At 45.9% G+C, this 102773-nt stretch overlaps 2 protein-coding genes across 4 annotated transcripts; one reads left to right on the top strand and one right to left on the bottom strand.

Moving 5' to 3' along the window:
• Nucleotides 1–8745: 8745 nt before the first annotated feature.
• TGFBRAP1 (transforming growth factor beta receptor associated protein 1) lies at nucleotides 8746–76829 on the bottom strand. Of its 2 annotated transcripts, none has more exons than XM_053200367.1 (12): nucleotides 76614–76829; nucleotides 50735–51436; nucleotides 40283–40477; nucleotides 37827–37981; nucleotides 26569–26651; nucleotides 23152–23493; nucleotides 21382–21439; nucleotides 19400–19543; nucleotides 17304–17447; nucleotides 16559–16718; nucleotides 13060–13493; nucleotides 8746–11391 (listed from the first exon to the last, which is right to left on the bottom strand). In XM_053200367.1, the coding sequence occupies exons 2-12, from the start codon at nucleotides 51420–51422 to the stop codon at nucleotides 11215–11217; spliced, it is 2580 nt and encodes an 859-aa protein (XP_053056342.1). In that variant the 5' UTR covers nucleotides 51423–51436; nucleotides 76614–76829; the 3' UTR covers nucleotides 8746–11214. The 2 variants fall into 2 exon arrangements, with proteins under 2 accessions (XP_053056342.1, XP_026925180.1); XM_027069379.2 differs by lacking the exon at nucleotides 76614–76829 and adding an exon at nucleotides 69501–69641.
• Nucleotides 76830–76899: 70 nt separating this feature from the next.
• Nucleotides 76900–90026, top strand: CA3H2orf49 (chromosome A3 C2orf49 homolog). Of its 2 annotated transcripts, XM_015075537.3 has the most exons (5): nucleotides 76900–77167; nucleotides 79664–79830; nucleotides 82866–82992; nucleotides 83119–83241; nucleotides 86877–90026. In XM_015075537.3, exons 1-5 carry the CDS (start codon nucleotides 77069–77071, stop codon nucleotides 86931–86933), a joined length of 573 nt encoding a protein of 190 aa, XP_014931023.1. In that variant the 5' UTR covers nucleotides 76900–77068; the 3' UTR covers nucleotides 86934–90026. The 2 variants fall into 2 exon arrangements, with proteins under 2 accessions (XP_014931023.1, XP_014931022.1); XM_015075536.3 differs by having other exon boundaries at nucleotides 76917–77167; nucleotides 82866–83241.
• The last annotated feature ends 12747 nt before the right edge of the window (nucleotides 90027–102773 follow it).

Below are 102773 nucleotides of genomic sequence, written 5' to 3'. Positions count from 1 at the left end.
CAATGTTTTATTAAATCACAAAGAGAGAGTCACTAACCTCGCCATAAAAGACAAACAAGACTGAACAATTTAAAAAATGCATATGGAAAAGTTGAAAACGGAGTTTGCTTTCAAAGTGTGAACAAAGGCAAGGGGGAAACATTATGGGAAACAGGAGGCTCTTTCTCCCCAATGTTTCCCACACTTTCTGGAATTTGCTGGGCCTCTCTGGAAGCGGTCAGTCCAGGCTACTCGGAGGGTTTCATCCCCCTTGTGGAGAGCCCTGGGGCTTCCAACATGCATCCACCTGAGACCTGCATGGTGGTTGGGGGAATTCTGGGTTCACTCAGGCCCAGTTGAGACTCCTGCCTTCTTCCCCATTCCTGACAGGGAGGATGTCCCATAATATTTTGTCACCTGGAGTTCGATCTCTGTTACACTTTGTGTGAGCCTCTTCTGCCTAGAGGTCCTCTTCATTCCCCGACCCTTTCTCTGGTTTTCTCCAATCTTTCTTTCTCCTTCTGACAGTACAATAGATACATATGGGTAAGCTTTCAACTAGATATGAGAGGATACTATTAAAGTTTAGATTTAGATTCTGTAAAAGAATGATATAGTCTCCATCCTAATGAATGAATGTTCGCTGGCCTTAAGGAAAGTTGTAAACATCATATCTACTAATTTTTTTTTCAATTGTAGATTTTTTATGGGGCACATGGGTGGCTCAGTTGGTTAAGTGTCCGACTTCGGCTCAAGTCATGATCTCATGGTTTGTGAGTTCAAGCCCCACGTCGGGCTCTGTGCTGACAGCTCAGAGCCTGGAGTCTGGTTCAGATTTTGTGTCTCTCTCTCCTTCTCTCTCCCTGCCCCTCCCTTACTAGTGCTCTGTCTCTCTCTCTTACAAAAATAAACTTTAAAAAAATCTCAATGATAGGTTTTTTATTTCAGTATAATTTGCTGCTTGTAGAGATGAAAACAGTAATTGAATTTTTTTACCCCAGCACAAAGAAAATTAAACATGTTCTAATCTTTTGTAATAAAAAAACCACAATTGTATTCATATGTAATAAATATAAAAAGTGTATATTTTCTTTTGCAAAGCTCAGATCATGCTATATATCACACTAAAAGTCTGTAGCCTGGTATTTTTGGTTAAAAAAAAATTTTTTTTTTGTTTTTGTGGGTTTTTTGAAGTGCTTTCTAGTGGCTGGAGATCTTCCATTGTGTGGATGCACCATAAACTAATTACCTGAAGTACTCCCTGTTTTTTGCATAATTTTTTTCTATTTTTCATTATTTTTTAAGAATGCTGTAATGAACATCCTTGGCATAAATTTCTCTGCCAAGCCACTGACTGTTTTCTTAAAATAAACTCGAAAAGTGGAACTGGTGGCTTTTGGGGCAATAATAATTTTTTTTTTTTTTTTTTTTTTTTTTTTTAGAAAGTCTATGGCAATTTACTCTCTCACCAGATGTACTTAAGAATTGCCAACAACTTGAGAAACTGCATGGGCAGGTCATAAAGCACTTCCCATTAACCACCAATGGCCCCTCCGCCAACAAGCTGGGCAGAGGCTCCTTTGGGCCTCACTTGGGTCATGAATTGGGGCATCAAGGTTTCTGGGAGAGAAAACACGCAGCCATTTTGACCAAGGAGGCATTATTCAAGAGCTCTGCACTTTTGCAAAGGCTAAGGCCAATGAATATATATTCACTAATTACATGTGGAAAGGTGTCCCAGAAATAACTGTTAAAGATATTATACCTCTCCGGGGTGCCTGGGTGGCTCAGTCGGTCGAGCATCCGACTTCGGCTCAGGTCATGATCTCGCGGTCCATGAGTTCGAGCCCCGCGTCAGGCTCTGTGCTGACAGCTCAGAGCCTGGAGCCTGCTTCGGAGTCTGTGTCTCCCTCTCGCTCTCTGCCCCTCCCCCACTCATGCTCTGTTTCTCTGTCAAAAATAAACATTAAAAAAAAAAAAAAGATATTACACCTCTCCAGAAACCAATTTGGGCTGACAGGATTATTTGTGGCAATCGCAGGCCAGCTTGAGTCAGCCAGACTCGAGACACCCTTTGAACACAGCAGAAGTCTGGCTGGCTGGTGGGCCGGGCCTAGGAAGCGTTTCCAGACCCTTCTGTTTTCCGTTTCTCACCTTTATACTCTCTAAGACAACCTTTTTTACCCTGCTGTTAGAAGCATATTAAGTGTTTAAGTTCAATTCTCTGAACTGAGAGGCAGAGTAGAATACAGTTGTGGCTGCCCCTGGTGGCCTAATCAAAAGGCAGTATTAAGCTCATCTCTTATTTTCTGTCTTCTGATGCTTTGCTGCCCGTGGAGAGGATGCCACTTTCAGGGCTAGTTAATTCCCAGAGGGAGTATACAGCTCGCCTACCAGTGCATCTCTTAGATACAAATCACCAATTCAGAGCCCACACCCACCACCTCCTCTCGGGCTCTCATGCTCTGGACCACTGTCCCCCTGCCCTGATCAGCCCAGCACCTGGGACCAGACATCCAGCCTCTATACCCCCGAGCCTGCTGAAATCCAAACTACCCGACCCTAAGCCTGTTTCCCCTGCCTGACCCATTCCTTCCCTGGGAGCCACAATAAAGACTCTTTAGTGCCCACAGTACCCACCCACGCACTCCTTGTACATCCTGACCAACGCTGGTGATTCCTCGTGTGACCCCTATGGCGTGGCATAGCCCCTCTTCCTGGGACCTGAATATAAAAATTATCTTTTCTTTCTTTTTTGTTTTTTAATTTTTTTTTAATGTTTATTTTTGAGAGAGAGACAGAGCACAAGTTGGGGAGGGGCACAGAGAGAGAGACACACACACAGAATCCGAAGCAGGCTCCTGGCTCTGAGCTGTCAGCACAGAGCCCGACGCGGGGCTCAAACTCACAGACTGAGAGATCATGACCTGAGCCGAAGTCGGTTGCTTCACCAGCTGAGCCACCCAGGCGTCCCCCAAACTATCTTTTCAATAGCAATCATCTCCTGGTCTGCCGGCTTTACCATACCTCAAATCTTCTGTCCATAGAGTATATTTTATTTTATTTTTCTAACGTTTATTTTTGAGAGCGAGAGCATGTGCACGCGTGAGAGGGGGAAGAGCAAAGGGCGGGGGAGACAGAGGATCTGAAGCGGGCTCTGCGATGACAGCGGAGAGCCCGATGCAGGGCTCCAACTCACAAACCGTGAGATCATGACCTGAGCCGAAATCGGACGCGCAACCCGCTGAGCCACCCAGTAGCCCCAATACACTACATTTTAAAACGAAGGATTCTCCAAATAAACTGGCTAAAACAATTTGTGTTGTCTTTTTGGTGGAGTCCCTTCCCCATCACTAGGAACTATGTGAAGATTAAGAGTTGGTGGTGGTTGGACAGTTGGTCTTCCCACAGCACAGTCACTTGTGTTTTTGCTTCTGCTGAGAAACGGGATGAAGCCTCAGCCCCCAGCCTCATCTGGCATCACCCCCTGCCTTCTCCCTGGGCTGCAAACTGAGTCTCTATTTTCAAGGGGCAATCATCCTCCCCACCTCCAGGCTTGGCTCTGCTCTTCCCTCTGCCAGCGCTGCCTTTCCTACCGAGGGCTCCTCGTCTGTGCCGTGGACCTGCACTGCCTCCTCTTGGCATTCATCCCACTGGGTCGTAATCTCCACGGTGAGCTCCGGCAGGCCTGAGACCGGATGTGTCTTTTTCGCTGTTTTATCCACAGCGCTTAGCACAATGCCTGGCACAGAGCGATCTTCCAACATGCGCTTGGGGGACGAATGAATGATTGAGTGTTATGAATGACGGAATCATGAATTGAGAAGGGAAAACTGCCCCCTCCCTCGGCATTAAATACAGTTCCCGGTAACGTGAGCCCTTTAGCCACTGCCTCCCTCTGTGGCAAGGTCGGTTCTACTTCTGCAGTTGCGTGAACAGGGTAGTAACTTCGAGTGAGTCACCACGGCTGTGACTGCCCCAGGAGGGATCACAGCTCCACACCGACGAGGGCCCTGGGCAGCTCCCGCGTCCTTCTGGCCCACTGCACGTGCGTGCAGGCACAGCCCGGCAGGTTGGGAATGGCTGACCTTCCCTGTCAGCTGCTAGGAAGCAGCTCATTTTCTGGTATTTGCACAAACACAAGGTATCTGGAAATAACACCAGTAGGTGCACAAATCGGAGTTTGGCACAGCCAAATGAATGTTGCTGACGTTCAAACTGTGTGAGATTAGTTACCGAAGCAGGGATCGTGCTCTCGCACTTGAGGTGTCGAGACACCCAGCCTTGCCCTGTGACGACATAACCTTCGCCGTGGATTACAACAACAGTCTGCAGTGCAGGCGCGGAAACATGCTAAAAGTCCCCAGCCCCAAGCCTCCTCACGGCAGCGGGAGCCTTGACCAACGGAAACAGGCTGGTTCCCATTTGCCGCGGCAGTTCCCCGGGTGCGTGTGTTTGGAGGCAGCAGGGAATACAGCCCTCACCATCCCAGGCCCAGACGCGTACTACACACCGCATGCTGTCTACACCCGTATGCTGTCGCTTTCTTGCTCTCCCAGGAAAGTGAGGAGGAGAGTGCCCCCCTTCCTTCCTACCCTGAGTTCAACTTCAGGCTCCACACTCCTGGGACCTACTTGAAGCAGGAACTGGAGCCATATTTGAACAACAGCCTAAGGGGCATGACCAGGAATCTGGGGGCAGGCATACCTCCTTCCCTCCCCAGAAGACGTTCCAGAGGTTTGTGTAAAGAGAGCTTGGAAAAATCATGGAAAACGAGCACATCTTCAATAGGAGGCCTGCTAGGGAAGCCCCCTTGCCCTCTGCCGGCCTGCTCGTCATAGGCTCTGGCTTCTAGGACAGCTGCTCTGGCTTTGGCCACTTTGTCACATAAGCTAGTCTGGGCCTTGGTTCTGAATCAAGCTTTACGCAGATTCTTGCAGGTGAACAGTGTCACCTCACGCTGGGGAAAGCTGCGTCGTTCCTTGTTGACCAAGATCTGTGTCGATTCTGAACCCATTTTCAAAGGACCCCACATATGGCCATTTGTGAGCTGTTTGTGGGTCTCTTTGAACCCAATGGAAGAGATCAGGACAATAAGTGGGTGACTTTTAGATGATTGGTACAGGGTTGTATCTTAGATGTGGATAAGAATGTATAAAATTGTTATTTTATATAGCAATTCTAATTTTATATAAAATACATATCACCAAATGGTCTATGTACGCACACTTCGTACAACTAAATATATGACTTAAAAGCCATTAAGCTGAGGATTATTCAGCCTTAAAAAGGAAGGAAACTGTGACACATGCTACATGGGGGAATTCTGAGGACATTATGCGAAGTGCAATAAACCAGCCACAAAAGGACAAATACTGTGATTCCACTTACACGAGGTCCCTGGTTGTCCAATTGACAGAGACAGGAAGTAGAATGGTGGTTCCCAGGGAGGGGGAGGGAGGACGGGGAGTTAGTGTTTAATGGAGACCGAGTTTCAGTCTAGGAAGAGCACAGTTGTAGAGATGGATGGCGAGTGCATCGTGAATGTATTTAATGCCACTGAACGGGTACACTGAAACATAATCAGTTAACACTGTGTTATGTGAATTTTACAACTAAAAATTCCAGGAGGGGTGCCTGGGTGGCTCAGTTGGTTGAGCAGCTGACTCTTGCTTTCAGCTGAGATCATGATCCTAGGGTCATGGGATCGAGCCCCATGGTGGGCTCTGCAATGAGCATGGAGCCTGCTTAAGATTCTCTCTCTGCCCCTCTCCCCTGCTCTCACTCTCTCTCTAAAAAAAAAAAATTTGGGGGGCGCCTGGGTGGCACAGTCGGTTAAGCGTCCGACTTCAGCCAGGTCACGATCTCGCAGTCCGTGAGTTCGAGCCCCACGTCGGGCTCTGGGCTGATGGCTCGGAGCCTGGAGCCTGTTTCCGATTCTGTGTCTCCCTCTCTCTCTGCCCCTCCCCTGTTCATGCTCTGTCTCTCTCTGTCCCAAAATTAAATAAAAAACGTTGAAAAAATAAATAAATAAATAAATAAATAAATAAATAAATAAAATTTTTTTAAATTTAAAAAAAGAAACGCAAAAATGACAAGAAGACTAGCACATGGAAAATGTATTTACATACAGCCATTTTAGTAACATGGTAACCTTTTTTTTTTTTATAGAAAATTGAGTTTGACTATCACATTAAAAAAGGGAATACATTCTTATAAATTAAATGAAAGAAAAAAAAATCAAATGCCTTTAGACGTGTATAGCAACTGGGGAAAAGCTAACTCTAAAAAAGCAAAAGTTTAGCATTCTGGTTTATTTATCAGCTTAAGTCAACAGTTGACCGTCGATGAGCGGTGCATTGAAAACCACTTGAGGAACAGATGTGGGGGTTGATACCACATTGATGGCAGAGGTGGGGGGGGCAGTCGCGTGTGTGGGTGGAAGAGGCAGAGGCCAGGAGGAGTCAGTCAGACGGGCACCACCCGTGCCATGGGCTGCGTCGTCACTGCTCATGTGCCTGTTGAGATGAGGTTAGGGACCTGCCTCCCGGCTTAGTTGGGGACACCACTGAAAAGCGGGTCAAGTGAGACAAATGGAAAACACTCGCTAGAGGAAGAGTACTGTTAACGGTGAACAGCCTGTGTTAACGGCACAGCCTGAGACCCCACAGCCTCTGGGGCAGCTCAAAGGCTGGACCGTACCTGCTCCGCTGCCGATTTCCCAAAGGGTCCTCGGATGCCACCCAGCTCCAACTCCAGTCTACCGATGACAACATCACGGTCTAGGGGATGTGACTGGCCCAGGACCACAGCTGAGTGTCGGAGCCTGACGAGACCCAGGCTCCCCTGCGTCCAGTGGTGACATTTTCCTTCGGAACCACACCTGGCCTGTTGACTTGTATATGCTGCTTTGTAGCCCCAGCTTGCCACACGTCTCATTTAGCTAATTTACGGCTCCGGACTGCAGACTGAATTATAGCTATTTGTTTCCCTTCCCTGGCTGCAGTGCAAGCTAACGAAAAGCAGGCTTCATTAATTCCAGTGCTTATCACCGAGCAAGGTATTAACAAGCGTTTAGATGATGCTCCAGCCATTTAGTGTTTTTGAGAAGGTGAAAGGGCCTCTGGTCCATATGGTCTAGCTTCTCGTACATTTTCCTTTCAGACGCAGAGGCTGACAGACCTGCCAGGAGCAAATGGGGGTGGTAGTTGGTATTTAATTAATCTAACACGAGTCACAGCCCATTTCACGAAGTCAGGCGCCAGTCTTTGCCTCTACCAACAGTCACATTTAGGACATCAACTCACGCTCTCTCTCTCAGCCACTTGGCCTTGCGATGTTCTTGTAGGCAGTGGGAATCTACCACTTCTCCCTTTCCAGGTAGGTTTGTAAGCCTAAGCATGCTCTCCTCTACTCTTTAATACGCTAATGAGCCCACAGGATACCAATAATACAGAAATAAGAAAAGGATCTTAAACTTGCTGCTTTATGACTTTCCGAAAGCAGTGACATCACTGTGTGAATACTACAGTCAAGGCTGGCTGGGTTGCGGGTTCTCGTGGCTTGAGAAGCACCAGGCGGGGATCTCTGCCGGCAGAGACTTGAACTCTAGCTGGCTGGACTTGTCGTCCCAAGAAAATCATCCCACCAACCTGTGCCTCAGTGTCTCCAGCCTGAGATGCGGATGATTTGACACCTCCCCTCTACTGTCACCCACACGTACGTGGAATTTACCAGCTGGAATGGCATGCGGTACAGGGTTAGAGCACTCAGGGACGATCAGCTGTGTTAACACAGCCTCTCCTCAGGGCTCACACAGCACCTATGATGAAAAAGGAAACACGGTAGGGGCGCCTACGTGGCTTAGTTAAGCGTCTGACTCTTGATTTGAACTCAGGTCATGATATCGCGGTTGTGGGATCAAGCCTGGTGTTAAGCCCTGCGCTGAGTGTGGAGCCTGCTTGGGATTCTCTCTCTGCCCCTCCCCTGCTTGTGCTCTCTCTCTCAAAATAAGTAAATAAACATTAAAGAAAAAAAAAAGAAATATGGGAATATGCTGTGAAATTCATTTGACAGGGTTTCTCGAAGACTTGCTGTGAACAAGGATGAAGTAAAATTTTAAAGGTGAGACAAACAAAAAAGTTCTACTCCTTGAATATGTTCAGAGTTAGAAATCCACCGGCAACAGGTCTACTTAAAGGGCACTTGGCTGAAAGGTGAAGTATGTGGGAAGTTGCCAGAAGTCTCCTTGGCTAAATTCCTCAGGGTATGATTGATCTAAAGGTAACAGATGTCAAGGAGCACCTTGAGAATATGCAGCAGATAAATACAGAAGAGGACCCTTTAAAACTCAGTAAAGTGGTAACGGGGCACCTGGGTGGCTCAGTCAGTTAAGCGACTGATTTTGGCTCAGGTCATGATCTTGCAGTTTGTGGGTTCGAGCCCCGCTTGGGACTTTGTGATGACAGTGGGGAGCCTGCTTGGCATTCTCTCTCCCTCTGTCTCCACCCTCGTGCACTCTCTCTCTCTCAAAATAAATACACTTAAAAAACATTTCAAAAGTTATAAAATTTAGTAACGTGATAACAAAGAATTTCAGAGGTGGCCAATGCAAGTCCTCTGCAGGTGCAGGTAGGAGCCACGAGGTACGGATGAGTAACTTCCGGAACTCCTTGGACTAGGTATTGCACCAAGTGGAAAGCACCACTTCACCGAGATAATTTTTATTAAAAAAAAAAAAAAAAAAAAAAAATTACAGAAAGAACAAAGAATTAAAAGAATTTTAATAAAATCAACAAGTTTACATTTGTACATCTTGTGTATTTGGGACCCGACCAGGGGTGAAGGATAAAGTTGCAAGGACAAAAGTTTCCGTAGGAGAGCAAGCGAAAAGCAAGGGCTACCCTCGTTGTGCGACGGGCATGGGTTTGATGGTGTGACCCCATGGCCTCCTGAGCTGCTCTGCACTCACCAAGGTCATGGGCAGGAGGCATCCTGCTCTGAGCTCAGGCCCAATGCTCCACACCCTACAGGACACGCCCATATGAACACCTGCGGGGCAACAGCAGAGAAACAGTTCATAAAATCTAACAGTATTGCCCCTCAAATATTAATGCCAACTGGGTTCGGCTCATGCTGTTTTAACTAGAATGGTTACACAGAACCTAATGAGGGGAGAAAAGGGCTGAGCAATGTTCTAATTGTTCCACTCAATGGCACAGTCACAAAACAGCAGGCCTTTAGAAAGAACTATGTCTTTTAAAAATCTGATTTGCAAAAAAGGGCCCGTGGACGTCAGAGAAAGAGGAGAACGAGGTACGGTTCTGAACACAGGAGGCCACTCAGCTTTAATCCCCGTCATTCTAAAGGATGAGAAACATTTCAAAAAAAACCGACCAGTGTTCGGAGAGAGCGGAGACTAGTGTCCCCAAGTTAGGAATGAGCAATCACAAGGTGCTCTCAAGATTTTACCCACGTCGTGTCCAGCGAAACAGCGCTTTCGGAAGCGTGACACGGTACGTGCTAGGGGCTTGTTCTTGGAGGCATAAACACGAGCTCGTGAGTTGTAACCATAACGTGCACAGTAATATGACCATCCTGGAACAGTCATCCACAGGGTCAAGCTGTCAAACTCATGACCGGACTTGGGCTTCATCCCCACGTAAGCAGTGTGTGGCTGAGTTGCAAGAGTTTCTTCATTTATTCTTTAGACGGAGACACAGGGAAGAATGCGGAGGCGCCTTTGCTTTCTTGGGCCACTCGGAATCACAGAAGGACGAAGAATACTGACCATTACTAGTACAGGAGAGCACTGTTCAGACAATGGACAAGGAGCGCTTCACCCCCGCTCTGTGAGGCCCGGGCCGACGGAGAGAGGCTCTGTTCCAGGGTCCTCTCCTGTGACACACGAGCTAATGCTTGTTTCCCTAATGCTACAGCAGGGGGTACAAGTGTCTAGTGTTAGTTCTTAATAGAATCATTAATCCCAACGATGAAATTCAAAACAGGGCAGCGAAGGAGGGACGGCTTCGGCTCCTCCACGACGTTAGGCGGAGACACAAAATGACTCAGTCTGTGGTGAACAAGAGGGACTCCTCCTGTGAGTTCAGGAAACCTCAGAGCAGGCGTGTAAAGTGCTGGGAGGTAAGGCAGCCTGACTGGACTTCCTCATCGGGGTGTGCAGAAGCACCCGGCAGGAAAGATGACAGACATCTCGGTCATCGGGGAAGGCAGCTGTCACCGCTGCCCGTCCTGCTGAGGGTGTGAGGTTAAAACTGGCCTCTCCTGAAATTCTGCTCGGCTTGTGCTCGTAACGTTTCCCTTTTAATTTCCCGAGTGTTCAGTAGGAGGTACATTTTAACAAGGAAAAAAAAAAAAATGTCCCTAACGGATATGACGGATGAATTTCTAAACAAGAGAAAAACTGCAGAGATGACAGAACTTCAAATAAAACTTTTTAGTCAAACATGTCAATTGCGGAGTTTCAAACTGGCAGGTGTTGTGACAGTACAGGGACCAAAACCTGGGCCCTCACCTGCCACAGGTCTCCCGTCCACTGTCCTCTTACAGATGGGGCGAGCGGCTTCTCTCTTGGGGCTACACCGTTTTCCGACAGGTCCTCACTGGCGAGGCAGCCAGAAGTGTACAAATTCCCCCGAAAGGGGGTGCTCGGGCAAACAAGGCAGAATCCTTTAGGGGTTGAGAGTCACACGGGAAGTAGAAAGAACAAAAAGATTTCCCCAAGGTCAGCTAAGGGCAAAGGCGGAGCCCACGAGGTAATCCTGGAAACAGACAGCCCCCCTCCCCCCCAACCCCTGCTCGCAACCGTGCGGCTCCTCACCCTGCCAAGCGAGCTTTTCATCCCTGTGCCACCCTGGAGCACGTTCCCAGTGCAAATGCACATCTGGAGACTAGGGCACCGGAGTGGGGGAATCCAGGATGTCCACACTGCAGAGAGAAGGCTCATTTTTCTCTCAAAGTAGGCATTCGTTTTGGATTACAAAGTACCGGGACGGGTGAAGCCTAACATGTCTCTATTTGTGGGATTTTCCATTTACATTCAATGTAGAGTGGTCAGCAGTGAAGAGCCCCTGTTTCACGCTGACCGACGTCTCCCCAGCACCCAGATGTCACCCCTTCGTCCTGGCTGGCACAAGTGCAGCGGCTTCTGCTCTCTGCACCCAGCAGGCTTGGTAAAGAGCTCAGGGTCCTTCTCATGCCCTCGGGTGGGCCTCCTCAAGTCCGTGCGCCAGGGCCGGGGGGGCTGGGGTTCGTGTGTCTGCCGGCAGCACAGTGGGTGTGGACGAGACCACCATTTGGATACCTAACAAACACGGGCTCACGAAAGGGATTTTGGCACATCTGGCAGAGCTTTTTGTCCGAAAGCCGAACTGAGATTCCCTTCAACTTCATCTGCAAAAAAAAGACCGAGGACACTGTCAGCTAGAGTTATACCAGTTTTTCAGAGTGGACGTGCGTTACCCCATGGATGATTGTTACTCATGAGGATTGCTTTAACGTCCATTTCTTTGAACAGAGTATTAGTGGAGGGGCACCTGTGTGGCTCAGTCGGTTAAGCATCTGACTTCGGCTCAGATCACGATCTCACAGTTTGCGAGTTTGAGCCCCATATCGGGCTCGGTGCTGGCAGTGCAAAGCCCGCTTTAGATCCTCTGCCACCCGCCTCAAAAATCATAAACATTAAAAAAAAACAAAAAAAACCCACCAGAATATTAGAGGTGAAAATAAACAAAAACGTCCCTAGGAACCAGAGAGATAAAAAAAAAAAATGCTACAAAACTGCTTTCTTATTTTATGAAAGTAACTGCTGCTCGCCGGCCACGGGCATTTCTAAACAGGCCCTCTCTCAAACGTTCTCTGAGCTCTGTGTTTGAGCCAACGCCTGTTGGAAAGTCATGTCATGTTAGAGCTGAATAAAGCTGTGTAAATCATCCAATTCCTTGGCCCTCTCATTTGCAAACAGGGAATGTTAGGAGGCACAAATAAGGGACTCCATCAAAGCCATATGGTTCATTCATGGCACACTCCTGCCTGGTCCTAGAAAACATAATTTCATTTGTTTAAAGGCAGCAAACAAAACCGGGCTGTAACCCCCTCAGTTCTGCGAGGTAAAAAGCCTTTTTGCACCGTTCACTGGTGTCAACCCAGGCAACTCTGCCTACCAGCAGGACCAATTACCAATTCAGTGAATTCACCCTGTACTCATTAGTTTCATCAGTCACTCAACAAACACTTATTAAACACTTTTGAGATGCCAGGCTTGGCTCTAGGGATACTGAGATACACAGATGAAGTTCTGTGCCCTCAAAGAACCCAGGGTCTAATGGTGAAGGGAGACAATTATGAATGCATGCCGGAATGTGCGGTGGGCGAAGGAGGGGAGTTATCTGCTTGAAGGGATATGAAGGTTTCACAAAGGAAAAAATACTGAGGCTGGGTTTTGAGTAGGCGTTCACCAGGCATAAAAGGAAAGGTTAGGACCATCTCAGGAGGCACCGCAGGTACGAAGCCTGTATGTATGAAGCAACCTATCACATCTGGGAGATTCCACATGTCCTGGGAAGCAGCAATAGACGGAAAGGGCCAGACCAAAGGAGAGGAGATGGAACCCTCCAGGCCTCAACTCCTCTACTGGGGACTCACGAAGGCTTCCACGGGGGAGGAACACATCGGGTTCCTGCTCTGGAAAGATCCCCCTGCCGGCTGCATAGAGTGTGGGTCTCACAAGAGAGAAGTCTCCAGAAAGGGATATAAACTGGGGACTGTCGGGGACGGAACGTTTGTATCCCCCTCTCCCAGCCCTTTCCTATGCAGAAGTTCTAATTTTCAATGTGATGTACTGGGGGCCTTTGGGAGGTGACAGAGGTTGGGTGAGGTCATGAGGGTGGGGCTCCCAGGACGGGATTCGGGCCGTGACAGGAAGATGTGTCCTGCTGGTGGGAATGCAAACTCTTGCAGCTGCTCTGGAAAACGGTATGGAGCTTCCTCAAGAGTGCAAGAACAATTCCCACACGGTCCGCTATTCCACTTGTGGGCGTTTCTCTGAAGCCCGGCTCTCACCTTGTCATACTTGTAGATCAGGTTTTCGGACTTGGCCAGGCCGAGGGCCACCTGAGTGGTCCTCCGGGCATGCACGCTGTCCCTGACGGCCCCGGTCAGGAACGGGCGCAGGAGCTGCACCGACCAGGTGCCCGGCAGCAGCTGCAGGACGCGGGCGGCGTCGAACTCGGCCGCGTGGTGGTTCAGGAGGTCCGTGGCGGCCACGGCCAGCTCGGGCACGGAGGGGCCGGGCTGGAGATACATGGCCAGCAGCGTGTGGAAGAGCCGCTGCCGGTACGGTGGGTCTCTGCCCTCAGAGCGCCACAGGCAGTAGTCCTCAGCCGCCGAGAAGTCCTGCAGCTCGTGCACCAGGATGCGCAGGGCCTCCTCGTGCTCCTCCAGCTTGCCGTGCAGGATGGCGCTCTCCATGGGGAGGCCGGCGCCCCGGACTCTATCTGTGCGGCAGCAGCCAGCGGTTAGAGCCAGCCCCGGCTTGCCCCCAACCCCCGGGTGCTCTCAGCCTAAGAAGGGGTAAAGGGGAGCCGGCCACCTAGACGGTTCACACGAGGCCTGCCTGTACCTCCGTGCTGCAGATCTGGCGTCCCCGAAGGGGAGGCCGGACCCTACTTATAGGTAGAGCCTAACGGCAGAATACGTTATTTTTCATAATGCTTAGCGGCTGAAGGAAACAAATGACCTGTCATCTCAGCGGGCCCTGGTCAAACGGGATATCACGGCTTCAGGCTTCTAATTAATCCAGCACTGTTCCCAGTTTCCCAGTACGGGATCTTCGACCACAGTGGAAAGGCACTACGCTGACTTACGTTCTGACAAGAACCCCGCCCTGCCAAAAACGTGTGGCGAGCCCCTTTCTTCCAACTGAAAATACAGTTCACAGAAAGGAGTATGGGTCCCTCTTGTTAACCATCCATATCGACATTACTCTAAAGCTGTTGTGTCTCCTGCAATTTAAGGTGCCAGGCTATGAGCAACACGACACCACCACAGAAAGTTCTGACCGAGGCCCTGCCCGCAGCGGGCTGTGTCTCACTGGTAGAGGCCCCTTGTTTTCCGCTCCCTCGGCAACCGAGGAAGGTAACGTCAGATCTCTTCCTGCTGTAGAAGGATGTTCGAGGGACAGCTCCTATTTCAGAGGCCAACATTAATACTGGAATTCTGGGCATTCGGACTTAGGAGCGTGGCCACACTCCGGCCTGAGGCTCACGGCAGACACCCGCAGCAAACGGCTGGTTCCACAACATGTGTCACCTACAGCACTAAACACAGAAGCTGCAACGTGTATCCTTGTCATCCTCACAAGGAAAGGTCACCAAATAATTGCTAAGTGGCAACCACATGTAGGGCACGGGAGAGGCGCAGATTGGTTGAGAAAAGACCACGGCAGTGACTGCACTTTCCACATCTATCATCCCGTTTGTATTTGATTCTCGGCCACCCCGGGCGGGCAGGCTGCACAAGAAATGCTACTACAACGTGCCCAGGCTGACGCTGCCGAAGTCACCTAACGAGGGCAAAGAGTGAGTCTCTCAGCTTCCAGTGTTTTCCACAGTGCCCTGGCGGACACCCCCTTTCCTGCAAGCTCCCCAGTCTTATCTGCAGGCCCTGGCTTATCTCTGTGACTGCTCAAACAGCACCTTCTCCGTGCTCCCTCCCCTCCACCCCACGCAGAGCTGCTATCGGCCGCTATGTGCATGCTCATTAAACTGAAGGCCAGAACCGAGTCACATCCACCTTTATATCCTCGGTGCAGCGTCTGATACTCTACACATGCTCACAAACGTTAGCTGACCGAGAACCTGATCAACAAACCCATGACTAGCGTGAGATTTGCACAAAGAGACTTGTAAAGCATGAAGCATGACGGACGTCAGGGGTGACAGTAAAACTGTTTAACAACCATACAGCATGGGCACCGCCCCAAAAGCACGGACAGCGGCCGTGAGGGACCAGGGTGGCTGGCGAGCACCACGGCTGAAGGTCAGCCCCGGTGCAAACACAGGCCACAACGAGTTTCTGTGGTTCATGTGAGGTGGCAACCACCCCAGTCCACGCTCTGGACCTACTGTCCGTGAGCTGTGTGACCTGAGGCAAGTTGGGTAACTTCTCTAAGCTTTGACACCCCTGTAAAAACAATAGTAAAACTAATTTTTAAAAATAGGACTTATTTCAGAGGGTCGTTGTGGAGAGCGTCCTAATGCACGCTAAGCATTGTGACCTGGGCCTGGTGTATACAGTCAGTCCTCATTATTCAGATTCTGTATTCGTGAATTTGCCTACTCACCAAAATTTATCTGTAACCCCAAAGTCAGCAGTTGTGGTGCTTCTACACTCATTTGCGGACATGCACAGGGTGGCACAAAATTCGAGCCACCTGACACGCATATTCCCAGCCAAGGGCCCATAAGGTGATGCTCTGCCTTACTGTTGAAGCCCTCATTCAGTAAACGGTCCTCTCCATGGTGTATGCAGTGCCACGATTTTTGCGTTTTTCTGCTTTTTGTTGGTAATTTTGCCATTTAGAATGGGCCCCAAGCACAGTGCCCAAGTGGGGCCTACCGTTTCCAAGCACAGGAGGGCTGCGACGTGCCTTCCAGAAAAAATGTGTGTATTCAATGAGCTTCGTTCAAGCCTGAGCTAGAGTTCTGTTGGCCTTGAGTTCAATGTTAATGAATCAACAATACCTATTAAATGAGGTGTCTTTAAACAGAAGCACTCATAAAACAAGGTTATGTACTGATCAGTTGACAAAAATGTGAGCAGAGGTTTGCAGGAAGCTGACCCTGTATTTCCTGAATAGCACTGTTCAGGATTCAGTAATTTAATGTCTGTGGAGACTTTATAGAACATAACTACAGCGAATAATGAGAATCAACTGTAGTTATGGTCAAAAAACACTGCACATTTAAGGAGAAATACATTACTAATCCCAGTAAGGACCAATCTGAAAACTCTACTATGTCAAGCACATCGAGAATCTAGTTCATTCTACCAGGTGCAAGCACTATGCTGCTTTGTGGCACTTTACGCAACACAAAAACAGTGGGCTCTGCACCCCAAGGAAATGAAAACCAGGCTCCCATCCAAGACACCTGTGGCTCAGAGCTCACGGTTTGGAGCCTCGAGAAATCTGAGTGGGCTGCTGGGGGCGGTGCTAGCTGGCACAGCCTCGCCCAAACGCTGGTGCCATCAGAAGGAACTGAGAATCAAGCGGGCCGAAGAGGAATAAGGCAGTCTAGTGAAGGTAGGCTCGACAGACAAGCGGCCTTCCAACCCCCGCCCCTCCCCGCCACCGGCAGCTTTGTGTCCCTGGCTAAAGGGCCAATGTCCCTTTCTAGAAGGTGGAGGCCTGAGAGGCTTCGCCCCACCCTCCAAGACGGCTGACTTTGTGCCAGAAGAGGCCCAAGGAATCGCCCTATCAAAACGAGGAGCTATGGCAGAGCCTTCATCTGTGCCTGCCAAGGTGAGCAGGTCAAGGAGAGGCTGGCGGGATGCTGCTCACCTATCAGGAAGTGGACTCGGTACAAGTCAGACTTCTGGAGCAGGTGTTGCAGCTTCGCCTGAGTCTCCGTCGCTTCCGCACCCTTGCTGTTGGCGCCGGGCCTCTGCTGCAGCACCTCGTCCAGGTAGAGGAGCGCCAGGTGTGTGTGGTACTCTTCCTTCTGCGGGAGATGACGGCGTTGGCAGGCTGGAAGCCGGAGCGCTCCCAGCCAGCGGGCGCTCCCGACACCAGGCCTGCGCCCAGGCGAGCCAGGGCAGGGGCTCGAGGGCACTGAACGGGACATATTTGTTGGATGGGAAACATCTCAGAAACCGCCAATACGGGGAAGGCAGACTTAAACTCTGCGAGCAAAATATAAAAGGGTCACTTCTCATCTGAGAAGGGCCACGGGATTTAGGCATTTCCCAAAAAAGGTACGGCTCCTCTCATTTCCCTTGAGGATAGTAACAAAGAAGGAAAGGAGACAAAAAAATAGGAGCTGGATGGATACAAGATGGAGGGCAAAGAAAAGGCGACATGCCTCTCCTTCATTAGCCTCCGGGCCTCTAGACCATCCACGAGCACGGACTGAGCATCCAGGGAGCAGGGCATTTAAACTATTACGTTAGAACACCGAAAACATCTACATTTAAGATATTACATTAGAACCATCTGCCAACACGCTTTCCGGTCAAATTCTCTCTCTTAAGTTACTACTAGGACATGGCAGCCCTGCTCGTGGTAGTCCAAGTTCAAAAGCGCTCACCTGCAGTCTCCTGTCTATGACCAGATGTTCCAGATACTTAACAAGGGCTTTAGGGTATTTCTTAAGGCAAGTGATAATGCTGTCGGGATTAAAACTGTTCTGCTGTTCATCCAAAGGTCTCCTGGTGAAAACTTGAACTCCAACCTGAAAGGAGAATAGTAATTTAGCTATTTCCTTCTCCGGATGCCATCTTATGTTTATTCTAATCGATGGACATTTATGTCTGGGGAAAACTGTTGTCAAAAACACGGAGATACAGCAACACAGTATGGGGTGGGGCACTGGCAAAGTCCAAAGAGCACGGCACAAAGACGGGAAACCTCATACACCTCATCGGAATTTCTCCTAAAAGGGTCAGAAATTAGGGGCGCCTGGGTGGCTCCGTCGGCTGAACGTTTGACTTCAGCTCAGGTCATGATCTCACAGTTCGTGAGTTTGAGCCCCGCATTGGGCTCTGTGCTGACAGCTCGGAGCCTTGGAGCTGCTTCAGATCCTGTGTCTCCCTCTCTCTGCCCTACCCTACTTGCGCTCTGTCTCCCTCTCTCAAAAAAATAAACATAAAAGAAAAAAAATTTAAAGGCGAGAAATTAAAGAATGAAACATTAATTAACCAGAGAGGCACCAACTCTGTAATATTAAGGCGATCTGCAGACAAGGATGGTCACTTGCTGGCCAGTAAGTGAAAGAACAAATACAGTACTGAACGTTCAGTAAACTCAGTTCTCTGCACACAGGGATCCACTATGTGGATCATCTGTGTAGATCCAAGGCCCGTCCCTGAGCAAGTTTCCAGACGGCCTTCCTGTGCCTGTTGAATGGAGCTCCCTGTGGCAATTCCATCTTCAACAGAAACGCTAATGGGTCAGGTAGGCAAGTAAAGGCATGCTATACTTCTCCTGGGCATTCTATCACACACATGTGAGCACACACACACGAGAAATACAGCACAGAAATACAGCACCGCTCTCCTGAGTGTGAAGTCTGAGTTCTATAAGCCTGGATTTGTGTCTGTGCTGTACCAACTATTCGACCTTGGGGAAGTTTCTAGAGCTGAGCTTTGCTCTCCTCGTAATTCCCCCTTGTGGCGTTGTTGTGGCATTTGAAAGAAATGATACAGGTCGAGTGGCTGGCTCATCACCAGGCACACAGACTCCTGGGAATGACTTGCTGATACCATCTATTAGCATTGGGAGGAGCCCAAAGCTTTCAACCGTTTTGGATCCATGTTGCAGGTGTGCCTGAGTGCGTCAGGGTATGTTGTAGGTGTGTGTGCACAGAGGCCAAGTAAAGATGGAGTTAAAAGCACGTGAAGCCCATGGGCTCAGACCTCCCAGTTCAGAGAGTACCATGGAGAACATACCCCAGCTCGGATTTCTCAAAGGCAGATGTGACATGCAGAAAACTCTACGTTTAAGACGAAGGTCCCGAGTCAGGAAGCTAAGTTTCTCTCCTCCAAGGGGAACTGAGGAAATGTGTGTTTTTAACGGTGACGGCTGAGATGCTATCTCTTTTCCAGTCCTCCAGCGGCTTCACAGAGGAGTCCTGGGCTTATACGCTACTCCCCCCACGCCCTGCAGCCAGCAGGAGTTTCCTCGGGGTGCTTCCTCACTGCTGCCCTTCCTCAGCCTCCAAGATGGCAAGTCCTGAGCAGGGCTCCCTCCTACCTCCACAGCCACGATTGCCACGCCAGGGGGTGCGGCACAGAGACAGGACAAGGGTCTGCCTGGTGTGGCCCAGGCGGGGTACCACGCCCTGCAAGGCGACCATCTGATCCTGCGCCAGCCCACAGAAATCAGAAGGGTCACACTTGGTCAGGCATGGGGGTTCACACACACGTTTTTCAGAAGATGCGAAGGAACCCCGGCCACGCTTTCTGCTTTTCTATAGAAGGGGCCTGCCCCACACTGATGTGCGGAACAGTGTATCTCAGAAGTGCTGAAATGCAGAACTTCCTAAGACTGGGCATTCCAAAGGCTCAAGATGAGCCATTAGAAGGGGAGGAACAACATGGACGGTTGTTGTTAAAATCAATCATTTAAAATCACTCTCCCCACCCCCGCCCCCCTCCCCCCCCAATGCATTTATGAAGCACAAACCTCCTCACTTTTCTGCAGGACCCAATCAGCGTACTTCCACACGAGTTCCTGGTCTAAGCTATAGGTAAGGAAATCAACGACATATTCGTATAGGTCTGAGCGAGTGGAGTCGTGAATGTCCCCGTTCACAATGTTCACCCATAACTGGAAAGGAGTAAAGAACAAAAAGAAACGGAAGGTTACATACCTTTCAGAATTACCTACGGAAGGGCACACGTTTACTTATTTGGCCTTTGGATCCTTTAAAGTAGTAGGACAAATTTTAAACTTTGAAGGCCTAAACGAATTTTAAGTTTTTCAGAGGAATAAAGCAATACAGAAGACGGGGTCCCGGACATCAAGAAAATAAAGCACCAAATTCTTTTTCTTTCCTTTCTAATGAGATCATAGTAATGCGAATAGTAAACACAATAGGTGGAAAGATGTAGATGTATTAAAAATGTTTCTTCATGAGATAAAACGATCACTGACAGCATCTTGATGCAGACGAAACTTACCTGCCTCCGTCGGCGGGGCTGTTTCCACCCTCCCCACCACGGGGATCCTGGACTTGACGTCCTTTGTGGACCAGGAGGGTCAGACACTGTGCTTTCAAAAATACCGGTGATTCTGTCCCTTAGTGCTCTGTCTTGTGCACAGGGGCTCATGACAGCTGCTAATAATAAAAGTCCCTTGCTATTTCATCCAGAAACTTCCCTGCTGTGTAAACCAAAGCTTACTTTCGGAAACCCGGGATGAGGCTGCATCACAAGGGAGTGGAAGAGATGACGGAGGCCCCTCAGCCTGTGCCGCATCTCCTGGACCTCACCCACCTGCCCAGTGCGCCGTACTTCAGGACCACACCACCCGCAAGAGGCCCAAGAAGCAGGGCTGCTGGTGTAGACTGTACTTCTGATATTAGCATATGAACCTTTCTTATGGTCCCAGTTTCTTCCACACTGTATTCCTCAAACCAAATAACCTAATCACACATACACGGAAACGTGTCATTTTCTTCACAGTAGAGTTCTGCCGTATATAAAGATTTATTTCGTATCACTTGGATTTTGCAAACCCCACTCTATAGCCCCGCTGTTATTATTAGACTGCCATCAAGCTATAATTCTTACAGCCATGTGTTTTACAATATAAAAACGTTATTCTTGACGCCCGAATCTACTCTTGGCCATTGGGTGTGTTGATAGAAACCTTTTTTTTTTTTTTTTTTTTTTTTAACCTCATCTGCCATCAGGTTAATGACAGTGATTGCATGTGTAGCTTTGCCAAAGTCATAGGGCTGACATTAGCCTGGGGAATACTGCCAATGTTCTTGGCCACTCTCAAAACAACAGAAAAAGAATGATACCAGTGCATACCAAGTGACAGAAGGGGAGAAGGTCTCCTGACAGTGTGAGATGACGTTTGTCACAAGGCGTGAGAGGCGAGACGAGACAGAGGAGACTAGGGATTGATGCCTTTTTATCTCAGGTGCAGTATCCCTGCCAGGGCCACCTGGAATCGTGGTTCAAATCCCTGTTCTACCACGGAGCAAGGCTGTGACCCTGGGCCAGTGACTGGCCTTGATCAGCTTTAGTTCTGTCACAGGTGACATGGGGATAATGATTTACTCTCCCCAATGGCAACGGTTAGTGTCATTAACGGCGGAGGTTAAAATAAGCTGATATTCGCAGGCTTAGTTTTCGAATAAGGCAGTGGTGCCCCACGCCTTGTGGCTCAGTAAGAAGTCGTATTTTTAGTTCTTAAATTTTCAAAACTCAATCTTGATAATGTCCTCGAAAGAGACGTAAAGACAAGGAAAAGAAAGCCCTTGGCTGACATTTGTCAAGGAGGTCACTTTCTAAAACAGTTGTTGTTCTTATTCTGTAAAAAGGGGTGTAGACCGGGCAAAAGCAGCCTCCGCCAACTTGGGAACCTCCTCCCCAGGTAACACGGAGCTAAATGACAGAGGTTTTTAAGTAATGCTGAAATGCTTTTGCACTAACCTGCACTGCCGCAGCGTCTTGGTTATTGTAATGATAGAGCAGTCCAAGTGCAAAATACCTGAAAGGAGACACCGCGTTAAGTGCACCCTCTTCCGCCAGCAGCTGCGGGTGGCGCCCACCCAGCGACAGCCTCCCCGCGCCCCCCGCCCCTCGCCCCGGTCCCTCGTATTCGTATTGAGTTCAACAACAAATTTCCAAGGACAAAAAGATCCTCATTTCTGTTTATTTACTTCGGGTGTGCAAACGTACGCCCCCTCAACTTCCAAAAAGGATCGTATTCAAGTCTAGCATAAGCTGAAAAATAAAACAATAATTGTGCTATGGAAAATCATGTTTGGAATGGCTTCACAATTTCCTCAAATGTTAATACGATTCTGTATCTTTTCAGATAATCACCGTCAACCATCACAAGGTATTAAAAGAGTGGTCGGAAAGTGTGCCGTCTGAGCTATTACGGAAAGAAGGGGTAAGGAGTCTGAATACGAACGACAGCAATACGGGCCAAGAGCACCCAGCCACCGTGGAGGACAGCGGGGGGGGGGGGGGGGGGTGAGCCCTGGGAGAGGGCACCCAGGGTTCTAGGCCCTGAGCTTCAATTCAGGTTTCATGACTTAGGGCCTCCATGGCCTTGAGCAGGTGGACTGTCTCCACCACCCATTTTCTCCCTCGTGAGTGGAAAAGACTAGCGATGGCACTGACACTGCCCAGGTGGTGAGCCGTTCCAGCCTCCCAAGTTCCACTGGGGTGTCCTGCTCCCGGTCATCCCCCTCCCCAGCTGGGGACTGGCAGAAGCGAACACAGGGGGATGCTGGATTTCTTCCCTCCGAGAGCAAGCTCGTGAGATGACGAACTATTCGCTGGTGCCCTCCTCTTTTCCTTAGCCTCTCAGGCAGTTACCCTGTCTGCTCCCTACCATTCCAAGTCACCACCACGAGGCATCAGTGTTATTTTCTGGTTCTGAAACAAAATGACGTGTTTGGGAAACTGAGGGAAAGTGCCAGGAGGAGCGAACACCCACGCTGAGGCCGATCACAAGCCCCGAGCTGTCTCCGGCATTTGAGCGGGATCCAGCACTGTAACCCCTGTGGTTTCCGTGGGATTTCGTCAGTACTTCTGCTACTTCGAATACACAACAGAAACCACAGACAAAGCATCTTACTGCTTGCAGGACTCTAGGGATCATCCAACACTTTTGAAGAAAGCCCTCTCGCACCTGCCCAGAATGAAGACGACACGGGCCCTTCTTCCCACGTCAGTCACTACAATTAACCGCCCTTGTGCGTACGGCAAGGGGCGGCTGCCTACCATCTCGTGCTCATACTAAAAGCAGAGTTTTAAGCCATAAACTTGTACCAACAAGACCAAGTCCCCCTTTTTATTTATGCGGATGTCTATCTATCTGTGCAATCCGGTCATCAATGACTCCAGTGTGCTGCTGATTTTACCAACACACACGTGGCGTCCTGCGTGGGTGAGTTCTATGTGCAACGCTACAGATATGAAGGCTCAGAATCACTTCCTTTACTAACTGGGCCTCTGACTGGCTGGGGTCAGCATCATTAAAGAACTGGCATGAGACCTAATGCCTTCCAAGACCCTTCCGGTTGGTCTGCAGACTGTGCTGGGGGGGGGTCTACCCTGAGGGGCACTGGGCTGTCGCCACGGTGTCACAGGGGTCCCGTGACGAGTCTCCGCTTCCCAACAGCCTCCCTGTGGTGGCGGAAAGGCCAGTGGGCGGCCCCTGGCCGCGTGTGGGGAGGGAACACTCACTTCTTGTGCTTCTCCAGCCAGGCAGCGCTGTCTGTCAGAAGACAGGAGTTCTCGGTGACCAGGAGGTCCAGCAGACTGTCGTGGTCGGCCTCCGCGTACAGCTTGAGCAAGGCCGTGTCGATGTCCTCCTTGTAGCCATTTGCGACCTCTGTGCTGCGGACTTCGTTCAGGTAGCTCATGAGGAAGCGCTTACACTTGGCCATCTTCTCCTGGTCCCCCTGGGTCAGCTGGTTCAGGTCTGCATACTCGTGGAGAGGAGGGTGGGACCGTGTGAATGAGGAAGAGGTGGGCAACAGGAAGGGGTAGAGAGAGATCAGCTCCCGGACATCAAGCTGGCCGCTTCTGCAATTACAGTGTCAAACTAAATGAAGCAAAAAGAGAGAGAGAGTACACATAGGCACACAAAACAACACGGGGGGGGGAGGGGGGCGTGCACGCCTGCACACGTTAACGGGGAGCTGGATGTGTGGGGGAGCACGTCGGAGCGAGCGTCCGGATGCGCGAGCCCTGCCGCGCTGGGAGTGCCACCACGCGATTCCGACAGCAGAGAGGGGACCACGGCGAGAGACACACACGCCCCCCTCCAGTGCCGGCATGCAACATCAAGACACCCGAGGCGGTCCCAACACCAAGGGAGCGCCGGACTCCCTGGAAACCGAGGCCAGGAAAGGAACGTGAAGGGAACACGTCACTGTCCGGTCAAAGGCGAAGTACAGTCCGACGTTTCTCCTGGCACAAACTATAACCAGGTGTGCTGCACGGTCCACAAAGGAGGGACTTTGCAAGAACATGACTTACAACATCCCCTTCAGAGATCTTCTAATAGGAGCCGCGAGAGCATTTGTGAAGCCGCATCCGTGGTGACTCTCGACGGCCTCTCAGAGCATAAGATGAGGCTGCGGCTGAAATGGCCAGTGTGGTGTCCTACCCTCGGAAGGCCAGGGAGCCCATCTGGTGACATCCCACCTCAGCTTCACCACTGACCCTGTCCCCACCGCGCCTGCTCATCTTGTCCACAACAAGCCAGCGGTGGCATTACCGAGCTGCGGGCCTCAACCTTGGCCCAGAAGCAGCCCTACCTGTGGGGCCCCTCGTACAGAAACAGACGCAGGGCCGCCAGACATGAATGGGAACCTCAGGTAGGGCCCAGGGTCTACACTTTCTGCAAAGTTCGCTGCGTCCGCCTTCCTTCAAGCTGAGTCTCCTCCTCCCCAACTTCCGGCCTCCGGCCCTCCTTTCTTCCACTCCTGCCCTCTCCCCACTTCCTGCGGTTCTGGGCCTCCCCAGGATGAATGTCAGACCCCTGAGCTCGGCATTCAGGGCCCTTCCTAGCTGCTCCCGATGACCTTACAGCTTTGGCTTCCACTGTCCCTCTCATGTTCCGAGGCTTCAACGCCACCTCATCACCTCTCCAGTTTACACACTTCATGACTCTCAGCCTTTCCTGTGTGTTCCCTCTGCCTAAAGCAACGGTCCTCCAGGGAAGCAGTTTTGCTCCCTGGGGAAGTTAGCAATGTCTGCAGATACTTTTGGTCACCACTGGAGGGTGCTATTGGCACGCAGTGGGTAGAGACCAGGGCTCCTCCAATGCACGAGAGTGCGCCCGTAACAAATTATCCAGCTCAAAAGGTCATGACTGCATGACTCCATTTGGGAAGCTTCTCACCATTTGAGATCCGGCCAAATCCCGATCCAAGCCCGTGCTCTGCACTGTCCCCCAGAGCACCTCCACCCACACCATGGAGCCGCACCTGCACTGCCCAATAGGCACACAGCCAGATTCCAGACTTGTATGGGCAGGCCGTAAAAGCCGGGTGCAGTCTTACCCTGCCGCTCTGGCTCTGGGGCTTGGGCCAAGTGCTGGCCTGACTGGACACAAGGACAGGCTGTGTAACATCTAGAGAAACAGACACAGAGCGTACGGACCCCCAGCGTGCCGACCATGATTGGCTGGCAGTTGGGGCTACTAGCACTGAACTGAGAAGGAAATCTGAGGACATGTCCCACACCAATGAGAAAAAAAATTCACGTTATTAGCAACATCTGTCATGGACACAGGAAGGGAAAGTGGAGTCACGTCTGTCTTGAAGTGTCTTCCTCAAGTGTCAATTTCCTCGGCCACACTTGTCTTTTTTATTAATTTTTGAGAGAGAGAGAGAGAGAGAGAGAGAGAGAGAGAGAGAGAGCGTGCGAGCAGGGTCAGGCGGAGGGGCAGAGAGAGAGGGAGACAGAATCTGCAGCATATGCAGGCTCTGAGCTGTCAGCACAGAGCCCGATGTGGGGCTCGAACCTACGAACCGAACCGTGAGATCATGACCTGAGCCAAAGTCAGACGCTTAACTGACTGAGCCACCAGGCACCCCTCAGCCACACTTTTGACAAAAACTGAGCAGCAGTCAATGTAAACCAGTAAGAGGCTGAAGCATGAAAGACAGGAACCTTCTATTAATGACTGACAGGCCCTACACGAGTCTATTACAAAATCCACGAACTCTTCTATGAATATATTGTGACCATTCGCCCACTGTTGCAAATTAACCCAAGAAGAAAGATGTACCCGTGACCCAAGTGAGGAGGTTTTCGACACTGCAGGGACAAAGCAGGCAGGATGGAAAAGCGCCCAGGTCCAAAGAGACAAAGAATCTATTTAAGCCCCGAAGTGACTGATCCTGCCAGGAACCGATGGTAACAGCACACAGAATTTACAAAGTGTAAGCTACATTGGGCATCGCGATTCGCTGAGTGGTTCCTTCTTTACTCAGATACCTACTCCTACAACCAAGCATGTGCCAGAGGAGGAGGTCGGAGCTGTGGCAGGTTTGATGCCTGACAAAACAGCGGTGCCCTGCTCTGGTTGTTACTTGGATGTGAAGGATCTCTTCTGGTGCTTAGCACACATTTTATCTTTTAGGAGGTTCCAGACTACACAGAATCTATTCTAGTTAGACATTGTGAAACGTATGTCCCGAGTTGTTCTTATGAACATTCTCCTCGTGAAGTCTTTGGAAGGAGTTTTCATGAGTCCTCCCAGAAGCACCCGCTCTTTTCCTAAGCACCCTGATTTCCTGTGAAATCTCCAAAGGAAAGGAAAAGTGGGCAACAGTATTTTCCTAGGAATTCTTCACGTTATTAAATTCACTCTTCGGGATTCCCTTCTCCTCTCTTCGTGGGATTGTTAGGGGCATGCCCTCGTCAGCCTCTGCCCTCCTCAGGACACAGGGCAAGTAAACTGAGGCTAAGGGGTGGGGGCGAGGAACGAGTGTTGGTGATGGCTGCCACTGTCAAGAAGCCTCACCACTTCCCCGTGAGGCACAAGCTAAGCGCGGCGACATCTCCCATCATGGCCACACAGTCTAGGTGAAGGTTTTGACCACAGAGAGACACACAGGAGGGCTTGCTACCAACACCTCAAATTACCTGAAGAGCTCTTTAGCTTCCAGAAACTGAAGTTGTGCGAACTGTATGAACCCCGCCTGCTGCAGAATCCTTCTGTACATTACCTGCAAGGAAAGACAGGTTTAATCTCTTAGATGTACCTTGAAACCAACGCGGTGGGGAGAAACTACCTTTCTAATCATAACCCAAGCTAGATGAGCTAGATGCTCATTATTACACAGAAACTGGAAGTTATAAGGTAAAGAGAAAACATGGCGTATATTAAATTGTTTTCAACATAGACAAAAATATTTGTGTGTGTGTGTGTGTGTGTGTGTGTGAGAGAGAGAGAGAGAGAGAGAGAGAGAGAGAATCACCCCTTTGTTCCTGAAATAAAATTGTTCTCGATTTGACCATTCTTCCTTCACCTTCCCCATGGATCTTTTCTGTAAATCCCATTTCCTTCCCAAATGTGTTCTTTTATCTTCTGTTCTCCTCCTCCTTAGCTCACGGGGCTGCCGTGATCGCTTCTCCTTCTGGTTGCTCAGGAGGGTAATCAAGAGCTCCAGTGTCTCTGGCAGTCTGGGAGCAGCTCGCCCTGCTTCCATCGTTCTAGAGTTGACACTTCACTTCTGAGTATCCCCAGGGCACAGGGCCAATGCCAATCAATAAATGGATAAATGAACCAGTTTTCCTACTAAGCTGCGGAAACACTGCACATTTCCCTCTCCTGGAGCTGTAAGACCCACAGTCACACACTACAGCCTGACAATTCCAGCCATCAAGGTGCCGGGTGATTTTTTATAATCCAGTACTACCAGATTTCCTTGACCACTGAACTCCTTTGTTCTGGAACATCCGGCAACAGCAAAGCACGCTAAAGGGAGCTGGCCTGTGTGTTTTAGTTCCACCCCTTCCACGTCTCTGTCCAACTTGGTCAGGGTTGGGGTTTGAAGCATCCTCTGTTTCAAGGTCACTTTGGACATACCTCTCTGCTCTTTTCTTACTGGTGCCGTCCCATAGCCAGGCCGTCACCCCCTCACGAACAAAGACTCCAATTGTGTCTCAGACCCTGTGAGTTCAATGCCTCCCCCTTCCTACCACGGTGCTGTTACAGAAGCCACGAATTCCTTGGAGGCACGGCATATACATGATTCATCTTTGCAGCCCCATGCCCCAACACCTGCCATTCAGGAAGTGCTTCTGGATCTGAAGGGCTCTGTCCACCATACTCGTGAACCCTGAGGGAGGGATGCTTTGCTCAGAGATGTTAAGATCTCAGGGATCTTAAAAAGAGCCGGGATTTTAAAAGAGTAGATCTTTCTGATGCTAGAGCCCAATTCTTTCCACTCACGGAGTCGCCCAGGTTCACGGCAGGCAGTTAGTGTTGTTACCCCCTGAAGAAGCGAGGAGCTGCAGATGGTCAGCACCTGGACGCTGTCACTCCTGTGCCCTCACAGCAGCTTTTCAAGGGGCTTTTGCTATAGTTTCGAAGAGTTTTCAAAAGTGTAACATTTCCTCCCTCTCCCCACAGAAGTTCCTTTAGAGAAGTCAGAAGAGGTAGGCTGCTTTTTCATCTTCTTACCACCTGCCTTTGTTTTTCTTCCCTGACACCAGCCATGTGTGGCCTAAAAACTGGCCTGTTCATGCCCCCCCCCAACAGTAAGCGGCGGACAGGAGTGGGTCAAGGTCCTGTTGCATAGGGATGCCAGCTCCTCTGGAAGCAGAGGTAATAAAGACCATGCACTTAGCAGAAAGGATAAAAAGGACCCATCAACTGCAGCAGCAGAATTCTCGATCACACCCTGGCCTGTTGATGAGAAATCAGCCAAAAGACAATGGACTCCTCGCGGTTGCAGGACTCAAAGGCCAGCTATCTACTCTTTCCCTTCCTAGAGGGAGACGAAAACCACTTTTGTGAACGCTCCCAATCTCCAAGAATCTGGGGTTATTCTCTGTAGTCTAGTCCGCAAATGCCATAGGTGGACTAAAGAACAGGTATGCAAAGAGGTCCCATCATCCCGAACACAAGCACACAGATGTGGAGCTGTGGATGGCGCGCAGGACAGAAGCGCGAGGAAGCACAGCCAGCTCCGGGTGCTCTGAAAGCGACTGTCTCCTTTCCAGACCTCTCGCTGTGACTGACAGGTCCGCTGGCACTCTGCTCCGGTGATGCTGAACTACGGACCTGGGGCCTGGCTGGCCACCAGGGGACAGACCAGGAGGATGAAAGTCTGTTTATCTCTCCAACATCACAGCTAACTCAACGGTGGGATTTTCAGCTGTTTAACTTACTAATTTGTCCCCTGGAGTAAGGCAGCTGCCAGAAGTCCCAGGCCAAGAAAGTACATTAGCGAAACATATCTCTAGGCAGTGCCATTCAACACGGGCTCTGTGCAGAAAAGAAGCCCTCCTCCCGCTCTCCCCCCTCCCCCCGCCATAACCAGCCAGGTGTAGGAGGTCACATGTATTCTGAAACTGAGGTCAAAACCTATGTTTTGACTATGACATTTCTGAATTGAGATTTCTAACTTTCGTGCTTTGGGTAACTAGAAATTTTGTGAAACAGAAGATTCTATTCAATTCAGAAAGAGGCTTGTTTAAGGGCAGAAAAGCCCACTTCTAGGGTCAGGCTTGGCTCCCCCTCCCACCTCAAGTGCTCAGCACTTTGGCTTTGCCAGTGGGCTTATCTCCAGGACAGCAGGGCCGACGGGCACAGCCCCTTCCTACCAAAAATGACCGCAGAGCTCTGTTGGGGACTGCCAGGTGCAGCCATTACAACCAGATACAAATGTGGAGGACAGCCTACTCTTGACATGAGACTACCCGCTAATTAGGTTATAATGCTCTGTTAAGACCAAGAGGACTTGGGATATACGGTATATACATATCATTCCTGTAACATGAGTACAGCCAACACTTAAACAAAAATTGGTATGAATGTTATACTTTTAACTGTACTCACACCTTTTCCTGTAATACATACTTAAGTGCTGGGTTTTTGGCTTTTTCAACTTATCTTAAAACTCTTCTTACTTAATTATTGCCTAAATAGAAACACCTTTCTCAAAATGTATTAGGTGAAACAGTAGCCTGCCTAAGCTGCCAGGACATTCTCTCCTTATTCAAAAGGCAATCCAAGGGCGCCTGGGTGGCGCAATCACTTGAGCATCTGACTTCAGCTCAGGCCATGATCTCACACTCATGAGTTCGTCAGGCTCTGTGCTGACAGCTCAGAGCCTGGTGCCTGCTTCGAATTCTGTATCTCCCTCTCTCTCTGCATTCCCCCACTCACACTCTGTGTCTGTCTCTCTCAAAATAAATAAACATTAAAAAAAAAAAAGGCAATCCACCCCGATTAAGCTTGGAAACAGATGTGTGTGTGTGTGTATACATACATATGTGTGCATGTGTGTAGTAAATGTTGATATGTAAAATATATACCTAAAAAGGACTTACATGCCATATATATACACACATACATGCCCACACCTGCATATATAATACAAATACATAATGTATAAAATAACATACTTTACATATATCCCTTTTTGGGAATTCACAGAAAGACAATAATAAAAATATATGATATATGTCTACTTAGGGATCACAATAGATATTAGTATAGTAAAAGCTCTGAGAAATCCTCCAGTTAAGAAACACCATTAAATACCTGGCTGGCTTGGTCAGGTGTAGGGATAAGAAAGGGAAAAGAAAGGAAGGAAGGAAGGAAGGAAGGAAGGAAGGAAGGAAGGGAGGGAGGGAGGGAGGGAGGAAGGAAAGAAGGAAAGAAGGAAGGAACCCAATTAACGTGAACTTGTAAAACAGAACCTCTTCCACCCCACACCCATCGCTGTCCCAGAGCAAGGGTCTGGAGAAAATGCAAACTGGAAACCCTGGTCCAGAAGGCAGCTGTACAATGGATATGCATGCAGAGCAGGAAAAGTGGTCAGTTCCAAAGGTGGGGATGGCGGGGCCAGGGGGGCGGGGCAGTGAGGGCGGGGCCAGGGGGCGGGAGGCCTGAGGAACTCATCAGGCATTACGAAATCTACCCAAAGCACAGGTCCAAACTCTCGCAAAGGATACACTAAGAAATAATAAGGCTCTTTAGGAAGGAAAATGACGTTCTGGGGGCAAAAGCCGACTTGCTCGTCGATTTTTTCTTTCTTTACACACATGCATGTATTTTTTTTCTGCTGTATATTTTAGGATTTACAATGTATGTGATACTGTCATATGGCTCAAATTTGAAAACATTCGAAGGGGCTTTCTGGAGAGTCTCCTTCCTACTGCAGCCCCCACCCAGCAGCTCCCCAGAGGTCACTGATGCTATCGATTTCTCGGGCAGCTACACAGAAACGTGTTAGGTATTTATGAGCAAACCCTTTCCCCCAATTTAGTAGTGCTATCTGTCTGCACTGTCTTTAGACATCCTTCTGCCTCGACACACAAAGTGCCTGGTTCTCGTTCCTGGCTCTGTGGCACCCCAATAGCCTGCGCGACCCAACAACTCCTCCACCGGCAGCATCTGGTTGGTTGTTTTTTTGTTTTGTTTTGTTTTGAACAAACAATGTGAGAACGAAGTCTTCTACACTGGTTATTTTTGCGTTTTTGTGATTAGATCCGTGAAATACCCCTCTAGGAGAACGGTACCATGTAACTTGGACAGATATCATCAAAGTGCCCTCCTGCAGAGGCCACTTCAGTTCACATTCTCAGAAGTGATACATACGAGGGCCCAATTCCACACACCCTCAATGAGGGCTCATCAAACCCTCTGGTCTTTAACAATCTGAGTGAAAAATGCATTAGTGAACTTTTAATTTGCACATCTCTGTATGAGTGAGACAACACATCTTTTCATACATTTGTAAGACAGGTGATTTCATTTTCTAGGAAATATCCGTTCATATTCATTTTTCCATTGGGCTATTCATGTTTTTCTTATTTATATGTTGAAGGAGGTCCTGACATTTTAGAGAAACAAGCCTACCTTCTGTGCTTCAAACTGCAAATACTGCAAAAACTCGTGTTTTTCATTCATGTATAGTAGGCTTTGCCATGCAGAACATGTTTATGAGTGGATGTGCATGCATGCAATTTATTAAATTTCAAAAAATTACTTTAGAATGTTCCAGAACCAAGGTATCTGGGAAGAGAGTGGCAAGGCTGTCCTTTTAACCTTGCAGCCTCTGCATAAAAACAGAACAATTACTTCATAGCAGCTCACAACAGCCAAAAGGTGGAGGCAACCCACATGTCCACCAGTGGATGATGGATAAGCAAACTGCGGTACATACATACAATGGAACGTATGACTCAGCCTCAGAGGGGAAGGAAATTCTGACATGTAGGCACTGTGCCATGGAAGAGCCTTGAGGACACCACGCTAAGTAAGCCCAGGCACAAAAGGACAAGTCCTGCATGACTCCACTTACACGAGGGGCGTGGGATGGCCACAATCATAGACACAGAAATCATGGAGTTGCCGCGGGGAGCGGGAGGGGGAGTTAGTGCTTAATGAGGACAGAGTTTCAGTTCTGTAAGAGGAGAAGACGTTCTGGAGATGCCTGGTGGTGACGGCTGCCCAACGTACCTAAGGCCACTGACCTGTAAACTTAAAACTGGTTAGGATGGTAATTTCTATGTTAACGTGTATTTTACCATGAGTTAAAAACAAACACACAAAAACAGCTGGGACAGCAAAACCAGAAACTCGCTGACAACATTTATAACAGCACGAAGTGGCACACAGCGTACCCACAAACCCAAAAGCGCGAGCCGCTGGGGAGAAGTCACCACCCAACTACGGGAACTGGGTGGTGTTAGAAACTGTGGGGAGAAGCAGAGAGGAAAAGAGGCTGTGGGGCCACAGAAGCCAGAGTCCCCAAGCCACTATCAGGAACCACCCGAAAGCCTGGCAGGCCATCTGCGGATGGCAGTGGAAGGGGCCATGGCCAGCTCCAATGTGCCAGTAAGTGCCAACGATGAGAAACTGAGCTTTAAAGACAAGGAAAGACTTCTCTGGGCATTCGAGGCAAAGGACCACATCCCAGAAGGGAAAGGAATTCAGACTGTCACCCAATATTCGCCGATGCTTTGTGCCGAAAAGTAATGGTGGAGTTCATTTCAGTTCCTCATTGAAAGATAGTGTGAGTCAAATGTCTTCTATCCAGCCTCGCTGGCCTGCAAGCATAAAGGCTGCAGGTGAACTGTTAACCAACACGCAGAGTCTCTGGGACGGTGTTCCCACGTGCTTATCCTGAGATATCTCCCGGAGGATCGATTGCTTCAAAACACCAGAAGACTGGAGAATCAGCAGCATGAAACGTGTTGGTGAGCAATTGGTACACACCTCCCCTCAATGAAGACAGATAAAGATACGGGAGACAGTAGACGGCTGTAGGCTTTGAAAGAGACAGTAGAGAAAATACGACCATCGAACATGAGGGGGAAATGGGGAGATGAAACCGAAGTGCAATATGCTCGCTGACCCGCTGGGAACAGAGGGATGCTACCTGAACACAGATGCTGGGGGAGAGAAGGGGAAGGTGCTAAGAGGTTACCAGCTATTTCCAAAAGCTGCTCAAAGTGGGCAACCAGCAGACAGCAGGAGCTCCCCCCAGCAAGAAAAAGAGAAAAGCAAAAGGCTTTTATAAAGTAAATACTATTACAGTCACCGTTAGAACAAAATTTGCAAGTTTCACACCAAAAGACAGGGAAGAATGTAGCTTCCTTTAAATGGACTTCGGTTGATCTGACTTCTGAATTAGGCAAATATTTTACATAATTCTGAGACAAAATTAAATTTCCAAAAGCAATCCCTAGGAAACAAAAGGCAAATGGAACAAAGGGCCCTGGGCACATATACGAAAGATGTGGCGGCAGTTGGAGGACAGGACCCTCCCAGGTGGCTCAGGCACAGTCACCTGACCACACAGCCTGGCGGGGGGTGGGGAGGGGGACCCCCAGGGAAAGAAATAATGGTGGGACATAAGCACTTATGGGACAACTGGGGAAATGTCAATGTAAAGGACTTCGTTATGACTTCAGGGAGTTCTGCAGACCATGCAGTGTTTACATTTCAAAGGGGACATTTTGTCTCTTAAAGAGACATACTCGAAGAGTTTCAGGTGAAATAGAAAAAAAAAACAAAAACAAAACCACAGGTATCAGGAGTTCAACCTTAATTATGAATACTATCCATAGCACACAACACAAATCAAGAGAACTTTCTGGCACAAGCCTTCGTCTATAATATAAGGTCTCCTTACTGCTGCTTTCTTTATGACGTCTTAAACTTTACTATAATTTAAACGTGGCTTTCTTTTTTCTTTTTAATTTTTTTAATGTTTATTTTTGAGAGACAGAGCACGAGTGGGGGAGGGGCAGAGAGCGAGGGGACACAAGGATCCAAAGCTCACCGCAGGCTCTGAGCTGTCCGCACAGAGCCGGACACGGGACTCGAACCACCAACCGTGAGATCATGACCTGAGCCAAAGTTGGACACTTAACCAACTGAGCCACCCAGGCACCCCTAAACCTGACTTTCTTAAAGATCTAAACTCTCGCCCTTCGGGATCTCTAGAAGCATTCTTCTTTTAATCCCGGTCCCAGAGTTAAACTTCTTGATAAATCCCTCCCTAGTTCAGAAGTCAGTGACACAAAACTGACATGCTATTTTTTTTTATTTATTTTTTTAAATGAGAGAGAGAGAGAGCAGGGGAGGGGCAGAGATGGAGAGAGAATCTTACTGTTGAGTATGGACGTGCACCCCAGTAATGGACACGAGCATAAATACTAAGTCAGGCAAAGGAGAAAGCGGAGGTGTGTGAAAGCACGCAGGGTGAAGCACTGTTTTAGGGGGCCAGCGCTGATGCAACCAGATAGGTGTCACACACGAAACCATCTCAGCTGTCCTGCCTCCCGTCTTTGGACAGCGGTGTGGATTACTTCTAAATCGTTTCGAGAATTAAAAATGTTTTGAAATGCCTCGCTGAGTGTTTGCATGCTGAAGGGCTCAAGAGCTGTTGGCTCCCTTGCCCCCTCTACCCTTTCAGGCAGAATGCGGGTTCATGGAAGTGGGTCGGGCCAGACCACGGGCGCTTCAAGGGTGCAGATGAGGGGCACCTGCGTGGCTCAGTCAGTTGAGCGTCCGACTCTTAGTTTCAGCTCAGGTCATGATCCCAGGCTCGTGGGATCAAGCCCCATGTAGGGCTCTGCACTGAACGTGAAGCCTGCTTGGGATTCTCTCTCCCTCTGTCTCTCTGCCCACCGCCCCCTACTCACGCATGTGCTCTCTTTAAAAGGGGAAGGAAAAAAAAGTGTGGATGAGGTGCCCACTGGAGCACTCTGGGCAAAGCAGTCTGTATTTCAAAAAGATCATTCCCACAGTGGCATGGAGTATGGACCAAACACACACACACACACAAACACACACACACACACACACAAAGGAGGCAGTTAAAATAATTCATACAAAATAGGAGAAGGGTCTGCATGTCAGCAGTAGCAACAGACACTGGGAATATGGGGTGAATTCGAGATCATTCTGAAGGTGTATTTCCAGGTCTGGATATACAAGGTTGCAGCAACCAGGAGACGGCAGGGAGCATGTTAGAAAGGAAAAAACTCCAAATGAGAAACTAAGATGACGCTCGGATGACACCTGAGCAAGACGATGACTAATATGAGCCAAATATCGACTGGACATTGCTACTTGGTGAAAGGAGAGGCGAGGGAGAAAAGATCACACAAAGAACACTGCACCTTCCCATAAGAAAATGCTGCACACTTAACGTGTGCACATGTGTGTATGCAAAGAGGGGGCACTCCGATGTGTGGCCCACCTAGACACCCAACACGTCCACTGGGGCAGCTCCCGGGGCCAAGAGCAAGCAGGGCAGGGGCAGGCCTCAGAGTCTCCGGAGGTCTGATCCTGACCCTTCTTAGCCCAGCCACCCCACCAGGAGCTGATGCACAGGCTGCAGAGGCAAGTATACTCAGCACAGCACCAGTCCTGAACTGAAGAGCTCTCTTCTTTTTGCCTCTGCTGCCCCCTGCTGAACACTAGGAGATTGGTCTCACTTTCAAAAATCAGGAACACAGGGAAGGAAACCATCAACAAAATCAAAAGGCAACTGACGGAATGGGAGAAGATATTAAGTTAGTATCCAAAATCTGTAAAGAACTTATCACACTCAACACCCAAAAAACCAAATAATCCAGTGAAGAGATGGGCAGAAGACATGAACAGACACTTTTCCAAAGAAGACATGCACATGGCCAATAGGCACATGAAAAGAGGCTCAGCGTCATTCATCATCAGGGAAATACAAATCAAAACCACAATGAGATGCCACCTCCCACCTGTCAGAATGGCTAAAATGAACAACTCAGGAAACAACAGATATTGGCGAGGGTGTGTAGAAAGGGGAGCCTCCCCTTTTTTTGGTAAACTATGAAGCTGTTTATTTATTTTTTCATTTTGAGATAGAGAGAGTGGAGGAGGGGCAGAGAGAGAGAGGGAGAGAGAGAATCCCAGGCAGGCTCCACACTGTCAGCACAGAGCCCAATTGGGGCTCAAACACACTGTGAGATCATGACCTGAGCTGAGATCAAGAGCCAGACACTTAACCGGCTGAGCCACCCACGTGCCCCAAAAGGGGAGCCCTTTGGCACTGTTGATTGGAATGCAAACTGGTGCAGCCACTCCGGAAAACAGTATGGAAGTTCCTCAAAAAATTAAAAAGAGTACTACCCTACAACCCAGTAATTGCACGAGTAGGTATGTATCCAAAGGAGTGTTATCAACAATCATCAAATTATGGAAAGAGCCCAAATGTCCATCAACTGATGAATGGATAAAGAATTAGTATATGTATACTATGGAATATTACTCGGTGGTCAAAAACAATGAAATCTTGCCATTTACAACAAAGTGGATGAAACTAGAATGTATTATCCTAAGCGAAATAAGTCAGTCAGAGAGAGACAAATATATGATTCCACTCATATGTGGATTGTAAGAAACAAAACAGATGAACATATGGGAAGGGAAGGGAAGGAAAAGATAAAAACAGAGAAGGAGGCAAACCATAAGAGACTCTTAAATACAAGAGAACAAACTGAGAGGGCTGATGGATGGCCTCAATGGGTGATGGGCATTTAAGGAGGGCACCTGTTGGGATGAGCACTGGGTGTTATATGTAAGTGATGAATCACTAAATTCTATATATGTTAACTAACTTGGACTGAAATTTTAAAAAGTCAGGAATAGAGGGAAGGTTCATCAATCTTTCAACATAGAAAAGACAGCCTCTTCACTTTGGTGAGCACAGCATAACATTTAGAGAAGCTGAATCCCTATGTTGTACACCTAAAAGTAACATAGCATTATATGTCCACTATACTCAAAAAAAAAAAAAAAGCTATCTTTCATACCCATAACCATAAATTACACGTCTGGTCTTCTTTCATTTGACAGCATAAAGCAATTGAGGCCAGAAGGCATTACTTCACTCCACAACAATCACTCAGTCATGTGGAAATCTGACTGCTGGGTAACCATCAAGGGATCATGATTAAGTCATGAGAACTTTTCATGATCAGTTTCCATATTCAATGAAGCATACACACACCCTACTATGTTTCATTATTTTCAAATATGTAGAGTAATGTGAACTAACTAATGACTGACCGAGAAGCAATTTTTAGGGAACCTGATTCCACTGGATGTAAGAATACCTTATGATCCTTGGATTGGTTTTATTTATCATACTAACCACAATAAAGCTGGTGCCTCAAGGGCATTAAAAGTGTCTTTCTATGGAAATTAACCAGAAGGATTTCTGCAGTCTTAGGTAGTTTATGAGCATGGCTCACAAAGCTTTTCCTATAGTTTAGATAAACCTAAACTTTTAAAATTGAACCCCATCCCAACAAACACAAATTCTAAATTAGGAGACAAATGAAGCTGACGTCGTTACCCTTTATGAGAACTATCCCCCGACCCCTCTCTGAAGGCCCACAGAAGAAGAAAGTTGACTAGAAACACAACGTGTTATATACGTCAGACACAGGAATTACTCGGCCTCTGTTAGCAGTGAGACCTTGGTCCAGCTGTCCGACTGCAACTTGCCTCCATATCTGTATGATGTGAATGGGCTGAGGAAGTAAACTAACAGACATGAAAGCAATCTTGTGGTGCATCGGGAGGGCCGACGTACGTTAATGAAATCTGAGTGTTTCTTAACCGGTGGCTTGGAGGCATGCTTTCTTGTAACCAGCTAATTACAAACCTGAAATTTTTCTTTTGGAATGTTCCTCCGGGCTCCTTTGGCTAAAACCAAAGCCTCTTCCACTCTACGGCTTGCTAGAAGATCCTGTATTTGCTTTTCCAGGGGTAACGGAACCAAGATGTAAACTCCTTTACTTGTGGCGACAATCACTCTTCCTGGGAAAAAAATCAACAGTGTTGGAAAGAGAAAGAACACACGCTCTTCCCAATAGGATCGTTACCGATCTGATGACTGATTTCATCACAGTTCTCTCAACACAGAATCCCTTCAGAAATTATCAATTACAGTGCTTCTCTTTTCTTCCTCACATACTGCCAATGGTCAGAAAAAGCGGGGGGCGACACTAACACCGCATTTCCAAAGTATGAGACAGGCTTTTTTGCCGTTTATTCAAAAGTATGGGTAAATGTAAAATCAGTTGAGTAGATACATAACAGAAAGCCCAAAGAAGCTGTACAGATCAATTATGGCAAATGATCAGTGAAGATTATGATATACTTCCCCTAAAATGTCTTTTAAGACTTCTTTTCTTTCCATGATAGTTTATAGGAAACTAAGATTATACGACACAACATTCTGAACCGTACTTCATACTCACCTCCCACCCTAATACGCCCAGGTCTTGGCGTGACCTCAATCATTTCCTTGCAGCCCCGTGAGTTCACCTGACCTGTGGCCAACCCCATCACCCATCGCCCTCGTTTTACTTGGGAGACCCGGTGCAGACAGTCCACAAAGCTAGAGCTGCAAAGCAAGTTGCGCTCCAGCTCCAAAGCCTTGAGTTCCGCTCCCGTCTGGAGATGCTCTTGAAGCAAACCATCACCTGTCCGCAGCAAGCAACAGAACGATCTTCTCTTCGTGTCTGAAGGATGACTGGGTATCAGCCAACCCTTCTCTGATCCTCCGCTTTTCTCTCCCGGGAACCCACTGTTCCATTCTGGCCCCACTGCCTGAAGGCCTCATCTTTCCTTGCCTGGATTACTGTCACATCTTCCTAAGTCTTTCCGCTCTGCTCTCTTGTCCAGATTATTTGCCTTCTATATCACGGCCGAAGTAACGTTTCTCATACTCAGAGGAGATGCTGTCCCTTCTCTGCACTGGGGTCCCCTTTCCCAAGGAGTCTCCCCTTGTTTGCGCCTACGGTGGGTTATGTCGGCAGCCTCTATGTGCCTGTGACCCCATGCCCACCTCTGCCACTCGATGTACACGGCACCGTGACATTGTTACGAAACACGCATTCCTGATGCATGTGTCAGGGCCCCCGACTGGATATGCCATGCTTAATGTGGAGGCCGAGAGTCTTAGTAAGTTTATATCCCCAGCATCCAGAACAGGAAGGGCGATGTTTGGTGAGCTAACATCCTTAAGTGGCACATGTAACATACAAATCTAGATCAGTTCCTGGTTTGAAGAAAATATCATACAAGGCATTCATAGGACGACTGGGGAAATCTGAACATGGCTCACTTTCTAAGGTGTGAAAAGGGCTTTGTGGTTACTGCGCACTGAAGTATTTCGGATTAAATGGCATGATGTCTTTTACTTGTTTTTAAGTAGCTCAGCAAAATGTTTACAAGTGTTGAGTCTAGGGCAATGGTACATGGTGCCTCACTTTGTTTTTCTTTCAACTTTTCAGTATATTTAAAAATGTTCATAATAGGGGCGCCTGGGTGGCTCAGTCGGTTAAGCGGCCGACTTCGGCTCAGGTCATGATCTCGCGGTCCGTGGGTTCGAGCCCCGTGTCGGGCTCTGTGCTGACAGCTCAGAGCCTGGAGCCTGTTTCGGATTCTGTGTCTCCCTCTCTCTGACCCTCCCCTGTTCATGCTCTGTCTCTCCCTGTCTCAAAAAGAAATAAAACGTTAAAAAAATTTTTTTAAAAAAATGTTCATAATAAAATTTAGGAAAAGTAAAATAAATCCCTCGCCCAGCTCACAGCTGCACACGAGGGGAGGTCCCTCCCGACTGCCCGGGTCTGCCCCAGCCTGGTGTCATGCTAGGCCTCCTCATGCGTGATGTACTCCAGTGACACTGAATTGCCTGCATGTCCTGAAGCCCAGGGCTCCCTCTCAGCAGGCACCTTTCTCTCTACCTGAAGGTTCTTTCACACCAAATCTGCTCGGCTGACTCCTACTCATCTTCAGAGGTTTGGCTCAAATACCATCTCCTCCAGGAAGCCCTCCCTGATTATTTCCAGGAAACAATTCCTCCTCTGCTCTCCCAATTGACCTTGCTTTGTGTTTATCAAGCTCTTAAACTGCCGCAGCTATTTGTTCAAATATCCGTCTCCCTTTAACCTCGGGGCCCCTGGAGCACAGAGACTGCACCATCATCACCTGTGCGTCTTCCAAACTTACCATGAGGCCCGGCTCCGATGGACCCTTAATAACGTTTACTGTAGAAATGTCACAAGAGGGTTGATAACGAAATTCCATTATGATTTCTGTGTAAAGTGGTACCTTCAAAATCCTGGAGAATGTGGCCCTCCTTAAAGGGCAGGGTCTGCTTTTGCTGCTGGTCCAACATGCTGTGCACCGTGATGAATTCGTTATCCAGAGCTATGACATACGGGAAGCAGATGGCTGCCCCAATCACGTTCTCCGACCAGTGCACGGGGGCTCGCTGAGATATACCGGCAACCGTGGCAAACATGCCTATAAAAATAGGAAGGGTCAGTCGGGCCTCCAAATAAGTATAGCATTTTTTTCTGTCCGTGTCTGGACGCAGAACGCACACCACCCCCTCCTTCGTTATGTTTCAGGAGAGGAAGGATGATGTCCTACGCTGCAGGTGTGAAAACCCCTACATGGCTTCATTTTTGTGTAGAAAACCACCTCCCCCTGAATGTCTACCTTGTATTTAGTTCTAACTTAAAATGAACTTAGGGGCGCCTAGGTGGCTCAGTCGGTTGAGCGCCTGACTCTTGATTTTGGCTCAGGTCATGATCCCAGTGTGGTGGGACTGAGCCCCGTGTTCGGCTCCGTGCTGAGCGTGGAGCCTGCTTGAGATTCTCTCTCTCTCCCTCTGTCCCTCTCCCCCCGCTTAAGCTCTCTTTCTCTCTCTTTAAAATACAATTTTAAAAAATGAACTTGAAAAAAGTTTACATATACCCACACGAAGGTATATAAAGCACATGTCGTCACCTGTGGGGAAAAAGTTACCTCCAAACAATTTAAGCAGCTTCGCAAGCTCACTCTCATATCCAGTCTTCCAACTGGCTTGCATCTCTAAGTTACAGCTCTTCCTTGTCAAATGAATACTGAACACTGTCACTCAGATATTTATTGAGCTCCTACTATGTGCCAGGCGCTCCACAAGGTGTCCCATAAGGAGCGGGCCCTGCTCAGAGCTGAAGGCTACTACTGGACATACATACTCTACAATGCAGGGAGAGAACCAGATTTGCACTTCGAGACAGACTGCTGTTAAGTGTTTGTAAGTTCCACGTCAAATGACTGCTTATCTGTCTTGTACATAAAGCACCAAACTAGCCATTTCTAAATGAGCTACACATATACAGTCCACAGATACTGGGTTTACCAAAATTAATACATTCACGAAGGAAAGTCAATTCATTTTAACTTGGTTTTCAAACGAGTTGACATAAAACACCTTTAAAATAGCATGCAGGTGCCTGCAAATCGTCAGCTGCTACTGCAAACGACAAATGGTTTCTACTATACAGGATGGAGAGAGGGCAGGGGAGACACAGGAAGAGATCCGGAGACAGCTTTAAGATTAAGGACAAGGGGAAATATCTCAACTATACCATATGAGCAAAATTCCTAAACCCATGAAATCGTCAACTCACCTAAATTTTCTGTAGTTACAAAGACTGAAACATACTGCAGCCAACCAAGTACAGACATAGCTCTGTTCCTCTAAATTAGGTGGTTCCTGAAAATGGGTATCACGCAGGACCCACAGGGGTGTATGCGCCCTGCTCTCAACGGACACCCGCTGAGGCCCTCCATGAAGAACGACACTGCTCTGAACACTGCTGGACCCTGCTTAACATGCTACTTATGGGCTCTGGGCAAGTGGTAGCAAGAACCGAAACTCTGACAAGAGGATAGAACACTGGGGCGCCTGGGTAGCTCAGTGGGTTGAGTGTCCAACTTTGGCTCAGGTCAGGCTCTTGCAGTTCATGGGTTCAAGCCCCATACTGGGCTCGCTGCTGTCAGTGGAGGGCCAGCTTTGGATCCTCTGTCCCCCTCTCTTTGCCCCTGCCCCACCTGTACTCTCTCTCTCAAAAAAGAAATATTAAAAAACTATTTTTTTAAAAAAGAGGATAACACACTAAGCCTACTGTGTGTGTGTGTGTGTGTGTGTGTGTGTTATGTGTCCCACGAAGGAGTTACAACTGCCTAAGGTAAACCATTCTGACCTTACATATTTCCCTTTGACCCTTCAAAGTCTCCAAAGATCATTTTGAAAAAGACTAACTCAGGGCGCCTGGGTGGCTCAGCCGGTTGAGTATGCGACTCTTGGTTTCAGCTCAGGTCATAGTCTCACGGTTTGTGAGTTCGAGCCCCACATCAGGCTCTGCACAGACAGCGTGGAGCCTGCTTGGGATTCTCTTTCTCCCTCTCTCTATCTCTTCCACTCCCCCTCACATTCTCACTCTCTCTCTTTCTCTCTCTCTCAAAAATAAATAAAATAAACATTAAAAAAAAAAAAGAAAAAGACTAAACATAGAAAGAGAGGCTATAAATTAGTAATTCACAAAAGACAAAAAATGCAAATGGCTGATAAATTCATAAAGAGATTCTCATATTCATTAATAACCAGGAGCACAAATTTAAATGAAAAAAAAAAACAAGCAGTCAAAAAACAACTTTTATCCATCAGATTGGCCAAAGGTAACAGACTGATGACACCAGTATCGCTATAAGGAAAACACACTGTGGAGAATAATTTGGCATTATCTACCAAAACTGAATATACACTTACACTTTGTTTTATTGAAAAATTTTTTTAAATTATTTTTCTTTATTTTTGAGAGACAGAGAGAGACAGAGCTCAAGTGGGGGAGGGGCAGAGAGAGAGGGAGACACAGAATCCGAAACAGGCTCCAGGTTCTGAGCTGTCCGCACAGAGCCCGACATGGGGCCCGAACTTGTGAACTGTGAGATCATGACCTGAGGTGAAGTCGGACACTCAACCGACTGAGCCACCCAGGCGCCCCTGAGTATACACTTACACTTTAATTGATTCTACTTTTAAATCTAGCGCCAATTAGTAAGTACCAAGATGGTCACTGCAATGTTTTTAGTAACAGCATAAAATTGAGTATATAACACATTAAAAGAATACGTGGCTCTGGCTGAGCGCATCACGCACAGAGAAGAAAGCTCGCCTATTAACTGTGGATATGAAAAAAGGGCAAACACCAAGTAGCGATTTCAATTCAGTGAGCTCTTACTACATGAAGCACAGAGATAGCTACCAAGTGATAGACCAGCGTTTCAAGGATTCACAAGTGGTGAAGGGGTACAGGGAAATTCGTAAAATAAAAATTACCACACAGGAGATAAAGACCAGGGCACAGAAAGGTGTAAAAAGCTTTCTGAGTGCTGACAGAGTTCAAGTGTAGACAGAGCCCAGCGATCAAACAGCAGCCTGCACCAGGAAGGTGACCGGGACAGGGGACAGCAGTGGGGGAGGGCATGTGTCGCCAGAACAGGGTGAACCCTGTCGGAAAGTCAAGTCGGTGTTGGAATGGGACGTGCGGGCTGTAGTCAGGCTGAGCAGTAAAGCGGTAAGTAACAAAACGTGTTTGTCACACGTCACAGGTGCTTCGGAAGGCCAGCCTGGCAGGAGTGGGGACGGGGGCTGTGTGCAAGGAGTGGGACCCAGGGGAGGCCAGGCAGCTGCCCACCACCAGGAAGGAGGCCTCGGTCAGCCCAGCACTAGGGCAAAACGGAGGGGGAGGTGACTTCCAGAGCTGAATCAGGGAACCTGGCATCTGACTCAGTGGGAACAAGACAGAAGGTGAGTCAAGGGCCACCATGCGGCTGTTGGCCTCGGGATTAACACGACCACGTGGAGTCTAAAATGAAACAGAGATTAGGATGCGGGTAGGAGGCGATGTTTGCACTTCACGAACTCAAGGTCACAGACTTCTGGGAGAGGGGAGCCTGGGGTTCCAGCGCTTTCTCGGGCGATAGCAGCATGCTTCCTGAAGGGGAACAAATTGGTGCACTGAGCACACCCAAAGCCACAGCGGAATACAGGAGGACAGGAAAGAAACCAGAAAACGTCTCTGCAGAGCGCAACCAAGGGCTGGCTGCTCCTGAGGCTGGTGAGGCCCCTTTGATCTCAGCTCTTTCCAAAGCAGGTAAGAAGTCAGGAGTTCAGTGGAGACACGGAAAACTCCACCGAGAAAACTCAGAGCTAGAAGGCGGAACCGATCAGTAAGAGCCGTCTGCTACTGTCCCAGAGGTAGACGAACTTGGGACTGAAGGCACGGGGTTTGGCATTTCCAATTTTTTACAGTAACAGAGAGGACATAATTACAGTCTGAACTGGCCCACCAGCTGCATCGCCCAAGTATTCAGCCAGCATTAAAAAATGCTGGAGAGAAACCCGAGGTGCAGAGCTCTGGGAAGCATGAAGAATCTGGAATGAGGACTTAGCTTTGGAGGAGGAAATTCAGTTAGCACTATCCTGACTTTTCGGTGTGTTGAGAGCCAGCCAGCTGAAAAGAACCCAAGGGCACAGGTGCTGGCACGCCACTCAGCCAGGCACTTGGCCAACATAACCCCCCGGAGGGACCAGCATACAGCGAGCCTGAGATGCTGCGAAACTTCCCGTCAAGTAACCGTGTTCTGAACAGCACACTCTCGTGGGAACGTGGACAGCAAGACGTGGTCCAGCCTCATCTTGGCATTAAATCCGGGTGACTGCATTTCCCGCTTACGGCTGGGTATCGCCCGACCTAGGAAGTATGCAGCGCAGAGGCCCTGACATGAATGTTCTCGAAATGAAAAGGGCAGAAACCAGAGGCCAAGAACAAAGGCTTCTACACACCCAAAAAGCAGAAGACATCACTAGAATAAAAGAGCAGAGCAAGAACTAGCAATTGAGGGGCCCAGGTCAAACAGCATAAGGTGCCACAAAACCACGTAGGAACAGAAGGCACTGTTATTAACACACACTAATTAATTATACACTTGCTAAGCAGGTGACAAATTCTACTGTCTCTATATTGTCAGAGTCAAGTGCAAATGTAACAAATGTGTAAATTGTACCTCTTTTTAAAAAAAAGCATTATTTTCAACTTGTGCACCCTTTAAACGTCAGAGGACCCCCTTCTCTGAGCTGGGAGCGGGGAAGGGGCCACACGGAGTCAGGAGTAGCTAAACCGTCTGCATTTTCCAAGAAGGATTAGCAAAATACAGAGTTGAAAGTGACAGTGCTCAATCACAGTATGAAAATTTCAACCAAGTATTGCTGAAAATGGGAAGACGTAAGCTAACACAAAAAGGGAAGAGTGGTTTCTCAGGACACGGGGGGTGAGCACATACCGTCTTCAGGGAGAAACGACAGCAAAATGAAAATACATAGCTTTCACATGTTGAAAGGTGCATTTGCAGTCATTACACTCATTTATTTGAACTCCGTTTCTGAAGTCGCGTTAACGATGGTGTGATGGCTATGCCGTATACAGAAGCTGTATACAGGTAACGTATGAAAGCACTTACAAGTGACACTAGTCAAATGTTTTCACTATAAAGCCTTTATAATGGAAACAGTCAGCTACTGGTTTATAAGCAGGCAAGCACACTGACAGAACAAAACAGAAAATCCAGAGACAGGCCCAGTGGCATAGATTGAGAGTGCATTAAAGGCAGCTGCCTAAATCAGTGATAGAAGGTGGGTTCTGCCATCAGTTTGTGGACATAACAGACAGTCATACAGAAAAAGACAAAATTGAATCCATTCTTTATACTCTGCCTATAAAAAAAAAAAGGAAGCCATAAAAGTACTAGCAGAAAACATGGGTAAATCTGTCCATAACCGGAAGAGAAGGAAACCTCTAACAATGACTCAAAATTGCTTGGATTGGTGGTTCAGTGGTAGAGTTCTTGTCTAATTATGACTCAAATTCAAGAAGCAATAAAGTGAAAAACAAGGTTAATACATTTGATTATATAGAAATGTTGAAGAAAAGCTTTTATGTAGCAAAAACTGTAAACAAATATTTGAAACATACACCAGACAAGTTGGTATCCAAATAGGTAAAGAACACAAAATAAACGGGGAGAGAAAAGAACAGATAATTCCCATCAAAAGAAATGCAAATGACTCTTAAATGTATGAAAAATGTTCACTCTTGCTCCTAATAGGAGAAATGCAATTAACTACATTGAGATCCCATTTCTTATGTCCAGACTGGGAAAAACACAAAAGTCTGACAACATACTCCTCTCTGTTGGCAGAGCTGAGGGGAAACAGGCATCGTCATATGTTGCTGGGGAGAACAGAAAATGGGACGATCTTTTAAAAAAATTTTTTTTTAATGTTTATTTATTTTTGAGAGAGACAGAGACAGAATGTGAGTGGGTTAGGGGCAGAGAGAGAGGGAGATACAGAATTCAAAGCAGGCTCCAGGGTCCAAGCTGTCAGCACAGAGCCCGACGTGGTGCTTGAACTCACGAGCTGTGAGATCATGACCTGAGCTGAAGTCGGACGCTCAACCAACTGAGACACCCAGGCGCCCTAGAAAATGGGACAATCTCTAATCAAAGGAATATGGTGATACCTAGCAAAAGTCACATGCATATCTACTTTGACTCAATGATCCTACTTACAGAAGGCATTCCCACAGATCCATCAGGAAAATACAAAAAGGTAAGTCCTTATTAATACCATAAAACTGGCAAAAACCCATAGGCCCCGATAGGGGATTTAAAACAACCATGGTGCCCCCACACAACTAAGGAGCGTGCAACTGTGAAATGAGGAATATTTCTGTGTTATAGGGCAAAAGGATCTCCAAAATACATTAAAATAAAATAAAAAAGCCAAGAAGGAGGGAGATGCAAATGTTTACACATCTGTTTATATTTTTCCCTTAAAAATGAAAGGATAAACCCTAAAAATAAAAGTTACCTACGGGAGAAGAAGAGAGTAAGTGAAGGAGACAGGATAGCAGCTCTCTGAATATACCCTGCTGCATCCACCTGAGCTGGAACCTTATAAATATTTACATGTAAAAATATAAAATAAAGCAATTCCTAAGTATCCAAAGTAAAATAAAACAAATTAATCGAACTGTATATCCAGGTGGTGGCATAACCACACAGAGGGGAACTCTTCCAAGGGACTTTAGAACACAGTAATGTGACTGCACATTCCTGACAGGTTATATATGCCCTACCCTGAGGACAAAAAGAACTATAACAATCAAACTTTTTCCAGCCATTACACTATGGGAACAATGGTGTCAGTATTGTCATTCTGTTGTGTGTCCTGTGAGATAAATCAAAGGAACAGCCATGTCGGGCTAGGGGTGTATTAAGAGACAGATGAGGTCAATGCCCTTGCAGCCCTGAAGTGGTTCTATCAATAGGATCTCAGAATGGACTTTACCGTTAAAAAAATGCATCCTTCTAACCCTGTCCACTGAAGACACCTCAAAACAATGCACAACAAGCAGCTCTAGCACCCAGACTGTGGTCTCTAAACATCAGGGGTCCTTAGAGAAATGGCTGAAACCAGATCTAGGGCAGGAAATGCACAAAATGAACCTGGAACCCCTTGTCACACCAGAAGGCAAGGAAGACATCAAAGTTCTAGGGTCATGTGAAGGGGGCTCAGCAGTCAACCTGGATAAACCCCCACCAAGCACAAATAGACTGAAACGTACCATATGGGTCTGAATCCATGAAGCGTAATGATACTTTTTAAAGTGTCATTCTGGATGAGAAGGGATCACCTTCTGGTTCTGCCTGTCTTACACAATGTACCTGGGGGCGACCAAATACAAGAAGTTTTTCCTCACTGAGGCAATCTAGTTAAGGTATGAAGGAGGAATGGGCAGAAACAGAATGTTGCCATTTAGCAACCGCCCCCGCCCCCGCCATGATTTAAGGATCTACATCTCACTCATCAATAGCTACTGACATCACGGAGAGAAAAAAAGAAACTACACAACCGTATGGAAGTCCTACCGCGAAGCCTTTTCTCTCCCCAAAACAAGCAATAAAAACCACTTGAATCTGATAAAACCTGTCATCCTAATTACAGGCTGGCAGGAAACATGAAGGTCAGCCTGACATAGTAAACAATATAAGGGGTTACAATCATCAGAATGCAGGCCGTGGGATGCTATAGGTGAAATGATCCAACCTCTTCAACAAAAAATTAAGGAAAAATCAAAAGGGAAGGGGAGGGGACCTTAAGAGGACTCACAGACCAAGAGAAGCTTAACACATCAGTCAACTGCAGTATACTGGCCTCATGCAGAGTCTGATTCAATCAAGCTGAAAAATAAACATATACTTAAAACATAAATTTATGTAGATAGGTATTTACATGTTTCTCTGCATATTTGTAACCAACAGGAGAAATATGGCATGCCTTGATATTTGATGATATTAAGGAATTACTGTTAAAAATTTTTAGGTATGTAATGGTGTTGTGGCTTTCTTTTTTTAAATTTTTTAATGTTTATTTATTTTTGAGAGAGAGAGACAGAGTGTGAACAGGGGAGGGGCACAGAGAGAGGAAGACACAGAACCCAAAGCAGAACAGAGCCTGACACGGAGCTCAAACTCATGAACAGTGAGTGAGATTATGACCTGATCATGTCCCGAAGTTGGACACTTAACCAATTAAACCACCCAGGCGCCCCCTCTTTTTTCCTTTTTAAAAAAAATTTTTTTAATGTTTATTTATTTTTGAAAGAGAGAGAGAGAGAGACAGAGCATGAGTGGGGGAGGGGCAGCGAGAGAGGGAGTCACAGAATCCGAAGCAGGCTCCAGGCTCTGAGCTGTCAGCACAGAGCCTGACGCGGGGCTTGAACTCACGGACTGCGAGATCATGACCTGAGCCGAAGTCGGACGCTCAACCTACTGGGCCACCAGGCGCCCCTCTTTTTTCCTTTTTTAAGTGACTTAGAACTACATACTGAAAGGTTTATAGGTAAAGTGCTATGATGCCCAGGATGCTAGGATAATCGAGCAGAGGAAACGATCAGGTGCATAAATCAAACAACTAGCAAGGAATGGGTACATTTGAGTTCATTATAATATTCTCTTTACTATATATATTTATGTAGGCTTTCCATAATACAATTTTTTTTCATTAAAATTGAAATTTTTGTTAAAAAAGAAGGTGGTTGGGATAAAGAATTTTTTCCCAGAAAGTAAAAATTTGAGCTATCAAGTCATGAAAAGCCATGGAGGAACCTTAAATGCATACTACTAAGCAAAAGAAACCAATGTGGAAAGGTAACATGCTGTATGACACTCTGGAAAGATCAGTGGTTGCCAGAGGCTGGGGGTGAGGGGATGGACAGGTGCAGTACAGACAATTTTAAAGACAATGAACATACTCTGCATGGCACCATAAAGATGGCTCCATTTGCCCAAACCAATAGAATGTACAACTCCAAGAGTGAACCCGAATGTAAACGTGGACTTTGGGTGATGTTAATGTGTCAGTGTAGATTCATCCATTATCGTAAGTATACCACTCTGGAGGGGGATGTGGATAGTGCAGGAGGATGTGCACGTATGGGGGCAGTGGGCATATGGGAACTCTGTACTCTCTGTTCAGTCTTGCTGTGAACCCCAAATTTCCTTAAAAAGTAAAATCTGTTGGGGTGCCTGGGTGGCTCGGTCGGCTAAGCGTCCGACTTTGGCTCAGGTCGTGATCTCACGGTTCGTGGGTTCGAGCCCCGCGTCGGGCTCTCTGCTGACAGCTTAGAACCTGGAGCCTGCTTTGGATTCTCTGTCTCCCTCTCTCTCTGCACCTCCCCCACTCGCACTCTCTCTGTGTCTGTCTCTCAAAAATGAATAAACGTTAAAAAAAAATTTTTTTAATAAAAAAATTTAAAAAAATAAAATCTATTTAAAACGTAAAAATCAGCCAATGTACGCTCACTAGCTCATGACCTCAACTTTTGTTGTTACCAGAAAATATGTTTGTGCCCATCACCCTGAAATGAGACATCTACACCCAAACTATGGTTGGCGAGTACCAGCAGTCAGGGGACCCGCCCTCCCCAGCACCTGTATGTCCCAGACGCATACTAATGCTGAAATGAGCCATCCACGGCAGAAAGAAAGTACAAGCCACCCATGCCATTAACCGTTATGAGTCTTAATTTCGATTAGGCAGCACAGAGAATTAGCAAGGCCATACAACAGAGCCCTTTCCAGGAGCTAGCTACAAGAAACTGTGGTGGAATCACACTACAGTCGATAAAATTGGGGACAGAGCACTGAGGTTTTCGCATTTGAAAATGCCTCCGAGAGAGCTCAACTCCTCTTTATAACGGAAAGTAAAAACAATCCACTGACAAAGCCACACACGTGAGAAAATCGTGTAAGGCAGGCTTACAGACTCTTATTTGGTAGTTATTTACTTTGAGGGATTTTCTCCCCGGAGCCACCTGCAGGCTCCTCCTTGGCACGAAATAAGGCTGGCTTTCCTTTAGGACGGGCCTCCGTTTATTCCATTAACCCTCCATTCACAAAACAATCTAAGGAAGCTGTAGCAAATGCTGGTTACGCGGTTCTGTTTGCATCTTGCCACATATCCTCAGTGTTGCAAACACCCTTTACGAGTGTAGTATCTATCGTCACAGCTAACCGCTCCCTCTCGGATCTCCACAAGGGCTCACGGAGATACGGCACAGGGAACGGACAGACGGGAGGTGAAGGTTGGCGGGGGCTCACCCAGTCCTCCGGGGCCTGCCAGAAGGAACTCCTGTCTCCCGATCCTCTTGACGATGGGTCGCTTCTCGTCGCTGCAGTAAGGAAACAGGTCCTGGGCGACGCCCGTGTTGTAATTCAGGATGATGTACTGGGTGGTCAGAGCCAGGCACAGGAAGTGGCCATCCACAGCCACGGCCAGGGGCTGCTCCGGCGTCGACACCTCCCTGACGATCTGAACCCGGTCCTCGTACACCAGGAACACCTGGATGGTCCTGCGCTTGACCGAGATGATGCAGACTTCCACGCAGAATGGGTCTCCGCTCACAGGGTTCTCGTTCAAGGCCAATGCCACGGCCCCTTTGATGCGAGCCCCCGAGGGGACAGGCTCCAGGCTCATCATGTTGACCAGGGTGATGGAGTTGTCACAGAGCACCAGCAGCCTGTTGAGGGCCGAGGCCGCTCGCAGCTCACTCACTGGCTTCCTGAAGCCCAGGTGCCGGTGCAGCTGCTTGGTGGCAGAGAACGTGGCCGTCCCTGCGGGCTGCGCCCTCTCCTCCAGCAGGAAGTGGTAGACGATGCAGTCACTGGTGCCCACGTACAGGTTCTTGCCACAGCACTCCACGCATTCGATGTGCCCCTGATCCTTGTCACCTACCAGCAGCTCCCGTTCCACGGCAGAGACCAACGTGAAGGCCTTGGTGCTCATCATGTCTGCTGGCCGACCTGCAGGGAGAGGGAAGGGAAGGTTAATTCAGGGTAACGAACAGTAAGCAGAACCATGGCAGGTCACAGAGAATGTACCTGATTCCTCAGTTACAACCTCAGTGGAAGGAAACCATTCGACACTGGTAAGAAACAGTGCAGAGAAGAAAAGCTCTCCTTCCTGGTCTCCTTCCACCAGGCAAATGGGAGACCCCAGCAGGAGAGCACACGCGTGTGCTCCTAATTGAGGCCATCCTGCCCATTCTCAACCCAGCTGGGATTTACACAGAGTTTCCTCATTGTTCTTGGGAGATGAACCTGCAGGTGGAAGACAAGCACACGTATTCACCCAGAGACAACACGACAGATATGTTTTCGAAAAAGGCAAAAATGATCCTCATTAATCTTCCCCTGAGCTGCTCTGGCCCCTTTTTAGCATTTAAGGGAATGGTGGGACGCAACTATGCCATGTGGTTAAATCCTGCCCCTCGGATCTTGTCAGAAACACGGAGGCAGGGACCACACCTTGAACTCCTCTGGGTTCTTCCCAGCACCCTCTCTGGCTCCCCAAGGAAACGTGTTCATGCAGAGTGGTAAAGATGTGCCTCAAATCTCCGTGTCTGGCAGGTAAGGAGGGGGGATACCTAGCAGGTTTGTGAGAAGGTCACTCGTCAGTTCACAGATGACTCCCCCTGCACGACAGACTGCCCCGACCTCTCAACCCTGCCTTCCTACTTCCTCCTCTCAAGAGGACTCTGGTTTCACGTGCCACAAAGCTAGGGGCAGCAGAAATGAGCGAGATGGCCTTTGCCTGATCTCTTGGCCAGCAGGAAGGCAACTCACACAGGGTCCCCGATCTGCTCAAGCAGGAGGGAGAAATCTAGTTCCAAAGCGACGTACAGTCAGTTAGGAGAGGCTGGGTGGACTTTTCCATCACTCCAGGCTGCCCAGAAGTAGGGCTGCCTCCAGACAGACTAAATTCCTTAATCCTTTGAGGCGTTCTAGCCAAGGCTGGAAGACCTCTGGAAACCATTCGAGAAAGAATGGAGAATGCTATGATTTCTCATACCCCCCGTCTACAGGGGCGGCAACAGCTGCACTCCGGTCCCTTTCCTTGAGTCAGTAAAATCCCCAGGGAGGAGGGTATCTCAGGTCTGGGGATGAGGTGTTTCCACTGGACACCATCAGAGTTATCTTCCTGTCCCCTACTAGCTATGTGACCTTGGGAAAGTCACTCGGCTTCTCCAGGCCTCAGTTTCCTCTTTTGTAAAACGAACGTAATAATGGCACCTACTCCATACAGTATTTTGAGGTTTAAAGAAGTCAGCTCACACGAAATACTTCCTGTCTGGCACATGGCAAGTACTCGATAAAAGATTGTCATCTAATCTTTAATACATCCCTCTCAGAGCCCCAGCCTACTTTCAGTTTTTATTTCCCAAGCCGGGCACCAAGAAATGAAATAATGCTGTCTTCTGCCCTTAGCTACGTGTAACCTGTGTCCATCTCCTCTGAAGGATAGACTGAAACATAAGCCAGACACTCACTCCACACACAACCTCCTCCAGCCCAGGCAGTTTCATACTCGTTTACGCAAGCTCATCCTCACAGAGACCATGGAAAAGAGGCAAGAAAGTAAAGCACAAAGCTCAGAAGGCACCACAGAGAAGGAATCGTGTCCGTCTATCTGGGGCTGAGGGAACTCACAGGGTCCCAGGGACAGTCCAGGGTTGAGGGAAAAGTAGGCTTCAGTCTCTGACACCAACAGTTTTTCAACACTACCATCCATTTGTCGTGACCGAAAAGAACCACGAAACTAAACCCAGGCGATAATTTTTTTTTCCCATTTCAACACCAATGAATGGTAAGTCTGTGAAAGCTAAGTATTATGGAACACTTCTGCCTTCACTGACTCATTAATAAAGACTACCCTTTAAAATGGCAAGATACGGGTGCCTGGGGGGCTCAGCAGGTTAAGCGCCCCACTTCGGCTCAGGTCGTGATCTCACGGTTCGCGGGTTCAAGCCCCGTGTCGGGTTCTGTGCTGAGAGCTCGGAGCCTGGCGCTTGCTTTCGATTCTGTGTCTCCCTCGCTCTCTGCCCCACCCCCCCACCCGCTCCCACGCTGTCTCTATCTCTCAAAAGTAAACATACATAAATAAATAAATAAATATATATATATATATAAATAAATAAATGAAATGGCAAGATAGAGCGATTCTACTGTTTAAACTGTGAATTGTACCTTTCCCTTTGCAGAAGGAATGGGAAACAGGCCTCAGGCACTCAGAAGCAAGTTCCTCGATGTAACTCTTTGAAGGTGTAGTGTCCATACATAATCCTAGCCTGTCTTCACTTAGCACAAGGGATAAACTAAACACATCTGCGGTGAAGAATACAGGAAAACAAACACACACCTCATATTTAGTCTAACTACTGGGTGGGCAGAGAAGGAGGCAGGGGAGAGGCAGAGCTGTAAGAAAAGCATCTGGTTTATTAAAAAGTCACGGTTTTACAGTATTGAAGAAATGCAATAGTGTTTCACTACCTGGTAACTACAGCTCCTCAAGTCTTGCTAAAGTTCCCTACAACAGGCCTTTAAAAAACATTAAATGTAGTTTCTAAGAAGCAGGAGACTGATGTCAGCATCATGGTGGCTAAGATGTTCCTCCTTTTAGCCCCCTTTTTTCAGTAACAAATTACACGTCCATGCACAAAGGCCCCTTGGTGGGTGTTGGAAATCATTAAAAAAGAACGCAACAGAAATTCTGCTGCTGAAGAGCTCGGTGAGTAAAATGAAAAATGCAATGGGTGGGCGGGGGGCGGTGTGCCTGGGTGGTTCAGTCGGTTGAGCATCTGACTCTCGGCTCAGGTCATGATCCCAGGGTTGTAGGATTAAGCCCTGCAACTGGCTCTGAGCTGAGCATGGACCCTGCTTAAGATTCTCTCTTTCTCCCTCTGCCCTCTCCTCCACTTGACCATGTGCTTCCTCTCTCTCTCTAAAAAGAAAAATGCAACAGAGCATCTGCAGTAAGGAGGACGGAGGCCAGAAAACGTGGGCTAGAGGGTGAGGATTCTCAAACAACCCAGTTAGGGGAGGACAAAGAGGAGAGAATGAAGAGTGAAGAAAGCCTAAGCGATCAACAGGATTCCTTCAAAAGAACAAATACTGGAAAACCTGGAGTTTCAGAAGGAGAGAGAGGAAGGAGCACAAAATTATTTAAAGAAATAATAGCTGAGGATTTCCCAAGCCTGGGGAGAGATCGGGACATCCGACGTCACAAAGCAAACAGATCACCCTACTATCTCAATACAAAAAGACACATTACAAATGAAACTGTCAAAACTTAAGGACGAAAGGAAGAACTCTAAAAGCAGACAGGGGAAAAAGCACTGTAACCTTCAAAGGAACCCCATTAGGCTATCCAGGGATTAATGCAAAAAGACACATTACAAATGAAACTGTCAAAACTTAAGGACGAGAGGAAGGACTCTAAAAGCAGCCAGGGGAAAAAGCACAGTAACCTTCAAAGGAACCCCATTAGGCTATCCAGGGATTTGGGACTTACCCCTCACAGGCCAGGAAAATCTTTCAACTGAGGAATGGACAAAGAAAGTGTGGTGTATGTATATACAATGGAATATTATTCATCCACGAAAAAGAAAGTAATCCTGCCATTTGTAACAACACGGTTGGATCTAGAGGGCATCAGGCTAAGTGAGATCACTCAGAAAGAGAAAGACAAATACTGCACAATCTCACTTGTATGTGGAATCTAAAAAAGTCAAACTCATAAACAGAGAGTTAAATGGTTCTTAGCAGACGCTGGGGGGTGGGGGAACTGGGGAGACGTTGTTTAGGGCACAAACTTGGAACTAGGGGATAAATAAGTCCTGGAGAACCAATGCACAGCTTCCTGATTATCAGCCACACTGTATTATGAACTTCACAGCTGCTGAAACAGAATCACATGGGGGTTTACTGAAAGCTGAGAAAGTAACATTCTAATACTTACAAGTGGTTTATTCCTTTATGCAGCAGGGAAGTTTTCTCCATGCTCTCATAGGATAAACTCACTTAAAATAGAAATCATGAAAACATAAACTATAGGCCATGCTTCTCCTTATTATCATTAAGTCCAACTTGCTGGGGTTGAAGTCAGAGAGATTTTAATTCACACTTTATTATGTGATCTCACACGGACTTGAAATTTCAACTTTCTGACAGAATGTCACCTTAAAGGAATGGTTATTAATTGAAAGATCAACTTTTTTTTTAAGGTTTATTTATTTTTTGAGAGAGAGAGAGAGAGAGAGAGAGAGAGAACAAGCAGGGGAGGAGCAGATAGAGGGAGACACAGAATCCGAAGCAGGCTCCAGGCTCTGAGCTGTCAGCACAGGGCCTGAAGCAGGACTTGGACTCACGGACCGTGAGATCATGACCTGAGCCGAAGTCGGACGCTTAACCAACTGAGCCATCTAGGCACCCTGAAAGATCAACTTTTTAATATATTTTTCAAAACTGCACAGTACAGACCTGGTGAGGGAAAGAGACTTAAAAGTATTAGTACATTCACGGGCAACAGTTTAAATACAGATACCATTATATATGCAACAAACACTTCTCAGTGTACAACAACAGCAAAAAGGCACTCTTCCGTCTTCCAGGAGTATCCCCATCTTATTAAGGAAGAAGGACGAGGAAAAGAAGCATGTAACAGTGCAAAGCAATATGTAATGACCAAATGAACAAAATTAAAACATTAGCAATGACTTTCCACCAAACTGAGGGCATACACACGCCACGGGTGACATCAGAATCCAAGCGAGCATCCTTATAAACACTAGTGGAAAAATACTAATTTTCTTGTGCAGGTGTACACAGAAAATTGTCTTTTATGCTCATGACTGTAGCCACTGGCGAAGGGCCTTCCTGCTTTAGCATCTTGCCTCGGATTCCTTAGGCTTCTTAAACCTCAGCTCAAGAGTGACAATCCCATTCTTTCTGCTACATACCGAGCTGGGCAGCAGAGACTCGTAAGCCTCAGAAATGTTTTCCGTGTTTTTGACTTAAGACCCGTGACAACAGGTAGACAGGCTTCTGGAAGCCCAGGAGAGCTGATTCGGATGAGTTTATATGCAATGCAAGAGTACCGGCTGCATTCTGCTTTCATGCACACTGTCTGTCCCATAAAGCAAGCACCGTGTCCATATGGCTCTCTTAGCAAGTTCTACCAAACATTTAGGAATCAGATAATACCAATGTTAAATAATAAGTCTTCTGGAGAATTAAAAAAAGGGGGGGGTGGAGGGGGCACATATCCCACTTCATTTTATAAGCCAGTATAAAGTAGAACAGTAATATCCAAACCAGATAAGGACGTGGGAAGAAAGAAAATCCTAATCCTTCTCACTTATAAATCAACATGCTAAAGTATTAAATATTAGCACACCGAATACACAGACACACAGTATGAATAAGATGGCATGTGATATTGGCTTAAGGTAATAAAATCTGTTGGTTTAATTCACATTTCCAAAATAAAGGCAAAAAGCATAGAACAAGGAACAAGACTATTACCATCTGTTTGGGGTAGATTACATCCCCCCAAATATGTTAAAGCCCTAACTCCCATTACTTGCAAACAGGACCTTATGTGGAAACAGGGCCCTTGCAGATGATCAAGTTAAGATGAGGTCATTAGGGGGAGCCCTAATACAATGTGACAGGTGTCATTATAAACAGGAAATCCGGACGCAAAACGGACACACATAGCGGAAAGACACGTGAAAACACAGGGAGAAGGTGGCCACGTATAAGCCCAGGAACGCCTGGAGCTACCAGAAACAGGCGAAAGGGCCTGCAGCATAGTGTCTCTCAGAGCCCTCAGACACCCGGACCTCAGACTTTTCTACCTTCCAGAACTGTGAGGCAATAAATGTATGTTGTTTATTTTTTTTAATTTTTTTTAATGTTTATTTATTTTTGACAGAGAGAGAGAGACAAAGTGTGAGCAGGGGAGGGACAGAGAGGGAGACACAGAATCCGAAGCAGGCTCCAGGCTGTGAGCTGTCGGCACGGAGCCCGATGTGGGGCTCAAAGCCACAAACTGTGAGATCATGACCTGATGCGAAGTCGGACACTCAACCGACTGAGCCACTCAGGTGCCCCTAATGTATGTTGTTTAAGCCACCCAGTCTATGGTCCTTGGTTACGACAGGCCCAGCAAACTAATGCACCATCTCTACTCAACACTGTGCATGGAGTCTTTGCCAGTTAAAAAGGAACAATTGTAAAAAACTGAAAACAAAGACACAACACTATAAATATTTATAGATGCTATCATTGTTTACATGGAAACTCACCAATCTATTAGAATTACTAAAATTTTAGAAATGTCCTTTATATGTATTATATATAATATATAATGGAATATTATTAGTCAGCTGTAAGAAATGATATCTTGCCATTTGTGACAACATGGACGGACCTAGAGGGTATTATGCTTAGTGAAATAAGTCAGACAGAGAAAGACGAATACCATGTGATTTCACTTACATGTGGAACCAGAGAACAAAAGCAACCCTCCCCAAAACACAAAACACAGAGACAGAACCGTGAAACAAACTGGTGGTTGCTAGACGGAAGGGGATTGGGGGGATGGGCGAAAAAGGTGATGAGGATTAAGAGGTACAAACTTCCATTTACAAAATACATTAGTCAAGGGATGAAAAAGTACAGCATAGGGAATACAGCCAATAATATTGTAATAACGTTGCATGGTGACAGATGGTGACCACACTTGTCATGGTGAGCACTGAGTAATGTACCGAATTACAGAATTGTGAAATCATTATGTGGCACACCCAAAACTAATATAATATTGTGTGTCAATATACTTCAGTTAAAAAACAAACAAACAAAATGGTGCCATCACGTTGAAATCAGGTGAGTTTTTTATAAAGTTAAACATGCATTTATCCTGTTATTCCACAATATTACTTTGAAGGTTTCCAGTTCTCTTGAGTATCTATCAGTATCTGCAAAAAGACTTTTATGAGAATGTGCATAGTAGCTTTATTCATAATAGCACCAAACAGGAAACAACTCAGTTTCACCCATTTGTACCCATTTCTATGTGGGGTGTTCACACAACTTGGAAGTAAAAAGGAATAAACAACTGCTAGGTAACAACACAAATGAAACAAAAAAAGTATACACATACCGTATGTTTTCATTTATATGAAGTTCAAAAGTAGGCAAAACTCATCTCTAGCAACAGAAATCAGAACAGTGTTTACCTTGGAGAGAAAGGGGTGACCAAATGGACAGGGACACAAGGAAACTTTCTGGGGTGACAGAAATACTCAAGATGTGGTTTGGGGCATCGGTTACACAGGTATATACATTTGTTAAAATTCACTGAGCTGTACACTTAGGGTCTGTGTATGCAATTCCAGTAAAAATTCTCACTGGTGTGTGTGTGTGTGTGTGTGTGTGTGTGTGTGTGTGTGTAACTCAAAAAGCAGATTATAAAATTCATATGGCAGAGGAAGGGCAAAAAAAAGCAAGACACTTCTGGAAAAGATATGTAAGGAGACCTGACTCAACAGACAAAATGTAATGTAAAGCTATGGCTATTAAGATAACAGGGTACTGGTATGAGGCAAGCCTAAGAGAACAAGTCTGGGTGCCAGAAACTGACGTGCGCATACGTGCGCATACGGAACCATGAACTATGACAAGAGAGGCACTGTATATCATGGGGTGTATATAGAGTCTATACGTGTTCAGTGATCAGTGCAGGATAGCTGGATATCCACAAAGAAGGGGAAAAAAAACCAACTAGATTCCTATCGTATACCATGTATTGAAATTATTCCAGATGGATTAAGATACTTAGGTATAGATCTTTAAAACTTTGAGAGGTAAATATGGAAAACAATATGTTTCTGATCTTGGGGTAGGGAAGAATTTCTAAAATAAGATCTAAAAAGGGGCGGCTGGGCTGCTCAGTCAGTTAAGCTACTGACTTCCACTCAGGTCATGATCTCACAGTTCGTTGATTTCAAGCCCCGCGTCAGGCTCTGTGCTGACAGCTCAGAGCCTGGAGCCTGCTTCAGATTCTGGGTCTCCCTCTCTCTCTGCCCCTCCCCTGCTCATACTCTGTCTCTCTCTCTCTCTCTCTCTCTCAAAAAAAAATAATAATAAATAAATATTTTTTTAAAAAGATCTAAAAAAAAAGCAGAAACCCCAGGAAAAAAGTTTGTTCGCATTAAAATGTAAAACCTGTGTTCTTCAAAAGACACCCCAAACAAAGTGAGGACTTAAGATGGGAAAAGACCCTGATGTCACATATCTGACAATAAAAGATCCCTGGATGATACAGGGAACTCCTATAGAAAGAAAGTAACAGCAATCTCATAGACGAGTGGGCAAGACACGTGAACAAGCGTCTCACAGAAGAGGAAACATGGTCAACAGACATGAAAGAATGCTCAACCGGATTCATCATCTAGAGTTGCAAATTATAACTACCATGAGACTTCATTTTATACCCATGAAACTGACAGAACATTTGATATCCGATGACAGCAGCTGCTTGCAAGAACACGGAGCAATCACTCTCTACGTGGCTGGTGGAAGCTTCTAAACTGGCAAGACCATTCTGGCATTATGCAGAAGCCCTTGACATCGGGAGTAAGCCGGGGACTCTACTTTTAGGCATATGCCCTACAGAATTTATGTTTACCACACCATAAGCAAGAACGTTGGGCTGCAATCTTCTTTGAGAGGGAAGCTGGGAACTACTCACATTCCCTGGACAGGGTGGAATACTCAACAGCTGGACAGCCAGAGGTGCAGCTATCCACAGACATCGATCTCAAGCTCAAGGGCAAGTCACCGAACACTCTACACTGAATGATAGACAAGGCTCTGTATGACTCAAAAACCTGACCATCCATCTAATAAAATGTTTAGGGTCTCAGCCCTACATAGTCAGACTATAAAGCAACGTAAGGGAATGATAAACACAAATCTAGGGAGGCTGCATGGAAAATTAGGATAGGCTGGGTTTCAAAAGTATTAACGATGTTCTGTTTCTTACGCTGAGGTTGCTTTTATTATTACTCCCTATATCTTAATCCAGACTGTAACTATTTCTTTAAGGTTATTAAATAGTAATTAAATTACATGTGTATACACACACACACACACACACACACACACACACACACTAAAATTCTGATTGCCTCAAACCAGCTTACTGTGGAAATAGATACAGAACCTCAGCTTAATAAATTCGGTAAGATTCACAGCATGCACGTTCCTTGTTTAAAATGGCACCAATGAAAACATTTATCACAGATGTAAGTGGTTTACTTACAGTTTCTCAGTTCATCTAAACCCAGTGCTTACTTTACTGTACCCATATTTACAAAGTTCAATCCAGGGCAACCTATCAGGTATTTTCCACAAATCCCCCTGGATTCTTAGAAGGCAGAGGAAAATACTAACATGTGATGGAATGCCCAAGAAGGTAAATGCCCTGGACAGGGTTGGTATTTGCACCTTCTGGGGTTCCAGCTTCCAAGAGGCCAGCCTCCTACCTTCTGGACCTCTCCCTAGCCTGTTTTCATACAAGTACAGCTGACGCTTGAATAACCCAGGTGCTACCCGCCCCCCCGTGCCAGCACAACCCAAAATCCATGTGGAACTTTTGACTCCCCACAAAACTGAATTACTAGCAGCCTACTGGTGACCGGAAGGAAGGCTTACAGATAACATACTCAGCAGATGAACACATATTTTGTATGGTATATGTGTTATATACTGGATTCTTACAATCAAGTAGGCTAGAGAAAAGAAAATGTTACTAAGAAAATTATAAGGAAGACGAAATACATTTACACTACGGCACTGTATTTGTGGGAAACCATCTGAGCGTAAGTGGAACTGTGTAGTTCAAACCTGTGCTTTTCAAGGGTCAACTGTAACTCCACTCTCATTTTTCAACTGGTTGAAGACTGGTATTACTAACTGCCTCGATCCCCTTTTCTTTTTCTCTGCACTAAGTCTCAACAAGGCCAGGCCTCGTTTTAAAAAGTCAAACAGAAAGAATAAGCGTGGAATAAAAGCCAGGTTTGAAGCAGATCATCTAGATGTAGAGAGTGGCTTGTAGGTCCCACATTACAAGATTAAAAAAAAAAAAAAAAAAAACAAAACACATATAGAGACCCCTGACAGAAAGAAAGAAGGAAATACATTCTGCCACAAGAAGGCCATGACAAAGGGACACTTGCTAAGATCAGATCTTTTCCAGTAATTATTATTCTTGAGCCAAAAGAATGACGCTCTGTTATCTCCGGTCACAGAATGTGCACAGAACAGGAGTACAGCCTTAAGGTGGTGACAGTATCCTGTGCGTCTACAAAAAAAAAAAAAATCTCACATTGGAGGGTGACGTCCACACTTGAAAACGAAGCAAACTCTTGAGTGCAGCTAAATGTGCCCCAAGGAGTCATCACTAAACTCAAAAACTCACCAACGTGTATGACAGCCTTTTAACAGGAGATGCTTTCCTATGAACAAGCTAAGGATTAATTCTTCCTCTACATTTTAAAAAGGACACTCTACCTAAACTCAGATTTGCTATTTTTCTCAATTCATATTAATTTCTTTTGAGTGTATGATGGTCCATCGTGAGCGAACAGAGATCCAGCGGTCATCCTTATGTTTGGGCCGAAGTCAGGGCAGGTTTGACGTCATACATGAGGAAGGGCAGGGACGTGGATCTCACGCCTAAAACATCACTATACTGTCCTTAAAACACTTCACAGAGTATACCACTGCCTAAAACGTGAACTCCAAACTCAGCATAAGATAAGCAGCCCTTAAAAATCCAACTCCAGCCAACCTTTCCGCTCTTATGTATAAAGTTATAGCTATTAACCTCTTCATATTATCCACATTAGTCTCTTGTTTTATTATTATGTAGCTACATTTGGTTCTGAATTCTTGAGTCCGCTAGCTGCTGCGAGTGTCCAAGGTGCTCTACAAACCAACCAGTTGTGAAGAGGGATCCTGAGCCCAAACTACTCTCTGGGTACCTTTCCAAGGGACTGAAACCATTAGTCAGAAAATAGTTATCATTAACTACAATGGTTTGTTTGAATTTAACAACATAATAATCCGTAAAGTGGAAAACACTGCCTCATTCCCATTGGCCAAATCTAGTCATTTGCACACATTCAAAGAAGTAATATGGAGGTCAAGTTGGTGTCGGACATGTGCATGGGGGGACTGCGGACTTACCCGCAGCCCTTCACTGGCTGACCACAGAAATTCAGGCATCAGGTCGAAGTGTGCCTGCTTTCCTGAATATCCCTGTGATTTGCAGTATTTCTATAAAAAACAAGAACTTATAAAAAGTTTGTATTTTGCCATTTTAATAAAGGTCTTTCCTTTTACGGGGGGGGAGGGAATGTTTCTTAAGAAATTTCTCACTCATCCTAGGTAAACATACTTATTAAAACTGTGAAGCCATAGGCTATAGCCGATACCTATTACAGGGGAAAAATCTGCAAAAAATAAAAAAAAAAATCAGCTCTAAAAACCAAACCTAGAAGGGAGTAAGCAAAGCCATCATCCATTCTCACACTCTTGGAGAGGGGGTGGGAGGGAACACAGAGCCTTCCAGGCTTCATCAGCTGTTTTCAGCTCCATGTCAACGGGTTATGACGTTGGTCCCCTGTGATCAGCAGAGACAGTGGAAGTGCAGAGGGCAGAGCTGACAGCACAGCATCGTGGAGGGGAGGAAGGGTCCAGAAGGGAGTGCTCTGCAACACAGCAAAACACTCTGCCTGATTCCTGTGATGTTTCAGGCTGGTCCTGAGGGATATTTCAGGTGGGAAAAGTTAGAAGCCAGTGCAGAGGCCCATTTTCTTGGTCCCAGCCATGGAGGCTGACCTGATGCCTGGACTGGGCCAGCCAGAAACATTAAGAGATGGACTCGGGTGGGTGGAGGGCACGTGCTGGTGCCAGCCCCACTCAGGTCAGCTTGCTACCTAAAGCAGAAAGTGTGGGCAGTGGCTTGGGACCTGCTGTTCAGTGTCCAGCCTCTGTCTCTGTACCTGGTGGCACTGAACACCAACCCTGACCCGCCCATCCTCCTCCCTCCCACCCCACACTCATCGTGGCCATCAGGCAGAGCAGGTAGGTGGGACTGGACACTCACTTCTCCTCTGGCCTGGAAACGTCTATTTCCTATGTTATGTTCCTGAACGAATGAACAGCCAAGTCACAGACTGAAAAAGTCTCTCTTGGGTGGGAAAAGGCAAATCTTGCTAGCCAAAGTTCTTCCACTGCAAGCTACCTTCAGATGCTTTCTTAGTGCTGAACTGGCAAAATAAAATGTTAATTGAAGTCCCCCACTAAAAATAAAGTGCTAAACACCCCCAATTCCTATGGGCGCTGACAATCGCCTTTAGTCCGCAGACGTAAGACGTTCAGTTAAAACACACCGGTGTCTCCAAACTTTAGTTCACACCTGAAAGATGAATTTTGGTAGCCTTGTGGGCCAATCAGCATTCTTCTTGGGATATAAATTGACTCTAACTACAATTGAGATCAAGAAAAATATATGACTTATCTTACTGACCACTCTAGAGTCAGATGAGCTTTGATAGGGCTCGAAGGCTCCTTGACAATGACTTTATTTACTTATTTTTTATTTTTTTAATATAATTTATTGTCAAGTTAGCTAACAGACAGTGTATACAGTGGGCTCTCGGCTTCAGGAATAGATTCCCATGATTCATTGCTTACGTACAATTTTTTAATGAAAAGAAATCTTGTCATTTTTGTTTTTTAAACTGCAAATTGGCTCCTCTGACAATCTCCCCAAAATCCTCAAGGAATATAACAGGGTAATCAGGGGACTGTACATGTAGAAGCAAGAGAGGCACGATGGGGACAAAGAAGACATTTCTGTCCTGGCTCACAAGGGACACGGGCAAGGGGAATCGTGTACTGGAGCCTGGGCAGAGTGTGAGGGATCCAGTAAAGTTTCAGCACAGTTTCTCCTGCTGTTTTGGGGGTGGGAGGTGGAAACATGGAGTGCATCCCAACATTAAGTCAAAATGTAATTGAGGCACGTCACCACTGTGGTATTCTACACAAACATCTATCACTGCAACCCAAGCGTGAGACAACACCAACAAGCCCACACTGAGGGACAGTCTACAAAATCCCTGACACTTTGAGAGTGTTAAGGTCATAAGAAATGAAGACTGAGACCAAGGAGACATGACAACTAAATGCAATGTGGGGAAATGGGATCAGAAGCAGGACCATGGAACAGAAAACAGATGTCAGGGGAAAAACTGAACATAAGTAGAGCGTGTAGTTTGGTTAACAGCACTGATGTTAACATACCAGTTTTGATCACTGTACCATGATCACACAAGGTGTTAACAAAAGTGGAAGTTGGGGAAGGGTGCATGTGAGATCTGTACTATTTTCTCCCTCTTCAGTAAGCCCAGAGTCACCTTCAAAACAGGAAGTTGAAAAGACAAATGTAATCCCAGTTTATTGGTTTATTATCTTGCCTTAATCTAACAGAGAATGAGAGATCTCCAAGAATGTCCTTTTTCTAGCAGGAAAGGAGACGCTCAGAATGCTCTTGAGTGTCTGTAACCAAACAGGACCAAAAGGAGCACACAATGGCCAGCACTCCAGCAGAATGCCCCGCGTGCCTCAGGCTACTGGGGCGATCTTACCAGTTGTTTTACGGAGTTACTTTTGGAAACGATTTTTCTCAAGTTTGGTGTCCTAGCTTAAAATGACAGGTATGGAATAATACCTACAAATTAAGTTTTGTTTTGGTTTGGTTTTGTCCTGAGATTACATTTCAAAAAGGAGAGTTTTGGACCTTTGCTCATTTGAAGTACTTCTTCCCATAGACAAGTTCAGAACTGGGGTAAATGTGAGCTGATTCCCTCTGGGTCCAAAATCTGATATCCTATGAGCTTCAGGAGAAGCAGGCAGGCGAAGGACTCTGATAGAGAACAGTAGGGCTTTGGGTCAGCAGAGCTGGAAAAGAGCAGAAATGTAACCTTCCAATGCCCTGTGTAAGAACTGAGACTCCAGGGCTAACCCAGCGAACAGTGGTAAGGCAAGCCTGATCCAAGGCAGGCATTCTCAGTGTTAATCTGGGGATCCTGAGCTCTCATGGCTTGGGCACCTGTTGACGATCTTAAAACCTCTGGGCCCAATGCGTCCTTGTAAAAATAGGAATTTGGACTGGACTACATACTTACTCTGTACTATTCTCAAGCTCCTCTGGAGGAAGGGTATTAATAACAGTACTGTAGGCGAGTACTGTAGGGGAGAGAAGACTTCCAGAATGCGCACTGGGTGCCAGACTCTGTATCAAGTGCTATCTCCATACTCACAAGGAGCCTACAGGCAAGTACTATCGTTATTCCATTCTGCAGGAGAGCAAACAGGCTTAGAAAGGTTAAACGACCATGGAGAGCTGATTCCAACCCAGGCAGCTCGACTCAAGAGCCCACACCCGGAAGCACCGTGCACACAGCCTGCCCAGGGGTAATGACTGCTCCATGTCTGGACTGAGGACGGGCGCCTGCTCTACGGCCCCCTAAACAACTTTTGTCACCAATAACTGACTCCTACCAAATGGGGTTCAGTCTCAGCACTGCCTTGCTACATTTCAGACACAGATATGATATCTTTACACTTTTCTCCACTAACCTAGTAATCTTATCAAAACAGGGTATGTGTTCGTGTGACGTAAATTGTTCTTCTGCAACGGCACCTCATGCTGGCCCCTGAATTCTTCACCAAGTTCTCATGGCCATCTGCTGAATGACTCAAACGTGAAATCTGCCCGGAATCAACAGCAAATTTACTGATTTGTGCCACAATGTTTCCTGCTATCGGTTAGGACACTACCTGACAACCATTTCATGTTATCTTTGCACTCGTGTGACAGAGATAGCGTAGGACTAGCTACAGCACAGTAAACCTGCTCCAGTGACCCAAAAGTGTACCTGACAAAAGGAGAAACAAACAAAAAAACAAAAAACACAGCTAAGGTCTAACATCTAACTTGTCACCTTGATATTATCCTGGCACATACCTATATGTAACTATTCATAGTTGGTATCCTTTTCCTTGGCAATACTAATCAAAATTATTTAGATACGTGTAAACGTAACATACAAAAGTATACATATACATAACTACTTATATATACCACATACACCCACACGCCCTATATGGTATATAGACGTCATACATATATATATACTACAAACATATAGATATCTATGTATGCAGTTACACACACACACCATTGTGCATACACGTGGTGTGTGTATATATACGTATACACGTATACGTCCTACCATCAACAGTTATAATTGAAGGGATTTGGGAGGGGAAGGTGGGGGGAAGAGGACCAGAGTGGGAGTATGGGTCTCAAGGGCATCTCCTTTAGAGCACTTCCTCAATACCTTTAAACAGCCATAAAGAATTACCAAGCACCTGCTGGAAGCTAGGCAATTGGTCTCTTTCATATACCTTATTTTCCTGAGTCTTCAATTTACTCAACAGTGGTGGACTATTGAGACTAGATCTTGCTCTCAATTCTGCAAGATTTCACAAAATGCTCAATGAGTGTGCCTGTTCTTTTGCACGAAGCACCCAAGCTCGTCTGGGGCAGCCCCAAATTAACTCGTTACTTCTACATTCATTTAGTAGCCACGCGTTTTTTAATAAAGAAAAACGGGTCAGGTTTGCCACAGAGGAGATGAGTTGTAAAGTCCCGGCCAAATTATTCCAGCAGTATCCAAACACCTGGCCACCACCAATGATTACTTTAATGTATTTCTAATGAGGACTGGATTCAGACCAAGTTGAAGATGCTTAAGCCAATAAGGAAAATTCGCTCAAGTTTTCTTAAAGGATCACAAATGTTTAATATTAGCGTGAAGAAGCCATAGTAACTACTTTTTTTTTTCTTTCTCCCTGACTACAAATGCTAGCCGCGAATCAGGCCTAGAAAATGTAGCATTTTTAGAATAATGAGCTCTGTGCTTTTAAAACTTGTCAACTAGAGGAAGATGCCCTGTTCCAAGCTGCTGTGGCTGGAGGGTCAGGTGAGGCTGAAGCAGCCCAGGAGCTCGTGGTGGTTGGACAAGATCCCTGCCGATTGTCAGACCACAGGGCTGCCATTCATGGTCATGAGTAGAGGAGGAAAGGCAGAGGACTCGAAGGCGAGGGGCACACCTCTCATCCGATTTCTTTGTAAAACGTATCCTGTGATGTGTACAGCAAAACTGGGAATTCAGAACCCACAAGGAGCCTAACCCGGAGTACAATACTCATTGGGTTGACAATTTCTTAGAGCATAAAACCACTGCTTTTCAGAGGTGAGAGACCTACAGCTCCAGATCCTTATTTATATTTCTTAATAATTTATCGAGCACCTACTAAGTGCCAGGCCCTGTGCCAAATGCACATTTTCTTGTCAGAACGCACGCAAGCTTTCCAATATTACCACTATTTTGATTGACGAAATCGAGACGCAGAACATCCGGTAAATTGTCCAAGGCTCACAGTTAGGAAGCGGCAGGCGCCGGGCAGCGGCAGCTCCCAGTGGCAGCTCCATACTCATTACCATCATGGAGCAGCTCTGTCCCCATTTCAGAGAGGAACTAGAGCCGGGGAAGGCTAGTTGTAGACAAGTTCCAGGGGATTCTGGTCAGTACTCTTCCTGGTGCCACACATCAAAGAGGCCACTTCAATGACTGCTGAATCTGCCCGGCTAGCAGAAATGGAAGGAAAAAAGCAAAGGAAGCAGCCAGCCAGAAGTTCCTTCCTATCTGACCCCAGCTCTGGGAGCTTCCAGCTGAGCAGCAGAGAGAAGCAAGTCCACCAGGAGGGAGCAGGGGGCACTGGCAGGCCCCTCCACGACCTCCATTCTGGTTCTGACTCGGGGTTGGCCAGTTCACACTGCCCTAGGACCCTCCTCACCCACTTCTGTCAGTGTCTTAACGTGTCACTAGAATCACAATGGCAGGCGCCTGCCCTCACTCTGGATGGACAGGTGCCTACCCACAAGCACTTCATCCAGGATTAAATCCTGATGGGACACGTTTTGACCCCAGCGCCCAACACAGTCCATTAGCAATAAAAAGCACTGTAGGAACCCCCATTTCCAGCAGACAGATAGAATCCCCAGGGCGACTACCCTGGGGGGCTTTCTCAGGGTCACCCAACAGGCCCTGGACAGAAGGAATGACAGGTGCACACAACTGAAGACCACAGCTTCTGTCTTGAAAGTCGTCCCCATATAACGCACAGGAGGCTGGCGGAGAACCCAACTTCAACCTGCACCTCCAGACAGCAATGGAAAGGAAAACTCCCACAGGGATGGCACCTTCCAGCACCTGTGGTCTCTTCCCTCCTCCCCGACACACCCCTGCCCAGTCTCCCACTGCGGGGCAAAAATTCAGGCCCGAACGTGACCCGGAATTTGAACTCTCAAATCCCAAGAGCTCCAGGAAACATCTATTAAAGCGACAAAACCATTCCTTACACCGGGTGGCGGGGCTTGGGGCGCCGGGGTGGAGTCCTGAGCTCCTCCCCTCGGAAAACCGAAAGCCTACCCCAAACCCGGGACTGAGTCCTTTTCGATCTGTCCCTACCCCAAACACACGCACACCCCACACCATCCACACCCGTTGACCCCACGCTTGGGCACACCTGCCCCAGCCCACACGCACGTGCACACCTGCTCACCCCAACAAGCCCCCGGCCCCCCAAGCCTGTACACCTGCTCCCCGCACACGCGTGCGCGCGCGCGCGCGCACGCACACACACACACACACACACACACACACACACACACAACACCCCTCTGCCGGCTCGCGCCCCCCCGCCAGGCACCACCTAGCTGCCCCCCCCCCCCGCAAGGCCCCTGCCCTCCAGCCCACCCCGCTCCGCGCGCGCCCCGCCACACCCCGCGCCCGGCCCTGCCGTCTCCCTCCGCACTCACCGGCGCAGCGCCCGTCGGCCTCCGCCGTCCCGCGCAGACCCTGGGGCCTGGGGCCCCGTGCCGCCCGCCGCCCGCTCCCGGCCCGCCGCTCCTGGGCTGGCCCGGCCCCGCCGCCGCCGCCGCTTCCCGTCACGTGGGGCGGCCGCCCGGCGCCGGCAGAGGGCGGGAGCGCGGCAGTCCCCGCGCCGTCCAGCCCGGTCTGCGGCCCCCGCCGCCCATCCGCCCCCGGGCCTGGAGCTACGCGGCTCGGCGCGCGACGCCCACGGGGGACCGCCCCCCTGGCCTCAGTTTCTTCCAACCTGCCGGGATCACAACGGCTCCTGCCTCGGGGCGGTGCGCAGGGTCAGAGGAGTTAATTCGTGTAAAGCGCTTAGAACACTGCCTGGCACAGAGCGGGTGCTCCACAAATGCTGGCCCGGGACTGTTGTTAATGTATTTTCTCCTCCCCCACCGGCACGCAGAGCTTCAGGAAAACCCAGGCCTTGCCTGATTTGCTCACCGCTCAATGTCGGACACCGACACGGCGCTGGGCGGACTGTAGGCTCTCGGGAAATCCTGCTGAATGAATGAATGAAGCAATCAATCAAGGAGTCCTAGGAAAGGCCTGACCACGCTATCATCTGACAAAGTTGGGCTTGAGTTGACTGGTTGGTGGTGTTCCCTGTGGGGCTGAAATGTCCCGTTGGGTCTGCGCTGCCCACCCCGAGCCCACAGCTAATACAGGGCCCCTGGGGCCGAAAAGGAATCCCTAGAGAGAGCAGTATATTTGCATGAGGTATTTATTTTAAAAGGGAGTCCTGGGTCTATTTTACCCAATCTTTTTAGCAAAGTCCATCAGCTCTTCCAGCCACAATGAAGTATCCTGGGGTACCATGAATCCATGAACCTCTCTTTTCAACATATACAATCCAATTTTAAGATGAATAAGGAAGCTCCCTCCAGATTTGTCAGCGTTCAATTATTAGCATATAAAAGGCACATTTTCTCAGTGATTTTCTCTGACTTTAGAACCCACCAGTGACCTGTGGCCTCAGCTTTCTTCTGGCCTCCCAGGGATTGTAAAAGAAAGATGTTATCCTGAACCGGGAGGCAAATACTGGATTCTTCTTTTTCAAAGGGGAACAAATGACCCCGCAATAAAGTTAAATGAAGGAAATAAAGAACCATCAAGAAGCAATGTTCTGCGACCTGTCCTTCACCTTTCCCTTGTGAGTTCATGGCCACACACATGCCCCAACCCCAAACAGTGCTTGTTCTGCTCAGTGGTACCCATGTCCAGATGGGGAACGGGTTCCCCAGAAGTGTAGAGCTGTGGCCAGCAAGTGCACTTCAAGGGCAAGCGGCAGTGAAGGGACGGATTCAAGTCTAAGGAGGCCGGCAGCCAGGGGAACCCAGGAGCAGGAAGGCATCAGAGCAAATGCAGCCCAGTCTCATTTTGCCCAGGCCCACGAAGAAAATGTGAGTGGTCGTCAGCTGATCACTGACCCAGCTGGGCCTAGAATTTGTGCTTCTCCATTTTAATCTACCATCGTACAGAGAGCTGCACAAAACTAGCTGCAGAGGTGCTATCTCCTGACTGCCAGATACTGGCCTAACAGCAATGACCTCATTTAAGCCTTGCCATATCCTTATAAAGTGGGCACTGTTAATTTCTCCATTTTAATTTTTTTTTAACGTTTATTTATTTTTGAGACAGAGAGAGACAGAGCATGAACGGGGGAGGGGCAGAGAGAGAGGGAGACACAGAATCGGAAGCAGGCTCCAGGCTCTGAGCCATCAGCCCAGAGCCCGACGTGGGGCTCGAACTCATGGACCGCGAGATCGTGACCTGAGCTGAAGTGGGATGCTTAACCGACTGAGCCACCCAGGCGCCCCAAATTTCTCCATTTTATAGATGAGTTGCCTGAGGCGAAGAAAACGGAATGATTTGTCCCAAATTCCATGGTAGTAAGAGTAGAGCGGGCATAAGAACCCAAAATTCAACAACATAGTGAACGTTCGTATATATAAAATTAAATTCTATTGATTGAGTAGTTTATGGAACCCCTATGTTCTTGCCTCGATGTGGAAGTAAAAACGTGTATTAACAAAAAAGAGGGGAAAAGGGCAATTCTGAAATAATTATTTCCTTTCTGAAAGGTTTACCATAGGATTCTTAAAATGGCAAGCTCCACATGCGCACATTATTCCGTCTAATAACATTTGCTCTGGAACTTTCTGAAAAGTCCGTTTCACATATGACAGATACCTGGATATAAATAGCTGTTTCATAAGTGTGCAAGTATCTGCATCAGACTAATTCTAAGTTCCTCATGTTGTTTTGATTGGTTACACTGAAGAAGAAATATCAAAGTCGTAAGTTTTGCAAAGGAATTATTAACCTCATTTATTAATATTTAGTAAATATCCCTAGGGCCCATACCAAACACGTTAGGCGTATTTCATAGAATATACAAAAGATGAAATCTAACAGATTAATGACAATTAAGAGTTGAATAGATACAACTGACTCCTTTCATAGTTCCCAGCTACTCCCCAAATTTAATATCCCCTATTACACCTCCTCACACTTCCTCTGGGTTCCTTACTTCCTCACTGGCTATAAGCTCCTGAGGGCAACTAATGTGGCTACCATGTTCTTGCTGTGTCTGTCTGCATGTGGGAAGCACTCAACCAATTTTGAAAATTCCTGGTGCTCGGGGCTGGGTTCAAGACCCGCCTTAGGCTCTGTGCTGACCTCTCAGAGCCTGGAGCCTGCTTCAGATTCTGTGTCTCCCTCCATCTCTGCCCCTCCCCCGCTCATGCTCTGTCTCTCTCTCTCTCAAAAATAAACATTAAAAAAAGTTTAATTCCTGATGCTCAATATTAACAAATTACGTTATTTTTAAAAGAAGCTCTTACTGCAAAGATTCTGTTGCTCTCATTTATAAGCAGACTTGCTGCGTACACCTCTCGAATGTTTGGGTATCATTTTAGAAGATGAAGTTAAGCAAAGAAAGGTTACAATAATGATTTTTGTTTTTATTTTAGCAGACAGAGCTCACTACACTATGTATCAGCTCATTTAAGGATACGTGCACATACATTCATATACCTATAATCTAGATTCAGTACAACAAACTTTTTGAACTATTATTCAAGTCAGCTATTTCTTGAGCAACTCCTACGTGCCAGGTACTATGGTAGAAGCTGCAGGGGATCCTGGAATGAAAAAGGCACAGCCCCCACCCTCAAGCAGCTTAATTTAGTGCGATGGTTTATAAAGTATGGTCGATACTCAACGGTACCCACATTATCTCCAAACCTGCAAATGCAAATTCTTGGGTCCCTACTCCAAAATTCCTAAATCAGAAACTGCAGGACAGGGCCCAGCAAACTGTTTTTCATAAGCTCTCCAGGTCACTCTAATACTCTCTCAATTTTGAGAAACCCTGAGTTAGTAGAACATGTGGAAGAAATACCCACCTAAACAGCCCCTAATGCAAAAAATAATGTGTTCTAGAAGTTGGGTGACAGGAGAGAACCCAAAAATGAAACACTGTTTCAAGGAGCTCATGAAGGGGTGACCTATGACATGAGTAGTTTAAGTATGCAAACGCATCTTAATTATGATCTGATCGTAAAAGGAATAAGAAGTGACAATAAAACTATAGTCATTATTATTGTGGTACTGAAGGTAGTTATTTGAAATTCAAAGCAAAACTGGGGTTTTAAATACCTACAAAAACACAGGTCAAAATGTGAAGTATTCTTTAAATTGTTACATTCACTTTGAAGCTCCTTAATTTTATTTGTGCTCAAATATATTTTTGACAACTAAAATATTTGGAACATAAGTATCTTATTTCTTTTTTAAGGTTTTATTTATTTTTGAGACAGTGCAAGCGTGGGAGGGACAGAGAGACAGGGACAAAGGATCTGAAGCAGGCTCTGTGCTGACAGCAGGGAGTCCGATGTGGAGCTTGAACTCACAAACCGGGAGATCATGACCTGGGCTGAAGTTGGACGCTCAACCAACTGAGCCACCCAGGTGCCCCTGGAACCTAAGTATCTTAAATATTACACTACCAACAAGAAGAATCAACACCCAAAGTTTTCAGTCCATATTTTGTTCATGACCCATTCATTCAACATTTACTGAATACCTACTAAGTGCAGGCATCGTGTGTGCTAATGACCAGGTAAGAGATTCAAAGGAAATGTATGGACCTTGTCCCAGAAGAACTCATAACCCAGTGAGGTGATGATGCCAGGCAGGGAAGTGTTTGTTGATTTCCCTCAGTTTGTTCTTGTCAACTATAGGCACCAAGTAAAAATGTTAAAGAATAAAGCGCTATGATCTTTGAGTAAAGGGAAAATTCTTATATTACTGAACTTAAAAACTAGTGGCTACTAGTTCACACTCACAGGTAACAGCATAGCAGGAATGAACTTCAGTCTACAAACTCAAATAGGTAACAAATAGAAGGTTTTCTGTAACTGAGCTTTCTTTCTTTTTCAAGCCCTCACTCAGCTGCAGTGACAATAATCTTATCAACTGAGGCCCTCTCCCTTTCCCAGGGCTGTGTTAATCAGGTTGGGGAATTTCTGAAGTGCCAACAGGGGAAGCAAGAGATGTCAGGTCCTAGCATCACGGGGACTTGGAGATGTTCTTTGTCCACTGGGATATTTGGTTTTCAGTTTTATGGCTTCCGTATTGACAGGCCTGGCTTGAGGGTCAGGGAATGTCTGGGTTTTCTTGTTCTGGGATGAGGCAGAAATCTCTGTGAGGTGGCTCTTCAGCCTGGACATATTGAAAACATCACATCAGAACTTGTCAGAAATCCTAATTCTCCCCTACCCCAACTTCCTACATCAGAGACTCAGATTAAAGCACAGTCACCTGACCACAAATTCTCCGAGGCTCCACTCTCCCAGGCTCTGCCCAGGATGGAGTGTGGCAGGCTTTACCAAATAGTCTCTCCTTCCTTTGGGGACTGTTAGAATCTCATTCTACTTCCTCCACTCTGAATCTTGATGGTTTTATTTCTGCCCCAGGGGACACTCCCTCTAGAGATTTTTGATTCCGAGGCAACTGGAATTATCTTAACAGATTATTTTTAAAGCAGAGAAGTACTGGGAAATTAGGAAAAACAGAGAGGGAGAGAAAAGAACAGATCTTACCTCCTGCAAAACACTTTTGCTGATTAAAAGCTTGAGGCTTTGGGTTAGGTGATTGGTTCAGCAAACCACAGGGAGAAAGAGCCCAGCAAGAACCTATAATCACATTTTCAGACTCTTAAACTCAATTTTTTCCCCACCTACACCACCATCATGCCACATGCCTCCTTCGCTGACAGTCAATAGGCTACAACAAATCTCCAGGTAGTGGCTACAGAGGAGGCACTTTACAGACTCTAGCTCCAATCTCAGCACAATGTGGGGTGGCCTTACAATTTCCATTTTACAGGTGAGGACACTGCAGCGGAAAGACATGGAATATCTGTCCTAGGTGAGTGCTGAAGCCAGGCTAGAACCCAAGTCTGAGCCACTCCAAAGCCTTCCCTTTGTCCAATTTGCTAGACTGCCTCATAATTATGGTCGAATACTTTCTAAAAACCAGCTACCAGTTAATGAGTACCCTGCTCTGTGCCAAGTGTGTTATATAATCTGTACTCCTTTGATAATTCTTCACAGATGTTAGCACAGCATTTGTTTCTGATAAGACTGAGGCTGAGAGACTTGAGTAACTCACCCAACGTCTCGTTTTGCAGCAGAACAAAATCTGAACTAAGTTCTAGTTTTCAAGGCCAGGTTCCTTCCAAGACAACTGCTTTTGCCATTAAAACAATGTGCTTTCCGGTGAAGGAAATGGGGATACCAGTCACACTAATTTCACTATTGTTAGGGAAACGTAGGGGTGCCTGGGTGGCTTAGTCAGTTGAGCCTCCGACTTTGGCTTAGGTCATGATCTCACAGTTCGTGGGTTCGAGCCCCGTGTCGGGCTCTGTGCTGACAGCCCAGAGCCTGGAGCCTGCTTTGGATTCTGTGTCTCCCTCTCTCTCAGCCCGTCCCCTGCTCACGCACTCTCTCTCTGTCTCTAAAAATAGTTTTTACAAAATATTTTAAAAAAAGGAAATGTATTCAGATTTTGGTTATAAAATACCATGATCCTAATACCATGAAGTTAATGCACTTAACTCCAAATTAGAACATCCAAATGCCTGCCTCAACTCGGGTCTAAACTCTGTTCCATTTTGGGCAAGTCATCTTAAATGTCTTTCATTTAGGTCAGCTTCCTCATCACTAATATGAAAGGACTGGGCTAACGTTTAAGTTTCTGCCCAGCTCTGAAATTCAGTTTCTAGACGGAAGTATCATATACATAAATGATTAAGAAAAACTGCAAAACATCTCTCAGCTTTACCTTATCTTTTTAAGCTGGCACCTCATTTATTTCCCAACTTTTTCAAGGTTTATCTTTTAACATCCTCAGATTTGGTCACATTTTTTACTGCAATAATTTCCAATAAAATGATACATCATAGAGTATTTAGAATAAGCATTTACAACACGCCTGCAAGTTTAAGTGTTAGATGTGCCTAATGTTTTGGAACATGTATCTCTTCCACAAAAGATGAAAGAAGTAGAAAAGATGTCTTGAATTATCAAGGTTTAGATCATATTTGAACCTGCAACAATCTATTTAAACTAAAACTGTTCCTTCATTGTAGTTGTAAGTACAGAGAAAATGTACTTGTCATTTGTGCAGAGCAAATGTATAATAATATACATAAGTGTAGAGAAATTAGTGCAGAGAAAATGTACTTGTCAGTGTTGCTACTTCCTCATTCTCTGATCTTGAGCAAATTACCCTGTTTCCTCACCTGGAAAATAAGCATTTTAGTAATATACACCTCATCGTGCTGTTTTGAGGAGCAAGATTATCCATGTAAAATCCAGTACCTGGCACATCGTAAATGTCTAACAAATGTTTAGCTGTTGTCTGTCACCTGCGGTTTCGTTATTTTCATACGCGAGGTCAGCTCGGAGTATTATTATTTCGGGGAATACTTGAGCGCCTACTATGTGGGAGGCCATGGGGTTACAAGGAATTAAAGTCTCTGGCCTTACATCATATTGGAAGAGGATTAGGGGACAAAGAGGTCAAAAAGAAAAACTAAGACAATTTCAGAGGCGACCAGAGCTATACTTTGGGTAACGGACGTCAGGCTGCCTCGTCTCTTTCCCGCGAGACTGCCCTTGGAATCCCTTTGGCCTCTGCCATTGGACGTCACAAGAAGCGCGACCAATCGTGACCCTCTCTGGGAACTTGGTTTTCCCCTCTCTTCTTGCAAGGCGTCAAACGCCAGTTGTCTCCTCTGCGGACGTCCCATTCGCTCCTACCGCCCCCAGGAGTGTCCCCTCCGCAAGATCTCTCCCAGCACCCCGGCCGGCCGCGAAAGGCGGAGCGGACGCCTGGCGCACTAAAAGTGACGTCAAACGAGGCCCCGCCCGTTACATCACTTCCGGGACGCTTCCTTCGCGGAGCCTTGTGGGTAGCCGGCCGGGGTCTCCTGGCGACGACGATGGCGGGGGATGTGGGCGGTCGCAGCTGCACTGATTCGGAGCTGCTGCTGCACCCGGAGCTGCTGTCCCAGGAGTTCCTTCTCCTCACCCTGGAGCAGGTCGGGCGCGCCGAGGCGGGTGGACCTGTTTGGGAGAGAGGTTCGGACTTGAGCCGGCCCCAAGTAATCCTGAGTGGCAGCGGACACACCCGCCGCCGTCGCTTGTCCCGCCTGGTTTGTGTCAGCGTCCACTCCACACGGACCGACCAGGTCTCCCCACGCCCCTATCCGGGAAAGAGACGTCCTTAGACTATCAGGGATTCCTGGGAATTAGGACTTCTCTTTTTTGGGGTCTCTGATGGCTCCGACACAGAAGTCCTAGGCGACCCCCGCGGCCTGGATGTGAGCAAGGGCCTGGGAAAGAATCGTAGTAGCAATGAAGGGTAGTAATCAGAGACTGTCAGGGCTGGGAAGCATCGGAGAAATCGCCCTTTTTTCATAGTGTCGCCTCGTTTAAAGATGAAACTGAGTCTCGGAGAGGTGAAGTGACATATTTAAGGTCGCACCACCGGTAAGTGGTGCAGCCAGGAGGAGAAACCAGGACTCCTGGCTCTCAATGTAGCATATCCTCTTTTCGAGCTAATGTGGCCTCTGATAGTCAACAAAAGATAAGACAAAAGAAGTGATGAGTTCGGTTTAAAGTGGTAGAGAATTACTGAAAGTTTCCTTGTGGTTTCAAGTAGCTTGTTTTGTGGTTTTCCTTGTGTTTTCTCCTCAGTACTCTTTCTCTAACTCCCTCAAGTGCCCTACAGATGTATTGATATCAATTACCTTTCACCTGCAGTTCTCAAACATTTTAGGTACATCAGAATCACTCTAAGGTTCATTAAAATACAGATTGCTGGGCTCCATCCCCAGAGTGTCTGATTGAGTAGGTCTGGGGTGTGGCCTGAATATTGGCATTTTTAACAAGTTCTTGCTGCTTGTCCAGGGACCACAGTTTGAGAATCACCACCCTGGAGCAGTGCGTCCCAAACTAGCATGCCTATGAATTCCCTAGGAATGTTATCCAAGAGACTCTCCAGGGTTTTTCCGTATCTCTAAGTGTGTAGAGGGTGAAAATTGATAACAAAGGGTGGTCAAGTATAAGAGAGAAAAGTACTACTTGTGCTTTTAAATTTGGAGGGAAACAGTAAGTGGGATAAGTTTATCAGAGCACAAAGATTGGGCTTGTTTTGCCAGTTAAGCTGAGCACAAATGTTTCCAAGCTTTTCTGAATTGCAGTTGAGGAGTCCATAATCTCATTACCATCTTCGTTTTCCTTCCTTAATCCAAACTCTATCCATAGCTATTCCTTCTCTTTATGCTATATGTTTTCTGTGATGTTGAGAGCAAATTGGAAAATGAGGGAGAATGAGGTAATATTGACAAGGTTGATGGACAGTGACTGGAAGCTACTCGAAAGGACTGGTGATGGGCACCTGAGTGGCTCAGTAAGTAGGGCCACATTCTCTCTCTCTCTCTCTCTCTCTCTCTCACTCACTCAAAAATAAATAAACATGAAAAAAAATTTTTAAGTACTAAAAATAAAAAGAAAGGACTGATGAAAACGTAAAAGGGAGGTTGTAATGACGCACTGTTGTGATGGTCATCAGTAAGGGACTGCAGTTTCCATCTGTAGGGCCATCTGAAATCTTGGTGGTTAACTTCAACTTAAGCATTATTAGGGAGACATGGGAAACAATATACAGCCCACGCTTTGATCGTGATGGTAACACTCTGGGTGACCTTTGACAGCAGGTACTAAATTGTCATCACTGTTGGAATTCTTTTGTCCGGTTTCCCCAGGCAGTCTCCCATTTTCAGTTTACGTCCTATATTAAGATGATGCTGCTGGGGGGGCGCCTGGGTGGCTTGGTCGGTTGGGCATCCGACTTTGGCTCAGGTCATGATCTCACGGCCTGTGAGTTCGAGCCCCGCGTCGGGCTCTGTGCTGACCGCTCAGAGCCTGCAGCCTGTTTCAGGTTCTGTGTCTCCCTCTCTCTCTGCCCCTCCCCTGTTCATGCTCTGTCTCTCTCTGTCTCAAAAATAAACGTTGAAAAAAAAAAAAAAAAAGATGATGCTGCTGGAAATGGTCTTCGCGCCTGGTATGCTGGCTGACCAGATGTGAGCTGCAGTCCTTGTCATAGTGAACGTGTGGCCATTGTCTTTAAGATGCGGCTGAACCTGATGTTTGCAGAGCTGAATCTCTTAGTAATAGTACTTCTTAGAGAACTGTATAGGACTGCGGTGTACTTGAAGTCCCTGTAAGTCCGTGTAAGATTTAGATAACAATCTCTGACTTAAATAACAAATTTTGTAATTATATTAAATATATAATAATTGGAAATTTAAATTATGAGTATATTATATTGATTTTTATGGTTATAAATTATAAATAAGATTATATATTATATGATACATTTTATGATTATAAATAAACTATATATTATATAATTACTAAATTTTATTATTATAAAATTTGTTATTTAAACAGAAACGTTCTACCGTGTTATGTAGGTAGTAATTAAAACAAAGGATGTTATTTTGAAATTACTTTTGTTTCCTTCTCCACAGAAGAACATAGCCGTTGAAAATGATGTAAGAATAAACAAAGACAATCTTACTGATCTTTATGTTCAGCATGCAATACCGTTGCCTCAGAGAGATTTGCCAAAGAACAGATGGGGGAAAATGATGGAAAAGAAAAGAGAGCAACATGAGACGAAAAACGAGACTAAAAGGTACTTTTCAGTGGTTCTGGTTTATATGACTTAACAGTTTTGTGTTTCTTCTTTTTCTCCAGGTAAACTCAGGTAAGAAAAATTCATTTGCTCAACAACTATTTATTGAGCACCAGGCACTGTGCTTATGGCACAAATAAAACTGACAGAATTCCCTGCTCGTGTTTTAATTGGGAGAAACATAATTTAGAAAGTGAAATAAAATATACGGTATGTTACGTAGTGATAAATGCTAAGGAGAAAAGGACAACAGGGAGAGAGATTACCATTTTAGGTAAAGCAGCCAAGAACACAAATGAGAAAAGACATTTCAGCAGAGAAACCTACAAGGTAGGGAGCAAGCTAGCATTCCAGACAGAATACAAGAGTCAGGAGTGTGCCCATCATAGACCAAGAACAGTAAAGAGGCTATCAAGGCTGGTGTGGAGAGAATCTGAGGGAGAGTAGAGGAAAGAGGTTTATTGGAGGGGAGCAGCAGAAATTGTTGGCTAGATCCCATAAAGCTGTGTAAGTCGTAAGAACTTTGGCTTTGCTCTGAGATGAGGAGCCGTTGGAAGATTCTGAGCAGAATGATGACACCATATGATGTACGTTTCAACAGCATCACCCTGGCTGTAATTTAAGGTGGGGGGAGGGAGATAGGGAAGTCAAACAGGAGACTATACTGTGATCCAGGCAGTAGATGGTGGTGACTTTGAGTGAGGTAGTGAATTTGGTAAGAGGTGGTCAGAGTCTGGATTTATTTTGGAGGTAGAGCCAACAAGATTTGCTGAACTGGGAGAAAAGGTAGAGTCAAGTTAAGACATTAAGGTCTTTGAATGATGCAGGAACGAAGGAACTGTCATGTAGCTTCGGGGGCACTATTTAAATTTTTTAAATTTCAGAAAATACTTGATAAAACCACAGCAAATAAATTTCCTTTTTAAAAGAAGGCTACCTTTCTTTAACAGTGATAGCTTAATGAGGACAAGGTGTCCTAACATCCCTGAGTGGGCTAGTTATTTCTCTTCCTGTGTCTGTTGTATCCCACATGGGTGCTATTGATTAACTACTGAACTTATTCTTGGAGGTTTCTGTTTGTAAGGTAGTGTCTATAGGCAGTACACCAGTGATTGTGGGAAAAGATGCAGTGAAGGGTGGGGGCGAGGGAAAATGCTAGTGGTGAGTTGAATAGAGGTTTTAATTTGTAGTTATGAAGAAAAACTCATGATTGACCAGGAGATTATTCCCCCAAGTGTGGAAACCGTTGAAGAATGTAACACGTATGCCCTTAGTCTTTTGGAAAATACAGTCACTCTTTTGATCAGGAACACATTCAGTTCAGATCGAGGATCCTTTTAGCTTGATGGTTATATACTGGGATAGGCTACTTATTAGAGTTAGCTCTTGTAAATCTTTGGGTTAGGCCAAATATATTTTCAATTTACTTCTGTTGATTCTTAATAAGAAAGTATTTTCTTCTTGCTCTGCACATTCAGGCACACTGTTCTAAGCAAAGCTTTCAATACTGTTATACTTCGTATAAAAATCCCTTTAACCCCTCAGTATCCTTTTGGAAGACATCTTTGGCTCTTTAAAAAAAAAAAAACAAAACACAATTTGACTTTAGAATCAAAACATTAAAGCTGGAAGCATCTAAGAGACAATCAGGTATTGTTGAATTGTTTATTAATTTTTTTGTGGACGGACTGAGCTCCTGTGACGTCCTCCAGACCACACAGAGCTGGGACCAGATCTACAGCACGGTGCCCAAGCTGGAGCGGGCCTCTGGGCTCTTAGGTTGAACTCTCACAAGCTGATGCGCTGTTTCCCTTCTGTGGTGACAGTGGGTGTATAGTGAGCTTATTTTTTACCTTCTACCAAATAATGTTCAGTGGTGACCTGAGAATTGGTGAGTTTGGCGAATCACCTAGGATCTGGTTAAAATGCAGATTCTGAATCCGTACAGGTTGAAGCCTCAGATTCTGCATTTCTTGAGAGCTTGTTTGGAGGTTCTAGCAGGGGAGCGCAGCTACTCGTATACCCTTGACCGAAGAACGGTCCTTCTCTATCGGGGAAGGTCGTCCTCTTCGACCGAGCGCGCAGCTTCGGGAGGGACGCACATGGAGCGGTGAGGAAGGAACGGGACACCCGCCTAGCCAGCCAGATCAGCCGAATCAACCCTGGCGATCAATGGGGTGACAGATGTCGCAGCCAGATCGCCCTCACATCCAGATTCTGCATTTCTTAACAGGCTCCCCAGAGGATGCTTAATGCCCCTGGTCCCTGGACCACACTTGGAGATGTAAGACTAAAGTGTTCTTCCTAATAAATGGCCGCTCAAATTCTTATGTGTTTAATTAAAAGGTTTTGGGTTTTTTTCCCCCCAAGAACAAATGTGTTGTGTCCCGAGGTGTCATGAATAATGGACAAATGAACGCTCTTATCATTTGTCTTTGTGATTCAGAGTGGAAATTTGGTTTTCAGAAGCTAAATGTGAAGACTTGCTGAATTTTAACATTAAAACTTTATAAATGTTATAGTTACAGTTTAGAAAATGCCTTGGCTTTAGAGATCTTTAATGAATAGAACAGAATGTTCTGTCTCGTTGTTTGTAGACTGCTACTGTAGTAGTCTTGCTATAGTTTTCTAGGTTATTATCCTTTTTAAAGTAATAATTGATACATAGTCAAGATAATTCTGTCAATTAGAGGGTAATTTTTAAAACTTAAAAAAATTTTTTTTAGTTACTTAGGAATCTTGTTTTTAAGTCCTAGGGTTAATTTGTCGGCTGATGTTTTCAAAATATTTGTATCTTGTGTGTACATTAAAGCTAACTTACGTTTCTTGTCAGTAAATACTTTAAACGTCAAAGCCCTAGAATATTACCATTTCATTTAGGGTGAACATAGAAAATTTGATTCCCAGTAATCCTACTTAAAATAGATTAGTCTTAGCAATGTTTTTTTGGCCATTGTTTTAGCTTTGAGTTCCTGTGAACGAATGGGTTTGCTGTTCCAATTATGTTTTCCGTGAATACATCTCTGTGATTGCAGGAGTGGCACTGTGGATGGGTTAAGGAAAAGGCCCCTCATTGTGTTTGATGGAAGTTCAACCAGAACAAGCATCAAAGTGAAAAAGACAGAGAATGGAGATAATGATCGACTCAAGCCTCCCCCTCAGGCAAGCTTTACCAGTAATGCCTTTCGAAAATTACCAAATTCGTCTTCCAGTGTTTCACCCCTAATTTTGTCTTCCAATTTGCCTGTGAACAATAAAACGGAACACAATAATAATGACACTAAACAGAACCATGACTTAACGCATAGGAAAAGTCCTTTGGGTCCTGCAAAGTCCCCACCTTTGTCCCCTGTTGGAACTACTCCAGTGAAGTTAAAGCGAGCTGCTCCTAAGGAAGAAGCGGAGGCCGTGGTAAGTGTGCAGAAGTTTCTGGGCTCATGGGAGATGTGAATGAAATCTTCGAGCAGTCTGCCTCATAGCTGAGGTGGGAGAGCAGTGCCACAAGCAGATCTTGAACTCTTAAATGATCTTACTTTTTACATGTCCTTTCTCGTGTTTGAATCCTGGAAGTATAAAATCCATGATGATAAGTTAACATTTTTTAAAGTCTACTCGATTTCTTTCTTTTTTTTTCTATATTTATTTAATTTATTTTTTAATCTACATCTGAGTTAGTTAGCATACAGTGCAACAATGATTCCAGGAGTAGATTCCTTAATGCCTCTTACCCATTTAGCCCATCCCCCCTCCCACAACCCCTCCAGTAACCCTGTGTTTGTTCTGCATATTTAAGAGTCTTATGTTTTGTCCCCCTCCCTGTTTTTATATTATTTTTGCTTCCCTTCCCTTATGTTCATCTGTTTTGTATGTAAAAGTCCTCATATAAGTGAAGTCATACTGTCTTTCTCTAATTTTGCTTAGCATAATACCCTCTAGTTCCATCCTCATCATTGCAAATGGCAAGATTTCAATCTTTTTGATTGCTGAGTAATATTCCATTTGTGTGTGTGCATGCGTGTGTGTGTGTATATAACACATGTATCTATATATATGTATATGTATCTATATATAGATATATATATATATATATACACACACATACATACACACATATACACACTACATCTTTATCCACTCATCCGTCGATGGACATTTGGACTCTCCATAATTTGGCTTTTGTTGATAATGCTGCTATAAACATTGGGGTGCATGTGTCCCTTCAAATCAGCATTTTTATATCCCATGGATCAATTCCTTCTAGTACAATTACTGACCCTTAGGGTAGTTCTATTTTTAATATTATGAGGAACCTCCATACTATTTCCAGACTGTCTGCACCAGTTCACATTCCCACCAACGGCGCAAAAGAGATCCTCTTTCTCTGCATCCTCACCAACATCTGTTGTTGCCTGAGTTGTTAATGTAAGCCATTCTGACAGGTGTGAGGTGGTTATTTCATGGTGGTTTTGATATATATTTCCCTGATGATGAGTGATGTTGAGCGTTTCTTCATGTGTCAGTTAGCCATCTGGATGTCTTCTTTGGAGAAGTGTCTATTCATGTCTTTTGCCCATTTCTTCACTGGATTATTTGTTTTTTGGGTGTTGAGTTTGATAAGTTCTTTATAGATTTTGGATACTGACCCTTTGTTTGATATGTCGTTTGCAAATGTCTTCTCCCATCCTGTCGGTTGCCTTTTAGTTTTGCTGATTGTTTCCTTCACTGTGCAGAAGCTTTTTATTTTGATGAGGTCCCAATAGTTCCTTTTTGTTTTTGTTCCCCTTGCCTCTGGGGACAAGTTGAGTAAGAAGTTGCTGCAGCCGAGGTCAAAGAGGTTTTTGCCTGCTTTCTCCTCGAGGATTTTGATGGCTTCCTGTCTTACATTTAGGCCTTTCATCCATTTTGAGTTTATTTTTGTGTCTGGTGTAAGAAAGTGGTCCAGGTTGATTTTTCTGCATGTCGCTGTCCAGTTCTCCCAGCACCACTTGCTGAAGAGACTGTCTTTATTCCATTGGATACTCTTTCCTGCTCTGTCAAAGATTAGTTGGCCATACATTTGTAGGTCCATTTCTGGGTTCTCTATTCTGTTCCATTGATCTGAGTGTGTTCTTATGCCAGTACCATACTGTCTTGATTACAGCTTTGTAATACAGCTTGAAGTCTGTGTACACTCGATTTCTTTCTGCTTAAAATGTGCGAAGAGAGTGTCTTAGGCACTTTTCCTAGCGTTTTCTCATTTAGATCCTTTATCTTGGAACTAAAAGAGGAAAATATTCCTTTGTTAGCAAAGCTCAGAATGTTAAGCAATTTGCCCAGGGTCACATATTTATTAAGTAGCGTTTTAGAGCTTGACTTTTAGTCTGTCTGTTTTGCACTTATCTTAAACCACACTAGAGTGTTTAGGATTTATCACTTACCTCCCCTTCTCAAATTTACCTACCCTTGGAGGGTAGAGGAAGTTTAGGGGAATCTACTGTGTTGGACTGTGTTATAGTTAACCATTTAGATGCTTGGATTTCATATACTGGCAAATTTGGTAGAGATAGGCAATATATTTAGAGTTTACTTAGGGTTTAATTGTTGAGATTGTGTGTGTGTGTGTGTGTGTGTGTGTATATTTGATCCTTCCCTAGACATGTCAGAAAATTATTTTACTTTTAAATATCCAGTTTTATAGCTTTTATTTCTTGTCTTAGTCTATTTAGGCTGGTATGACAAAAAAACAACTTTGGGTGGCTTACACAGCAAACATTTATTTTTTATAGTTCTAGAGGCTGGGAAGTCCAGAATCAAGGCGCTGACAGGTTCAGTGTCTGGTGAGGGCCCACTTCCTCGTTCATAGCTGGCTGCTTTTCGCTGTGTTCTCACCTGGTGGAAGGAGCTAGTAAGCTCTCTGAGGTCTCTTTTATGAGGGCCCATTCATCAGAGCTCCTCCTTGTTATTTAAGCACCTCCTAAAGGCCGTGCCTCCTCATACCATCACCTTGGGGGTTAGGTTTCAAAATGGGACTTCCGAGGGGACACAGGCATTCAGTCTCTGTAGTATTCCTGTAGTATACAGTGACTTTATTATCCTCTTGGAATTGTGTGTCCAAAGGATCAAGACTCAGACTAGTTCCAACATTCTAAAGTAGCAGACCCTGAAAAAAGAAAACTATTGTGAGTGTGACCAGCTCATGCTTCTTATGTTAGTTCATCCTTTCAGTGACCCTGTGACATAGCACAGGTCTTTTTCTCATCTCGCAGATGAGGAAATAGAATCTCAGATAATTTAAATAAAGTTGTCCAGGGTGTCAGAGTTACTAAGTGGCCAGGCTGCAGTTGGAATTCAGGTCTGTCTCACCTCAGTGCATGCACCTTTGACACCGGGCTGCCTCTAGACTGACGGACTTCAGTCACTTCTGTGGGAAGTGGGAGAAGGGTGTCAGATAAGAGAGGGAAGAATAAGAGAAAAGGTAGGAGGAAGAATCTAGACCTCAAATATTACAATAAAGAGTTAGCCTCGAGGATCTTTTCTTTCGGTCTGTTAGAAAGCATTTTTCTACTCAAAAATTTTACTCCTTCAGAGGTTTGTTTTATTTATTTTTTTAATAATGAGTGTTAAGATCTTGGATTGTGAATTTGAGGAAGGCGATGGGGCAGGCAGGAAGGAAGCAGGTCTGGAGCCTTCAGTGCTTTTCAGTTCTGAATGCACCTTAGAATTACCTGGAGGAGCTTCCTGGAAACCCAGACAGACGTCAGAGCTTCATTCCTGCCACCTCCCGTGGATTCTGACTTAATTGGTTGTGAGATAAGGCCCCGGTCTGGGCATGTTTGTAAGTGCCGTGGGCGATTCTAATTTGCAGACGTTAGAACCACAGCTGGAAAAAAGGGTGGCAGGGGGCTGGCTTTTTTTCCCCAAGCTCCTAAAGTCTTTTCCCACCAGATGGCAGCAGTGATCTACTGTGCATAGATTAGTAGTACACTTTGGTGGTTTAGAGTGCTCATTTCAAGTTATTCTCTGCCATTTCTGCAAGTATATACTGATTTCTGTTCATGTCTTTTCAGAATAACCTGAAGCCCCCAGAAGCAAAGAGGAAGATACAGCATGTTACATGGCCATGAAGGAAAGTTTCCAAAAATGTAAATATAACTGTAACTGTAGTTTTTCAAGCAAGTTCACATATATTGACAGTATTTACAGAGATCCTGATTATTGTGGAATTTTCCAAAGAGGTTTCAAATTAGGTTTGAAAAAAGTCTTTCCTTTTCCCTTCCTCCTTTTTTGTTTTTTTTAATTTTTGCATTTTGTTCCCTGATTTGGAAGGAATTTCTTTTTCAACAAGTGGCTTAGTGTGAGTCATTTATAGCGATCCTAGTCAATTATTAGCTGCAAGTCTGGTATAAAGCATCTGATGACTTTTAAGAATTATTCTCATTAGCCTGTTTTAGTCTTTGGGGAAATTTGAGGTTTTGTTTAAGCTCAAATCTTCTGGAAGTTCACCATTTTTATTTCTTTTCCCTAGCAAAAGAATTTGACAGTTTATCCCAACATTTTAGTAAATACTGCCAAACTCCTCAAGGTTCACCAATAAAGCATATTTGTAGTGCTGCCGATAAACTATTCAGAATATACAGATGAAACTGCTATTCTCCAAGTGCTTACATTGCCTTTCCCCATAAAAATCAAAAGGTAAATCAGTGCTTGCTGTTGCTCCTTCCCTTGAAGTCCCGACAGGATTGGTCTGTTAGGAGCCGACTGGTCGTTCTCACAGCTGGTCTGCCCTTTAAGATGTCCTGGCCGTGTAGTAGCCCTACCTGCTGTTTTCGTGAGCAGTCTGTGATCTCAACTCTGAGCGCAGGGATCGCTCCTTCCCTGGTGCTGCAGCTTTTCAAAAAGAAGCCAACTGTAAAACCTTCAGGTGTGGTCATGTTCAAGATGGCACCCGATGGCAGAAGGTTTAGAGAGTAGGAAGAGGGGGATGGAATTCTAGAACTTCAGAGAGTCCAGGAAGGATAGCGGTGAGAGGGAAGCTTAGTGTCGTCTGGAGTAGGCAGAAGACAAGAAGATACTGAAGCCAGAAGTCACCCCAGAGTGGCAGCATGGGAGACGAGTACCAGCTGGACGGGGCCCCCTGCTGGGGTGACGGGGACAGCTCCCCGCAGGACTGTCTGTCACACGCACAAGTTATCCACTGAGGTTGTGTGTTCCTGTTGGAATGGTGTCACCATCCCATTTGTGTGGTGGGAATCAGTGGGAAAGTAGGGTATACCTTAGAGCCGTGAGTTCTCATGTCCACGTTTTGCCTTGTATTTCTAACCAAGTGCAGAGGATACTTTATACTTTTTTCCTTATGTGATCGATCTTCAAATTGGGGTTTGCCTTTTCTTTACTTCTGACAGCAGTCTCGTTCCTCTTTTGATTTGTTAACGCAAGTATTTTAGTTCAGCTCTCAAATAGCCTTACAAAAAGTTCATTCAGCCTTGCAGGTACATATGGTACTAAAACTTTAACCCTACAGTTTTTAGCCATTCTGCCTTTATCCAGTCGATAAATCTATACATACGAGACAAAATTGGTACACACGATGTGTTGCATGTTGTGCTAAATCAGTAACTACATAGTTACCTGCGGGGCTGATGCGTGTAATACTGTTGAAGGACAACTGTAACCCTCTACATAACTGTAAAAGGAGATTTTAAAAATGCAGATTTTAGAGTAGAATGACAGATTTTTGTATTCAGTTGTCCCTGCTGCTCCCATCTGCATTCTTTCTTAGTTAAGAGAGAGTTAGCCATTTGACAGTTTTAAGTCAGTGGAAACTTATTTTTAGTTACTCAAGAAAATTAATTTTTAATTTGTATATTTAACTTACAGAGTAGGTTGGTAATAACAGCTGAACTGTGTAACATTGTTGCTTCAAATTGAAGTTTATATTACGAACATTCAGAATCAATGCTCATATGGCAGCATATTATTGGGCTATTTTGAGTTTGAAATGTGGAGAAGTGGGAAACCATGGACTGTGTATTACCTAATGCTGACATCTCAGAGCGCTGTGCCTTCTCAAGGTGTTTACATACAGCTGGTCTTGAGATGTCTTCCTCCACATGACGAAGCCTACTGAATGATGGGACTTTGAGGCAGAAGTGTCGGCAATCTTAGGTTTTGAAGGGTTCCTTTGGTGTGCTTTAAAGCTTACAAGGAATTGAGTTGAATGGCAAACGATTTGGAATACTCTTGACTCACGATCATTGTAATATTGTTACTATCGATTTCCTGTTTCAACAGAGCCAGCTTTTTTTGGGGGGGGGGGGTGGTAGGCAGACGAATGGCATTCGAGTCAGTGAGTGGCTTCTGAGGTGTAGTTATGAGCACTTGACCACTTCCGCCACTGGCAGGTGGTCTTGCTCTTTTCTTCCCCAACTTCTTTGTTCTCGGTTTCTTTTTTCTTATTCTCCTTTTCCATATTTTAACTTTCTTTGCTTCTAGTCTCCATCCTCCTTTCTGCAGACCCTAAGCATCAGGCTTAGGTTTGCGGGTCATAATGCCTGGCCCTACGCATTCATTGAGGAGTGAAGATAGGATAACCCCCGTTCCTCTTACATTTGAGGGATCATAGACTGCCACGTGAATTCTGGAAGTCTCCAGCCCCTGCAGCACCAAAGGCCCTAAATTGCTTCCCAGTGGCCGTAAAGGCAGTGCAGTTTACCAAAATAGCTTTATTAATCTAGACGGCTACGAGACACTTTGGAAAGTTGGTTCAACTACCACTATGAGGCCATAATATTTTTGCTAGTATTAAAATTCCTCAGAATTGTAATTATTATTTGAAATAATATTTTGGTTGACTTCGTTTTCTGAGAGATGATTCTAAAACTGGTCTAGAGACTCATTCAATAGCAATGACCTTTTAAAAACTTACATTAAGTAAAACTGCCAGTAGCTTAAATCATACACGTGTAAGAGCTTCCTCTATTTACTACTGTGGACCTTCAGTAATTTTAAGAGGTTACAAAACGGTCAAAATGTTTTTAAGCGTGCTCTTTTATTAAATGCTTGTGCAGGTTTTGTAATTCAGTACAGAGAGTTTAACCTTGTAATGTACATTTTTGTATGTAAAGGTCTTTTAAGTAGCCTTATCCTTATTTAAATAAACTGAATAAAATTATTGAGTAGGTCTGTCATTCATAAAAAAATAAAATGGAAAAACATTCTGTAATGACTTGGTCTCCTTTTATTTGAGCAGACTATCCAGTGGAAAAGTGTCATTCTTTATAGTACGACCTTCTGTACCAGAATTGACTGGGATCGGGCATGATCCCCATAGTCCAGCCACGTCTTGGGGACCCTACCGTGAAGTGCTGGGTGCTACAGTGGCCTGGCGTTCAGGAGAGCCTGACGCCACAGGGGCTGACACACCGACTGCCACTATTCTTTGGTAGACGGAAACAAGTCCCTCAGACCTTATCCTGTGTAAGCTTTCTTAACAAACTGGAACAAACCAGAGGTTCAGGCGAAAGGATTATTTGCGTTTGGGGTGGTCTTTATTTATTTATTTTTTTAAATTTTTTTTTTTTAACGTTTTTTTATTTATTTTTGAGACAGAGACACAGCATGAACGGGGGAGGGGCAGAGAGAGAGGGAGACACAGAATCGGAAGCAGGCTCCAGGCTCTGAGCCATCAGCCCAGAGCCCGACGCGGGGCTCGAACTCACAGACCGCGAGATCGTGACCTGAGCTGAAGTTGGACACTCAACCGACTGAGCCACCCAGGCGCCCCTGGGGTGGTCTTTAAAAGAGTAAATCTCTAAACTGGTCATCTTAACGTTGGAAACCGAAGCTCTAAATTAACTGACTTGTAAAAACACCTCAGGTTACTTTATCTACCTTGAATTTTAAAAAAATAGGTCATTTTGGGGGAGGGGACAGAAGAGACAAATTTATGTTCATTTACCTTGTTTTTCCTAAAGTGCTGTTTACTGAAGTGCTCTGCTTTTCCAGCTGTTAAACCTGGCTGTCTATAGTATTGTGGCAGAAAAAACAAAGGTGTGAGTTAATTATGTTCCTGCTCAATGAAATAATGGATGATCGTAATGACAGAAAGAAAATCAAACCGAGAAAGGAAATCGTGAGAGATGGGGAATGTAGGGTGAAGAGCTGCTTTAAATATAGTGGTTGCGGGGTGCCCGGGTGGCTCAGACTCTTGAGCATCTGACTCTTGATTTCAACTCCGGTCATGACCACAGGGTTGTGGGATCGAGCCATGTGTGGAGCCCGCTTAAGATTCTCTGTCTCCCTCTGCCCCCTCCCCAGCTTGTGCTCTAGCTCTCTCAAAAGGAAAAAGAGAGAGAGAGAGAGAAAGAAAAAGGAAGAAAGAAATGTATGTTAGGAAAGACCTCTTTGAAGAAATTTAAAAACATTTTTTAAATTCTCTTTTAATTTTAAGTAAACTCCACCCAACATGGGGCTCCGACTCACGGCTCCAAGATTGAGAGTTGCATGCTCTACGGGCAGCCAGCCAGGTGCCCGCCAAAGAGATTATTTTTAAGGGGACAGTTAAGGAAAGCTTTCAGGAAAAGCATTGTACACGTGATAGATTTTAAATGTTTACATATTCTTTGTTGCTCCTTCTGTCAGACATGGAGTCTGTTTCCTGCTGCTCGAATATAGATTGGTCTCGTGATTTGCTTTCATCAGTTGAATGCTCCTCTCACTCTGGGACCCCTACTGCAGCCCCCTGAGAGAGCCACTTTTCTAGTATGCTAGAAAAACATACTAGCCAACAGCACTGACCACCAGGTGTGACTTAATCCCCCGTTCCCGCTCCAGCTGCCCCATGAGCGTCCAAGGTGAGACCAGCCCAGATAGACTCTGAACATCCTGAGTGAACAGAATAGGGGCTACATTAAAGCCACGCCAAGTGTCGCGGATGGTTTGCTGCCCGGCATTAGATAACAGATACCGGACAAGAAGAGTGAAAGCAGAGAGACTTAATAGGATTTTAGAACGAAAAAAAAAAAGGGATTTCAGAATAGAAAGACTGTGCAGCTCCAATCAGTGAAAATAGCAGGAAGCGTAGTTTAAAATGCAGCCAAAGCAGGTAGGCAGGAGCCGGATTCTGTGGGCCATGCTAAGGACTTTGGGTTCGATTCTAAAAGCAACTGGAAGCCGTCAACTGTTCAGACTTGACCAAGCATTTAGCCAAAAGACAGAAATAAGACTGGCTCAATAAAGTATGTAACAGCTCTAAGCATCTTTTTCTCTAGTAAAATTATCCAAGTTTTTTCATTTTGTTTTTCAGTCCATTTGCACTAAAATATTTCTGTTTCTTTGGCTAGTGATTAAACCTTAAGAGACTAAAACACCACTCGTGGCAAAAGAGATTTTTTGTAAATGTAGAAACACCGTATCTAGCCAAGCTCTCTGTTACGTCCGTCCTGCCCTGCTGTAGGATTTTTTTTTTTAATAAACTTTTAAAAAATCAACCTTTCATTTTAGGAACGTTCAAGATTTGTAGAAAAATCGCCAGGAAAGGATAGAGACTTCCCGTATACTGCACACCCAGTTTTCCCTATTACTGATCGACATCGGTCTGGTACGTTTGTGGACTTCCCGTCAATACCGGTCCGTTATTGTTAGCTGAAGTCCGTAAGTTTATTCATATTTGCTTAATTTTTTACCTAATGTTATTTTTCTGTCCCAGAATCCCATCCAGGACACCGGTAGTATCTGATACCCTGCATACATTAGGAGTACGTATAGACTCCTCCATAGGGTCTCCTCAGACTCCTCTTGGCTGTGACAGTTGCTCAGATTCTCCTTAGATTTTGGATGACCTTGACTGTTTTGAGGCATGCTGGTTAGATAGGTGTGGAAGGTCCCTCCATTCAAATTTGTCTCATGTTCTTCTCATGACTAGACTGGGGTTATGGATTTGGGAGGCAACATCACCGAGGTAAAGTTCCACTGTCATCCCACGTTAAGGGTACGTGCTGTCAACGTGACTTAACTGCTTTTGCAGTGTTAGTCTTGGTCACCTGGCTGATGTACTCTGTGTCGGGTTAATGCAGAGCTACTCTTTTTCCTCCTCTTCCTACTGGACTCTTTGGAAGGAAGACCTGAGGAGAGCATTATTCTCCACCTTATGGGCCAAGTGTTCCACATAAATGACTTGTGATTACTCTGTGCAGATTTATCTATTCGCCCTTATTTATTTACTTAATAACTTAGGTCAGTGTCGACTTGGACTCTTACACTTTGGGTTATTATCTAATGCCTTCTTATTTTTTTTCTCCAGTTGTTCCAGATTTGGCAATGGGAAACTGTCAGCTGTCTCCTGTGTCCCTTTCTTGGCTCATCCTTGTGGTTTCTTTTGAGCCCTTCCTTACTTTCGAGTGCTTCCAGCTGCTGTAGGTTCATCTTGTGAGGTTCCTGCCCCCGTCCTAAACTCAGCCATTCCTCCACAGAGTCTTGGTTCCTTTTACTGACGAATGGTGTTAGCAAGATCTGGACACTGAGAGTGGGGCGTCGTTGCTTCTAGATCTCAACTGACAGAGCAAAGAAATAGATGTGTGTGTATACTAACCGTGTAGATACACGCATCTTAAACATCTCTCTATAAAGTAAGTTTAACATAAGTTCATACTGATATCTCCAACTTGAATCCATTACCTGTGGATCATTCCAGGCGTCCCTTGCTTGTCTGTAACCTCCCACCCCAACAGTGAGAAACTTGGCTCCCACCGTCCACCATCCATTTCCTTCATCGTTCAATTCCAGCACTCCAGCAGCTGCAGAATTGTTAGCCTGAATCCGTGTGCAAAACGTTACCAATTAGAGTATGGCGCTTATGCCTAGTTCCGTTTGCTTTTATTTTCACAGATTCCTCTCATTTCCTGTCATGTAAGTCATTATCACTTGATGGGTTTGCGGTTTTACCATTGTAACGAAAAAGAGACTGTCAAGTTAACTTTTCTCTATTTTCTTAATCACAAACAAAGTGAACTCCCTGGAAAAACGTATCATTCATTCAACAGGTGTTTGCTGTGTTTTCACACTCTTACAAGGCATCCTTATAAGACACGGCCCCTGCCCCCAAAGGGTTTTATCCTTTGATCAATCCCAATTGTTTCAGTCTAAGTATTCAAATAATTTGAGAAGGAATCTGAAGAACATTTAATACTTCAAGTCACGGTATTCTGCATTCTAGATAGTTTACTAGTTATGTCTTTAATTCTTTGAAACCTGAGGAAGCCAACCCAAAACAGAATGGATTTTTCTTTTAGAAGATCCGCCGGGGGAAAATAATTAATGAGTTAAAAATTAATTTACATGCCCTGTGTTTGAGACAAATCAAAACATAGGTTAGTGTTGGATTGGGTAGTTGAAGGCCCCACATGTGCAGGTATGGCGTCGCATGGGCAGGGGGGCCCTGAGGAGGGGCCTGTCCTGTTCCCTGGCCTCTCCACCACCTCTCGGGTGGGGAGCAGAAAGTGTAGGGGGGCAGAAGGAAGAGAGGCTCGGGTTTTTTGTTTTTTTGTGTTTTTTTTTTTGATAGTTGACCTATATTAGTTTCAGATGTACAGCCTAGTGATTAGACAATAACGTATATTATAAGACGCTCACAGTAAGTATAGTCACCATACAGCGTTATTATGCTATTGGCGACCATGTTCCCTGTGCTGTACTTTTCATCCCCATGACTTCTTTATTTTACAACTTATTTATTTATTTTATACCTCTTAATCCCCTTTACCTATTTCCCCCCATCTCCCCACGCCCACCCCCTCTGGCAGCCACCCATTTGTTCTCTGTATCTAGGAGCCTGTCGCTGTTTTTTGTTGTTGTTGCTGTGTGTTCGTTTGTCTTGTTCCTGGATTTTTTTTTATTCATATGCTTTTTTTTTTTTTAAAGAATGTTTTTTTTTTTTTTAAGTTTATTTATTTTGAGAGAGAGAGAGAGAAACAGAGAGAGTGGGGGAGGGACAGAGAGAGAAGGAGAGAGAGAGAATCCCTGGCAGGCTCTGCAGTGTAAGCGCAGACCCTGATGTGGGGCTCGAACTCACAAACCATGAGATCGTGACCTGAGCCGAAGTCAGATGCTTAACTGACTGAGCCACCCAGGCGCCCCTTTAGTCACATGCTTCCAACTGTAATTGCTGATAGATGTCTGGGGAGAAAGTTACACTGCTCCTATTTTTGTAACAGGGTTTTATTTGTCATTCTCTCCCAGTTGCTTTGCCACTCTTAAGAAGATCATTTTCTGGGTGCCTGGGTGGCTCAGTCGGTTAAGCGTCTGACTTCGGCTCAGGTCATGATCTCACGGTTCGTGGGTTCGAGCCCCGCGTCGGGCTCTGGGCTGACAGCTCAGAGCCCGGAGCCTGTTTCCGATTCTGTGTCTCCCTCTCTCTCTGCCCCTCCCCTGCTCATGCTCTGTCTCCCTCTGTCTCAAAAGTAAATAAACATTAAAAAAAATTTTTTTTTAAATAAAAAAAATAATAAAAAAAAGAAGATCATTTTCTTAGTTGATGCACATTTTGGCATAGGTATCACCCAGACGTTTCCTCGGTGTTTCAGAAGAACTGCTATGTATTCAGAGATGGCATTTCCCCCATAATCATCTCTCCATGTAAGAAAATAGTTTGTGTTTTATTTTAGGTAGATTACCCTCCCTGAAACTGATTAAGTCCAATGATGGGTTTTTCTAGTTCTTCTCCAGTGGAGGTTATTCCGACTGTAAACACAGTCTAATCCAACTTCCTGATTTTACAAAAGAGGACGCTGATACCTGGAGGACGAGTGGCTTCTCTGAAGGCGGGCAGTTTGATTGTGGGCCGAGTGGTGACTAAAACCTACGCCCTTCTGTATTAAACCAGAGGTTGGGTCCCTTTCTGGAAGCCACCCCCATCCCTGCCCTGGGAACAACGTATACAATGGCACCAGCTTTTGGAAAAACAGTTATTCAAAAGGACAGTCAACTTGGCTGCCACAGGGACGAGATGTAAGTATTATAAAAATGTATAGCAGGGGCGCCTGGGTGGCGCAGTCGGTTAAGCGTCCGACTTCAGCCAGGTCACGATCTTGCGGTCCGTGAGTTCGAGCCCCGCGTCAGGCTCTGGGCTGATGGCTCAGAGCCTGGAGCCTGTTTCCGATTCTGTGTCTCCCTCTCTCTCTGCCCCTCCCCCATTCATGCTCTGTCTCTCTCTGTCCCAAAAATAAATAAACGTTGAAAAAAAAAATCAAAAAGAAAAATGTATAGCAGCTGGCTTTTTACTGCCATCAGAAAATTCTCAGTGAGCTAGGAGTCGGGAGACCTGGGTTCTAGTATGTTGGCCTCTGTGTAGTCTTGAGTCAGCTTTCTTCCTTCTGTGCTCCCCCATTTCCTCCTCTGTCAGGAAGCAGACTTCTCTCTGACCCTCAAGTCTCTTCCAGATCTTATTTCCCCATATTTCTACCTTATACAGATCCCAGAGCCCCCATTCTGTCATTTAGTGGCCAGGCAGCAAATGAGAGGTGCCCTCAAGTTCCAACGGGCATCACTAATGATGTTTGAGAATTGATTTTATGTTTCGCCTGTTTTAAGTTTCCAAAGGAATATGATTAACTGACAACCCACGTTAATCCCACTTTTATTCTACTTTAGCTAATTTTTAAAAAATCTTCTCAAAGGGAATTAGAATTTATTTATTAGGCTGCTTTATGACTTGTGGGCAGCCCTCTGCTTACAGACTGGGTTGTGTCCATCTGTGGTGAATCAGTGATGTGTTTGTTTTTTTTTTAATGTTTATTTATTTATTTATTTATTTATTTATTTTTAACATTTATTTTTGAGACAGAGACAGATCATGAGCAGGGGAGGGTCAGAGAAGGAGGGAGGGAGAGAGGGAGACACAGAATCTGAAACAGGCTCCAGGTTCCGAGCTGTCAGCACAGAGCCTGACGCGGGGCTCGAACTCATGGACCGCGAGGTCATGACCTGAGCCGAAGTCGGTTGCTTAACCAACTGAGCCACCCAGGCGCCCCATCAGTGATGTGTTTTAAATACACTCTGGCTTCACCTCTGTGGATGACCAGGCTTTCTCTGCTGACCTCTAGGGTTCTGCTTCACCGCCAGCACTGCGGAGTTTCACAGACATGTCTTTGAAGTTTTATCAGAGATGAAGCTGTCACTAAGGACAGTATTGAGACGGTGGTCATCGGCCTGGCTCCAGGGCTCATTGTATCAGAGCAGATACATTTACCGAGCTGTTTGCTACGGTCAGGGTCCATGCAAGGTCATGTGTGTTAGTAACCATCTCAGGAGATTCCCCGGGTGGAATCTGAAACTGGCCCCCTTGCAGGAGGCCAGGGAGAGACTGAAGAGAAAGGCCGCTCCAGGTTGGTAGGTGACAGTTTTAATAAGCAAAGGGAACTTCTATACGAGGCTTGTCTTGGGTGGCAACGAAGATGAATGGATCCCGGCGCCCAGCCTCCAGGTTGTAAAAGTTGATAAAGACCCCTTAACGGGGTTCCGTCACATATACTGTGTGGGTGTTCTTAACCCCACATCACTATCTCAAGGCCGTGTCCATGGGGCAGCCTCTGGGAGTGGGAAAGGCAAGCTATATTCCCACATTCCATGGACGAGGGAGGGAGCAGGGAGCCTCCGAGTGCCCAGGTCTAGCTCACGTGCCAAACGGCAGTCACTTCTCTTTGATGAGTTTCTACAACAGGTGACTGCCTCATGAGGAAACCTGTTTGCTTTCAGTTAGTCTGGTGACTGGATTTTCGTGGTTTGGGTTGAAGGTAAACTAGTAAGAATTTTACAATATCCTGGGACATCTGGGTGGCTCAGCTGGTTAAGCCCCTGACTCTTGATTTCAGCTCAGGTCATGGTCTCATAGTTCGTGAGATTGAGCCCCGCGTGGGGCTCTGCGCTGACCGTGCAGAACCTGCTTGGGATTCTCTCTCTCCTCTCTCTGTGCCCCTCCCCCCCTCAAAATAAATACATAAACTTAAAAATTGTACAGTATCCTAAATACTACCGCCAAGTGTAAGTATGTAATTCTAATAAATATATAACTTGTTCTACAAGATAGTTCTACATTTTTAAGTCAAAGCTCCAACATACTAAAATAGGCAAGATTAAGGTAAGTCTCAACATTGTAGACTGAGTCACAAAGAGAGGCATTAACAAACGTTTATCGTTTTCTTATGCCATACCGTAGAGAAAGAAGCTGACTTTTTAAACGTAAGGAACAATCCTGCTGGAAAAAATGTTTGAGGGAAAAAAAGCACTGATGAGCTGACAGTCACAAGTCTAAGAGAACACAAGAATCCAGGGAAGCAGGCCACTTTGATGTTCTCTCGAACGTGAGCCATGGCTTTGAAGACGGTGATGTAAAGTACAGAGAAGTCAATGCCCCGTGTCCCCCAAAATAGGAAACCTAACAGCTACGACCCCAAAGAGCAACCCCACATGGCAAAGATAAATGAGAAGAAAACCTGCCCTACCGAGGGAGGGCGGGAAGACAAGAGGGAAGGAACAGAAGGAAGAACAGGAAAACAGCAAGGAAGAACAGGAAAACAGCAAGGAAGAACAGGAAAGGGAGCAGGGCAGGCGGCGGAGGCTGGAAATGAGCAAGCAGGCTGGCATACAGATCTGTAGCCACAATTTAGACCACCAGCGTGGTGAAAGAAACACAGTAAGTGACTGGGAAGTGGTTCCAGTTCGGGGGTGCTCCAGGTGCATGGCAGAGGCAGCAGAAATCGTCTGTGGGAAGACAGGTTCATCCTGAGCCCGAGGAAACCCCCACAGATGATTTTTCTAAAGTCAGTGACTAGCCCAAGTCAAAAGTGCCCAAGCCTACGAGGAAACACTGCACCAAGCATGAGGCGCAGTAGAAGCATCAGGTGGTAGGGACTGACCTCCAGACCTTTCGTGTATTAGAATCACCAAGTAAAGATCAGGCAAGTCCGCTTGCTGTGTTTCAAGGGAAAGGTGAGCTTGAAAATAATTGTTCGGTAGAGAAAACTATAAAAAGTATAACATATGTATGTATGTATGTATGTATTTATTTATTTATTTGAGAGTGTGAGTGGGGGGGGGGCAAGGGGGGAGAGAAAGAATCTTAAGCAGGCTCCACCCCCCAGTATGGAGTCCATGCGGGGCTCAGTCTCCCACGACTGTGAGAGCATAACCTGAGCCCAAATCAAGAGTCAGATGCTTAACTAGCCGAGCCACCCAGGCGCCCCCATATTTTTATTTTTATTGAGGTATCATAAACCACTGTAAAGTTTTAAAAATCTTCTACAGAGCGAATTTATATATCCCTAAATATGTAGCCACTCTCCAGATCAAGGTTTAGAGCAAGGGTTGGCAAAATTTCTGTCAAGGACCAGGTAGTAAAAATGTCTTGTGGGCTGCACGATGCATAAATGAGTGGACATGGGTGTATTCCAATAAAACACTGTTTAAGGAAACAGGCAGTGGGCAGGATTTAGCCATGGACCATAGTTTGCCAACCATAATACAGAACATTTCCCGCATTCCAAAAGCTTCTCTCGTGTCCCTTCCCTGAGAGGTAACCACCATTCTTACTTCTATCTCTATGGCTCAGTTTTACCTAACACCTGTATGATGCACTTCTGTGTATGTTTTACTTCATAATTTAATGGAAAGTGTTGTTTAATAAAAAGTAGTATCGTACAACTGTGTTATTTTAGAGCCAGTTAGAAATATCATGCAGTGTCATGACTCCCAATTGATAGAAGGCTGAGTAGAGTCAGGCTGGAGGCAGACCCAGGTTTTGATGTGGTTGGACTCAAACATCAAAGCCTCTCCCCTAAAGTTTGTCCAGCTTCTTGAATGGGTGAGTAGGTTAAAAAATTTTCATCAAACTTGGGGAAGTTTTCAGCCATTAATTTTTAAAGTATTTCTTTCTGTCCCTTTTCTCTTTCCTCTCCTGATGCTCCCATTATATCTATGTTGGTTCTCAACATTGTCTCACATTGCTCTGATGTTCTGTTAATTTTTCCTCATTTTCCCCATTTTTCAAATTTCATAATGTCTGTTGATCTATCTTCAAGTTCACTGATTTTTTTTTTCTTCTCTCAACTCAAATGTAGTGTTGATACCCTCTAGTGAATTTTCCATTTTGGTTTTTATACTTTTCAACTCCAGACTTTCCATTTGATTTTTAAATAATGTTTATCTCTTTATTGGTGTTCTCTGATGAGAGTTGTTATTATATATGTTCCTTCAGTTTTTTGAACATGTTTATATGTTTGGCCAGCATTTGGTTCGAGGTTTCTGCGTAAGCCCTTTGAGCTAATAAGATGCTCTTTGCTGATGATCTGTGTGTGACTTGGAGAATGCTTTCAAGTGGTCTTTGGGTCCCACTCTGTTTGCTCCAGAGTGGGTAAAACCCACGGGGTACATGCCCATGGTCTTCTGGACCCCCACACTGTTTGCTCTGGAGTGGGTACAATCCACGGGGTACATGCCTATGGCCTTCCAGAACCCTAGGGGTAAGTGGGATCCCAGGAGGGTTCTCCCTACCTGTCTCTTTCCCTGGTTCTCTCCATTAAACTCCTGGCTCATCTGCCATTTTGCTTTTTGCTGCTAGTATCCTATACCTACCATCCCCCTCTCAGTCACTTGCCACCAAGATCCCCATTGTTTCTGATAGTCCCCTTAAGCACAGATTCCTCCATTCTTGGTACCAAATAGTCCCTTCCTGCAGAGCTGCGGAGCTACTAGTTCCCAAAGCTGCCACTTACACCCATACCTCGGGGCTGGACGGTGTCTGGCTTCACCTCTATGAGTAGGTGCTCGACAGAGAGGACCAGTATCCTTAGCAGAGCATACCAACATCATCCTAATAAATGTCTTCACACGATCCTCCTCCTAGGAGTAGCCTCTGGTCTTCTCAGACTGCCCCTCTTAACATGGAGCCTCCACCCTGTGGGCAGGCTGGAGCAGGAGTGATGGGAATCCCAGGATTGTCAGACTGTCATGCCTGGGGCACAGCCCTAGAACAGTAGGAGCCTTTACCTTCTTGGCTGCACTTGCCCAGAGTAGAGCTTTTGTCACATGAAACTGGGGGCAGGGGTGGGGTGGGACCAGTCCGTGGTCAACTGCTGTAGACTCTCACTCTTCTTACTATAACCTATAGGTTTCCCTGCATGTTTCTCCACTTGCTGCTCACCTTTAGGGTAATTTTCCCCAAGAGTTGAAGGTATTTATTTGGTACACACACACGCGCATATTCTCCCAATTACATGGTTACACTGGGAAGAGAGTCCCTGAGCTCTGCACACCACCATCCCGAAAATCCCAACCTTTGAGCCTTGGCTGGGCTACTCAGAGTCTAGCCTCTGCATGTGATTTAGCTGTCAGCCAGAGATTGGTAGGGATTTCATGAGAACTCGGGGTTCTTTTTCATACCATTTTTCACTCTTACCTCCCAGAGACAGTTTGTGCCAAGCTCTGGCCTTTGGGTCTTCAAGCCAGTAAGACCGTAGGTTCTCTAACAGAGTTTTAGCTCCCCTTTGGGACCCGCCCCTCGGTAAAAGCCATGAAAATGGGAAACCTACCCACCACCATTCTCTTCTTCAGGTATCTGCTCCCCTCCCAAGTGTTCCTGCTTTGGGTCGTGCACCAGGGTTTTTGAAGATTTTTAAATATTTTTGTCCAGAAGGTTATTGGAGCCCAACAGGAGCTCCTTACTAGAAGTAGAACCTCCCCTACCATTAATTTAAGGTTGGGCGCGTCCAGTGTCTCTGTTGGTCTAATGTGGAACAGGCAAGCTGCTCCACAATGAGATTCGCAAAGCTTTTACCTTTTTATTTTGAATTTTGTTATTTTTGTTTCAAAAGGCACACTTGCAGGAACGTTTTCACTTTTATCCCATGAAGTAGGAGGAGGCAAAACGACTCGCGAGTCGTGGAGTCCTCAGATGGCCTGTCTCAGACATTTCTCACGTGCACTGGCACTCAGGTTAAGGGATGGACTTCACACATGCTCAGCATGGGTGGGACTTGATTTCCACCAGAGTTTTCTGTTGCATGGCCTATCGTTTTATGGTACCGCGCTCAGAAAACTAAGGACAAAAATCACTAGTGTTACCATTCTGTAAAGAGAAATACACATTGCCGTGTCTCATAAATTGGCTCAGTGCTTTCCGGTCGTATACCATGCTTTCACAGATGGTTTCACAGACAAATGCCAAACTAGGAGCTCATATCTTTATAGCCACGATTCTCTCTCTCTCCTTTCCCCCCTTTCAGAAACACCGAAGGCTTCCAAAGCATGCCCTAAATTGCTAGGGTGTTGGGAATACCCAGATGAACAAGAGGTCATCTCTGGCCTCAAGGTGCTTGTATCCTTTTGAAATCCTTCACTTCATGAACGAGAAGGCGAGTCAAGGTAGGATATGGACCCATGGCATTGGGAAAGAACTCAATTCTGTTAGCAAAAGTGACCCCAATGGGGCACGTGGGTGGCTCAGTCGGTTAAGTGGCCGACTCTTGAATTTCAGCTCAGGTCAGGATCTCACAACTCGTGAGTTCGAGCCCCGCATCGGGCTCTGTGCTCGCAGTGTAGAGCCTGCTTGGGATTCTCTCTCCTCCTCTCTCTGCCCCTCCCCTGCTCTCTCTCTGTCTCAAAAATAAAAATGTTAAAAATTTTTAAAAAGAAAGAAAGGAAGGAAGGAATAAGAAAGAAGAAAGAAAAAGAAAGAAAAGAAAAAAGAAAGAAAAACCCCAATGGGCACCTGGGTGGCTCAGTCAGTTAAGTGTCTGATTCTTGATTTCGTCCCAGGCCATGATCTCACTGTTTGTGAGTTTGAGCCCCTCCTCTGGCTCTGTGTTGACAGTGTGGAGCCTGCTTGGGATTCTCGTTCTCTCCCTCTCCCTCTCTGCCCCTCATGCTCACTCTCTTTCAAAAGTAAACAAACTTGAAAAGAGTCCCTCCCTTTACTG

The sequence above is a fragment of the Acinonyx jubatus genome, chromosome A3 (genome assembly GCF_027475565.1).
Source record: "Acinonyx jubatus isolate Ajub_Pintada_27869175 chromosome A3, VMU_Ajub_asm_v1.0, whole genome shotgun sequence".
NCBI lineage: Eukaryota > Metazoa > Chordata > Mammalia > Carnivora > Felidae > Acinonyx > Acinonyx jubatus.
This window is presented reverse-complemented; position numbering and strand designations above follow the sequence as displayed.

Coding starts and splice junctions, on each gene's coding strand:
- TGFBRAP1 (XM_053200367.1), bottom strand. CDS start 51,422: ATGATGAGCACCAAGGCCTTCACGTTGGTCTCTGCCGTGGAACGGGAG. Junction 19,544..21,381: donor AAGACGCTGCGGCAGTGCAG/GTTAGTGCAAAA, acceptor ACTCCTTTCCAG/TTATGGGTGAACATTGTGAA. Junction 16,719..17,303: donor TCATAGACAGGAGACTGCAG/GTGAGCGCTTTT, acceptor CATCTCCCGCAG/AAGGAAGAGTACCACACACA.
- CA3H2orf49 (XM_015075536.3), top strand. CDS start 77,069: ATGGCGGGGGATGTGGGCGGTCGCAGCTGCACTGATTCGGAGCTGCTG. Junction 77,168..79,663: donor TTCTCCTCACCCTGGAGCAG/GTCGGGCGCGCC, acceptor CCTTCTCCACAG/AAGAACATAGCCGTTGAAAA. Junction 79,831..82,865: donor ACGAAAAACGAGACTAAAAG/GTACTTTTCAGT, acceptor CTGTGATTGCAG/GAGTGGCACTGTGGATGGGT.